The sequence below is a fragment of the Vidua chalybeata genome, chromosome 25 (genome assembly GCF_026979565.1).
Source record: "Vidua chalybeata isolate OUT-0048 chromosome 25, bVidCha1 merged haplotype, whole genome shotgun sequence".
Classification (NCBI taxonomy): domain Eukaryota; kingdom Metazoa; phylum Chordata; class Aves; order Passeriformes; family Viduidae; genus Vidua; species Vidua chalybeata.
This window is the reverse complement of record NC_071554.1, coordinates 3,544,305-3,673,265: the sequence shown is the minus strand read 5'-3', so window position 1 is coordinate 3,673,265 and position 128,961 is coordinate 3,544,305. Positions and strand designations below refer to the sequence as shown.

Genomic DNA, 128,961 nt, shown 5'->3' with positions numbered 1-128,961 from the left:
GCCGCAGTCTGAAGGGGGGGGGGGGGGGGGCGCAGAGCTGTGTCCATGGGGCCGTGTCCATGTGTCTGTGTCCATGTACGCCGTGTGTATGCGTCCGTTGGTCCGTGGGCGCCATCGGGCACAGGCTGTAGTTCCGCGCTCTCCCACCAGGTGGCAGTGCTGAGCCGCACGGGCTCCCGCACGGTGGGGGTAGCAGCGGCGCAGAGATGCGTGCCCTATACGGCACTTACGGTACGAGCTGTACGTACAGCACGTACGTGCGCACACAAAACATAGTACATGCCCGTCCAGGTGGGGGTGGCACAGGGGTACAGAAATGACGAGCGTAGGCGTGTTCAGGGACATACAGGTCACCTACACACACCTACCTACGTTCACGGGGTCGTACGGCTTCCAGACATACCTATATGTGCATCCACAGGTGCTACGGGCTTTGATCTCCTGCTCCCACATCCCTGCTGGATGTTCCCCCAACTCCACCATGGATGGGGTCAGAGAGGGTGCCATCATGTCTCCGTGTCACAGGAGCCGAGCCCAGCATGGGACTTGTCCCCAGCCCCACAGTGGGGACACATGCTGGAACATTTTTGTAGAAAGTAAATTTCCCTGGGTGAACAGAGAGTGAAAAAATTAACTAAAAGCAGTGAGAAAGTGAGTGCAGGTTGGCTTCCAGCACCTGGCACCACAGCTGGTGTGGCAGCTGGCTCTGAAGGTGGAGCTGGGGACAAGGGACCCTTGCCTTCAGCCTTGCACCCCAGCATCCTCATCATCCCAAGGAATTGTGCTGGACAGGGAAACCACAGTGGGGTTTCATGGCAGGGAATGACTGGGATGGGTGTGCCCAGATGTAAGGCTTTGTGAACTGTTCACCAGGACCCCTGCACCCCTTTCCCCAGTTGCTGGAGTCAAGGGATAGGATAAGGAGAGGGGCCAAAGGGTGGAGAAAACACTGGGTATTGGGGCTGGACCACAGCATTCCAGACCTGAATTTTGACAACAAGAGGGTAGAAGCTGCTTTTAAGACCCTGAGTGGGGAAACTGAGGCAGGGAAAGTCTCAGCACTGGGGCTTGGGAATGGGGACCCCCAGTTTGGCCACTCCCCAGGAGTCCTTGGATTGTGTGGCCACAGCTCCAGTGCGTTTGGAGGACCACTGACACCTCCATGTCCTCCCTTTCCTGCAGGGATGTGGCTTGAGGAGAGGAGATGAAAGAGCCCCTCCTCACCCTGCCACTGCTCCTCACGTGGCATCTGCTCTGGGCGGATGGAAACTGTGTGTCAGAGGAAGTTGGGGGGACATCCAGGTGTCTTCCCCCAGCACCTGTGCCAAGCTCTACCTACCCAATTCCCTGGTGTACCTGGGATGAGTTAGGCTCATCCCCATGGGGTGGGTTCCAAGCAGAGGTAGGGCAGATACACACACACCCACCCCCCCTCCCCCCACGCTTTGCTTCCCACTCCTGCTTAAACCCAGCATGGCCACACAACCCAAGGGTCCCTGGAGGTGAACAATCTGGGGAGTCCATATCCACAAACTACAGCACTGACACCATCCCTGCCTCAGTTTCCCTACTCGGGGTCTGAAGTGTGTCTTTTCATTACACACTGGGCCTGGAAAGGCACAATCCAGGACGGGAATTATATGGTCCAGTCTGAACTTTCACCAGCATCCCAGCCCCATGGGGAGGTTTGGATCCTATTCCAAGATATCAGCATGTCAGGGGCCAGATGAATGGGGAGGTTGGGCAGGGGATGCTGGCAAGATATATATACTGAGGATACAGAGGGTGCGATCTGTGGGGCTCTTTGCAGAGCAAAGAAAATAACAATTTGGGCAGGTTTGAAAAGCACCGAAACCACAACAGGAAACACAAATTGTACAAATGCAGATGTGAGTGGAAAAAGCTCTTGAGCTGGTGGCTCTGGCTTTCACCTCCACTAAAAATAAACCTGCCTTATTAGGGGCAGATGGAGGGCAAGATAAAACATTTCTCCCCCCACCCCCCACCATGTTTTCCCATGGAGGGGCTCTTCTGTGTGATGATGGGTGATGTGGCTTTCTGGGGGTAGTGGGGATGGATTGCTTGGCCAGGGGCTTGAGTTGGGTTTTGGAGAGGATCTGGGAGGTTTAAGGGTTTTGGGGATGTGTGTCAGGTTTTCTGGAGGAGGGTTGCTGGGGTTTGTGTGATTTAGGGCTGGGCAATGCAGGGTGGAGGGTGTGATAAGTTTTAACAGTCTCTGAGTATAATAAGGGCAGCCTGGCAAAGCCACATCCTGCAGCACAGCAGGACCTGGGGGGGAGGAATTTGGGGTGCTAAGAAAGGAAGGGATTGGGAGCAGGGGCTGTAGGGGGGAGCAGGGGCTGCAGGAAGCAGCAGAACTCATCCTGGGACCCCCACATAATAAAGGCTCGGCTCCTCTTCCCCATGCCTGTTTCCCCTCTTTGGACCATGCCAGGGCTGTGGCACCTCATGTTTGGGGCGAGGCTGTGGCAGACGGTGCCAGGTTTGGGTGCCCACTGCCCCCCTGCTGCCACACCCCAGCCCCTCGAGGATATTGTGGGAATTACTTCACTGTCACCCTGGCAGTGGCAGTGGGGCCTAGGCTCCTCTGAGTGAGCCTAGTGTCTCCACATCTGCAGCAGCCAGGGTTGTTTACACTTGCAGCCTTTGCACCCCCAGCCCCATCCTCCTCCTCCTTTTGCAGGGATGCAATTTGGGAAGGGAGGAATTAAAAAGGTGGAGGGAGAAGGGAGCAGAGCAAGGGGTGGGCTGAGCACCAAATTGTGAGTGTACCTCCAGTAGTGGCACAGCAGCACCTCAGCACCTACCCTGCTGGGGACACCCACATGGACCTCCTCACCAGGGCCTGGGTTATGGGGTTCATATGGCATGAGCTGATCAGTCTTAGGCCCCTTAGGGTAACATGGGAGTGTGATGCTCATTAGGGTAAAATTGGGGGGACCCCAAAAGGGTCCCAGGAGGGAAAAGACCCCTCAGGGTGCAGATGGGAGTCAGAGGGACTGCTACCGTGCCAGGGGTGGGTCTGTCCAGCCGTGGGGGGAGATGGTGAGAACAGTGGCCAGGGCAGGGGGGTCGGAACAGGAAGCACTGGCAGTGGCAGTGGAAGCACTGCTCCCAGCTCCCCAGATGCACCTGTGAGATAGGGCAGCAGGAAGCATCTATGAGGAATCCTGGTGCTGGGAACAGCCACTCCTGCCTGCCCAACACCACCTGGGCCCAGCCCCACTGTCTCTCTCCACTCTGGGTACTACCCGGGGATGTTCCAAACGTCCCAGCCTCTCCTCTGCAGGGAACAGAGGTGTCCAGTGTTTGCCCTGAAGAAGCAGCTCTGACTCCTCATAGGAATATGTGGTTCCCTCTGGTTCAGAGGGTGATGGAGACACAGCTCTGCTCTTGACTGGGCTTTGGATGAGAGGAAGTGTGGGGAAACACACAGTTTCTGAGCAGCTTGGCCACAGTTCATGTCACGGTTCCTGGTTCCCTTTCAGAGGGATGAGAGTGTTCCTCTCCCTCCCCTGAGTACTCTGGAACAAGGTAATGCTTCATGGTGTTCACTTGGTCCCCAGTGATCACCAGCAGGGACTGTCCTGGGTGCTGCCTCCAGACTAGGTTGGGCTCAGGCTAAGGGGAGGTTCCTGGGGCTAATCCCCTGCACAGCCACACATTCCCCAGGGCCGGACCAGGTCTCCTGGTGACATGGCTTGTGGGGGTGGGGCTTATCACTGCTGCTTTTTGGGTGTAGGTGCCACTCCTTTCCCCCCCTCAATTCTCTGCCATTTGTCTGCTCATCCTTCATAGCCCATTACAGAGCCTCCAGCATTGTCTGGCTCTGGCAGAGGGTCCTTGTGGTGGGTGAGGGGGGTAAACTGAGGCACAGAGCAGACAGGTGGCTAGGGCCAGGCTCCTTTCTGCATGAACTGTGGACTCTGACATCCATCCATCCATCCATCCATCCATCCATCCATCCATCCATCCATCCATCCCCATTGATCCTGAAACACCCCGAATCTGGGATATCATAGCTCAATATAGGGGTGTCACTGTGGCTACAGGGACCCCAGAGAGGGTTTGCCAAACTGCATGGGGACCTTTCAGCATATTCTCTGTGTGACCGATGGACGGAGGAGGGCCACAATGCCTGTCCCTGCCTGTCCTTGCCCGTCTTGGACCCACTGTCCATCCAGGAGCACTTGGCCCCAGCACAAATTGAAGTGTCAAGAGAGCTGCCACACAGTGTTCAGCAGGATCACCAAATGCCACTGGACTGCCTCCCCGTAGTCTTCGGGATAAGGCAGGAAAGAGATCTCAGAGCCCTTTTAGGAAGCCAGAATCCCTTTTTTCCCTTGAGTTTCCATCTAGATTTCTTCTCCAGCACCAAAACTCCGTCGGATCACTGCTGTGCTTACCATGTGGGTGCCCAGGCTGGGGCGGTTGGCTTGAAGCATCTCAATAAATCAATAAATTAATCTCTGGGCTCTTTTTCCCATGTTGTGCTGAGCCAGAGCAAGCCAGACAGGTCCCTTAGCTTCCCTTGCTCATGAAGTCTCTTGAAGGTCTCTGAAGATCCCTGGTAAATGGGATTTATACCTCAGGCCCATCTGAAAGTGAATCCAGATGACCCCTGGGGAAGAGCCCTTCCCTTTGTAGCTGCACCCTGCCACATCTCTCTTTCTCTCCTCTCCCATCAAATCCCTGCCCAGCAGCCAGCGTTTCCAGACAGCCTCCAGCTTCCAAAACACAAGAAATTCCTCACAAAATGCTGGTGGTGTTCCCCCTGGACACAGGAACCCCCATGCTCACCCTCCCTACCCTGCAGCAGCCAGGCCAAATCTGGCCATTTCCACTCCATATTACATCCCTCACATCCTGCCACCTGTACCGACTTACTTAAGGGAAAAAAAAAAAAAAAAAATCAAACCAAACCCAAGCCCAAGGGGTAGATTATTTTGAGGTGGGGGGAAGCAGCTAGTTGTGAGGCGACCCCCAAGTTTCGAGGACCTCTGCAGGTTTTTGCAGCATGGGCAAATCCCCTGAGATTAATAATCTGTTCCCAGGAAAAGACAAAAGGTGGTGGGGAGCAATGGCTGAACTGTAGTGAGGTACATGGTCACCCCTCCCTCAGGGGACTTGGTATCATTTTGGGGTGCTTGCTGAGGTGGATAGTCCCAGCTCCTGCTTCTTCTGCTGCTTCTTGTACTTTTCATTTCAACAAAACACTTGGTGTGGACCCTTTCACCATGAAATCATCATGCTCCAGAGCATTCCCACTCCCTTCCTCCCCCATTTTATCTTCTCCACGCCAAGAAATCCGCTCCTCCCACAGCCACTGCATGAGGACACACCAAACCCGGGGTTACCACTGCAACAGCATCCTAAATGTGACCCCCCCCAGTCAAAAGTGAAGTGACCCATCCGGGGGCTGGGGGGTTATGACACAAACTTGGGGTGATCAGATAAAAACATTCTTGTGCTCCCAGCCCTCTCACACACTCGGGGTATCCCAGGATTGGAATGAATCCCCTTGGAAAATGGCGGCAGCGTGGCCGTGGCGGTGGCGGTGCGGGGGGAGGGGGGGAGGTTGCCTTGGCCACGCATCCCTCTGTGAATGCATGACGTGCGCAGGGCTGGCGCCAGGCTGTCTGGGGCCGGGAGTTAGATCAACACAGCTGGAGGGCCCGGGCCACAGCTGGGCAAAGGCAGCGGGTCCCGCCGCCCAGGCAGGGCCTGTGGGAACCGCCGCCAACAAAACCCCCCTGCAAACAAAAGCTCCCCTCCCAGTCCCTCTGAAGCCTTTCAGCGCCCCCCCCCCCCCGCCCCCCGCCATCCCTTGGGAAATGAGAGGGAGTGTATGGGAATAAGCAGAGGCTCTACGCTGCTGTTTTGTATTGAGGGGAAGTCATAAGAAGGATTCAGGTGGTGGTCTGAAAAGAGTTTCTAAATGTTTTGTAAACATTTTAAAAATCTGTGTTAATTTCATTAAGTTTTACATTTATAGTTTATTTTTAAAAGATGTTTAATTCTTTTTTAACTTTATTTTGTTAATTTTTTGGGGGGGTGGGGGTTGGTTGTTTGCTCTTGCCCCAAAACAGGTTACTGAGGGTAATTATGTGTCTTCCCAAGCTGCTATCCTTTACATAGAGGTGATTTCCCAGGAAATTCATGACGAGTGAGGTGGGGGGTGGAGGGGGGGTGTGGAGAGAAAAATAAAAGGTACAAAAATAATCCAACCACAAGGAACGTTGGATGCTGCTTTCAAGGTTTTTTGTTGAGCAGCTCATGGCTTGGGGGAGCTATGGGGAGGAGGGGTGCTCTCCAGCCTGCAGTCCCCAGACCCCTTTGAAGGGGGTGGAAATAAAGCCCAGCATTGCCAAACTGGGATTTGGGCAGATCGAGAATAAATCGCTACCGCGGGCAGGAGTAATTTGGTCCAGGTGCCTGTACCCTCACCCCCCTGCCCCCCTCATTAGCTGAGACCCCTGGGCCGAGCAGGGTCCCAGAGTGCCTCCCTCCAACCCTCTTGGCTCATTCCCTTCCTGCACTTTCATAACCAAGCTCCCACAACACCCCCCCATAACTAAATCCTACCAATTTGGGGGAGAGAGGATTTTCCTCTTAGGCTCATCCAGATTCATTATCTGGGTGTTGCAGGGCTGTTGCTACTGCAGGACCCCTCCATGTGCCACCTGCTGCGGTGACACTCACCGGGGACCCCAGATCACTCCAGCTTTGGGCTTTTTCTATGGACATTCTCTAAGTTTTAAGGCAGTGATGGTTCAGAAGGGTAGTTTCCTTTATATCTCGCCCCCCCCCCAAGCCAATCACTTCTGCTGGAATAACCCCTTTGCCTATAAATCTCTTCTCCCACCTCCAAAATAAAAAACCTTCCAGGCCTCTCACAGGCGCTGACCTAAATCTGGTTTCTCCATCCTAACCTCAGTTTTACCGCAATTAATTTTTTTCTGCTGGTCACAAGATAATTCCTGACGCCAGAAAGTCTGGAGGTCAGATGAGAAGCGGATTGAGGAAAAGGGCGGCACTAATTTCCTTAAAACAGGGCGGTTGGGAGGTGGGAAACCCCATCGTCCTGTCTAAAAATAGGGGGAATTCACTGGGAAGGGGAGTGGGGCAGTTTGGGGGTGCTAGGGTGTTGAAGGGGTATGGGGGGGATAATTCCCAAGATGTTTGTGGGGTCTGACCATGGGAAGGAGAACCTTCGTGGTCGTGTCATCCCCCGTCGGGCCACTCTGGCCATCAAGGGTAAATCTGGGGGGCTGGGGAGGGGGGAGGGGTGAGGTAGAGGGGGTTTAAGACTTCATTTATGTGTAGGGGCGGAGTTTGATGCTTCATTGAAACTCAGAGGCGGGGTTTAGGGCTTCGTTTACATAAAAGGGAAGAGATTAATGGTTATTTTACATAAAAGGGGGTTGTATTGTTCATAATTTGCATGTAGTGGGCGCGGTCAAGTGGCGCTGCCTAGATAAAGGCGGCGCGTGTGCTTTCCCCCCCCCTTTCCCAAACCCTCCCCGATCTGCTAGCGAAATACAGAAGTTTGGGGTCCAGAGGGTAAGAGTTAAAGCTCTCAAAGCTGCCCTCTTTGGCGGTCTGGTGCTCGGAGGTCCCAGCAAAACCCCCGCTGCCACGACAGCCCCTGAGGCTCCTAGGCATTCCCCCGTCCTGCATCTCCAGACCTGCTCTGAGCCCACCATGAAAGCCATCAGCCCGGTGCGCTCCGTCCGGAGCTGCTACGAGGCCGTTTGCTGCCTCTCGGAGCAGAGTTTAGCCATCGCCCGGGGCAGCCACAACAAGAGTCCGGCCTTGGAAGAGCCCATGAACTTGCTCTACGATATGAACGACTGCTATTCCAAATTGCGGGAGCTGGTGCCGGGCATCCCTCAAGGCACCAAGGTGAGCCAGGTGGAGATCCTGCAGCACGTCATAGACTACATCTTTGACCTCCAGATCGTGCTAGAGGAGGGGTCCAAGGGCCGTGACCCCTCCTCCGAGGCCGCCCTACTTTCCCTTAAGGTAAGGGTCGCTTCGGACTGGGGGCTAGGTATGTCGATTTGGAGAGAGAGGATGTGTTAGGTTGGAGGTGATAACAAGTCGGGGCGGGGGTGCTGCTGGGTCCCCGAGTGTGTTGGTGGGTCATGGCACGGTGGGGAATGGGGAGGACTGGGGACCACCAGCCGCCGGGGTGATCTTAAGCCCTGTCCTTTCTCTCCGCAGGCGGCTGAACTCGCCTCAGAACTCCGTACCAAAGACGAGGGAAGTTTGTGTCACTAACGCCACCTCCACCAGGTGAGTGTCGCGCCCAGTCACCACCGCCACCGCCATCCACAGCCGAGTCCTCCCCATATGCCCATACCCCAGGTGGCATCCCGGGGCCCCCTCCTGCCCTCCAGCATCAAAATCCCCGGGGGACAGACCTCCAGCAACCCATGCTCCCCTCCCTAATTTCCCGTCGCATCCCAATTTTTCACCACCCGCATCCCAGTCGACCTCCCCAACCCACCACCGCTACCGATCCAAATAACGCAGACCAGTGCTCCCTCTTTCTGCAATCCCCCCCGATCTCTCACCTGAACCCCAGTCCCCAGTCAGCACCAACCCACTCCCAGCATCTCCAGGCGGGAGCCAGATACAGTCCCACAAGAACTTTGTTTCCTGGCTCCCACCCCCTCTTCCCAAATTTCCATCCCCAACTCCACTTACCACCACACTAATTACCACTATTATTTTTTTCTCCTCCCTCCCCCTCTGTTCTCTCACCTCCCAGTGCCAATTAACAAACAGGCAGCGAGTGTCGGTTCCTGGTTCGTTATCAGCCGGAGGTAAATAGCAGCTTCCTCCGTGGCGCCGGGCTGTCTGCAACTTACCGGCCCCGGCATCGCCTCCCCCGGGCCCGGGCACCGCGAGTGGGGAGTGGCTGGTTCCGATGCCCCCCCAGCCTTCCACCGCCAGCATCCCGCACACGGAGCTCAGCATCCCAGCTTGGGACCCGAATTCACATGAGATATTTTAAATGATATACTGATGAAGTGGAGGTTGTCTGTATATTTTTGGATTATAGCAGCGAGTCCTTTTTTTTAAAGGTATTCTATGAGATGGCGGGGTGGGAATTAGAGGGCTTTGGGGTGGGGGACAAACATCGTCGAGTATGAACTAAACTCTCTGGGGCTGTGGCCTCGTGTATTGTGGAGCTCTATAATAGAGTATAACTTTTTGTACCTTTTGTGCAGAAAGGTGATTTTCTGCGAACATGCCTTGTACTTGCTTTATAAACTTTTTATAAAAGTTACCATTTTTGCATAATAAAAATCAATATAATTTTGATTGTTTTTTCTGCTTCATCGCTGGGATGGAGGGAGCTGGGGTGCACCTCTGAGTGGGAAAACCCCCTGGGGGGTGGGAGCCTCCCAGACTTTGATGGGAACTTCTAGGATTACTGTAGGAATCTCCATAATTGTTTAATAGAAATGTCAGCTCAGGTATGGGAGGAATTAACCCTGGGCTGCCAGCTATTTTGTGTGCTGCTGTGCTCATCTGATATGGAAGGAGTGAAGATGATGCTGAGCCCCGGGGACCATCTAGAGGTGTAGCTGGAGCCCTGGGAAGGAAGAAAAAATACAATTTTTTCCACTTTTAGCCATGTAGAAATGGGCTGGTAGGTGCCCTGATGCTGGATTTGAGCTTCTACTGGGCTGGAAGGGGTGATGCTGCTCCCCCAGGATATACCCCATAGGGGTAGAGGAGTTTCTGGACTGCTTTTGCTGCCCTAGGTAGTATTGAGAGAGCAGCCCCTGCTTGGCCTGATCTCCTTGGGGTCAACACTGCAGGGAAGAGGTGTTGGGAGCAAAAGTGCTTTTCCCTCCCCTTGGGTAATGCTGTGGTTTCCCTTTGGCCCGGGTGCAGAACAGATGTGACCCCGGGCTGGCTCAGCTGTGGAGCCAGATCATGCTCCCTGGGGAAGGTGCTGGCCTGCCTAGGATGAAGTTAAATTGACTTCACCCCCACCTGTAGCACCATCATCTTTATTCCCTGTGCTGGGCTCTGGTTTTGCTGCCATGGGCTTAGCCAGGCATGATGTGGGTCCTGCCATGTGGCATTGGGGTGTCCCCAGGGTGCTCCAGCATCCAAGGGTGCTGGGTTAAGGGCTGCATCATGGGAAGAGGAGGAGGGAGAAGACACAAGGGTCTCGGAGCGCAGAGTGATACAAAGCTTCACCCACACATTGGCTTCAGCCTCTATCCCAATAGCAGAGAACAGGAGCTTAGGGTGCAGCTAGCACCTGCCAAACACTTCTTGTCCATGGGCATTTCCACAGAGAAAAGCAGCATGTGGAGCTTCCAAAAAGCACCACCTGGATCACCAGCCCCTGGGAACTTTCCTCCGTCCTCCCAGCTTGATGTCCCCAGGCTCCCCAGGGCAGGGTATCCTCTGGCACCTCTGGGTGGGGTAGGATGCAGTGACACAGGTTGTCCGGGAATGGTGAGAGGCAGGTGAAGGTGTCCATCCAGAAACCACTGCATGTGGGAACAGAGCTGCTGTTATGGTCACAGCTAAAAATAAGCTTTTGCCATCTCCACTGGCTTTTGGCTTTGGAGGAAAAGGCAAGGGGTGGGTTAGGGGTGAGTGTCCCCACATTCACCCCGGTGTCATGATCCTCCAGCTGTGCCAGTGCTGATGTACCAAAGGGATTTAAGTGGGATGGGTGGGAAAAGCATCCTGGGCATGAGCCAGGGGACGGGGATGAGTCTCGGTACCTGCAAGGTGGAGCTTCTTGCAGTGTGAGCACTTCATCCCCGGTCCTAATCCTAATGGGTCCCTCATCAGAGATGATGGTGGTGGAAATCCTAGACTCGTGGGAGCATTATTAATGAGCCTACTTTGAGACTGGGGTTACTTGGAGAAGTGGGGCTAGGCACTGATGGGATGGGAGAAACCAGTCCTGCTGGGGCTTTTTGGATGGAAACAACACTGGGGAGATGGAGGGGGACTCCAGCCCCCGGGGAGTGGAGGTGGCCCCTGCCCCTGTCCCCTCTCAGGGATCAGGGCAGGGGATTCCCGAGGCCAGGGGCTGTCGGAGTTCGGCAAGGTGTAGGTTCGGCTCTAGTTCCCAAGAAGCCTCCCAGGGCCGTTACCTCCTCCCCCGTGGTGGATGGATCCCAGCGTCTTGCCCGGAGCAGCCACCCCGACATTCCCAGACTCTGGCACAAGACTTGTTCAGACCTCACTGGCTCCCTGGACTGAGTAGTCAGTTGCCAGTGCTTTCTTTGAAACTCCTCTTAAAAAAAAAAAAAAAAAAAAAAAAAGAAACCCTCCAGAACTAAAAATAACTGTTGGGACTGGGATTTACCTCAGGGGGTTGATGGGATGATTCACCCCGTGGGACAGATGGGATTTACCTCGGGGAGAAGATTTACCCCATGCAGCAGATTTACTTTGGCTCTTGTGGAATGCTGATGCTTTCCTGGAAAACCCTAATAAAAAAAAAAAAAAAAAAAAAAAAAAAAAAATTAAGTAAAGAAAACGGGAAAAACACGCAGCTAAAAATAGCCACAGGGGCCGAGATTTACCTCAGGGAGAACAGCTGGAACGAGAAAAATGCTCCTGGCCGAGTAAGTCCGGCGTTACTTTTACCACCCCAGCTACACTGCAGGGGTGCAGAAAAGAGGCGAGGACGGCAAAAACTAATACCGCGGAGGAGGAGTGGTGAAGGTCGAGCGCGGCCCCGCCGCGGTGCCGGTGGCCCGTGATCCGGCTCGTTCGCCTCTTGGCAAGTGCCGGAGTCTGATGCAATCGCTGCGCTGACGGAGGCGGCGGTTCCCACCTGTATTTACCATTGTGTGCCCGGAGCTGTTTGCAGGTGTTTGCTGGCGCCGCGCTGTCTGAGCCGCACTTCCCTCCTCCTCCTCCCGCTGCTGCCCCGGCCAAGGCCTGGCCCCCGCGGCCCCCCCGCCCGGCTCCCCGCCAGCCGCCGCTGACACAGATGCTGCGCGCACACGCGTGACCTTGGCCAGGCACGCTCACGCGCGGAGGGAGTTTCTGGCCGCTGGGCGTGGGAGCGCACACGCACATGTACACATGTGTATTTACATGTGTATGTACACCATACACGTGGTATGTCAGTACACATACCACACTGACACGTGTGGTATGAGTTGTAACCAACTGACACGTGTGGTATGAGCATATTCACATGTGTGTGCATGTATGCACGCATGACTGTGCATTTGTACACACCTGTGTGCACTTACACACGTGTTTACAAACACTGACACACGTGTCTGTGCATGCTCACATGGGCAGATATGCATACATGACTGTGTTCAGTTACACACAGCTATCTGCACTCACACGTGTATTCAGATGCTGACATGTGTCTGGGCACACTCACACGCGTGCATGCATTTACACCCATGCCCACGTATACTTACAATATGCCTACAGGCACTGACACATGTCTGTGCACACTTAAAATACATGCACACATATGTAGATGGTGCGTGTATGCATACATGCCTGTGTGCACTTACACACGTGTGCATGTATGTACAGGAGGGCTCATCCCGCAAACCAATCTGTGTAGGGGCTCAGCACCCCCTTGGTTGGAGCTCCCAGAGATGCTGTGGAATTAGAGAAAGCTATTCCTGCTCCCTCCCCACCCCCGTGAAGACCATCCTCCGTCGTTGTAACCAACTCGCTTGTTCCTGTCAGCCCTTGTCTTCCCTCTCCCACAGGTGATATCGGGGCTTTGTCCCACGGTGGGACAGAGGCTTCACGCACGTCCCAAAATCTGCCGGGGACGACGTGAGGTGGAGCCGGAGCGGTGCGGGCTCCGCAGCCGTGACTCGCTGCTGCCGTCTCCAGGGCAGAGGAAGAAGATCCCGGCTCACCGGGAAGGTTCTCCCCGCGGGAAGAACTGGGATTTCAGATTTCCTCTGGTGTACCCTTGGAAACGACCAGGATTTCCCCCGATGCCTATCCCGGCAAGAATGGAGATCTCCTCTGGTGTTCCCCTTGTGAAGGACCAGGACCTTCTCTGGTGCCCTTCCAGAAAGGACTGGGACTTCCTCTGTTGCCTCCATTCCAGGCACAGGGATGTGTGGCATTGGGCTGTGGGGGCTGCTGGCCACCTGTGGCCCATCACATGCTCCCGGGAACGTTGTTCCCCCCACTCTGGGCGGAGCCATAGGGCATCAGCCCCCCTTGTACCCCCTCTCTCCTGGGAATGTTCCTTGGGGAGGAGCATTAGGGGATGGGATGGGATCTCATTTGGGATCCACAGCCCAGCTTCAGCCCCCTGCTTCTGGGATATAGTCAACCTCCTCTTTGTGCTCTGCATCCTGATGAGGTCCCCCATCTCCAAGCTGAATATGCAAAAGATTTTCCAGATCCTGAGGTGAGCGATGGTGTGGGGACTGTACTCCTAAGCTTCTGGTGGTGCCTTCTTGGTCTGGGCAGGGATGCAGTGGCCCAGGTGTAGTGGTGGCACTATTCCATGTGCTGAATCTGCACTGGGAAAAGCAACATCATTACTTGTTCTTCGCCATCAGCTTTTCACCCTCCTCTTGGGGTGCAGTTCAGACCCTCCCAAGACCCTCAGGGGAGAAGCTAGGAGGGGTCTCCTGACTCCTCCTCCCACTACGGCCAGCACAGTGATGGGATCTCTTGCCTTGCTCCAGGGTGAGGAGGCTGGAGGGATGCTCATCAAGGGGCTGATAGGGATGCTTCAGGCCATCCACAAAGTCATCCCAGACCTCTGCAACATCACAGAAATGAGATGGTCTCTAAGGTCCTTTCAAATCCAAACCCCTCTGTCTTGTAGGGTGGAACCTGGTGAATGGCCTGCCCTTCTGGACCCCTTGGCGTCACAGGAAGACACAAGTCTGTGTCTTCTGGTATGGGAGAGGACTTTGCTGGTGGAAAGCCATGGCTGGAAAGGCTGGAAAAGGCTTATTGAGCAAATACTAAGTAGTGGGAAACATGCCCTTGACTCCTCCCTCAGCTGTCCCTCAGCACAGCTGAGGGGATGAGGGCCAACAAGTTTTTCCACCTTCTGGGTCAGCCCTTACCCCAGTGAGGTCACACTAACAACACGTGGGGACGTCACCTCTGCTTTGTCCAAGCTGGAGGAGTTGAGGACACAAGCTGCCAGGCCCTCCCCATACTCCAGTGTCCTTATACCAAGGGTCACCTGCTGGAGCGAGCCCAAGGCAGGCAATCGACACAAATTTATCCACTCTGCTGGGCATGGCCTTGTCTTTGTGCACTGGGATGGAGACAGCAGTTGCCTTCTTCCCGCAGAGAGGAAGAAGAAGGTCTGGGTAGATTGATTTGCCAAGCTCAGCCACACTCCTGGCACAGGGGTTGCACTGCCCAGCTGCTGCCAGGCCTTTTGTTCTGCCTCGAGTCTCACACGGTGGGAGGCAAATGTCTATCCTTGATCCAAGGCTCCTGGCACACTTCTGGGTTTCTCTCCCAGCTGAGTTGGAGTCTGGAGGTCTGGTGTCCTTCCTCATCCACAGCAGAGGCCATGTCCAGCCTGTGTATCCATCTGTCTGTATTCCAGGAGGCTTCTTCGCACACAAGTCCACCTCTGCACATGATTATCCTTATCCCAGATCTGAGTATGGAGTTGGCTCTTCCTGTAGAGAATGATGGAGAGAACAATGGGGAAGAATGAATGGATGGAGGCAACCAGGTAATGGAGAGGAATCAGGGAATGGAGAGGAATCAGGGGATAGAGACAAACAAGGTGATGGAGAGGAACCAAGGGACAAAGAGAAACCAATTGCTGTGGCTAGGTGGCCTCAGCAAAATTAAACCCTGGCCTGTCTCAGTGGCTGTGGTGGCCTTTTACTGGTGCCAGCAAGGGTCAGAGTTGCCCTTGCTCAGGGGTTTGCCATTGCCTCGGTGATTCCTGTTACTGCTGCACTCTGAAATACACTGTAGGCCAACTTGGGTCCCCTTATCCCCTTTTTCTCCCTCCACTTTGCTAGAAAGACCTGGTGCATTCCAAGGACATGGGTGGGATGCATGTGGAGCAATGGGTGGCAGGTTGAATGAACTATGAGTGAACCAGGGGCCAAATCTGCTCATGCTGATCCCTCTGAGATCCCTGCCCTCCACCACCAGCACTGTTCCCTGTCTGCGGGTGGGGAGGTGCCAACCAGCCTCTGGCTGGTGGAGGCCAAAATTTTTTTTTAAATAGATACAGCTCCCTCTTCCCTACCCTGGGTTGCTGTAACTGGGGATAGGTGTGGGGGAATGATGGGAAGGGTGGGATGAGGATGAGAAGATAAGGATTGGGGTTTGATGGAGATAAAGGGATGATGAGGAATGCGGGATGATGGGGTTGGAGGGTCGCAGCCCCCGGGCTAGACCCCACCAGATTGATATGGGGAGGTATCTTCTAAAAAGAAAATAAGTAACAGAAAATGTATCCTAGTCCCGATCCCCAACGCAAAAGCCCCCCCCCCCCCCCAAAACAGGCACACCTACCCCCAGCAGGTGGTCTCAAGAAGGTCCCTCCCCTTATTTGCATAAGTGACCCCGCACGCCGCGCGGCCGCTTTAAAGCCCCTCCCGGCGCAGCGCCACCGGCCGCAGCGAAGAGGCGGGGCCAGGGCGGCGGCAGCCAATCAGCACGCGGTGTTTTCCGCGGGAATTCCGAATTTCGCGGTACGGGTTTTGGCGCTTAAAAAAAAAAAAACGGAAAAAAAAAAAAAAAAGAAAAAGAAAAGAAGCACTCGGGGCCAGACGTGATCGGGCGGGAGTGGAGCCGGGCACGGGGGTCCCGGCCCAGGCGGGGCCGCTCTCCGGCCGCTCCAGCTCCATACGGGCCCAGTGCAGCTGAATTTTGGGGCCAAAAGCGAATTTTCCACGGGTTTCGGCGGCATCGCCGCCGCGTTCTTCTCTGCGGGTTTTCGGGGGGATTTTGGGGACCGGCCGGTGGTATCGCCCGCCGGGAGACCTCCTCGCTCCCCCAAAATGCCACGGCTGAGACTGTGACCCCCCCACCAGCTACGGAATCGCGGGGTGCCTCCTACCCTCTTCCCCAGGCCGGGCTTCTCAGAAAGGACTTTGCAATGCTGCGGCTCCCCAGGGGAGTGTCCCCCGCCCCGAGGAGGGGGGGTACTGCCCTGCCAGCCCCCCGTCCCCACCAACACCCGAAGAAGGTCATGTCAGTGATGGTCTCCTGTGATCCGGGAGCTTCCAGCCTGGGCACCCCCCCATTATCCACAGGCTGTTTCACCCAGGTCAACACGCCAGCGGCTGTCAGCGCCGCCACTTCACAGGGCAGGTGCCTCTGTGACACCCCCCAAGGCCCCGAGCTCAGGACCCTCTGTTCAGCCTCGGCGGGACGACTGCCGGTAAGATATCTACATCCCGTCTCTTCCTCGGGTATTGCTCCAGGGGCACGGGAGGCTGGGGATGGTGCTGGGTGGGGAGCAAATGGTGGGTGACCTCAGCATGTACAGCTCCCTCCCAAATTTTGCAGCTTATATTGGAGTCTGCACCCTCTAATGTATCTTTCTGGGAGTGGGGGAGGGTGAGGTCTGAAATCAGAAGTCGCAGTGAAATCGCTTAGACGTTTCTCAACTTCCCCTCGCCCCTGCGTGCCCGCGGCTCCAGCTTCCGCTTCTTGGCCTTTTCCGGCCTCATTTCCTCTCTCCAGCTTGCAAAAAGTCCGGGTTGTGCCTCAACACCCGGTCAGCAATCCCAGGCCCTTTGAGAAGCCCTTTCTATGGTGGGGAAATAAGGAATGGGTACAGGCAGCGCCCCTGCCTGCTCTGGGTGGGGGGCACCCACCCTGCCCACTGGGTCTCCCCATTTTGGAGCTGTGACCCCCGGGGTGACCCGTCACCTGGGGAGGTGGGGGGACACGGAACAGGGGGCGCTGTCTAATGTTTGTTTCTTCCCGTGGCTACAGTGAGACTGGCAATGGCTGTTTTTATGGGAGGGGTTCCCATCCTCCATGGATCACCCCAAGGCTTTATGGCTCAGACCCTGATGCTGGGAGTTGTCTAGAGGGTTGCTGTCCCATATCCCTGCCGCCAAGCAGGGATAAAGCCCAACACTAAGCTACAAAGTTACCCCTAAACAGAGAAAGTGAGGCACAAGTCGGGGGCTGGCCCCATGCCCATTGTCAGGGCACACAGGAAGCCTGTCCCTGCTCCCGGAAGAGTTGGCGGCAGCGGCCCTGCCAGCAGCTGGCATTTAATTCCTGCCTGCTTCAGCCTGGGCACACATCCAGCCCTCACTGTGAGCCTCTGTTTTCCTTGGTCCTGGGAGGGATCCCAGGCCCTGCTAACACTGATTTAGTGTTCCCAAAGCTTAATTTATTTATTTATTCCTCTCCTCCCCCCTCCCCCCACCCCCGTTCCCAATCCCTGATGCTTGGTGCCAGCTGGGGATATTGCCGCTGCGGAGGGAGAGGGAGTGTCTTTCCTTCCCCCTTTGTGCCGTGGTTGGGGGGCTGGATGCGGCTGTTTCAGGTCCCATCCCGGGGGACTTTGGGACCACCTGTCTCCTCTCTGGCCTCTTTGTCCCTGAACTGCATGAGACATCCTGCACTGCCAGGGTCTGTTGTTTAAGAAGACACCATCATTGCTGCCTTCTCCCTTAAAAACACCCCACAGACCCCCAGTACCATTTCTGTGGATGTGCAGAGCTGTTTTTGGGCTAGTGGCCCCTTTGTCATCATCATCATCACCCGCTCCAGTGCTCAGGGTGCTTCTTCCTGCTACTGTTCCCTAAATGTGGCTGGGGAGGGGGGTGGAGGGCAGCAGTCTTGTGTTACACTTGGGGACATGAAGTGCTTGTCCTTAAGTGACATCTGGGATGAAGAGGTTTTGGCTAACAGCCTCTTTATCATCACCACCATCATCACCCACACAAGGAGATGTTCCACATGCTGCTGCCCACAACCATCCCTTGAACAGGGTCTGGGGGCTCATGTGACACCTGAGGACATGACTCGCTCCTCTTTCCCCCTTGGTGGCTTGTGAGAAGCGTTCCTGCCTCTCCCCATTTACCGCTGCCATTATCCCATTTGTGGTGCTGAAGATACTATTTCCAGCCCCGGTATGGCATTCGCAGCCCTGACAGCTGGGGTTCCTGCCGCGCACACCCTGTTTATGGCACAACCTTTGTGTGCAGAGCCGAGGCAATCGGATACCAGCGTTTCCTCCCAATTCCCAAGCAGGGCAATTGTGGCCGCTCCTACCGGCTTTGTGCCACATGAGTGATCTGAGATCACATGGAGGAGCCTATCACCCTGCGGGAAAGCAAGATGAGCTGTCTCTCACCGTACAAAAAAGCCTTAAATTTACCATACTCTCCGATTTGAGGGTTCTGGAGTAATTAAATGTGTTTTCTTCCAGGGAAAAATGTGTATTTTGGAGTGGTTTTAGCCCATGCCAATCCCATCATCAGCGTTTGCCCATCTCTGGTCTCTATAGGGATTTAGGACTATGCAAGAGCACTGGAGGGAGAGGTGTTTCTGCCGTGGTTTCCCAGCTCCCCACCCTGAACAGGGACAAGAGTCCTCTGTGGTTCTGAACAAGCTGGCAGGGCTGAGCCATCCGTGCAAAGAGCACCCAAGACTGGCAGCCCCTGTGGGTGCTGGGTTATGGGAGAACCTGCTCAGCAGCACCCCAGATTATACAGGAGTGACATAATCCCATCCCACCTTGATACCATCAAAGGGTTTTCTGCATGGGCAGAAGGGGGGATTTCTAGGGGAGGGATGGGTGGGGAAGTGGTGATTGTGCTGTTGCCCTTGGAGAGGGGCTTGTTTGGCTACGGCTTTTAAAGCTGCCAGCTCCTCTCTATCGGGGAACATCTCCTGGGATGGGGCTATTGGAGGGGATGCAGATGTTGGCTGCACCCCAGAGTAGGGAGCAGTATTTGGGGTGAGGGTACTGTCTTCCTCCCCAGTGCAGAGTGGTCTCACTGTCTCCCAAATCTGGGATCAGCCTCCATTCCCCGTCTGCATCTCATGCACTACTAGCCCTCAGCCACCCCAAGGCAGTGGAGACTGCACTTGCGGGGGTCTGACCCAACAGCCCCTTAGCACAAGCAAGCAGCAGGATCCTGGAGTGCCCCTTAGCTCCCCGCCAGCTCCAAGTGCCCAGCCCCAGGCGCTGTGCTCCCACACCCCCATGGGGCCAGTGGGGCTGGTAAAAGGGGGAACTAGGGGGAGCCCCATAAAGGGCTGGGCAGAGCCTGGGCAAGCCCAGAGAAGGCAGCGGATGCTGCTGAAAGGGAAGGTTGGCAGGAGGAGCCCTCTGCGGGGGAGCTGAGGGATGCTCTGATGCTTGGGCTGGGTGCAGGGTGTAGCCCCTGGCGCCAGGGCTGGGCTCAGGGCTGCTTGGCAGGCAGAGCTGGCAGGGAGCCCAGCCTACCCCCTCACTGCCTTATATACACTCGAAATTTTGGGGTCAAGCCTGATTTCCCACCCCCACCGCCATATTGCGTGTAGATAGTGTGTTCCCACATCCCGGGGAGCCGTGGCTGGGGGCTGGCAAGTGGTGTGGGGTGGTCCTGCCATGTCCTTTGGGTTTGGTCCCTGCTCCCCTACCTCCTCTGGTTCATCTCACCCCCCCCCCCCACTTCCCCCAGTGCTGGTAGGGTGCTGGAAGCCCCTCGCTGTGCCCCACTCAGCTGTTGTGTGCCTAATCCTGACCAGCTCGGGGGATGGCAGCTGGGTCACAGGAGGGAGCCCCTTGTCCATTGTCCCTTGCTAGTGGGTCCCAGAACTCAGGGTCCTGCCACTGTCAGTCCACCAAGCCCCCCCCCCCCCCCAAAAACTGCACCTGGGGAAGCAGGGGTCCCCTTTTATCCCCTCCTATGCATGGGGAGGGGGGATTTGGGGGCTTTGGAGGTGTCTGGAAACACCAGGACCTGCTGTGGGTTGCTCTGTGCCTCAGTTTCCCCATTGCTTGGGGTAGGTGGGGTGCAGCTGATCTCCCCTACAGTAATGGGAACATACATTGGCCATGGCCATCCGTGGTGGAGAAGCAAGGGATACCAGTGTGGGGCGGGGAGGCAGGGTGATGCCCGCCCTCTGCTGCTGGCAGATGGATGGGGTCTTATCTGAGGCAGGTGTTTCCCATGCGCTCGGCATTCACCGTTGTGGTGCCAGCAGCTCCGGGGCAGATCCGGGGGCACGAGGCTGGGGTTGGAGGCAAGTTCACTGGGAAAAACCTGCTCGGGGAAGGGTGGGAGGGAACAGATTCCCACAGGAGCTCGGGACCAACCTGGCTCCCTCAGGGGGAAGAAAACAGCCCCTGGCACCTCTCCCGCCAGCCCCCTTGGGTGGCAACGAGGCCGAGGTGCCCAACCCTTCCCTGCAAAGTGTGCAGGGGAGCCACAAGGGAGCCGCTGTCAGAGCCGGCACAGGGAGCTGGGTGCCATGTGGGATGTACTGGGGCGTACCCTGTGGGACAGCCCAGCCTGGGAGCAGGTACTGGTGGGGGGTTGGGATGGGGCTGGGGGGCTGCTTTTTGCTGCTGAGCCAAAGCGTCCCCCCCACAAATCACCCTGTATATGTTTGTGGATATGAAGGGGTTCTGAGGGATTTGTTTGCATTGATGGGGGGGGTTGGTGACACCCTCCAGTTCTCCTGTGAATTTACTCTGCTGCATTTTTCCCTGGGTCCCTTCTGCCCAAGTGCTGCTCAGGGTTCCTTGTGGAGGGTTTCAAGGAGCTGCTTGCCCTGGTGAGGAGACAGCAGGTGCAGGGATGTTTGTCTCCCCTCCCAGAACCCAGCATATCTCTCTCACCACAGTTTCCCTCCAGCTGGGTACACGTGTCCAGGGCACCCAGGCGTCCCGTGGGGGCTGAATCCGGCTGGTCCCAGGTGTGCTGGTGGCAGCCGGGTGCCCTTGGCTGCCTCAACCATCACCCGGTGGGAGGGAGGAAGTGAAATCCTGCACCCCAGTGGGCCAACTGGCAGGGTGGGAGGGTGAGAATCTGGCTTTGGAGCCACTACATTCCCAGGGGTCAGCCCGTGGAGCCCTGCCAGGAGCTGGGGGTGATGGGGAATCCTGGTGGGTTCCCTGTGACTGCTAGGGTGTTCAGGAAGTCATGGGGGGTGACGGGACCCCTCATGTCCTCTCCATCCAGTTCTCCCAGTGGCCTCTCACATTGCTGGGTGCTGCTGTGCCGCTTCCCAGAAGGAGTATTGCAACTGGATGAGCCTCTTGCAGGATTCTCCCATCCCAGGATGTGGCACCCAGGGCTTGGCTGATGGCCCAGGGGGGATCTGAGGAACTCAGAGAGATGTCTGGCTTGGCCACAATGCAGGGTTTTATCTCATGCTCCAGGCCAAGAGGAAGCTGGACCTGGAGGGCCCCGAATTTCGCACCCCCAAGGGGAAGGGCTGGACACTGGGACAGGTCCCCAGCCACAGAAGTAAGTGATGCGGGGTGAGATGGGGCAGGGGAAGCTGGGGGGAGCAGACCCCACTTCTCTTCCCTCTTAGAACCATGTCCCCTCTAGCACTACCTCATGTCACCTCCAGCCCATATCCCACAGGATAGGGGGTGGGGGGGGTGTCTCTCAAGTCCAGACCAGTGATACCTCCGTCCCATGGACCTGGCTAAGGAGAGGATGGGGAGTGGGGAGATATCTTGTCTCCAACCCTATGTAATCTCTGTCCCAGATCTGACACTAAAGAAAAAAAAACATGGTCTCTCGTGTCCAGCTCCTTGTTACCTCCATCCCACATCCCAAATTAAGGAGAGGATGGGGAGTGGGGAGATATCTTGTCTCCAACCCTATGTAATCTCTGTCCCAGATCTGACACTAAAGAAAAGAAAACATGGTCTCTCGTGTCTAGCTCCTTGTTACCTCCATCCCACATCCCAAATTAAGGAGAGGATGGGGGCGGTCTCTTGTTTCTTCACAGCCCCCAAGTCTCCTGGGGAGAAGACTCGCTACGACACCTCACTGGGGCTGCTCACCAAAAAATTCATCCGTTTGCTGAACGAGTCTCCCGACGGTGTTGTGGATCTGAACCAGGCTGCTGAGGTGCTGGAAGTCCAGAAACGTCGCATCTACGACATCACCAATGTACTGGAGGGCATCCAGCTCATCCGCAAGAAATCCAAGAACCACATCCAGTGGATGTAAGTGATGGGACGCAGGGATGGGGCAGGGTGGGGAAGACATGGCTTGGGGACATGTAGAGTGTGCTGTGCCATCACTCAGATGCCCTCTCCGTTGGCAGGGGGACAGGGATCTTTGAGGATGCAGCAATGGTGGCGAAGCAACAAGTGCTGTGTGGGGAACTGACCGAACTGGCTAGGACAGAGAGGATGCTGGACCAGCTCATGCAGGACTGTGCCCTGCAGATCCAGCAGCTGGCTGACAATGAGACCAACCAGAGATATCCTTGCTGAGGGAGATGGGAGGGAGGGCAGGGTCTTGGGCATCTCTCTGAGCCCCTTCTCCTCCGGTTGGATTCCCCTGGGCTTGGGGGGCGTTCGGAGGGATGCGACAGTTATGTCCTGCTTGCAGCCCCTCCTTTTCCTATACCTCGTCCCTGTCCACGCTGGCATATGTCACCTACCAAGACCTTCGTGCCATCAGCAACTTCCAGAAGCAGACGGTGATTGCCGTGAAGGCTCCCCCTGAGACGCAACTGGAGGTGCCAGACTTCAGCCAGGTGTGTGCGGGTGCTGCTGGATCCATGCCACACTCAATGGGTCCCTCTGGGGTGTCCCAAGGACACAGCCCTGGGTGGTCCCAGCCCAGCATGGTGGACACAGCCCAGCATGACCCTGGGTGGTTTTGGGGTGTCTCCACAGGGCTGTTTGACCCTGAGCTGGTCGTTCAAGGGTTGCAATGCCCCAACTGGATCCCTTATGGGTTGGGGCTAGTGGAGTGGGATATGGGTGACCTTCTGGGTGCCCCCCCTGAGCCTTACTCTGCCCTCCCAGGAGAACTTCCAGCTCTACCTGAAGAGCACCAACGGCCCCATCGAGGTGTACCTCTGCCCAGAGGAGATCATGGAGGAAAGCCCCACCAAGGACCACCCGGTTTCCTCTGCTGCCACCTCCCCACAAGACCACCCCGTACCCCTTTGCCTGACAAACAGCTCCCCATCAGCCACACAGCCACCCCACCCCATCTCCCAGAGCTGGGGGGGCACAGGAACTCCTCTCTCACCTCTATCTCTGCCTCTCCCCATCCAGGGGGGACCCAGCTCACTGCTGGAGATGGAGCCTGGACTCCTGGGCTCCCCTGCCCACCTTCTGCAGCAGACAGAGGACCAGCTGCCCTGCACCCCCTCCCACCTGGACTTGGGACCCTTCGTTACCTTCTCGCCCCCCCTGGAACAGGATGACTATCTCTGGGGGCTTGAGGGCGAGGGTGTCACAGACCTCTTTGAGACATATGACCTGGGAGACCTGCTGAAGCACTGAGTGTCTCCCCAGTCCTCATTGCCTTTGTTCCCTCTGGCCACTTGTGTCCTGAGCATGTGGGATCTCTGTGGGGTGACTGGAGAGATTGGGTATGTTGGGGAGCACTGGGTTTTCTGAGGACAGGGGGGAGAGGAGGCCTTGTGTTGCTCACCCAGTGTGGCTTCTCTGCACTCTCCTGGGTTGGTTGTCATCTCACTGGGCTCTGAGAGTGCCCTGTGATCCATCCAGGCCCATTCCAGTATCCCCCAATAAATCCATGGGGCACTGACGCTTCCCACCATAACTCCTCACCACCCTGGGGATTCTGGTGGGCTGGGAGTGCCTTTGGGTGCCCCACATGAGTTAGGGGCACCCTTGGGTGGCAGAGAAACTTCTGCCCAGAATGGGCTGTGTCATGCTTTGGGGTCACTCCAGTTGCTTCTCAGTTAAACTGGTTCTTCATGGTCACAACAGGTAATTTCCAGTGGCATTTTCCCCACCACGGCTGGAATAGCCTTAAAAAAAACATTGAGGCAGCAAAGCTGAAGTCACCTTTGGGTGAGGGAAGAATGAAGCTCACAGGGCTCCGGCAAATCTCTGGCCAGGACATGGAGCCATATTCCCTGAAGGGCTGCAGCCCCTCTGCCCCAGTCTACACCAGCTCCCTCTGGCCTCTTGGAGTTGCTGGTGCTGGCAGTATCAAAACTGGAATGTACTGGGAAGAGGTATGCCTGGGGGAGGTGATGACCTGCAGAGAGGGGCTTGGGAAACAACCTGGGACAAGCCCTGGGACATGGGGTAGGATAGGGCTTTTAATTGTGCCATTCTTTGGTAAATATCTGTAATTATTGCACTATATTTATCCAGGTATCCCCTTTGGTGTGGGGCTGGCAGGGCTGGGAGGGGTTGGATTTATCAGTGGGTGTATTTAAGTTGTCCTTCCTTGGGTTGTTGGTGCTCCTGTAGGTTGGTTCAAGAGATGGTGTGGGTGAGAATATATTTTGGCCTGGAAAAACTTGTGGCACTTGATGTTTTCTGCCCAGGAGGGGTTGAAATAGAATAAAATTTTGGAGTTTTAAAGGACTATTTTCCTCTAAGCAGCAAAATGTTGGAATGGTTTGGGTGGAGACAGGAGCTGAGCTGGTTTTGCTACTGTTTCAATGGGCTGTTTTGGGGCTTTTTAACTGGCCAGCCTGCTCTGTAGGTGCTTGTGGAGAAGGGGTTTGAGGTGAAGCTTTGACTGGAGTGAGGAGAGTGGGTCTGACCTGCTCAGACTGGTGATTTCCAGCCCAAATCTGGCTGGGATGAGCTTTTGCCTGAGCTAGAGCCCCTCCAACCAGGAGTTTGGGAAAAGCCGGGGCTGGGGGTCAGCTCCCTATGGATCTTGGGGCTGGATGGGTTTGTGCACCCCGATTTGGGGTCTGCAGAGCAAGATCCTGGGGGAGCTGTGTCTGTGTAAGGTCCTTCCCCATGTGTCACACGTGACCTAGGGATGCCACCAGTGCTGGTGGCAAAGTGATGGTCAGTGGTACTAGGGGATGTCCTGTGGCATGTGGTGATATCTGGTGGTACCCAGGTGATATCTGGTGGTACCCAGTGATGGCTGGTGGTACCTGATGTGCATTGGTACCAAATGATACCCGGTGGTACTCAGTGATGTCTAAAGGTCCCTGGTGATGTCTCGTACCTGGGATCGTGGCACGTATTGGTGTTGTGTAGCCTGGTGGTGAGGAGGAGGAGAGCCCCGGGCCAGGTGAGCAGGGCGAGGCGCACAGAGTCCACGACCCCCGTGGGGATGAGTGTCCTACAGCACGTAGGGGGATTTCCCTGGGCCATTTGTCGCCCCCCAGCCCGCGCAGTGCCCAGGCCAGCCAGGAGGTGGCAGGGCCACACCAGCCAAGGGACCGGAGGTGCCCCTGGGGCAGCGGAGGGGGGGGATCGGGGGCTGCCTGTCTGCTGAGAGGCTCTTATCCCAAATCCCTCCTGCTCCTCTCCTGCCTGGGCTGCAGCCTTTTAACCCTCTGTCTGCCAGAGCCCTGCCGATGGAGATGTCTTGGGAACTCGGCAGATGTTGGGTCCCCCCAAACGGGGGGAGGACAGCCCAAACCGAGGGCTCGCGTGGAATCTTTCAAGCGTAGCCGTTCACCCAGGGCTTGTGATGGCTCTTCCTGTACCCCAGTCCCTCTCAGCATCTCAGTAACAGCGTGTTAGAGGAGTGCTTGGGCTGGCCCTGGTTAGGCACAGACCTGAGTTTTACTGAGCCCCACTCCTGGCTCAGTAAAAGGGTCGACAGTCTGATCCACCGTATGTGAGCGGTGCAAGGGGCATGGGGAGGGGTCTGCAAAGCCCCCTTGCACCCATGTTGGCCTCTCTAATGGCAAGCCAGCCCCAGTGAGGCTTTTTGCCCCTTTCTGTTCCAGTTTGTCACCAACCCCAGCCCTGCAGTGAGATTTGCTCAGTGTCTGTTCAACCTAATTGCCTGCTCCTGAGGTGTCCTGGCTTCCCCGTCCTCCGTGAAGAGCAAATGAACAGGAATGGGACGTCAAATTCTATTGAGAGGTGGGACGAAAGAGGGGACAGGAGGGGGAACAAAGAGGTCGCCTCCAGCGGGACTAAAAACCAAAGGCTCCAGTAGTTATCTCCTGTCCAAGGACTGTCCCCTCAGGGTCCTAGGGAGGGCAAGATGGGGGTGACCTCCAGTTAAACCGGTGTTTGGAGCGGACTGGGCACAATCCTAAACCGTCACTGTGTGTGTCTTCATCTCGTACCAAGATGGGAGAGGTGGTTGCTGGGGTCCCTGGGAGAGGTGAGTACTGGAGTGTTGGGGTGAGGTGGGTTCTGGGAGGAGATGGCTGCTGGGGTCCCTGGGTGCTTGGGTTAGGCGGCTGCTGGGTGCCTCGGAAAGGGGGGTATTTGCGTTTGGGGGGTGCTGGTGCCTGGGGAATGTGGGTATTGGGGTTACGGAGCTGCTGGGTTCCTGGGAAAGGTGGGTGCCGAGGCAAGGCTAGGGGTGCGGATCCACCCACACCGCAGGGTTTTCTCTTCGTCCCACCACAGCACGGGGGAACCCGGCACCCACTAAGTCCCGGAATGGGGGTCACGGGAGTAGCTCCTGGGGAGCACAGCGGCTCTTCGCCTTTAACGTGCGGACGGGCGGGGCCGCCGCGTGACGGCGGAGGGGCGGGAGCGGCGGAGGGACGGTCGGAGCGGCTCCCGGTGCGGGGCGCGGGGCGCTGAGCCGGGCTGAGCCGGGCTGAGCCGGCACCCTGGGGCTCCGCAGGGGAAGCGCTCCCCGCCCCGCCCCGCTCCCCCTGTCGCCGCCCGGTGCCCCCCGCACCATGCCCGAGCAGCTCAGCGTGGCCGACTTCTTGGCCGTTGCCAGCGAAGACCTCAGTTCCCCGGCCGCCGCCTTTGCCTCCAAGATGCAGAAGTGCCGGGGGGCCGTGGGGGCTCTGGAGGAGGTGAGCGAGGCCGAGGGGTGTGGTCGGGGGGTCGGACTGCGCTTCCCACCCGGGAACATTCCCCGCATCCCGCCTGGGAACACCTCCTCACCAATAGGTGCTAGTCCCTTGATGCTTGCGCCTCCCTTGGGCTTCTGGTTTTTAGGGCCCACCCTTTCACCCCTTTCACCCCAGCTGCGCTGGTCATCCTAAACGGGTGGTTTGGGACCCTTGGATGGGGGGGCCGTTTGCATCTTCCGATCAGCCCTAGTGTACATTTATGGAGGGCTAAGCCTGTAGAAATGAGCAAAGCTCCAAGTGCACCCACCGGGACCAGCACACCATCCCTCTCCCGGGGACCTGGACATGCCCCCCGAGAATCAGCCCCACATTTCCATCCACTGTCGAGCTCCTGTGGTGGAGCCAGGCCCGATGGGATGTGGTGTCGCTGGGGGGTCTCCTCCTTGATCAAATCCAGGAGAGTATTTTCAATCTTCCCCCAAAATCACCGGCAGCTTTTTTGGGAAGGGTGGAGGTGGTGGGGAGCCTTCATCCTCCTTCTCCCGCCTGGAATAAAGGCAGTTTCCAGCTGGTCCTGTGCCTTTTACCAACTCCTCTTAGCTAAGGAATGACTTTGAAGGAGAGCCAGGGCTGGCAGGGAGTGGGGGGCCCCCGGTGCCAGGGCTGCAGGGATACCTGGGGGCAGTGGGATGGGTGTCCCAGTCCTGGCAGTCTGGGAACACACCATGTAGCATCCTGGTCCCCATCAGCACATGCTGGTCACTGTCATGGATCCTCTTCCCATGGGGAAAGGGGAGGCAGCTCTAGCTGGGAGGGAGCAGCAGGAATTTTGTTTGGCTGCTTGGAGAGGCTGTGGTTAAGGGATGCAAGGATGGGGAGAGATGCGTCCCTTGGGAATGCGCCATGGAGGGCACAGGGCTGAACCTTCCATGCCACTGGAGGCTCTGGGGAGGAGGCCAAACTGCTGCTGGACCTTTGGCATCCCCCTGGTCCCAGCACGAGGGGAGGAGGGAAATCTGAGCAAACCAGCACCATGCTATCTTTGGAGCCCCAAAATGGCGATAGCGTGAGGCAAGGGGGATAATCAGTGGCGGATTTGGGGATCACTGGGAGAGAGACGCTCTGTGACCAAACTGAGCCATAGTCTTTCCTGTCACCACCCCAAATACTGGCTGGTGGCTTGGTGAGCAGGAGGGAGCGAAGGATGCTGGTCTACCTCCAGTGACTGCTGGGTGGGAAGGGATGGCTATGTCCCACCAGGACCCTGGGACAGAGCGTTGTGACATGCACCCAAGACAGGAGCAGTCTCAAATCAGGGGCAGGAGCGAGCAGGAAGAGGACTGGAGATTGCTGCTCAACATTAAGGAGACATCCTGATGTTGTCCGGAGCTACTTTGTGCCTCAGTTTACCTTCTGAGATTAAGAAGGGCTCTCCCCTCCCAGGCATTTGTGGGACTTCAGGATTCTTGGGGCTGCTGTGGAGACAGAACCTGAGGTCTCTGGAGTAGACTTGGAAGGTTGAATCCAGCCCTTGGTGGTTGGTGCTGGGTGCTGTGTGCACATCAGAGGGGACTGGGCACCTCTGGGCAGGGTGACATGGCAGGGTGATGTGGCAGAGGCTGCTGGCAGATGAGCTCCCAGCTCACCCTGTCCCCCAGGGCAGTGCCACATATTGCTCCTGGCCTGGCAGCTTGGCACCCTGGCTCTGGCACCTGTGGCGGCTCCCTCGCTGGGTAGCACGAGCCGGCAGCAGTGGGGGAGGTAGAAGAATGGCCTCCATTGAGCATCCTGCCTGAGGTCCCCAGGCTGCGAGCCCAGCTAGCTGTGGTGCAGGTGCGCATTCATCCCTTCCTCCATCCCATGGGAAATTCTTCCTGCTGACGTCCCTGTTGTGCCAATGTCCTCAGCTGCCCCCTGACCAGAAGCCCTTGAGCTGGGCCTGGGGGATGATAGGTGCCATCGGGGGCTCCAGACATCTCTGCCCCTTCACGTCTGAGCACCAAGGACCATGTTCCCGGCAGCCAGCCTGGTACATCAGGGATGCCAGTGCTGCCCGCAGATGCCAGCAGCACTGTACAGTGATTCCCTCTGTGTTTACCACCCAGATACTTGTCTCTGCTTGCCCTATGCCCACTGGTAGACTCACGGACCCCTTTCTGAAAGCCCTTGTGTCCTTCCCTGGATCATCCCTGCTCTGCACCAGCCCTGCATTCTGCATCCTACAGCTATGAGCTGGCACCAGCATGAGCTGCTCCATCCTGGACACTTGAAGGAGCATCTTCCCACACTTGCCCAGTGATGCTTCCAAAGCATCTCATGCTACTTCAGTTTCCCCTTCCTAAGACTTTGCCAGGTTTGCAAGCCAGGAGCATCCAGGCATCCAGCCCTGGATTCCCCCAGAGGCAAGGAATATCTATGCTCTGGAGAGTTTGGTGCACCTGGATGTGACACAGAGAAGGACCATGAGGGGCTTTGGTACACCCCAACATTCTCCCCACTGTAGATGCATTGCAAGACTCCCCTGAGCAGGGGGTTTGGCCCCCACCTCAGCCCCAGTCCGCTCCAAGCCAATTCATCCTGGCAGCATCCCATCTGATGAAGAGAATAGTGCTGAAGCTAGACTGACCCTGCTGTCAGGAAATCAGCCTTGACATCAGCCCAAAAACCTTCTACAGAGCTCAAGCAGAGAGGGAGCCTCTTTATTGTAATTCCTCCTGAGGTTTCATTCCTGCCCTTTCTGCCGTTCACGCCCTCTAAATATTTCCAGCCTGTTATCATGGCTCTGGTACCTGCAGCCAAGCCGCCCTTAACACTTTCCTGATGCTGGGGCCAGTGTGTGCTCGGATGCTTGTGCTGACAGCACCACAACCCCTTGCTCTTGGGTTGAGTGGGGTGAGTTTGTCATAGTGCTTGGGTGGAGTTGAATTTGATGTGGTACTCAGGGGGCAAATCAGGGCTATACAGGTAGGAAGAGATGGGGGGATGGGGAGAGCTCCAAAACAGAGCAGGATCTGAGCAATGGGGCTGCAGGGAGACTCATGGTGCTGGGAACCATGGGGGAAGACCATGCATGAGCTGGGGGGGTTTGGAAAGCCACATTGCTCATTGTGGTTTAGCACACAACTGGTACAAAGGTTTATGGGATTTAGGTCCCCATCAGCAGGACGTGGGTCCTGTCTTTGGCTCTGTGGGGAGCTGGGCACCTTCACACATCTCTCCTGGTTCTGAGCTGTGGGGATGGGCTGATGTCCTACATGATGCTTCAACTCCTCCTTGGTTGAAACAGTCCCTGCAAGAGCTAGCAAGGCATTTTTCATGCTTAATAGAAGCTGCTGAGATCCAAAGAACCTCTTACCTCCTCCTACTGTCTTGCTCAAACCCTCCTCTCTGGGGCCAGCCAAAGCCCTGCCTGGCAGCAAAGCTATTGGGACCACAGCCCTGGCAGGGGACCCGCTGGACGCTGTGGTTCCAGCATCCCCAGGATGCCTCCAGCTCCTTTCTCAGCCCTGGGAGCTTGGATCCCACCCCACACATCTGCACAGTGGAGTTGCAGCCTTTCCAAGGGCCAGCTGGGCTGGGGGAGTGGCAGCCATGCTTGGCTAATGAGCTCCATTTGTTTTCTCTCTTTGCTGTTGCAGAGCCTGGATGGGGACCAAGCTGTGCTCCAGAGGATCAGGAAATATGTGAAAGCCATTCACATCTCCGGGCTCAGTGAGTTGGACTTTGGGAGATGACGGGCATCCCCAGAGCATGGGGCTGGGGGTGTGTGATAGTCCCATTGGTGTGTGATAGTCCCATCCTCCACCGATAATGGTCACACCAGGCAGCCGTGGGTGCTGGTGAGCCTGGGGGTATTCACTGCTTGGATGCTACCAGCCAGCCAGTCTGGAAACATGCTAAGGTGCCAAAAATTGTCTTAAAATGATATACAGAGGAAAATGGAGAGCCTTAGGAAGCTTGTTTTGGATATTCCAGTGCTGTTGTGCAGCAAGATTGGTCCAGCTTTGCTACAGAGGTAGGTAGCAAACCCAAAAAAAGTACATAGGGAGGTAGATGCTAGCTGCTGGTGGAACCTCATGATGTGACCTGATAATGTGCTTAGATGCCAAAAACTGTCTGAAATATATATAAAAAGGAAAAATGAGAACTGTAGGGAAGTTGTTTTGGGGCACTGCTGCTGTCCTGCTTCAGGATCAGCCCAGCTCTGTTACAAAGGGATGCAGACATGGTGTGACCGTGATGTATCGGAGGCTGTAAGGTCACCCCGTGTCCCTCTTTGGTGTCTCTCCATACAGCCCATGTGGAGAATGAGGAACAGTACAGTGAGGCCCTGGAGAACTTTGGCAGCAACCACCTCTCCCAGAACAACCATGAGCTCTCTACCGGCTTCCTCAACCTGGCCGTCTTCACCCGTGAGGTCACTGCACTCTTCAAGAACCTGGTAAGCTGTCCCAAAAACACTTGGGATTTGGAATCCCCCACCAACCAGTGCAGCTCCCTTCCTTTCAGTTTAGCTGCCCTCCACCACATGCAGCAATCCCTACATCCCACCCTGGGCTCAGGAACACATTCCCAGTGCTCTCAGACCATCTGATACCCCCGTTACTGGATTTATAGCTCACTCCCAGCTCCCTGGGGCCGTTGACACTGGGATCTGATGGGAAGCTGGGGCTGCTATTTTCATTTTTCCCTTTTTTCTTGTTTTCTGTTTTTTTCTCACATCAATTGCATCTCTGATCTTGCTTGCCAAGAGTAAATCAAAGCCACGCTGGGCTGCACAGTGGGGCCATAGGGAGCAGGCAGAGGCGGCTATGAGCCGAGCCAGGAATGGCTCAGATGGAAAACTCAGGTCCTGAATGGAGCTGGGTTCATGCATGCCCAGCAGCAAATCCCTGTGGGGGTCCCATGTGGCTCCCTCCCTGTTCACTTTCAAATCCCCTTCTCCAAAGGGTGTTTTTGGCCCCTGGCTCTGCTTAAGGAGGAAATTGATTTCTGCTGCCCTTCCCCCAGCAAGAATTTCAGATTTTTGGCGTCTTCCTCTCCCAGTTACCCCAATCTGGGCCTCCCTGCTCCTCCTCTTCCCCATCCTGGCTGTCATAGCCTGCTGGACTCCCATGCTCCAGTTGGGCTCTGCAGAACTGACCAGTTCTGAGGGTCCCCACCTCCTGCCCCACATGCTGCCGAGTGAGTCCTGTGCCAAAACCAGATCCAAAAAGCTGTTTCCCCTCCTAGAGTGTCTGTGGAGCTCCCCCATTACCCCTGGTTTGGGGGTGGTCCTGTGCCATAGGGCTGGGTTTCTCCCCAGGTGCTGCAGAGGACCAAAACCCTTTAAAAGGGTGCACTGGGGAAGTCCCATGTGGGTGCTGGAGCTGCTCTCACAGCTCTAAAATGGGATGCTGCTCCGTGGGCTGCATGGAGGGATGCCAGGACAGCAGTGGGCTCCTGTGTCCCCACCACAGACCCTTGGGCAGCACTGGTAGGGATAGTGGTGGCTGCATTGCTATCCCTAGATCCCAGCAAAGGGAGACATTTTAGGAAGCCCCTTTGACATGGATGAGCTCTTTGTATCATGGGACCATGGAGGGGCTGGTCGTGTTGCTGGGGACAGGAATGGAGACAGGGATGAGGTGTCAATGGGGGAAGAAAGCTTTGTTTTTGGCACTGTGGCATTGGTGTGGTTTGTGGGAAGGGCCACATTTGTCAGACATCTTGCAGCCAGTTCCAACAAGCCCCAGCATGCCCTCTGCCAGGATCCTGGATTCAGCCACCCTTCCAGCCTCTTTAACCCTTCTTGGGGCAGTGACGGAGTTGGGGGGAGGTCCCTGGCACCGAGAACGACCTGGGGCTCCAGCTCCCTGGCTTCCCTCACCATGGGGTGACCCTATCTCTACCTTCTGCAGGTGCAGAACCTGAATAATATCGTGTCCTTCCCCCTGGACAGCCTGTTGAAGGGGCAGCTGAAGGATGGCCGCCTGGTAAGTCCTGTCCCTAGGGTCACTCATTTGGCGAGATTCTGCAGCGAGATCTCTGGTATGGATTCAGCTCATGCCTGTGTCCAGGAGAAGGAAGGAGCTAGCACCAGGGCCTGTAAGGAAGCAGTGAGGATTGGGAGTGGCAGAAGTGAGGGGTGAAGACCTGGTAGGGACACCTGTCACCCTCAAGGGGTGCAGCAATGCAGAGCAAAGCTCTTGGCCCCTTTAGTGCCACCGGCTCTTTTGCTTTCCCTGACAGCTGCCACCCCCTTTTTCCTTTGCCACAGGATTCCAAGAAGCAGATTGAAAAGGCCTGGAAGGATTATGAGACCAAAGTGTAAGTAACATGCTGCCTCTGGCAAAATCTGCCTAATCCCACTCTGCACAAAGGTGTTTTGTCCTTGGGCTGGAGCCAGGCACCGATGGTGCCAGTTTGTCATGAGGAGGGTGCTGGTCCAACTTTTCCCAAAGGGGAAAGGGAGAGGGGCTGGAGAGGGCCTGGAGATGTTTCTCCTGATCCTGTCCCCACTGTAGCCTCCCACATGGGACACCCCTCAGAGCAGGGATGTCCCCAACCCACCTCCATCCCATTCCACAGGGTAAAGATGGAGAAGGAGAAGGAACGAGCCCGCTTGGCTGGGGTCATCCAGGCCGAGCCAGCAGCAGCAGAGATGGCCGAGGACATGCAGAAGGAGCGGCAGCTCTTGCAGCTCCACATGTGTGAGGTGGGGGCTGTGCCGAGGGGACTGGGGACTTTCCCCCCCCCAGGAGCAGAGTTACAGGGGGCATGGGGGACCGCTCTGCTAGAGGCTGTGCAGGAACATCGGAGCCTGTCCTGGTATCCGACACGAAAGCAGCCCCACCTGTGTGCTGTGAGGGACCCTTGTCTGTCCCCATCCCCCTGTGCCCCTGCATGATCCCAGCTTATCTCCATCCCATCCCATCCCATCCCGTCCCGTCCCCCTATTGAGGTCCCTGTGAGATGCAGCTCCAAATGGCACCCATGGTGCCCCACAAGGGTAGCCTGGGGGTTCTTTCCATGTCCCCCTAGCCCCACTCCTACCCTTCCTTGGGTGGCTTTTGGGTAAAAAGTGAGCTTTTTGGCTAACAGCCGTGAGGTTGGCTTTGTGGTTTTCGCCTATCCTCAAAACTGCTCCTGGCTTTGATGAAGGGGGTCACAAGACACCCTAGATCCTTGGCAATCCTGGGTCCTTGCAGTCCATGCTCAAGAGGTCAGATGGGAATAAATGAAGGAGACTCAATTTCAAAGCCCTGCAGCAAGGAGGAACCCAAGTGTCCTGGCTTCAGACACTCAGCAGCCCCATAAACTTTGAGGGTGGCAGAACAGGGAACAAGTCTGCAATGGGTTGTCCCAGAGGTCTCCCATGTTCCTGAAGGCCAAATCCTGGTGCTGCCCCATTCCTGTCCAGCAAAGAACAGGGGTTGTGGGTAGGAGGCTGTGCCTGCCTTGGAGCTGGGACCCAGCCAGATGAGTCACTCCCTTGAATAGCTCCACTGTGGGATAAATAACAGCACATGGAGAGGTGGGAGCTGGAGCAGGGCATGTACACCCGTGTTTCTGCATGCATGAGAGCTGCTGCTAGCCCTGGGAATGGGCGGGCAGTTCTTCTGGGGGGTGGGGGCCATATGATACACATAGGTTTATTGCAAAGTGGGTTTTGCTACTTCCAGGGTCCTGTTTCACCCCATGGGATGGGGAGACATGGGTTGTGTCTCCCCATCGTGGGCCATCTCACACCCTAAGGGCTGTAGGAGCAGTTGGACATGAGCCCAGGGCTGCTGGGAGCATCCCTGTGTTCATGGGTCCCAGCCAGCGCTGCCAGGGATGCTGTGCTGCCAGCGCCACTGTGGGATGTGGGTGGCAGGGCAGGGACATCCCATGGGAGCTGGGCACATGTGGCCTTTTCTAGGAGGGATGTGCTTCCTGACATTGACTTGGCATCTCCAGCTGTCACAGAACACTTTAACAACCGTCCCCAGTCCAGTGACCCCTCAGGGTGCCTGGGGCATGGTGAGGCTTCATTCCAGGAGCTCTATCTCACCCTGGAAATCCCCCAGAACTCAGGGCTGCCTCCCCCTCCCCTCGCTCCCCACTCGAAACCATTCCAGCAGCTGGAGAGGAGCTTGCAGGGGGAAAATCTCTTCCCCTCCTTATTTTGCTTAGGGTGAGCGAGACTCTGTGTCTTTCCTTCCCTGCCTGCAGCTGATGGATGGGTTTGATGCAAAAAGCTGAAATTCCCCATCCCATGGGGCACCTCAGCAGACCTCCAGTGCTGGTGTGCTGCAGGTGCTTGCTTCTTGGAATCTGATTTTTTGGGAATAAAAGAGCCATATCTTAAAAAACATTTGGCCTTTTTTGTTGTGGGTTTTTGTTTTCCTTCACAGGCTGCCTTGAGTTTCGGTTATTTATTAACTCCAGAAGTAATGAGCAGTGGGAGAAGCATACTTGGCTGGAAAGCCTGGAGGCCTGCCTCAGTCCTTGAACTTTCCATGTCTTGGAGGACTTCCAGAGCCAGGTTTTTTGAGGGTGGTCCCCGTCGAGCTGCCTTCAAATCCAACATCATGACTTGACTTCTTGAAACCCAGCCAGTGTTTTAACCTTCCTCCCTGTGCTGGGAAGGGAATCAAGGGCTAGGCAGACTCTTAGTCTTTCCTCTGGGATATTTTCAGCTGGTCCTTGTCTCTGTCACCTAACCAGGTGTCTTCTCGCCCTCCAGTACCTGCTAAAAGCCAGAGAGTCTCAGATGAAGCAGGGACCAGATTTCCTGCAGAGCCTCATCAAGTTTTTCCACGCTCAGCACAAGTAGGTGCCACCTGGGTCAAGATGGTTCATCCCCGGGACTGGTTGTCACCCTTGGGTGGTCCCACAAGGGTCCGGGGTCTTCTACTCTCATCCCAGACCCATAAAGCTGTTGGTGGAGATACTGGGCAGAGCCCATCACTTTTCAGTTTTCTCTGGGGAGTTGAAATGTGCTTTGTTGTCTTGAGGAACTGTAAACGTGTCTATGGGGCAGTGGGAGGGGCATTGGCTTGAGATATATCTGATTATTTGGTTTCTGGATAGATTTGCAGGGATGAGCTCAGCTGAGCAGCTCTGGCATTAGCCATTGGGCTTGTAACAAGGGTGTTTGGAGTGAGTATCAGCACCCCATTTGCTCTGTGAGGCTGGAATAGCAGTGCATGGGAGTCATCATCTCCTCCAGCTCTCAAGTGGGGAAACTGAGGCAGGTTGAGACAGTCACTGTGGTTAAAAGCATGTCTTTGACTGGGACTGTGACCCAGGGACCCCCCAGAATGTGGCTTTTGTCAGCACTGCTCCCCAGTGAGTTGAGCTGGGATTAAACAAGAGGCCAATCCTGCGTGCCAAACACCCCAGATATTTGGGGTATCCAAATCCCATGGGCTAGGCTTAACCTTTGCTGGGCTCTCTCCAGATCCCTGTAGCCAGGGAGCCACAAAGCAAGTACAGCTTTCCAGGGAGGGGATCGCCATGATCTCCTGCCACATTTTCTCTAAAAACCCTCTTTTTTCCTCCATCTTTCCCATCTGCATCTTAATCACCCTTAATAAACACCCAGTTTCTTCCAAGACGGCTGGAAGGCTGCCCAGAATCTCTACCCCTTCATTGAGAAGCTCGCTGCGTCCCTCCATGCGGTAAGGCCTTCACACTGCCATCCAGTGCCCCTCAGACGTGTCCCCCGGGATGTCCCCCCCGTCCCCGTGCCAGCCCCTGAGAACACCTGTGCTCAGCGCAGCAGTGAGGGCAGCTGCTCCCTTTCCAGCTCCGCCAGGCACAGGAGGAGGAGGTGAAGCAGCTCACACAGACCCGCGATTCCCTCCGCAACATCCTGCAGCTGGAGAACAAGGAGGTGAGACCCCCCAGGATGGGCAGGGAAGAGCTGAGAAGGAGCATTGGGAGGGTGCTGGGTATCCTAGGGTTAGTTTGGGAATGGGGAGCAGAAGGGAGAGGGGAGCTGGGTTAGCCTGTCCAGGGACCAGGAGACATTTGGATGCTGGGAGGGCACAGGGCTGTCTGGCATCTTCTGGACACACTGCACCCCATAAGGACAAGGGCACTTGAGGCAGCAGCTGCCTCTGTGCCTCTCACTTTGCTTTTTAATTGTCTTTTTTTCAGGAAAACTTGAACAGGAAGAACTCTGGCAGTGGCTACAGTATCCACCAGCACCAAGGCAACAAGCAGTATGGGACAGAGAAGTCAGGATTCCTGTACAAGAAGAGTGATGGGTGAGGATGAGTGTTATCTCAGAGAGCTCTTGACTTCATCCTGATATTGTCAGTGCTCATGGGAGGCCCCAGAGCTGGAATCCAGCTCACAGGACATTTAGTGCTCTATGAGTTAGAGAAAGCATAACCCCATGTCCAGAACTCCCATCAGGCCTCTGCCATGGATGGTTTGGGATGTGGATGTGGATGATTGCAGCTGTGCAATCCTCACTCCTCTTCTTCCTCCTTCTCAGGATCCGCAAAGTGTGGCAGAAGAGGAAGTGCGGTGTGAAGTACGGCTGCCTGACCATCTCCCACAGCACGGTGGGGAGTATGGGGGCTGCAGCCCTGACCCTTTTTTGTGCATCCTTTGGGGCTTGGTGTCCATTGGATTTCAGGTTTAGTTTTGCCCAAACTGGTCACAAATCTGCCCGGCTCAAAAATCAATGCAGGATGAGACTGGACCATTTAAAGAAAGTCCCCTGTGTCTGACAGGATTCCAGGGGTGGTCCACCATGTCTGACAGGGGTCCTTGGGAGAGGAGGGTGAACTTGGCTGGGGCAGCGATGAGGATGATGAGGGTCCAGACCAGCCCAAAGGGCATGGGGCTGGTTGGGTGGGAAGGGCTGCCACCTGGCGTTGGAAGCTGGAAACTGCAGGAGGGGCAGAGGGATATCTTGGAGCCGTGTTCTCCTGCAAAGGGTTTGTATTCTTCTAAAATGAGTCAGGCAGGGTCTGATTTGCATGGTTATCCCAAGAGAAACCATCTGTGGTGATGGTTGTACCACCACAGTTGCCACTGGAGATGGTGATGCCTATCCCTTGGTGATGCCCATCCCATTCCTTCCTAGTCCTTTAACCCACCTCAGTCCTCTCACCCTGCAGATAAACCGTCCCCCTGTGAAGCTGAACCTCCTCACCTGCCAGGTGCGCCCTCATGCCGAGGAGAAAAAATGCTTTGACCTGGTGACACGTGAGTACCTGTGATGAGGTGTTGTGGCTGGGGTGTGAGGTGTTTGACCTGGAGGTGGAGGCTGTGGTGGGACCTCTCCCTTTTTGGAGTGGGTTTTCCCTCTAAAACACAGTGGCACCCTCTTTGAATGCTTTTAATCTGGCTCTGGGTGTCTTCCTGGCTGTCTTTACAGATGAAGGACCAATCTCTCCAATGATTGCTAGAAAGCTGAGACAAAAGGAGGTGGTGACAGGGCTCAGGTGATGGGAGAGTGATGTGCAGTGATTTAATTTGTAATTAAGCAGCTCCTTTGAAGAGATTTCAGCTGATTCCTGCTGTCCTGGGCATCCCTAGACCATAGAATCCGAGAATGGTTTAGGCTGGAAACAACCTTAAAGACTGTCTTGTTCCAGCCCCGCACCATGGAAAGGGACATCTTCCACTAGACCAGATTGCTCCAAGCCCTGTCCAAGCTTAAACAATTCAAGGGATGTGGCAGACACAGCTTCTCTCCTTTCACCATCTCTTCTCTCTCCCCATCCCTGCAGACAATAGGACATATCACTTCCAAGCGGAGGATGAGCAAGAGTGTGTTGTGTAAGTGCCACAGCTCATCCCTCCTCCTTGACGTGCCGGATCCTGCTCTGCCTTCCCCATCCTCCTCTTCCTTCTCCCTCCTGCCCAGGTGGGTCTCAGTGCTGCAGAACAGCAAGGATGAAGCCCTGAGCAATGCCTTCAAGGGGGATGGCGGCAGTGGTGAAGTGGCAGCAGGCACCGGGGCGGACGGCGGCATGCTGGAGCTCACCAGGCTGGTTATCAGTGAGGTGAAGAACATGCCAGGAAACAAGCAGTGTTGTGACTGCGGTGCCCCAGGTGCGTCAGGGCCTGGGGTGTCCCCCCGCCCTGGGTGTGAGTCAGCTGTCAAGGGGGTCACAGCACCTTTGGGGGCTGGGCGTGGTGCTGAGCCCTGCGCCGCTCCCGCTGCAGATCCCACATGGCTCTCTACCAACCTTGGCATCCTGACATGCATTGAGTGCTCTGGTATCCATCGGGAGCTGGGTGTGCATTATTCCCGCATCCAGTCCCTCACTCTGGATGTTCTCAGCACCTCCGAGCTGCTGGTAAGCTGCTCTCTGAGCCCAGAGATCTCCTGGCCCCTGGGAACCATCCCATCTGTCTCCAGTTTGCTCCAGGGCTTGCAAACTTGCCTCAGTTTCCCCAGCACAGTGGTATGGGTGAGGGGGGCTCAGCAAAGCTGTTTGCTAAGCAGGGGGCTGCTGGCAGCTCCCTGGGATTTTCTCCCTCCTAAAGCAGATTTCCATTGCCATAAGAGAGCATCATTCTGGCTGCTGTGGGAAAGCCCTGGGTGGATCCGGTGGATTCCTTCTCTCTGGGATGCGATCTGGCTGGAACAGAGTGAGTTCCAGGAGGGCTCATGTCCCTCTGTTCTCCTCTCCCTAGCTGGCTGTTAGCATTGGGAACACTCGTTTCAATGAGATCATGGAGGCCGCGCTACCCACACAGGACTGTCCCAAGCCTGCAGCCAGCAGTGATATGTGAGTCAGGGACTTGGGTGTGCTGGGAAGAAGAGGAGAAGGAAAAGGAGTGCATGGTGTGTGCCCTGTTCTTGTCCCATGCTGCCACTGCCCATCTAAGACAGCCCTGGGATGAGGCATCCTGGTGTCATTGCTGGATTGTGGTGGGGATCTGCTCCTCTTTAGAGGCTTACCCTTGATCCTGAGGCTTCAGGAGGAGGCAGGAGCACAGGGCCCCATAGCTCGTCTCCATGTCCATCCAAGTCCCCCTTCCGGCAGGGCTGCGCGCAAGGAATACATCATGGCTAAGTACATGGAGCGACGCTACGTGCAGAAAAGCAGCCAGGACAACCCCCACGGCCTCTGGGAAGCCATTCAAGCCCGAGACCTCCTGGCCCTGCTCAAGGCCTTTGCTGATGGGCATGACCTGACCAAGCCCCTTGCCAGCCCTGAGGGTCAGGTGAGGCCTGCACCTGACAGGGAATGGATTTTCTGTCTCTGGGTGGCTGTGATCTGGGTTGTCTTGGGCTTTGGGAAGGGATATGCTGATTGTAAGATGAGCATCCTCAGGTCCAGCTTTCTTCTCTCCTACACATAGGAGATGAAGCATTGTTGAGGCCAGCTCTCCTCTCCCTTCCATATCCTGGGAGATGAGCATACATGTGTCCAGCACTCCTTTTCCCTTCTTTCAGGGGGGAAGATAACCATTCTTGGATCCACTACTTCTTTTCACTTTATCCTGAGGAAAGATGAGCATTCTCAGTGTCATCTCTCCCTCCCATCTCTTGGCAGGATGCAGGCGAGCTGCCACTGCACGTGGCTGTGCGCCATGCCGACAGATCATCCCTTCCTTTGGTGGACTTCATCATCCAGAATGGGTGCGTCCCCAAGGGCTCCCAGTGTTCCCTGCCCCTCTCCCTCATGGGAGGAATGTACAGGATGCTTGTGTCAAAGCCTTGACTTTCCTGCTGCTGGCCCTGCACAGGGGAACGCTGGACCGGGTAACACAGAATGGGAATACGGCCTTGCACTATGCTGCGCTCTATAACCAGCCTAACTGCCTCAAGCTGCTTCTGAAAGGGAAAGCCACCTTCACCACAGGTATGAGCTTGGGATGGGGGTTTTGGGGTTCTTTGGTGGGAATGGTAAGGCTGCAACTTGGATTTGTCCCCCTTTTGTCCCTTGGGCAGTGAATGCAGCAGGCGAGACAGCTCTGGATGTGGCGAGGAGGCTGAAGTACAGCGAGTGTGAGGAGCTGGTAGGTGGGATGGAGGAATGGGGGAGAAGCTCAGAGTGGGGAGAGAGGACCAAGTGCCTGAGGAGGGCTGGCATGAAGGTGGGGGGCTTCTGGATGTGTCTCTCCAGTGCCGAGACCCCTGTGGGTTGCCCCATCCTGACCTGCCCCATCTCTCTGGCAGCTGGAGCAGGCGCAGGCAGGAAAGCTCTCCCTGCAAATCCATGTGGACTATGAATGGGAGCCCCCATCAGAGTTCCCCTATGACAGTGATGATGAGCTGGAGGAGAAGGTACTGTGGGATGGTGGCAGGTACTGTGGGATGGTGGGGCCTCCACATCTCCAGTGAGGGAGCTGGGGGAGTGCAGACCCTTTTGGGGGGCTGGTGGCAGTGAGACATCCCTGGAGCAGAGTGTGTACCCCCAGGTGAGCCCCCTCCAGCACTCCTTCAAGGGCACATCGCCACTGGCAGCCAGCCCGCTGCCTGCCTGCCCCCAAACCCGCTGGAGCTGCATGGGGATGGACATCACCAACAAGACCTACGAGAGCATCCTGGTGCCCTCGCGCACTGCACCCCGCTGGGCTCACAGTGAGGAGATGCCCCCGCCACTGCCCCTCAAAAACCCTACGCGAGGCAGCTCTCGCCCCAAACTCAGCCACAGCCCCATCGGTCAGTCGGAGTGGGGGGTCATCATGGTGGGTCTCTGCCTTCCCCCAGAGACCAAGTTTATTGTCCCCATTGCATGTGTTCCCCCAGAGCACCCTGAACTGCCCCGGCAGGCATTGGAGCCCCACTTCTCAGGGCCAGCGGAGGCACTGGCACCACGCAGCTTGCCTTGTGCCAGCAGCACGGGCACCCTGGATGGCACCCCCAGCACCCACAGCCCCACCGAGAGCCAGCGGGCAGTGTACTGGGAAACCCGCTCCGAGATGGACACAAGCAGCAGCCGGCGGGGGCCAGAGCTGAGTCCCCTGCCTGCGCAGCCCCTGCCAGGCAGCATGGTCCCTGACATCCCCCCTGTCAAGTTTGGGTAGGGGCCCTGCTCCAGACTGGGGTTGCACTTGGTTTTGGGGGGTCATTGCACGGTTCTGGTGGGTGAGCTTCAACCTCTGCCACCCCCATGAGCATGGAGAATTGCTATGAAGCAAAGGGGTCCCCACCCTCTTGGATCTCCAAAGAAGCTGATGGTGACCCTGGGATGCAGGAGACAAGGGCAGCTGTGGGGATGCTGGGTTGTCCCTGGAGACAGTGATGCAGATTATCTGGGAGGACACCAAGATCCTCTGCAAGTTATCGTATATATTTTTTCTCTCCTTTGAGAAAATGGGGTAGGATGGGCTCATTTGAGGGAGTTTGGGTGCTGGGGGACCCTTGTCATCAACATCCAGGGGGCTGTGGGTGAGATCCAGGTCCCATGGGGGAAGCCCTGACCTCCCTGAGACCACGCAGGATGGAGAACAGGGTGGGGGAAGGCAACAGCAGAGGGAGGGTGACACTGTTCCTGCTGTCACCCACAGCTCAGAGAGCACCCGCTCGTACCGGCGCATTGGTGGCATGGTGGGCAAAATGGGGTCAGCTGGGTCCCCCCAGAGCCTTGGTGGCCCCGAGGACCCTGCTCTCAGCAAGGTGCCCCCTGTGCCCATGCCCAGAAGATTTGCTCCGGTAGGTGCAAATCCTCCTCTCTGCATCCCCAAGCATCCCAGCTTCTCTTATCCTGGGGTGGCAGACGGAATGATCAGGGGGTTGTATCCCTGTTGCCACCTTTTGGATGGCCTCATGGTCTGTCACCCCCTTTTCATCCCATTTCAGGCCAAGGGGAGGCAGAAGCGGGTAAGGGCAGTGGCTGACTGCAAGGGAGACAAGGCACGAGAGCTGACCTTCTCCAAGGGGGAGGTCATCGTGGTGACACGGGAGGAGGATGAGCAGATCTGGGTGAGTCACCATGGCACGGACAGATGCTGGGATCCAAATCTTGGTCCTTTTCTACCTCCAGTTCTCCTCTGAGAACTGTGTTTTTCTGGGGGGCATGGGTGGGGGACTTCTGCCCCATGTATGTATGGAGGAGGGCTGGGAGGGCTCCACTATGTGTCACCACAGCTTTGCCTCTCTAAATCCCTGTTGGAATTGAGCAGGGAAGAAGTTCTGGGGCTGATATCTCAAGATAAGACTTGCACTCCCCTGAACCCTCTTTCTACACCCCTAGGTTGGCTTCATCGAGGGCGATGGCTCCCGCACCGGAGTCTTCCCTGCCAGCTTTGTCCACCTCTTGCAAGACTGACCATGTGGGGGTGGTTTATTTGTCACTGTCCTATTGACAGGGAGTAGAGCCAGCTCCCTGCTGGGGGCTTGGTAGAGCCAGGCCACAAGGGACATGTGCCCAGGATCCTGGTGTGAGACCACTGCTCTCCAAGGGGACCCAGAGATCCCCTGCATTGGGAAAACCATCCATGGATGGCAGCAGTGGGGAGCTGAGGAGCAGAGGAGGGACATGCTCACTGCACTGGTGGGCCAAGGTTTCTGTGCCAGCCCCTGCTCCCACTGCTCTTCTGTCCTTCCTGTGGGCTCTGCCCATCCCTTGGGTTTTCTTCTTCCTTCTCTGCAAGGAATTGGGGATGGGGAGCTGTATTTGGTATCCCCCGCCCTCTGCCAGATAGTCAAGAAGCCTCCTCCTCATTCTGGGGGCAGCCATGGACCACCACCCTCCTTCTGTACCCCAACTGTGAAGCCTTTGGGATGGGCAAGAAGTAGGAGAGGGTTTTTTTTTGTGTCCATCTCCCACCCCAGGTTCTGGGAGGTGCCTGGACTGGTGGAGTTCAGGGATGCTCCAAAGCCTCTCCAGAACTGGTAGTGAAATGCCATTCCTTGATTTGGAGGGCGAGGGATGTCTCAAGTGGGTACCACAGAGCCCCTGCCCCATGTCCCTCATTTGGGGTGGGTGCTGGATCACTGCCCCTTCCCTGGGGGGGGCGGTTCTCAGAGGGGGTTTTGCAGCTTTTTCTAGGACCAGCATACCCCTGTACCAGTGTCCCTTGGTGTGGGACACTGGTACATGTGTATGGAGCCACCTGCCTCCATACTCCCTCATTTTACCCTTCTCATTTCTGTGTCAAATGCTTAATCTCAAAAAAGTATTTTTTAAATTGTTTTCTGTCTGATTTCTAATAAACCATCATTTTTAAAGCACCTGGGAGTGTGTTGAGGGGTACAATCCTTGCCCTGGCCGTAACATGGTGATGCTGCTATGTCCCCAAGGCTCCCAGTCACTGGCATCTGTGATCACCCTTGGGGGCAGCCATGTAGGGCTGGGCTGGGACATGGATCCAGAGCAGGATGCTCATCCTACAGCCACCCCATGTGAGTGCTGGAGCAGGGACAAGCAAGGATGGCAGGGTTGTTGTCACCTATATATCCGAATGGCCTGTGCCCCATATTGCTGCCTGTCCAGCCAGGCCTGAGGGGCTCCTGCTCCTACCCCAGGCTGGCACACATCTCTGCTGTGCTTCCAAGACTGCAGCGTGTCGTTTGTCACTGCGCAATCATGGAATGTTGGAAGGGGCCTTAAAGATCATTCCATCCATCCCCTGACGTAGGGGGAACACCTTCCACTAGGCCAGGTTGCTCCAAGCCTGTCCATCCTGACCTTGGACATTTCCAGGGATGGGGTATTCTCAGTACCAAAATACTCCAATATGTGGAGTACTCCAGTATAAGAACTATTCCTGTATACTGGAATTCCACGTATATTGGAACGTTCCAATGTGTGAAGTATAAAGATTAATTCCCCAGGGATCTTGCTGCTGGATCGACTTTGGGAAAAACAGAGCTTGCAGCACACTGCACTGTACCCGTGCCCCTGAGGATCCCCTGCCTAAACCATCCCGATGGCAAAGCCCCATCCCGGGCCCTGTCCCTCGGCACCCCGGGCTCCCCCTGGCCGCCACAGCAGCGCGTCCCGGAGCGCCCCGATGCGCACCTCCCCCGCTCTTGCAGCCGTGGTTCTCGGCTATATTTAGCCCTCCCCCGTGCTATTTTGCTTTCCTGGCAGGAGTTTATAACTGGCCGGGACAGCCCCACCTCCTTTCTGCTTCTCTCCCTTCCCTTCTCTTCCCTTCCCGACCCTTTCCCCCTTTTCCCCTCCTCTCTGCTCCCTCCCACCCGGCTGCCCAGGGCCCCCATGTCAGCAGTGCCCAGCGGTGCCTGCAGCCAGCGCCCTGCTCCGCTGGAGCCCCCGCCATGGGGCCCGCTGAGGAGCTGGTCCGGATTGCCAAGAAATTGGATAAGATGGTGGCCAGGAAGAGCACGGTAAGGTGGCCGAGCTCCTCGGGGCATGTGCACATATTTAAACACATACATATTTGCTTGTGTGTGTGTTTACACACATGCTTATTTACACACGTGCTTGTTTACATGCATGTTTGAATGTTACGTGGCTTGGGAAAGGGGGCGGGGGTGTTGCTTTTCACACCCCTCATGTTGTCCCTGTAGGCGCTGAGTGGATTTAAGGGGTGTTGCCTGTGTCACCTAATCCCAGCCACAAGACATCATAGTCAGCACCCAGGGGATTTAATTTTGCCTCTAATTTGGGGCTCTCCTGTACCCTACTGCTCCCAGACACTGGGATTTGGGGGCAAGGGGGCATTCGTCCCATGGGTGGCAGCTCCTGACACTGCTTGGCAGTGCCAGATTGTGGGCGACAGGTGTTTGGCCCCCAGCCTGTGCACCAACAACCGATCAGTGCCAGGGCCAGAGGCTCGTGTACAGGCAAGAAAAAGCTCTGGGCTGGGAGATATAACACCCTCAATGCACCCTCAGGCACAGCCCTTCCTGTTGCACAAGTGTGCAGAGGGAGGGGAAAGGGTCAGTCACTGTTTCCTGGGTGGTTTTGGTGGTTGTGTTCTGGGGAAGCCAGGATCCAGCCCTGCCACCCTTGTGCCAAGTGAGGATCTGGGGATCCTGGTGAGCCAGTTACATGTGCAAAGCCCAGCTCTCAGAGTTAATATTTGACTGTTTCCACTGGCCTTTGCCCTGACGAGGTGCAGGCTCCTGGCTGGGGTGGGGAGGGGGGGGGCAGCACTGCCGTCTCTGTGGATCTGGTGCCTTTCTGGGATGCCAGTGCTTGGTATCAAACCAGATCCCATGGCTCTGCTTGCTGCCAGGAATTAACCAGGGGTCAAGGGACAGGGATTTTCCAAACCTCTCTTGCTGCACTTTGGGATGGGACAGAGCCAGGGTCAGCACCTACAGCACAGAAATGTCCCTGCACCCATCAAACTGGGAGGATCTGATCCAGCCCAGATCCTCAATGGTGGGAGTCCATGGAACAGTGTCCCCAGGGGGGATACCTGGGAGCTGGTGTCTGCTGCTGGGGCTCAAAAAATACCAAGGATGAGGAGGAGAAAGAGAGGGAGGAGAAGGAAGGCTCTGTGCTGGACTATCTTTATCCCAGCTGCCACTGCAGGGTATGAGGATGAAATCCCGGGGCTTGTGTCCCATGGACCTTCTCACCCCTGGGTGGGGGACATTGGGAAATCCCCCAGCTGTCCCTAGCTCCCACCAGCCCAGATTTTTCTTGCAGATGGGGGTTTTCCCAAGTTTTAAGAAAAGCTCATGCTATCCATCTGGACATGTGACCTGGTGCTGGGATGGTGCAGCAGGATTTGGGTGTGGGACCTTTCTATCAGCATGAGAGGGTCAGGCAATTCCAGGGAGCAGCCCAGGGCTGCTTTCGGTTCTCCTGTCATGCTCTTCCTGGTGCTGCCTGGTGCCTCCTCGAGGGCTCCTGTGGCTTCTCCCTGCTGTAGGAAGGGGCACTGGATCTGCTCAAATCCCTTACCAGCTACACCATGACCATCCAGCTGCTCCAGGTGAGGGGGTTTGGGTGGAGGGACACCCCATGGGGTAGCTTGTCCTGTGCCCTGTGCCAGCCAGCACATCCCTAAGGATGTGTCCCTGGTGTGTGTCCCCAGACCACACGGATTGGAGTGGCTGTGAACTCAGTGAGGAAACATTGCTCAGATGAAGAGGTGGTGGCCTCAGCCAAAATTCTCATCAAAAACTGGAAGCGGCTTCTGGGTGAGTGATGCTGGAGGGAGACGAGACCCCCTGCAAAGCCTCAGTCCTTCCTGGGCCATCCCCTCACCTCAAGCCCCAATGCTTTCTAGGGGGATAGAGTGGAAACAGTTTAGAGCTAGGACATGCAGGCTCCTATAACCTGCAACCCAGATTTTCCAGGGGCTTGTTTTCACTCTGGGATAGAGTGGTGTAAATCAATGTGTGCCTCACCAAGGGCTGAGCATTTCCACAATCATTCCCCACCCCAGGATGCAGCTCTGCAGGTGCCCTGTGCTGGTTTGGGCTGTGACTGTGACATCCAAATCCTTCCTCCAGAATCCACCACTACAAAAAAAGAGAAGGATGCAGATAGGAAGAAGGAGAAGGACACAGATGGAGACAAGGAGAAGAAGGGGCTGGATGTTTCCAGCTGCCCTAGTGAAGGGGTGAAGCACAGCAAGGATACAGCTGAGAAGCACAGGGAGAAGCACAAGGAGAGGTGAGGGCTCCTGCCTGCTGTTGAGGGACACTAAGGCCAATATGAGACCACCCTCTGCTTGGTCTTTAAGAGTTTATCCATCTCTGCCTACCCATGGATGTCGGCAGCACCTCTGGAGACCTAGCTGCCTCTGGGACAGCACCAGGGCAGTTTTTGAAGGAGGGAGAAGTGGCCATTTTTTATTTTCCCTAAAACTAATTATTCCTTGGATGAGGTCATTCTGGTCACTGCTCTTCTGACCCCTGCGCTCTCTATCCCTAGGAAGCCCAGCAAGTGTGACTCTCATGCCACCACCACCCAGGGCCACTCTGCCGATTCCAGCCTGGAGAGGTACCTGCTGAAGGATGCCCTGACCCTCATGCCAGGCTCTGCCAGGCACTGCCAGCCCAGGGGAGGCTTTGCTGGCAGCCTGGGGTGGGGCTCAGGGATGGGGAATGCAGATGGACAAGATCCAGCTCACAGGTTGCCAGAGTATGCTGGGTTTGCTGAGAGCTTCTCTCCCTTCCTTTGGGCCTCCGTGGTGAAGAGAGTCCAGTGATGGCCGGAGCCCCACTGCGTCCTCCAAGAAATCACCTCTGGACGGCAAGAAAGAGAGGTGGGTGCTGGGCTGGGCAAAGATGGGAAAGGAGAGGAGAGACCCTCGTCCCTCACTGGGTTGTGGTTGGGGGTGTGATCCCACCACTTGTCCTAGTCGCTGCCCTCTGACATAGGGCTTGTCCTGCCAGGAGAGCCTCTACTGACTCCAGGTCCTCAACCTTCTCCTCCTCCTCCTCCTCCTCACAGAAGAGACTGTCAGGGGAGAGGTAAGGAGGGGGTGTCCCTGGGCAGTGTGGGGATATTTTTAGGGACCCCCTTGGGGATACCCTGACCATGGAGGGGGTGACAAGTGGCTGGGATATTCCCTGGGAGGAGCAAATCCTCCCCTGGGGAGATTCCTGTTGGCTTCCGAGCGAGCGCTCTCATGGATGTGCTGATGCTTGAGGTCCTGCCACCAGTCCCTGCCCCCTGTCCTGCCTGCCCTGTCTCTGGTGTCATCCCCACTGTCCTGTTTCCTGCCACTCCCAGGAGAGCCTCTGTGGGCACCAGCCTCTCTCCAGCTCCCACCAGCTCCCAGAGAAACTCCAGTGACAGAAATGAGGAAAGGTAGGAGAGAGGAGGAAAGGTAGGAGAGACCCACTCCCCTTCGAAGGGACCCTGGCAGGTCCCTGCTGCTGTGCCAGGACCCTACCACCTGCCCGTGCCCCTCCAGGTACCCCTGCAGAGCCAACAGCAGCAAGGTCAAAGCTGAGGTGCCACGAAGCCCCACCAGCCCCTCCTTCTCTGCCAGCCCCTGTTTCCTGGCCCCCTGCTATCTCACAGGAGACTCGGTGCGGGACAAGTGCATCGAGATGCTGACGGCTGCACTGAGCATGGATGGTGAGCAGTTCTGAGGGTGCTGGACCCCAGACTGGGCTATTTCTCTTATGGGACTGTCCTGATAGGAGCATTCAGCCCCAAAAGGAAAGAAAAATTGGTTGGGAGGGTCTCTGATAAGGGGGTTGGATGTGAGAATGCATCTTTTTAAGGTTCAAGATGGGTAAAACTAGGTATTTTAGAGATGGAGTGTCTGGGACAAGTACAGGGGGAGAGGTGAGATTTTCTGGGAGTGAGTGGTACAGTGAGACCTGGGTCTGTTTTCACACCTGAAAGTCACCCTTTAACCTCTCTACCCTTTAGATGACTACAAGGAGTTCAGTGTCAACTGCGAGAAGATGGCATCGGAGATTGAAGACCATATCCTTCGGGGGGCTAGGGGTCCCCAGGCTTCATCTGCTGGGGGGGGCGTACGTGGGCTCAAGAGTGCTGCTGGGGACAGGACAGAGGGTGACAGAGATAAGGACAGAGGATGACAGACTCTGTTGTGCTCGTTGCCGGCAGAGGGAGCCCAGATCTCAGTGAGAGGATGCTGAGGCTGAGGCTGAAGCTGATGCTGAGCAAAGCATCTCCTGAGCACATGCCTTCGTACGGGGGTCTGTGTGTCCCCCCCAGTCCCCTCTGGTCAGGGACCTGCCTTCATCCCTGGGGAAATAAATCCAAACCCAGCCAAAGCTTTTTCCATGAGCCTGCTGAAGGTGCCTATGTCTCCAACCAGAACCAGTTTGTCACAATGTCCAGGCTGTACCATGCTGGAAGGGATGGAGCCACCTCTGCCCACTCCCAACTCAAGGCTTGGAGTTCTCCTGGTAGCCCCCTGAGACCAGAACCTACCCCAGGGTGGTTCACCTCCTGGGTGCTCTTTTTGGTGCCTCCCAGACTCTGTGCCCAAAGCTGCAACATCATCCTGTCCATACCCATGTTCTTTGGGAGGAGGGAGTAGACAGAGTCCTCTGCACCATGAACTTTTGTCCCAGCACAGGGCTTGGTGACAGTCCCTGACCCCCATAGCCTTGCCTGGGTGTTAGACATTCCAAGGAAATGCAAAGTAATTTTCCTCCCCACATCTCAAGCTGTGCTTCATCCTCTTAAAGCTAAGGATGGGGATACTTCCCACAGGGAGGAAAGCCCCACTGAGATCAGCCACCTCCATGTGACCATTGGCCCTGGTGACAGCAGCACCCAAGCTGGCATCCCCCTGTCTTGATTCCTTGACGGACCCCACATATCTTCCAGGAGCTGAAGAGCACAGACATGAAGTATCGCAACCGGGTGCGGAGCAGGATCAGCAACCTGAAGGACCCCAAGAACCCTGGTCTGCGGAGGAATGTGCTGTGTGGGGCCATCAAGCCCAGCCTCATCGCCCGCATGACTGCTGAGGTGGGCAGTGGGGTGCATGGGGCTGGTGCCTATGGATCTCTTCCATGCTGCCTCTGTAGTGCCCAAGTGCTGGGTCTTGGTTTGGTGCTGTCCATAGTGGGTTGTCCCAGCACCTCCCTCTCCCACCCCAGTGCTGAATGAGGCACGGGGAGCATTAGGAGAAAGCTAGCAGCACTGCTAGGTCCCCTTAAAGCCCTGCAGACCCCCAGCCCATCACAGATCTGGTTGTGGGATGTCACACTGGCAGGAATCAGGCTGGAGTGTCCCCATTTGTCCTCCTCAACCAGGGTCCACAAATCAGACTCCTCAGAAGCCCAGTTTTCCCTGTGAGGAGACAGATCCCTGCAGGCAGCAGTTTTAGTTTGAAGATGGAGTGTTTTTTTCCATCTGGATGGGTCTGAGCCCTCCAGCAAACACAGACAGCAGGATTAATCCTGTTTTGGGAGAGGATGGGGAAGGTGTTGGACTGTGGTACTTGGATGTGAGCAGAGCCATGGCCACACTGACCCATCCGGGCCAATGCTGGTGGCAGGAGATGGCCAGTGATGAGCTGAAGCAGCTGCGGAATGCCATGACCCAGGAGGCCATCCGGGAGCACCAGATGGCCAAGACAGGTGGCACTGTCACCGACCTTTTCCAGTGTGGCAAATGCAAGAAGAAGAACTGCACGTACAACCAGGTCAGGCCTGCTCTGCAGGGGACCTTGGCTTGGGGGATGCCATAAGGGCCTGCACTGATGCGGTGCTGCTCCACCCCAGGTACAGACACGCAGCGCCGATGAGCCTATGACAACATTCGTGCTGTGCAACGAGTGTGGGAACCGCTGGAAGGTCTGTAACCATCTGGGGAGAGGCTTTGGGCAACCCACCCCTTTCCTAGCCTTCAGGGGTAGCAGAGCCCCCTGAAGTGGTGCTTCGGTTTCTCGGTGAGGGCTTACCACCTGCCTTGGGCTCTGCTTCTCCTGCAGTTCTGCTGACGCTGCTGGCGATTGGGCTGGAAGGAACATGGTGCAAGACAAGATGCTGTGGCACCACACTAGGCAGCTGAGTTGGGGAGGAAGGGTCAGGGTGGCACCAATCCCTAAACCCCAGCTCCTTGTGCCCTTGCACTGGGCTCCCTCAAACATCCTGGCCTCCGGCAATGTCAAGTTCACTCAAGAAGGTCCCTGTGAATTCAATGGTTCTTCCCTGCAAATATCTGCCCTTTGATTGGGGTGTGCTGGGATCCCACTGGGAACAGACTCATTCCTGGAAAGGGAGACTGGTACAACCTGGGCAACATGTCCTTCCCTTAAAAACATTAGGACTTTGATGATCTGGGGGCAGGAGAGGCATTGCTCCATGGACATGGGGCTGTGCCTGGGAGCTGAGGGTGGCAGAGGGCCAGGTTTTAACCCAAACACCTTCCTCACCTAAGTGCACACAGAGGGAGGAGAGAGACATGGAGGGGACAGGGTGGGTGCAGGATATCCAGATGCTGTTGGGATGCCACTGTGCCCCTCTGCTCTGTGACAAATGGACCATCCATCCTGGCTTGAAGGCACTGTGTCCCAGGAAAGAAGGAAGGATGGCAGGGAGAGGAGTGAGGAAGAACCCTTCCAGCCAGAGTAATAAAGGTGTGAACAATCTCTGCAGCACAAACTGTTTCCTAAGATGGGTTTGGGACCTCTGTCTCGAGTTTATAGCTCCCCAGCTTGAGCCTCAAGGTTGTCCAAGATCCAACATGTATCTCAAGTCCACCAGCCCCAGCTTGGGATATAACCATGGCTTGCTGCTCATCCATCACCTGACTGGTGATTAAAGACCTTTAATTAAGGCTGGAGCAGCTCCCTGGTTTGGTCTGGATGCTGCAGGCTGCCCCATGGCAGCGGCGAGCACTTCGTTTTATTTCTCATCAGCTGGAGAGGTGGAACCATGGCTGCACCAGCAAATGCTGATATTGCCCCCCCACACACCTTCTGTGGGCAGGAGGTATAGACAAGAGCCCTCAGGACCTGTGTTGCAGCTCCAGCCCCACATGGGGCTGGTCATGACCATGCAATGATGGAGAGGCCCTTATAGTCCCTGCCAGGGGTTGATTTACCCACTCCAAGGCTCCAGGTTTGGATGCTCCAAAGCTTCAGTCTGGTGTGCACCAGCTTCAGAGGCTGGTGTCTCTTCCTGCCTCTCCCTGCCTATCTCTGCATGAATCACAGAATCATTTCAGTTGGAAAAGACCTCCAAGATAATTGAGCGCAACTGCTCTCCTAGCACTGCCAAGCCCACTACTAACTACATGTCCCCAGTGCCACATCAACACATTTTTTAAATCCCTCCAGGTGACTCCAAGGAGATGCTGAATCTTCTATCTGATGGAGTTTTTATATTGAACTTCCAACCTGCAACACTTTAAACAATCCCACAGAGTGTCCAACCCCAGCCAGGCTTCCCCTTGAGGGAACAGCCACTACTGGTGCTGCCAGACCACAGCCCTTCCCCAAAGACTGTCCTCAGCCACTTCAGGGACACTCTGTTCCATAGAATCTGGCACATGGCCAGTTTTACTTCACAATCCTGACTGGCCCAGGGGTCACCACCCCCCATACTCCAGTCCCTCTAGCTCTCCCACAGCACGAGGCTTTGCTGCTGCCCTTCTCCCCCGCATTTTCCAGCCTTGAGAAAACAATCAGAACTTTGCTGTTCTGTGGTTTCCTTGGCAACCCCATTTCCCCATCCTCTCACTTTATGCATCTGTAACTCCCCTGGCCCTGGTCAGTGACCCCCAAAGCACAGTGGCAGGTCCCTGTGCACAGGGATGGAGCAGGAGATTATGTGTCCTGTCTACCACCAGGACAGCTGATCCTGGACAGACGCTCAGCCAGGGCTTCCCAAGCACCTGGGCTTATTGGAAAGGAATGGAGTAGCTGCTGGTGGTTCGTGTCTCTGAACTGAAGTGAATTAAAGCAGTTTTGGAGCCAGCCTTTACCTCTCTGTATGGGTCCTAGTGCTCCTGCTGTGCACAGGGTACCCCGAGAAGCTGTGGCTGCCCCATCCATGGAAGTGTCCAAGGCCAGGCTGGACAGTGCTTGGAGCAACCCAGTCTAGTGGAAGGTGTCCCTGCCCATGGCAGGGGATGGAATGAGAAGAGCTTTAAGGTCCCTTCCAACCCAAACCATTCCATGATTCCATGACTGGCAGCCTCTGTGACAAACTGAGCAGATTCCCTTGCCCATTCCCATGCTTACTTCCAATCAATAGGCACAGGTGCTCACTGTCTCCCCAGACCTCAAACCCACATGCAGTATTTATCTGGAGACAGCCACAGGCTCTTGGCATGATTCACTTTGCTGTCATCAGTAGACAGGATTCAATCTCTTAGGAAAACCGCCCATGACTCCCACCTTGCATCATGGCCTCTCCCACAGGTGACAACACTGGGGTCATGCTCAGCATGGTGGGCACAGGGCAAGGGGACAGCCCTGCTCAGGAATTGGGCTGACTTCCTTTAAAAAGCAGGAAAACACAGCCCTGGGGTGTTTTAGGGAGGGCAGGAATGATGCAGAGGGTGCTGTGTGGGTTGGGGGGAGTCCAGAAAACTCCCTGTGCCTTGGTGACCTGGGAAATATGCCCAATGTGCCCCCAATACTTGAACTCCAACAGCTCTTCCCCAAATCCCTGAAGGCTGGTCAGTATCTCAAAAGCTGAGCAGACCCTGCACCAGCCTGGTACTTGATGCAAATGAAAGCTAGAGCTGTAGAGCTCTAAATTTTTTAGGGAAATCTCAGCTGCTGCACTTACTTTGAGCTATGGCTCAGCCAAAGCCTTCCAAACGCTGGGCTTTTTATTCAGCTTTTTTGTTTTAATAAACCCCTAAGCACTGGTTTTCCTAAACACAAGGTGCTGCTTCTGCTACAAGGGCAGGAGAAGACGGGGAATGCAGGGCTTTGGGTCTGGATTCCATAGGGGTCATTGTGAAAGGATGCAGTGGTATGGTGATCCCTAGACACCTGGAGGAACCGGGCATAGGTATCTGGCAGGACGCTCCCAGCATTGAATGACACACAAATAGCACTGAAGCAGGAGAAAAAAAAATTGCTGGGCCTCCTTCTGGTTCCAGCCCCAGGTTGGGATACAAATGGAATTTCCTTTCTCTTTCATTGTTTTGTCTTGATGTGAGTGATTAAATTGCTTTGGAGTAGCGCTGAAAAAATTAGTGACTGCCCAGACAGCCACATGATCCAGCCTGGATCTTCAGTCAAGCCAAAATACTTGAAGCAAAGCCATGGATTTGAGCTGACTGGGTATTTGCTTTGGGGTGTTTTTCCTGGGGTAAAAAAAAAAAAAAAAAAAAAAAAAAAAAAGGAAAATTTGTTTTTATCTGCAGTGTTTGCAGTCCATTGGAAGGAATTCTGCACACCAGGCTTTGTGATGATTAAAAGCATCCAAAGATCCCAAACTGGACTCAGACCTTTATTTCTAAAGTGGAGTGTGTTGCATGGAAAATTACAGAATATACCTTTCCTAAAGAAAAACCCCATGATCCTTTTTTTCCTGGCCAGAGAGGTTTGCTGAGTCTGCAGAGTACTTTGATCTAAGACTTCCTAAAATCACAGTGCTTGGCACAGACCTTTATTTTTCCCTCCATTAGCTGAATTTGCAGAGAACTGAGCACAGATCCCCTGTTAAAAGCAAAAATCCCTCCACAAAATACATTTTTTTCCTCACTTTCAGCTGGAATCATGCACACATTTCCCTCTTACAGCCAGGATGGAGGAGACAACACAAAAAAAAAAAACCAAAAAATGCTATAAAATCCCCCAATTCCCTCAAAGCATACAAATTCCCATCTCTGTGCTTCCCACATCAGTAAGTTGACCTAAATATTGCAGAGAAAAAAAAAAGACCTTGGATTTTTTGCCTGACACTTTTTTCCCTCCCTGCCAGGAGTTCTTGGGCGCTTGGCAATTAGGAATTGTGAATTAATCTTGAGTGATATAATGAAGTGCCAGGTGGCTGGAGGACAGAGCTGGTGAACAAGGCGGGGATGGGAAGGGGGAAGTTGCTCTACAGATTAACATGGTTTAGGACAGGTTTAGTGCAGGTAGAGCACCCAAGGTGAGGGGAAAGAGGAGGCAGAGCCTGGGGGGCTCAATGCAATATGCTCAATGCAATGCTGAATATTCAGGCTCATCCCTACTCCGTGACCCTCTGCATCAAAATGTGTGGACCAGGCAGGGCTTGTGTTGCAGAGGAAAAATTATCTTTGCACGTTTTCTAACGCTGATTTGCTTCTAATGTCCCCAGAGTATCTTTCCACCTGCTTTACACCATCCCAGAGTCTCCCAGCCCCATGTCAGTTATTTATTGAGGAAAAATACCCCAGGAAGGCAGGTTGGACAGGTCCCAAGCTCTTCCCTCAGCCATATCTGTGTCATAGAACCACAAAGTTCTTGGAGTGTGAGGGGATCTTAAAGCCCATCTAGTCCCACCCCCTGCCACTATCCCAGGTTACTCCAAGCCCTGCCCAGCCTGGCCTTGGACACTTCCAGGGATGGGGCACCCACAGCTGTTCTGGGCACCCTGTGCCAGCGCCTCTTCACCCTCACAGGGAAGAATTCCTTCCCAATATCTCATCTAACCCTGCCATCTGGCAGTGGAAAGCAATTCCCCCTTGTCCTGCTACTCCAGACCCTTGTAAATAGTCTCTGTCTTTCTTGACAGCTCCTTCAGGTTCTGGAAGGCCACAATTAGGTGACCTCAAAGTCTCTTTTCCAGGCTGAACAATCCCAGCTGTTTCAGCTCTTTGCCTTTTCTCCAAGGTCTCTGGGAACCTGAAAGTCGAGAGCAGCTGTCACTGAGGGCCAGGTTCTTCCAACAAACAGCCCTGTCTTTCCAAAGTGAGGATATAAATAGTGTGTCCTGTAACGCTGCCATTACCCAGGAGCTGTGCCACGGCCGCTCGCAGCAAGCCCCTTACCCACAGCAGCCAATTTATTCCCAGCTCTGGCAGGGTCAGCAACCATCAGGGAAACAAATGCTAATTAATAGCACTGTGCAAAGCAGCCGGTCTGGGTATGGCATGTAATTAATGAACCAACTGCACCCGCCACAGTTCTGGGGCTGTGGGGAAAGAGGCGATGGAGCAGCCACCGAGGAGGGACCACTGCAGTTCTGGCTATAACTCAGGATGAGGGCACTAATTGCTCTGGAGACACGTGTGCCAATGCTGCCATCAGCGAGCCTGTGACACTCCGTGGTGTGTGTGCTCCCATCCCTCTGATCCCTACACCACCCTTCCTGGTCCAACCCCCATCCCTGCTGTCCATGCTCCCTCTGCCCCAGCCGTTTTGCAGGTAAATGTGACATTTCCTCGAGGCAGGAAAGATGCTTGGAATATAAAAACTCCTGATGGTGGGAGATGCGGAGCCCAGGGAGGAATCATGCTAATGCCCTTACATCTCTGCTGTGGTGAGTCATCCAGCCCCTCAGAGGATCCCGGCTGTGCTTGGATACAGGGAAGGTAGAAGCACAAGGCAAAACAAAAAATTGCTTTGCTCAGAAGATATCTTGTTTACAGCAAGGACTAAAAATTGTCCCCTTGGCACCCACCCTCAGCTCTGGTCCCACAGCCATGGGGAGGAGGGGGTGTTGTGATGTTGAGGGGGCAAGAAGGGCTGCATTTGTGGGAGAAATGGGAACACTTAGCCTGGAACATTCAAGTTGTTAATGGAGTGCAGTTATTAGCGGAAGAGAGGAGGATGGGTCTTTCCATCAGGCTGATGGGAAAAATCCATTCTGGGATTGGGAATTAGGTTGGAGCATCACCTTGAAGTTGGTTATGGGCAAACACTGCCCCCCTTCATTGCTGCTCTGATGCTCCCAGTCACTCTGCCACATCCATATGGATGTGTGTGTGTTGCTCCTTGATGAGGACTGGGGGATAACTCCTGGGAGCTGTGGCATTCCTGACTAAGTTTTGCTGCCTACTGTGCCATGGGAGGGCAAGCCAAGAAGGGCAAGTTAAAAACCCAAATTTAAAAAGATCTTTTAAATCAACAACATTTTATCTAAGCCAACACCTCCCTCAGCCAGGGCTGCTCCTGACATGGCTCTGCCTCCACCAAACCCAGCAGCGGGAAGGGATTTACACATCAAATATCCTCTCCCTCAACCTGCTGAAACTGAAACCTTGGGAGACAGGAAAAATCTGTTTCCAGGCATTTTCTTCTCCATGTAAATAAGTATCTATTGGCAGAATATTTCCTTCTGCCTAAGGCTTTTACTGGACATCAGTTATTTAATCTTGCTCTTTTAAATCCTTGTGTTTGGCTCTCAGCTGCTTCACCCATCTCAGAGCAGGGATGTTGGCACTTTGTGTTTAGAAAATATGTATCTGTATTTAGATAGGCAGACAGATAGCTGTGGAAGAAGAGCTGTTCCAATCATTAAATCACCGCTTTCAATTTTTCCTTATTACTAGTCTTCGTTTAACCACAGGCCAGATTGGCCTAGTGTTCCCCGGGGACAGCCCAGCTGAGCCCAGTAGGTTTGCAGCTCTAAAAAGGGTCTTAAGAAAAAAAAAAAATCACCCCCATCTGATAATCAGAGAGGATATCTTCCCTGAAAATGTCTTCCCAAGGCAGAGGCATTCAGGAAGGGGACAATGATGTTGCTGGAGTGTGATACTGGCTTCCTGCTAGGCTGGGATATTTTCAGAAAGGAAGAATGGGAGAGTAGGTGGGAGAAAGATCCTAGCACATTTGCAAAATGCAGGCAGTGAAAGGGTGGGTTTTGTGCTTTTCAGAAGAAGAAAGAAAAGAGGGAGAGAAATCATCTTCTCTGATCAGCTGTCTGAGGTTCTGCAGGCTGGAGGAGGGGGAGTTGCCTTTGAAGCTGGTAGAGGCTGAGCACAGCAGCCTTTGCTGTCACTGCTCCTCTTTCTCTGGCTCTTTCCTGTTCCTGTCCTCTTCCTGGATTGGGAGCCCACCCTCAGGATGGCCAAAATGCCCGGCATTGGGATGTCAGTGGTGCTCTCACGGCAGGGTACAAACAGAGCCAGAGATTTCCTCTGAGACCCAGCACCCAATTCCTTTCCCTGGTGTCTCTTGCTTTTCCCTGTGTAACACCCTGGCCAAGGAAGAGCTATGTCATCCCACCTGCTCTCCAGAGGTGATGGCTGATGGACTGGGAATGTTGGCAGAGGCTCTGCCCCACGGCTTGGCATTGCCCCTGGCAGCAGGGAGGGAAGCAGGTGGCTGTCTTGGAAAAATACAGCACAGGGCATCCACCCTGTGGATGGAGGGCGTGCTGCCCTCTCTGGGTGCTCTCCCAAGGCCACTAGGACCTTGGGATACCTGTAACCACAACTGCTCCCATGTCATTGCTTCCCTGACCTCTACATCTTGGCTCCTGGCACAAAAACTAAGAGCTGGTGGAAGCTGATGCTCTTTCTGCAGCTCCTGATGCCTCCAGGTCCAAATCACCTAAATCTCAATCCTTTAGCCCCACACCAAACCAGATCCAAACCTTCCTGTGCTTTTCCACCAGGTTTCCACTGAGAGGGAAACCAAACCAAATCCTGACCCCAAACCAAATCACCCCATGGGCTTCTGCAGGAGCATGAAAAAGGGGAGGGAAGACCCAGGGTCTGAGTCCAGAGCAAGAGGCTCTGAAGCTGCGCTTTGTGATTTGGCACAGTTAGAGAGCAGCAGGATTGCAGCTGACCTGGATTCCCAACATCAAAGTCAACTCCTGCTTCTTCCCCAGCATCTCCAGAGCCCTCCAAGGAGATGGATCGATGAGCTGAACAGCCACATGTCCATCTCATCCAGTACTGGAATCCAGGGCTGCAGGTGATGGCAGGACCATCTCCCCTGCACTGTGGCTCAGAACTAAAAAGCTGCACAAAATGTAACATTTATATGCTGAGAAAGAAGCCTGCCTCCTCCATCATCAGGGTGGTCAAAGATGGCCCGGGGGGTTTAAGCCACATTTGGCGTGGGTCTAACCGCCATCCTCTTGGTACAGTAACAGACACTGGCAAATTTCCTGTCAGACTCACAGGAGACAGACAAACAGACCTTATCCCTTGGGAAACCCAGAGCTAACACTCCTCCCTGTTCCTTGGTAGCGCTACATGTGTGTCTGCCCATGTGCACAGGGTCCTTGGCCCTCCATCATGTCACGACCAGCCCCAGGCACCAGGACACCTGGTTCCCATGTTGCAACCAACCCCAAGCAATAGGACACAGAGTCCCCATGTCTCAGTCTCAAAGGACCTGCTCCCTGTCCAGGAAAACCCTGAAAGCCCCTCAGGGAGCCCAGGGGTCACACTGACACCAATTCCTTCCACCAGCAGCAAAATGCTTCATTTTTCCAGCCCGGCTCTGTCTGGGAGCAGCATGGTGCCGTGTTTCCCCCCTCCCCATGATGGTTCATTTCTGAGATGACTCACAGGTTATTAATGCTCCCGACACACATTGGATGGAAGCAGCGCTGCCACCTCTGAGCACCAGCTGAGGGGCTCCCAGCTCCCCAAAATCCAGGGAGATGCTGCCAGTTCCCAGTTAATGCTCCATTGTCAGACAAAGGCAGCACAGAGGGGGCAGTGGGGTGGTGAAAATACCTAAATAAGCAACAATCAGGGAAAAAGGCTCCTGTGGATGTTGAGTTCCCCAGGGATGGGGTGTGATGACTGTCCTTCCTTCACTGCCAGCACAGCTTGGTGCCCATGAGCCATTCGCTATTGCTGTCCCTGTCCTTGTCACTGTGACGAGGCCAGGCATGAGCCTGGGTGAAGGAAAGGGCTCATTAACCCCTCTGATGAAATAATCATCAATTTGGAGGCATTTTTCATGGAAAAGGATGAACTAGCAGATACACTCACCCTGTGTTTGTAAGGACCCTGTTGCCCCCAGCCTTGGGTGGGAGCAGCAGGCTTGGGGCAGGCTGGCACTGTCACCAGATTGAACCCAGCAGGAGGACAGCCCCTCTCACATCCCAAGAACATCTCAGGGATACTGGTGGCATCACCCTTGAGATATCACCAACCTCTGGGAGAGGAACTGTTGTCTGCAAGGTGGTGGTGAGCAGAGATTTTCCATCCAGCCTCTGGACTCAGCTCCCACTCTGGCCATCTCAGTGTGCAGACACCCTGCCCTGAGAGACAGCCTCTCCACATACAATGCCGAGGAAATAATTCTTCAAACCCCCCACCTCACATGCAGCCATGCAGAATGGTGAGGCAGAGAAGAATCTCATCTAATTTTAACTCCCCTGATGGATGGGCTTTGTTCTTTGCAGCAGCTGCCCCGCAAGGTATGAAAACACTCAGATATGTTGACATAGGGAAACAAAACACACAAATCAGCCCATTTTCCTCTTCAAGGCTGATTTATCTGGAGCTGTCAGTGGAGGGAGGGGAAATGATGAGCCCTGGGGAGATGGAGGAGCAGCCTGGACTCGCAGCTCGGTGGTTACTAGTGCAGTTGGGCTGATGCTCATTAAGCATCTGGTCCATTCTCTCCCAAGCCCCAAAACACCTCAGATCTACAGAAAACAAAGTGACATTTTCTGCTGCAGTTCCCCAAGGTGTGATTTTGTGCATGTCTTGGCTCATCCTTATAAATGAGGGAAGCTAAATGCTAATGGAGCCCCCTCAAAGTGGTTCACCACAAGCTGAGCTCCATCCTGGTGCCCCCCATTGTGCTGACTGCTTGGTTTTCTGAGTTGGGATGGGTAGGATAAGACACTGGAGAATGGTGACAGGAGCTCAGGAGGAGGAGAGGAGGCTGGTAAATCCCTCTGCAAGGGTTGGTGTATCACTTCTATAAGGGGGGGGAAGGAAGGAAGGAAGGAGCCTGGTCTAGTGGAAGGTGTCCCTGCCAGTGGCAGGGAGTGAAATTAGATGGGCTTTAAGGCCTCTTCCTACCCAAATCATTCCATGATTCTATGAAGACAGGCACTATGAAGGGGGAATAAAAAATGGAGTTTCCCCTCTCTGCATCACAGCTCTGAAATGTACAGACAGGACTAAAGCTGGCTGCCAAAATGGTAATTATATAAAAATACCTAGATATTTTTATAGATTTATATTTCAAATATTTTTCTATTTCTATCATAGTTCTATACCTGGCAGAAATGCCCTGGCCCCCACCTCAGCATAGGACACAGCCATCCCAGTGTCACAGAGATCCAGTGCAAGGCTCTACCTAACAGTATCATGGCAAGGTGAGAGCCATGGTACTGTTAGGGAGTCTCAATGTCCTTCTGAATTCCCAAAAATCCTCATGGAAAATTCATCTCCCCTGTTTCCTCCTTCATTAACCTCCAGAGGTTGCCATGGATTTTGACTGGAGTCCAGCCAGAGCAGATTCATGGCTCCTGCATGTAATTTTAATGTCCATTTTGATTAAAAGCAATAAATTCTAGGGGAGGGGGTCTTCTCACCATGAAATACACTTTGTCAAGTTTGCAGTCTCTAAGTAAATCAAAACACTGCCATTAGTGGCTCCAACTGTAAATCCCCTTGGATGGACCTTCGCTCACCAGGCAAAGGAGCAACAGGAATTGTGCTCCTCAGCAGCCTCAGCATTGCTCTCACCATCTCAATTAGATGTATTATTTATTTTTCAGGGTGTGGATGAGAAAATAGAGAAAATAGGTATTGCCACACAGAATTTCCTAAGAGAAGCAATCCCTGCAGGAGAGCAGGACTTGATCCAAGGTCATAGAATTACAGAATGGTTCAGGATGGAAGGAACCTTAAAGCCCCTCCAGTGTCACCCCTGCCATGGCAGGGACACCTTTCACTATCCCAGGCTGCTCCAAGCCTTTTCCAACCTAGCCTTGGACACTTCTAGAGATGGGGTGCCACAGCTTCTCTGGGCACCCTGTGCCAGGGCCTCACCACCCTTCCGAGGTGGCCAAAGGGGCATTGGTCAAACTCAGGATGCAGAGAGAAGTCCTAGGAGCAGTGCTGAGGGTCAGGACCTGCCAGACCCACCAAGCTGCATGCACTGCATTAAGGTGATGCTCTCCCCTCCAACGTACCTCAGTTTTCCCAATTTTGGAACTCCATTCACAGCGGCAGCCAGGCTCGGCAGCAGGAGCAGCAACAGCTGAGAGCAGGCAGATGAACACCAAAGCCCTTTAAAGATTTTCCATTTGTTTTATGTGTCCACTGGGTTTATTTTTAACATTCCAGCTGAAAAAAATTTCTAAAGAAATGCTGGTGCTGAGCCAAGAGGACGTGTTTGCTGGAACCTGCCAGGATGATTAGTCCTTTGCAGATAACCCATTGGAAAGGGTCAGTGTGGGGGCTCTGGCCATGCCAGGAGCCAAGCGAAGGGATGAGTTCTTTTCCAGAGAACTCCTCAGCCATGCTAAAAGCTATTTTACACTCCCCAACCTGATGTTTCCTTCCCACTGGGAGAGATCAGCAACCAGTCTGCATCAGAGCTGGGCGCAGCGGATACTCAACACCTCACTCTGGGTCTCAGAGGCTCTTTTCACCCAGGAAGGTGTTTAAATACCGTATTCTGGACCACACACAGGTGCATAACATTCCCCTGTCCTTCCTTTACAAGTCCTTCCTGGGCTTGTAAAAGCACTGCCGGAATGGGAACACCCTCCAGATAAGGAGGCTGATGGATCCAAAGTGCAAGAACAAAGATATACATGTTAAATCTATCCCTGTGCTCCCAATTCCTGCCTTTACCCATCCCACCAGCCCTGTGGGACACAGCCAGGACCACAGCTACCTCACACTGTGAGGACAGAAACACACAGCACATTGTTCCTGCCTCCCTGCTCAGAGGCCCTGGAGCTCTCATCCCATGGTTACCATCTGAACCACGGGATGATTGAAAAGCCATTAATTCCCTCCTGGGCATTTTTATGATGCTCTTGGTGAAATGTCTGGATGCTTCAGCACTGCAGGAGTTTGATACTGGCAGAGCTCTGCACAGACTGAAAACCCTGTCTCCAGGGCTGAACAAGCTGCTGGCCTCTCCTCCATGTCCTGTGTCTCCTGCTCAGTCTCTCTGGAGCCAAATGTACCCAAAAATGCAGCAAATCATCCTCTCTGTCTGAGCCAGTGCTGTCCCAGGGCACAGGACAGTGAATTAATCTATCCTCAAAGCAAATAGGAGGTGGGTACACACACTTGGGGCCTCCACCTCCATTTGGACTCCAGGAAAAATAAGGCTCCTGCCTCTCAGCTTTGCAGACCCTGAAAGGGGGGAGCTCTGCCAGAGGAAGGCGGTCCTGCCCCAAGACTGGAAAGGATCCTTGGAAAGGGGAGGGTGACCCTCAACATCCCACAAAGCTCAGCTCTGCTAAGCAGGTGCTGCTGCTGGGTCTGTATTTGCACCTTCACTCTGTAGCATCTCCCCACATCCCTTATCCTGCAGCAGCATCCCTCCTAAGCCCCCAGAAACCTTTTTTAGTACCCCCAGCATTCCTTATTGCCTTCCAAGCATTCCTCCTAAATCCCCCAACATTGCTCCCCAAATCCCTCTTCAGCATTCCTGCATCATTCTCCCCCCAACACCCCTCCAGTTCCTTGCCTCACCCCACAATATCCCTCTTGAATCCCCCTGCAACATCCTCCCAGACCTTCTCAGTGCCCCCAAACTCATCCAGCACCCCCTGCCCCACAAGACGTGATGTGGAGAGTGAAGGAGAGGAAGAAAAAGCAGAGGCCAAGGGGGAACTGGAGATCGCCCGGCTTTGCTTTGTGGACAAGAGGGCTGTTTGTCCCCCTGCTTTCTTACAGACAAAGAAAATCCAAAACAGTCACAGCACCTGGATCCATCGCGCCCCCTCTCCAGTCGGGGACCCTTGCGGGCTCCGGGGATGGGCGACAGGCAGGGATTGGGGCGGGGGGAGGCAGGGACCGGGAGGAGCTGAGGGGAGAGACAGGGATTAGGAAGGCAAGCAGGGAGGGGAGGTGGAGGCAGGAATGAGGGAGAGGGGGGTGCAGGTAAGGAACTGGGTGGTGGGAAAAGAGGCAGGGATTGGGGAGAGCGGGGGTCAGGCAGGGGCTGAGAAGACAAGAACTGGGAGGGGAGGCTGGCAGGGATGGGGAGAGAAAGCGACAGGCTTGGGGGCGGGGGGGCATGGAGGGGGGACGCAAGGAGGGATCTGTGGGGGAGAAAGGCAGGAATGGAAGCATAGGGAAAGGCAGGCAAGGATGGGGAGAGGCAGACAGGGATGCAGGGAAAACGGGACCGTGGAGGGAAGACAAGGACCTGCCGAGTGAAGAAAGGCAGCCATCGACCGAGGTGGAGGAAGGCGGGGACGGGGGGGACAGGTAGGGAGCAAGGGGGAGAATAGCAGGCAGGGATCTGGGGAGCAGGCAGGGAGCGGGAGGGGTACAGACAGGCGAGGGGGCGGGCGGGCGAGCAGGGCCGCCCCCGGCCCCACGTGGCTTGGGGACACGCGGGTTTATAAAGCATTCCGGGCCCGCGCGAGTGCGGGAGGAGCCGGCGGCACCGGCCGGGAGCGGGTCTCGAAACTGCGGAGATCGGATGCGCCCGGCGGCTCCAGCGGGGCCACGGCCGCCCGCGGGCCATGGAGCTGCCCATGGATGTGACCATGGATGTGCCCGTGGAACTGCCCTCGCTGCTGCCTACGGCCACTGTCATCCCCTGGGGCAACGGCACCGCCTGGGCCCCCCTGCCCGGACACGGGGTCAACGACACGGGCCTGCAGCGGGCCAAGAACGCTACATCCATCCTCATCGCCATCGTCATCACTGCGCTCTACTCTGTGGTGTGCGTGGTGGGGCTGCTGGGCAACGTCCTGGTCATGTACGGCATCGTCAGGTGAGAGCTGGGCACCCCGCGCTGCCCACGAGGGGTCTGGGATGTGCGGGGAGCGAGGGGGCACTTCGGGCACACCGAGTGTAAGTACCGATGGAGCCAGGCTGTGCCAGGGGTCAGCGTGCAGCACATGGAAGGTGTGAGCTGGTAACATTGAGTGAGCGTGCACCAGGAATGGGTGTGCACCAGGGGTGAGGCAGGACCAGGAGGGAGTTTGCACTGAGAGAAAGTGTGCACAGGGGTGAGCGTCTGCTGTGTGCCAAACAGCAGCAGATGTGAGTGTGAACCAAGAGTGAGTGTGCAACCGTTGTGAGTGTGCACCAGGTACGAGTCTGCACTGGGTGTGAGTTTGCCTCACGTGTGAGTGTGCGCCGAGTGTGAGCTAGCAGCAGGAGGAGGGCTGGCTGTGAACTGGCTGCTGTGCGCAGGCAGCATCGGGACGGGTGTTCTGGCGGCTGCGGTGCGATGTGTGTGTGAGCAGTGCGTGTGAAAGCTGTGCGAGTGTGGGGGGGATGAAAGTGCTGTGCGAAGGGTGAAAGCAGAGGCCATGTGTGCCTAGAGCACCTCGGGGAGTGCAAGGGAGCTGTGTTTGGGGGTGGGGGGGGGGGCATGGGCGAGACAGCCCTACCCCAAGTGGGTGCCTCTTGTCCTTTGTGAGGAAGAGAAGCCGCAGGGCTGGTGACGCTGCGGGCTGGGAGCTGCTCTGTTTGCAGGGTGGGTACAGACGCCCCCCCCCGCCCCTCCACCCCAGCCAGGGGCTGATGAGTTCCCGCTGCTGCCGCCTCACTCCATCAGTGGGAATTACCCACCCAGCCCATTCCCACTTCCTTCTTGTGCCAGCACCTCCTTCTGTTTTTCTCTAACAAAGAGCAGAAACTGCATGGCCCAGCCCCATCTCCCACAACAGCTGAGCTGTCCTCGGGTCCCCTCCATCTCCAGTAGCCGAGAAAGCTACTTCGGCTGCATCCAAGACCTCGGCACCTGTGGTGAGGCTTTCCCTGGGCAGAGACAGGATCTGTGGGGTCTCTGCACCCCAGGAAAACCAACATGACCCTAATGCCCCCCATTTTAAAGATGAGGCATGGCAAGATGCTGCTGTATCCAGCCAGGCACTTGTGCTAAGGTACAAAATCTCATCAGTCCTTTTGTCCGAGACACTGGGTGGTCCTACCTGGTTAAGATGGGTTGACATGGAAAATGGGACTATAAAGCCAAATCTTACAGACCACAGGACCAGTGCCAGCAGCAAGAGCTGACAGAGCTCCTCCACAGCTCTGCCAGCAGCAAAGGATGGGGCTGTGCTCGCAGTCACACTCTGTGAGGGTGCAGACTCCAACATCTCCAGCCTGGCAGGAGGGAGCAGAAGGGTCTCACTGGGTGCCTGGGCTTCACAGCCACCCCCTCTGCACTGGAGGGGGCTTGGTCCTATAGGTCCAGAATCTGTGGGATAATTCCAATTTCCAGTGCCTCAGGTGATGCTATAACCCCAGCTTGGCCAAAACCCTAGAGCCAAACCAGAGCTGGTGGCTGGATTTAAACAAACTCTCCAAATTCACATTTTTAACCATTTCCACCCTCATTTCCCCACCTCTTTCAGTCCATAGCTATTGTTACAGGAGGTCAGCACAGCCTGGCACTGCATGCACACAAATAAATGTGGTGACTCACCGGAGGGAAGGAAACCATCCTGAAACATGTCCATGAGGTCCATGAGCCATTGCCCTGGTATCAGGCTCTGCTGCCCCTGCTCTCCACTCTCTGTGGGGCTCTGCTCTGTGTTTTTAACCACGCAAGAGGGTGGGCAATGGGGAGTGTAACTCGCTGACCCCACCTGACCCCAACAGGATTTTTAATCCACTCAAAGTGGCATCAAAAATGAGCCCTGGTCTGAAAAAGCAAATTGAGGTAATTGCGGCAGAGACAGATGCCACGAACGATGTCAGGGTGAGGGATGAGTGCTATTAGACCCCCTCCAACTGGTTCTGCTCGGAGAGGAGAGGGAAGGCATCTTAAAGAGTGATTTCATCCTCCTTATTTTACTCACTGAGTAACTCCATGTTACCCAGGGCTTTAGCAAGCCTGACAGCCACAGATCCTATCACCACACCTTCTAGCCCATGTTTTCCAACTGATGATGGAATTAAGCACAGAATCACAGAGTGGTTTGGGTTGGAAATGACCTTATAGATCATCTTGTTTCATCTTGTTGCCTTCCACTAGACCAGATGGCTCCAAGCCCTGTCCAAGCTGGCCTTGAACATTTCCGGGGATGGGGAATATCTCCCGTGAAATGAGCAAATATCATCCTCCAAGCCCCTGAGACAGGAGGGGCTGCAGGGACATGTGCCTTCGCCCCTTCCATGGCCAAAGCTACTTGGAGTTTCCCAAAGGTCCTTGACAGAGTTGCTCCATGTTGACAGGGTTTAAGCCAGGACTAGGGGAGACCTGTGTCCACAGAAGAAAGGACTATGAGGTGGGATCAGCTCGGATTTGGACCTCACTGCTAGGGAGATTCTGGGTGTTTGCCTTGTGCTCTTCTCCTAGTGCCATCTCTCAGTGCCCTTGGGGTCCAGGCAGGGTGTCCAGGTAGTCTGGAAGCACAGCTGGAGGACATCCTGGGGGTCAGGGACCTCTGGAACCACACTGAGTGTGCCACAAAGCCCATGGGTGCCAGGAGCTGGCAGATGCAAACACAGGACCCTGGTATATAGCTCTGTGAATGGACACACCGTGAGCCAAACACAGCCAAACTACAAATAAATTACTCTCCAGAGCAGCCAAACCATCCGCACACCTGGAGGGAGCCCAGCACACCCAGCACCCTCCCCACCACAGCTCTGACCAGCACTGCCATGCCCACTGCATTGTCAGATGCTTTTAAAAATACTCCTGGAAGCAATTTGTAGCTGTGAGCTTAGGGCTGCAAGTGCCCTCATCCCTACTAAGCCCATCAGCCCCCCACCGCTCTCACACAGGCTGCAGGGACAGCTGGGTGCAGGCTTTGTCAAGCCAGGCTCTTTCAGGCAGCAGCTTTTAGCAGCTCCAGGAGTTTTTCTTTCACTTATTATTCACTTTTCTTTACTTATTTATTTTCCAAGAGGTTTGGAGAGGGCATCCCTACTTGGGAGTCGAGGCTGGAATGAGGAGCTGCCCTGTGCTTGCCCCATTCCCTCCCATCTCTTCTCTCCATCAGCACTTCCCAGATTGTTCCATTCAAGTGCATAACTTCCCAATCAAGGCACTCACTTAATTGCAATGGGTTTGGCGGCCTGGGGAGGTCCATCAGCAGCAGTGGATGATTTGCTCTAATGTGGGCAATAAACCTCTTTCCTTGAGCAGCAGTTTCATTTGCAGCTCAGGAGGGTCACCAGGATGGATGTCTCACCCTGTGCAGGGGGTTGAAACCCCAGCCCAAACCTGGAGGGGGCTGAATCTTGCCCCAAAACCCCAGTGCTGGAGGCTAAATTGCCATCCTTATTTTCCCAGTCATGCCTATCACCATCCCAAGTTATTCCCATCAACCCCATCATCCCAGTTATCCCCATCCTCATCCCAGTTATCCCCGTCATTCCAGTCAAATGCATTGGCAGAGTCAACCCATCATCCCAGACATTCCCATTATCATCCCAGTAATCTCCATCATCATCTCTATTATCCCAGTCATCCCTGTCACTGCTTTGCCCTCACCAGCCCCATCCTGCCTGGAGATGGGTGACAGCTCTGGCCCTCCAGTCCCCCACCCCTGGCACATCTGGCTGGGGGTTGGAAGTGCTTACCCAGCACAGCTAAGCACATCTGGCAGACCATGGAATGAATAACAGATTCTTTTACCATTTTACTCAAAAATCAGAGACCAAAGATGTGTGAATCTACCTGAACTGACTGTTCACATAGGAGAGGCAAAACCTGACAATACCACAAATTCTCAGCTTTTTGTTTTACCTGGGAGGAAACTTTTCTGCAAAAGTACTTGGAAAATAACACTAAAGAGAATGGAAAAGGACTTTTCAAGGACAAGACATTTTTAATGCCATATTTAAATAAAAAAACAAAAAGCTCAGCTTGAATATTTCCACCCTTGGGCAACGGGCTGCCATTTGCAGCCATGGTGAAGGAGACAGGAATGCTCTTGGAGCTGGGAGCTGGGTTAAGCTGCTGTTTTCTGTTTTCTCACGGAGAGAAATTAGTTTTTCAGCTCCAATTCCCAGTTCTATTGACAATGGAACCTGGTGGGTCTCTGTCCCCATGAATACACTCTCCTGACCCTGCTGAGATGGGGAAAGGATAAAGGGAAGGGATTGGGTACCACCATCAATCCCAGGAGCCTCTTTCCCACAGCAACCTGCTGTCCTGGGCTCCAGCCAGGACAGGACCACCTGAGATGGGAGCCACTCAATCTCCCCACCAATTTATTTCATGTAGCCCCAACATATGATGAGCTGTACCAATTATCACAAAATCCTAGAATGCTTTAGATTGGAAGTGACCTTAAAGCCCATATCATTCCACCCCCTGCAATGGGCAGGGACACCTTTCACTCTGGTTGCTCCAAACCCTGTCCAACCTGGCCTGGAACACTTCCAGGGATGGGGCAGCCACAGATTCTCTGGGCAAGCTGTACCAAGTTATTACCACCCTCATATCTGATTCAAACTGCCCACTGTCAGATTAAAAGTGTCTTACCCCATCACACATGTGAAAAGTCACTTTCTATCTATTTTATAAGTATACCAAGGAAAACAATCTTTTCATCTCAGCAACAATGGGGTCATTTCCCCCTCCATGCCTTACCCCACTGCTGCTACAGGCAGGTTTAGCCATGCACAGAGATGGTTTTGGGAAAACTGACCTTGATGTTAATTAATTAGGGTACATCTAAAAAAGCTTAAGGCTGGGGAGGATGCTCTCTGAGCAATGGGGATTTGCTGGAAGGGAGCACAGGAAGAGTTGGAGCTGCTGGTGTACCCCTGCAAAGAACAGGGTCTTCCACAGAGCCACTCTCACTCCAAATGTGTTGCCCTTTGGGGGTGCCCAGTTGATCCCTCACACACATCCCTGCTTCTCTGGCATCTACCATAACTTTGCCTCATCCCTTCAGGAAAGGTTTGGCCATGAGGGACCATGCATTTCTCTTGCCATGGTGTGACAAGAACCAGAAGCAGAGCCAGCCCTTCCCAAATGCCCTGGGGGATATAGCCAGGCTTCCCCAAAGGCTCTGGAGCTCCAGATTGGGTAATTGGGCTGCTTCCAGATGGCCTGTTTCTGGGGGTAATCGATCCAATTTCTGCAAGTAAACTTGACAGGGAAGCAGGCTGGATAATCACAATTTACTAGGTGGAAAATCAGATGAAGGATGGCTGAGGGGATAAAGGACATTGAGCAACCGGTTCAGGGAAATGGAGCAAATAAATCTCATTGGAGAATCGAGTTCTCTGGAAAGTTCTTTATTCCTTCGAATAAAAGCAGGCATGGAATGAGTGCCACCTCCCCATCCAACCTGGCCTTGGACACTTCCAGGGCAGACACAGCTTCTCTGGGCAGCTTGTGCCAGGGCCTCACCACCATCCCAGGGAAGATTTCTTCCCAGTATCCCATCTAATATCCTGTCACTCTAGGCCCTTGTGAAGAATATCTCCCCATATTTCTTGTGGGCTCCTTCAGGGACTGGAAGGCCACAATTAATCACCCCAAAGCTTTTCTTCCCCAGGCTGAGCAATCCCAATTCTCTCAGGCTTTCCTCATGGCAGTGGTGTTTCATCCCTCTAGTCATCTTGGTGGCCTCCCCTGGACTCCCTCCAACAGCTCCATGTCCTTCCTCAATGTACTCCCTGGTGCACCTGGAAAGTTGCTGAGTTGCTGCAGAAAGGCACATCACAACACTTTTGCCCACCAAGGCTGGTGTCACCTCATGGACAGATAGTTTGTGCCCCCTCCTCATCATATCAAGTGCCCTGACCACCTGTAACATGTCCTTTCTCTGCCACCCCCAGGTACACCAAGATGAAGACAGCCACCAATATCTACATCTTCAACCTGGCACTGGCTGATGCACTGGCCACCAGCACACTGCCCTTCCAGAGCGCCAAGTACCTCATGGAGACCTGGCCCTTTGGGGAATTGCTCTGCAAGGTTGTGCTCTCTATTGACTACTACAACATGTTCACCAGCATCTTCACCCTCACCATGATGAGCGTAGACCGCTACATCGCCGTGTGCCACCCGGTCAAGGCCCTGGACTTCCGCACGCCGGCCAAAGCCAAGATCATCAATGTCTGCATCTGGGTGCTCTCCTCCCTCATCGGGGTGCCCATCATGATCATGGCGGTCACCAAGTCAAAAGGCAAGTGTCTCGTGGGACATGTCCCCTCCTGTCCCATCAGTCCATCCCAGGGGTGACCTGGCAAACTTGACTTCTGGTCCTGTAGCAGATTTGTGGTCAGTGGTGGGCAACTGTCCATGACACCATAAATGTGCCCTCTCTTGGAAAAAGCATCATGGGTGTTATTTCCCATCTATTAACTGTCCCAGAAATTGTCCTCCCTTTCCCTTAAGGGTAGGGATCCCACACCTTTCCCCATCTCGAGTCCAACCAGTGCCTCTCCCCACCTCCTGGAATGCAAAGCAGGGGCCTAAAAGAAACCCCAGTGATGCTGCAAAGTCTCCAAGTGGCCCACACTAAGATTTGCAGCTCCTGCGTGGGGACACTGGTCCTTGGCTGCTAGTAAAGCTCTGGGCATCTTAAGGGAGTGGACAGATTTCAGTGGAGGGTGATATGGGGATGTGACATGGGGATGGATGTCCATCATAGGGGTTGGCAGAAGGCAGGATTCGCTTTGAATGGCTCAGGAGGCTCTGCAGGGAAAAGGTTCCAGGGTCACTGCATCCACTACCTCCCTTCAGTGTCTTGTGGACAGGGTCTGATGGCACAGAGCTCCCGGGGAACCTCTACTAAGAGCAGGCAGGTAGGAATGCATCTCCCTGGAGTTTTAACATGACTGAGCAGAAGGCAGAATATTCTCAGCAGACACTGAGCTTCCTCTTTGACCCTCCTCTGTCCTACAGATGGTATTGTCCTGTGCACTCTCCAGTTTCCTGACCCTCCCATCTACTGGGACACTGTGACCAAGATCTGTGTCTTCATCTTTGCCTTCCTGGTCCCCATTTTGGTCATCACCATCTGCTACGGGCTGATGATCCTTCGCCTGAAGAGTGTCCGGCTCCTCTCAGGCTCTAAGGAGAAGGATCGCAACTTGCGGCGCATCACACGCATGGTGCTGGTGGTGGTGGCAGCCTTCATCATCTGCTGGACACCCATCCACATCTTCGTCATCATCTGGACGCTGGTGGACATAGACAAGAAGAACCCCTATGTGGTGGCCAGCCTGCACTTCTGCATTGCTCTCGGCTACACCAACAGCAGCCTCAACCCTGTCCTTTATGCTTTCCTGGATGAAAACTTCAAGAGGTGCTTCCGAGAGTTCTGCCTGCCTTTCCGAGCCCGTGTGGACCAGAACAGCTTCTCCCGCGCCAGGAACACCACGCGGGAGCACGTCTCCACCTGCACCCCTTCCGAAGCCCGCAACAAACCGGCATGACTAGACGTGGGCAGCCCCCAGCGGGGCTGCCGGGGACACGGAGGAGATGAGCTGCACTCAGAAGTCACCCAGGTCACCACCACAGAGTTGTAGCAGAATGGTGGGCTGGGCGCTGCTTGGTAACACTGCTGGGTTTGCATACAGACTGACTGCAAAAACTTTTTACATCCTGAGAAAGAAAAATGGGAGAATTGAGACTCACCAAATGATGTAGGGAGAGGACAAGAACAAGAGGCAAGTTGGGCAAATATGCTCCATTGATGCCACCACCTCAACCAACAACACCCAGCAGGGGCTGTCACCCTCCAACACGTGTACTTGGCAGAGCCCAGGGCACCAGAACTGCAATGTCTGTGTGCTTATCCTCCTGCACGGGCCAGGATGACACCACAGCCCATGGCAAGAGGGGAAATACTCACATGGCAGAAAGGAACTGTGCCAGGAAGTGATCATAGCATCACAGAATCATTCAGGTTGGAAAAGCCCTCCAAGATCATCAAGTTCAACTGTTCTTCTACCACTACAAAGGCCACCAATAGCCCATGTCCCACATGCCACACCCACACATTGATGTTTAAATCTCTTCAGTGATGTTACTCCACCACTGCCCTGGGGAGCTGTCCCTTGAAAGGGCTGGACAACCCTTTCAAGGAAGAAACATTCCCTAATATCCAGCCTAATCCTCCCCTGGAGTGACTTGAGGCCATTTTCTCTGCCATGTCATGGGACCTTATTCCATCCCCCTCTGGGCTGTGTCCAAAAGACAACTGGACATGGGAAGAAAAACTTATGCCACTTCAGAGACACTGTTTTCAAAAAGCTCCAGATCCATTGTAAAGATTCTCCTGGAGTTCCTCAAACTGGGATTGCTCCCAGAGAAAACTTTCTACAGTTCATGTCATTGTTATGTTAGTGTTATTTTGAGACCTCTGACTGCAGCTAAGGCTGCCCTGGACATGGATGTGATGCTGGGAATATGGGTATGGCCAGGGGATGGAGCAGCGATGACCCCCATTCCAGCAGCATCCCAGCATATTTGGAGGCCAAACATCAGCAGCATCCCAGCAGGGATTTGGAGGCCAAACCAGCTTCTTCCCACCTAAAAAACAGCTCCTCCAGTCCCTCATCTGGGCTGGGAGACTGGGGACAAATCCTAGTGCAGGTGAACAGCACTGGGAGATCCTGCCCAGACTGGGCCATGCTGTAGCCAGGATGCTCTGAGGGAACTCTTTGTGTACCTTTATAAATATGTATGTATGTCTGACTATAGCTGTATGAAATTAAAGTGACCCCAAGGCCTCCCATCACACCTCCCACTACAGCAGCTGCTCCAAGTGTGAAGGAGCCGAATATGCCGGATCCATAGCATCTCACAAACTACTTCAGACACTATTTCCAGCTCCAACCCTTGGGATATTTGCCTTACAGTGGCATTTCTGTACAGGAACCCTGCTTTCTAAAAATTAAATAAAATCAGAGATAGGAAGCAGTTTTCAGCTCTCTTGTGACTCCCAGGCATAAAAAATGAGCAAGGTCTGGCTCAGGGGGGTGGTCTGGGGAGTGATGAAACTACCTCTAAATTTACTCTTTCCTGTGAGAGTGGGGATGACCTGGCACAGGTTGCCCAGTGAAGCTGTGGCTGCCCCTGGATCCCAGTGTCCAAGGCCAGGTTGGATGGGGTTTGGAGCACCCTGGGACAGCAGAAAGTGTCCCTGCACATGTCAGAGCATGAAACTGGATGGGCTTTAAGGTCCCTTCCAACTCAGGCTATTCCATGATTTTGAATTCAAGTTCTAAAAACTCACCTGAACTTGGAAAAACTCACCTTTGTGAACCCCCAAAGCCCTTTAGCTGAGATCGTTTGCAAGCCCTAGTCAACAAAAACCTCTTCTGCCAAGAGTCATCAAGATATAATTTTATTTTAAAAGACTAGCAGCCCAAATTCTGGCTCAAATTAACTCATTTCCTCTTCCAGGCAGGAAAGGAATAACAAGAAAACAATCTCAGTATCCTCCAAACTCTCCTGAAGATGCAATTCTCTCCTTGCAGATCCTGCAGCACCATTGCATAGGCAGAAATTTTCTATCTAAAACAGCAACATGTTAAAAAACATGAAAAAAAATCACTCACAAACCCCACAAACAACACTCAAAGTGCTTTTATTCTGGGCCCAAAAGATCTTCACACCGCTAGGCCTCATCCTCCATGGATGCTAAAGCCCTCAAATTCCACTTTCCCAGCTTTCGTCTGTAAATCAAAAGCCTTTTATGCACTTCCAATAGTAACAGATGGAGACCAGGGTGTGGGATTGAAGCTGCCAACTGGTGATGAGGGAGAGTCTGGAGATGTCAGTGCTGGAAGACCTCCCCCATTGACTAAGGCTGGATCTTGACACAGCCAGGGGTCCACTCCACCAGACCCAAATTCCTCCTCCTAATCCTCAAAATGCCCCCAGTTCACTCTGTGAGCACAAAACCTTGTTAATGAGACATTTCCCTTTCCTCAATTAAGCTGTTTTCCTTTGCCCACCCTCTCCCCACTGTGTGGGGGCTCATCCTTCCCCCAGCTTCCAGCAGCTTCCCACTGAAGAGTCACTGGTTCCCAAGACAATTGCTTATTCATCAGTTCTGAATATTTTAAATCTTATTGCTCTCCCTCAGCCCTTTCCCCCTGTTTCTTGAATATACCAACATTCTTCCTTCCCATTCACAAAGACATGTGAATTTTCTTTCCAGAAACAGAACAGCCCCTCAGGGATGGTACAATCCCATCTTATTTGGGAATGACCTGGGTTTTCTGTTCACCTGCAGGAGCTGGAGTAGGGAATTGCATTGGCTCCTGGCAGGATCCAGCCCTGTGGTGACCACACAGTGGTGCCCCACTGATCCTGTTCCTGCTTCAAGGAATTGCCCAAATGTGGGAGATAGATGCAACAACCTGCCAATGTTTGGGATAGGGAAGAACTGGGAGCACTGGGATGTGGAATCTCCCCAGTAGCTTAGGCTGGTTTTGGATAAATGTTGTTGCCCAAGTCAAAGAGCAGTTTCTCCATCAGGTATCCAGCAGGTCACATTTCATTGAAGAGTATCAAATGGTGATGGTTCCCAGGGAGCAGAATTAGCCATGGGATTAGAGAGCACTTGCCCATGGCTCAGCCTGCAGTGATGGCAAAATATGGGCTTGATCCCTCACAATACAACATTTTCTGTGGGTCAACATCCCAACCTTATGCTTAGAGGGAAAAATAAAGTCCTTTGCAAGCCCAGGACTGCAACCACCAGAACAAACCCACCTGATGGGAGGTGGGTACCCCCAGCCCCCCAGACAGAGCTGGACCCACTGAGGCTATCCCTGATTGTAAATCCCAAGTTCATCCTACATGGGACAGCAAAGCTGCCAACAGCCTGAGCTGCTCTCAGTGCCCAGGCTCATTAATGAACCTGCTGCTGCCCAAAAGAATTAAGCGTAAACAGCGACCTGGGGCTTCAGTGACACCATGATGTGGGAGTTTGCCCCGTGTCTTCCAGTCTCCACACACGTCTGGCTCAGCTCCAGCTGGGAGCACCCAGCACGGACATGCCAGGATCCTTCCAGCTGTGCCACGGGCTTGGTTGTGTTCCTGGAGACCCAAAAACACTAGGGGTGACCCATGAGACAGGCAGGGAACTGAAGAGGGGGTGACAGGGATGACCATCCCCTCTCTCCGTCCCAGTTCTCCCAGTCCCGTGGACCAGCAGTACATTCTCCTGCTGCCATCTGGCGGCCACGGAACACTCGGAACACAGCTGGAACCAGGACAGCACCCCGAAAAGTAGCCACCCGTCCTGACTGTCCCCACAGGAGAACTGCCCGTGAAACTTGCCCTCCAAAGCACAGGCAAACTCTGGGTTTATCAAAACTCAGTTTATTCCAAATGCTAAAAGACTTTTTTTTTGTCCTTTCTGCCTTGATTAATCAACCAAAATACATTTTCTTTTTTAAAAAATCTAACCCCTTCAGAACTATTGTATAATCCCAGACCCCCCCCCCCTCCCCAGCCACAACTCCTCCTATTGCTATAATTTAGCTCTTTGCAGACCCCTCCTCACTCCAGGTACCTATAGGGAGAGCATGGAGCAGGCTGCACACAGGAAGCAAGACCAGTTGGATCAGGGAGACAGTGGGGAGGAGGAGTCCTGTTGTTTCCAGTGTCTCCATGCATAGCTGGGGTCTGGGTGTCTGCTCAGCAAGCCCCCAAAAGCAAATGAAGCTCCTTCCTCAGCAAGCGAAAAGAGAAAAAATAAAAAGTGTTCCCACCCATGGGATGGATTTGGTTGGGTTTCCAAAGGCAACAGCCGAGGGAGTGGCCAGGACTGCAAAAAGCAATGGTGAGGTGGCTGCTCCAAGCCATGGGGAGTGGGGAAGATGCTCCTGGCCTCACTGCTGGGGGGGGTGGGGGGTGTTCAGCTTGAGGGATGGGAGGCAGGAGCCTTCAGCAATCACAGTGTGCTAGGCATCACCCAGCAGCATTCTCCCTCACCAGGCAGAATATCCCCACAGTAGCCATAAGATCTGGATTAAAGGATAGAGCTTCCTGGGCACATTCCTGCTGAATTTGCATCCACCTAGAACGGGCTCAGATGGGTTTGGGGGGGGTCACAGTAGACAAATCCTGGCCAGAGAGGTATATTTAGGTGAAGGGGGTGGAGGAGCATCCAGATGTGGGGAACATGGGGACCTCAGGGAGACTGATACCCAAACCTGATTGCAGAGTGAAGAACAAGACCCTCAGCTTTGCTGGGCCAGGAAATGTTTAAAAAACAGATGAGAACAACTGGAAATCCATCCAGGCACAGAACTGGGATCAGTTTAGGATCAAGCTGACCCGGGGAGCTGACAGAGCACTGGACACCACAGGAAAACAGACAAACACTTGCAGGGAGAACCCATGGGGACCCTGTTCCAGCCACGCAGGCGCTGCTGGGCCGAGCTCCATAAGCCTCCTGCCCTCCCCAGGTAATCAGCTCCCCGTCCCAGGCAGAAGTTGTGGGGGGTCTGAGGGTGCTGTGATCCCACTGGGCCCGGCTGTTGCATCGCTTCATCAGCTCTGCTCCTTGTCACTGACCAGCAGCACAGTGTGCTGCCCACCACTGGACACAGCCAGCACCCGCCGGTTCTCCAGCTGCTTCCCCGTCATCTCCACGGGGCTCCAGACATCATCTTCCTCCCCAGTGCCCAGCTGGTAGTTAGTGCCCATTCCCCAGGCAAACGCTCGTCCTGCAACAGAGATGAAGCAAGCTTTGATCTCCAAGTGGATGCACAATGGGAAGGGGACCCTGCACCCAGACAGTGCATTTCTAGGAGTCCAAAACACAAGCAGGAGGAAGAGGAGGAGCACATGCAACAGAGCACATCTTGTGTTCCATCACAGAGCCAAGGAACTTTTATCCCTTTGGGGGAGCAAACTAAACCCACAGCCTGTTCCAAACATTCCTTCCAGCAGACACTGCACACAGGCAGATGCAGCACCAGAGCACAGAGGTCTGGCATCAGCAGTCAGAGAAGAGATTGTCAGGACAACAACCCCTGCCTGGTCAACACCACATGACCAACCCTGTTTCCACAGGCCCACAAACAGATCTGGAGCAGCCAGTGCCCAGCTGCCCCCAGGTGATGGGCACCAGGACCTGGCTCCAGTCCCTACCCAGCTGGCAGTGTGTGGTGATGGTGTGCAGGGCTGGATGGAGGGATGAAGAAAGTACAGAAGGCAGGGTTCCCAAACCCTGCCACTCACCATCACTGCTGACGGCATAACCCACTGACGCTCCACAGGCCACCGAGATGATCCTGGGGAGCTCTGGGATAACTGTAGGTGTACTCTTCTCCTCTGCTCCTGTCCCAAGGCCCAGCCGGCCATACTCTGCCCTGCCCAGGCTGTAGGCTTTACCTGGAGCACAGCAGATACAGAAGAGAGGAGACTTGAGGGGGGGCAGAAGCTGCAGCAGGGCCAAAGCAGACCAGGACCTTTCCCCAGGTCTCACTCCCGAAGGAACATCACTCCTCCATACCGCACCCTGAGACCCATGCAGAAGGGGCAGGGTGGGATAGAGACCCTTCAGCTCGCCAAAATCAATAAGGTGGACAGGTGCAAGAGCGGAGTTCACAATTGAGTCCAGGTTCCTGTTCTCAGCTTCCTTTCACTGCAATCTCACACCAACCTTGCTTCCCTGAACACTGAGAACTTGGAGGGCTCCAGCACATCACCATCATCCCAACAGCCCCTTGGCCAGGTGGAGGGCCATGGGATCTCCCCACCCTGCTATGTGACTCCTAGCCCACCTGTCACAGTGTCACTCACCTTCAGAGTCGACGCAGACTGTGTGGTGCTGCCCGCCAGAGAACCCAACCCAAGACTTGGTGGAGTTCTTGAAGCATGTGAGGTTCTGCGGGGAGAAGCAGGGCTCGGTGTCCTGAGTCCCTGCAGGGTGGGACGCACAAACCCAGGCGGATCAGGTCCATGGACATGGACAGCTCCAGCACTGAGCCGTCCACCCTGGGGCTCACCCTACTGGAGACCAATACAGCTGCCCAGCCCCAAAATCTAATTTCTGCTCAAACCCAGTGGGCACATGGGCTGGGACCTAAACCCAGAGCTATGCAGGGTGAGCCCCACCCCCATTTCTACCTCTGGTGCATCCAGTGTGTTTAGATTTTGGGGCACCTAGCAGCTTCCCCCCACCAGGCCAGGGCAGCAGTGGACTGGAAGGAGATCTGGAGGGATACAGGTGAAGCTCACCCAGCTGGTGGTAGTTGGAGAGGCCAAATCCATAGATGTGTCCCTCATGAGTGACGGCGAAGGTGAAATACGCCCCGCAGAAAGCGTCCTGGAAGCGCATGTTGCTTCTTCTCCCTTTGCCTCTGACAGGAACAAGCTGGGGGACCAGCATCCGCTCTGGGGCAGGAGACAAGGTGTTACATAAGAACTAAGGATTTACACCCTCCCTGCATCTAAGGATCTGGCTCACTGCATTTACGTTACTGATTACACATAAGCCCTTGAGCATCAGGGACTGGGTCCCTTTGTTCCTCTGCAAAAGACAGAGCCAAAGCCAAAGGATGCACTTCTGAGAACTAAATCTACTCACGCAGTCCTCTCCGTCCTCCTCGGCTGGCAAAGAGTGCTGGCACTCTGCCCAGCTGGCCCTGTTCACCACAGCCACATGTGAACAGGTTGCCATCCACTGTCAGCATCACCAAGTGATCATTTCCTGGAACAGGAAGGAAAGAGAAGTTATGGAGAAGTCTTCAGCAAGTCCTGGGGGCTGAGATCCCACAGGTAAACCCAAGTTGTCCCAGCTTATGGGGTTTCTTGCACTTGATACCTCAACACCCATTGTGCCACTACCTAAAACTCCAGGATGTTCCTCTTCCTCATCCCAGGAACTCAAAGCAGTTTTTCTGGGACGGTGGTAAGGACACAGTTGTGCCCCAACTTCCCCTGGGCCCTGGATAAGCTCCCTGGCTGCTGTGCTCAGCTTCCCCAGGCCTCATTAAAGAGCAAGTGCTCTGGCCCCACAGGGTCACAGTTCAGGCCACTCTTGGAAGTCATTCTACATCAGACTGGTCAAATATTAACTCAATATGTGAATCTGTTGGGCCTAAAATATCTGTTTGGGCTAAAGGCTGTTCTCTGGAGAGTCAGAGATCAGTATCTCCTCGTATCAGGCTCAGAACAAGCCAAGAGGGAGGAAAAGGTCATGGACATTCCTCAAGGGTTGTGACAACCTCATGTACCTGCCTGACCCTGCACACCCCAGGGCCCTGCTTGTGGAAGGGGCTCACGGCTGATCTGTGAGTCATAAAGAGTTAGTTGAAGAAGATAAACAAGGGGACCTGCAGTTAGATCTTGACAGAAAACAGTGGTGTTGACCACCCTGCACTAATGAACATTATGTTAATTTACTGTGGCAAATTAATAGGTATTAACTTTGTGAGAAGGTATAAAAAGACAGCATGCTGCTAAAATAGAGAGAAGCCTTCTTAAATAAATGGTGTTCTTCTGTTTGTTAGAACCATCTAAACAACTATACCTGCTCACCTGAAACTATTTTAACGACAGGCGCTTCGAGCTCGAGCAGCAAAGGAACAGAGCTTGTCTTCATGGGCTCCAGCAAGCCGATCACTCCATTATTATCCTGAGGGAAGAGAGAGACAAAGGGATGAGCCACAGGAGCAGCAGCCACCAGCGGAGCTTCCAGCATCTGAGGAATTAGCATACCCGGAAGGAGCCCCAGACAAAGACCCTGCCGTCCTCAGTTAGCGCAGCCGTGTGGCTGTCCCCCGCCGACACCTGCACCACCTTCTCCTGCAGCTCCACCAGCCCTGGAGAGGTCTCAGACCCTTCAGCCGAGGTGTCACGTCCCAGGGCACCTTCATCGTTGCAGCCAAAGGTGTAGATCTGCAGATTGGGTGTGAGTGGTCAGCAGCCCAGTGGGGCAACAGGCTGAGTATGAAGTCAGGGGACAGGGACTCATGAGGCTGAATTATTGCAGAATTGTGGAATGGTTCAGGTTGGAAGGGACCTTAAAGCTCATTTCAGTCCACCCCCTGAACTTTTTCCACTAGATCAGGTTGCTTTAGACCCTGTCCAACCTGGCCTGGAACACTTCCAGGGATGAGGCAGCCACAGCTTCTTTGTACCAGAGCCTCACCACCTTCACAGGGAAGAATTTCCCAATATCACATCTAAAATTACAGTGTCACACATCTACTCTCTGTCAGTGTGAAGCCACTCCCCCTTGACCTATCAGTCCATGCTCTTGTCCTAAGTCCCTTTCCAATTCTCTCTCAGGCTCCTTTCAGGTCCTCCTTTTGACCCCCTAAAATTTTGTGGTCCATGTGAGACCATGCTCACCCCTAGAGCTGGAACAAGATGTGGGCAGAGCAGTGGCTGATTCCTACCCTCTGCTCCCAAACGCATCCCAGAACTCATGACACTTACCTTTCCAGTCTGGCTGAGGCACACCGTGTGCATCCCTCCAGCTTCCACCTGCACCACCATCTCTGGCAGTGTGACCAGAGCTGGCTTTTTCCTCTCCATGATGTCCTCACCCAGACCCAGCTGGCCAACATTACCCTGGCCCAGTGTCAGCACCAGCCCAGGCTGTGAACGATGTGATGGGTGGCTGACTGTGGGGTGCAAGGAGGAGAAAGAATATGTGGGGGTTCAAGTTTCCTGGTAAAAATCACCCCTGGGAAAGTAGAAGGAAAATTCCAAGGGATTTTTCCTACCTTTAACCTTTTTCCTCTCAGTAGACTCTTCTTCTGGCACCAGGATCTTCAATCTGCGTTTTCCTGGCATCTTGGAATCTAAATGCCAAAAAGAGCCAAGGTTATTCTGGCCCATTGTCAGCACCAGCCCAGGCTGTGAGTGATGTGATGGGTGGCTGACTGGGGGCTGGGAGGGGGAGAAAGAATATGTCGGGGTATAAGTTTCCTGGTAAAAATCACCCCTGGGAAAGTAGAAGGAAAAATCCAAGGGACTTTTCTTACCTTTAACCTTTTTCATCTCAGTAGACTCTTCTTCTGGCACCAGGATCTTGACTCTGCGTTTTCCTGGCATCTTGGAATCTAAATGCCAAAAAGAGCCTGTAAGGAGTCACCCATCTGGTGAACTGGGCTGTTCACTGTTTGGGGTGTCCCCTCACATCCTAAAAAAAACCACCTGAGGGACTGGTGGCTGAGTTGGGATTTGAACACTGATCCCTTCTCCTGCTCTGGGAAAATATAAAGTTTTCCCTTGTGTATTTTATCCATATTCCCTATCTACTTCATGCCAGATGTGAACCAGATTTCAGGTCCAGGCAGGCGATGCGAGAGGGAAGGAAAAAGAAAGAAGGAAAACGGATAAGGGAAGAATCGGAGCCGAGCCGTATGTGCGTCCTCACCGCCCTCCCCGTTCCGCATGGCCCGAGCGTCGCCCCCGCCCCTTCCCGCCGTTCGAATTCCCCGCGGCGCCGCCTCACGTGGGGCCGCGCAGGCCACGGCCGGGACCGGCCGCGTCTCCCGCCGCCGGCAGCTCTTCCTGCTGGCCGGTCGGCTGCGCCGAGGACGGCCCGGCCCTCGCCGGGACCTCCGCGCCCGCGGCCTTGTCCCCATCCCCGTCCCCGCCGGTCCCTCCCGCCGCTCTCCCGGCTCGACCCCGCCGCGCTCCCTCACCGTCCGCCGGCTCCGCCGCGCTCTGGTCTGCGCATGCGCGCGCCGGCCCCTCACGGCGCTGCGCCCCCTGGCGGCCGGCGGTCCCCGGCCAGGGCACTGCCCGCAGGTCGGGCAGGACACGGGGACAGAAAGACACACAGGGACAGGCAGCACAAGGCACGGCTCGCGGTTGGCAATACTTTGGCCCCCGGACGATAAATCCGTGTCAGTAACTCATCCTGCTTCTAACCTACAGAGATGCCTCCAGCCTCCGAGGCCGCAGCCAGCCGCGATGGAACAGAACTGCTGCAAAAAAACAGTAATTAAACGCGCAGAACAACGATAACGAAGAGTAGTATTGAAATCCAGCAAGTCTGAGCTACCATCTTTTCCAGCAACCTACTGCTGCATAAAATAGAAAATAAAGTTTTCCCTTCATCCAACGCGATTACCCTTATTCCACTGATTAATTCTGCTGTTCCAGTCCACAGGCCTGCATTTGGCCATAATAGCTTTTATTTGCTAATATAATCATGTTTCTAATTAACATCTTGGCTGGTACGCCAGCCTCAGCTGCTTATCAACAGTGATCCCCAGGGGTCACCCACAGCCCATGTGCTTGGGAAACCTTCGAGGAGAGGCATCACCATTGACCGTTTATCCCAGGCTCATGTGGGGCCTTGACTGATGAGCAGATACAGCCACTCCCTGATCCTTTCCCGGGGGACTTCACGGCCAAGGACAGGACATCCGGCCAGTTGCTGATGCCAGTTTCACCCACCCCACACCAGCACTTGCCCTAAACCCACCCATCAGCAGCACTCCCCCTTTAAAAAGGCCAGGGAAAAACGTGTCATGCCCCTCCCTGCTTTTGCCCCCCAAGCCACACCCCGGGGTAGCAGACGCCATCAATCCTTCTTGACTCAGCCCTTCATGGTATGAAGCGTTTTGTGCATTGAAAGAATCCAATCTTGGACTGAAGGTCTGGATTTCCTCCTATTCCAGCCCCAGGAAAAGTGCCAGAGTACTTCTACACATTTTACTTTTTTGAGATGGGTCACCAGCAAACAATTATACTTCTACAGAAGATGCACCCCCCCAAGCATGAAGTTTTCCTTAATATTCAGATCATTCACCAAAAACACACACCAAGCCAAAGCCAAGTTCAGTTTATTGAGTTGTCTACTGTATTTATTTACATATCAAGACAAGAGCGAGAGCTCTATTTCAGGCCCTAAACACACAAACTGCTTCCACCCACATCCTATATACAATCCACCCACTTTTGCCATTACCTTCCCTGTAACATCCTGGCCCCACAAGGTCGAATCGATGGGAAGGTACTTCAGTGTAGTCCACAGGAGAGCACACACCTTATCTACTTAACCCTTATGCTTCCCCCACTTCCCCAGTTTTAAGCATCCCAAAAGCAGCTCTTTGCTGGACCAGCCAACCCCATGCCTCCCTTATCCCTCCAGCCAACCCCTCAGGCCGTGATTATCCTTCCTTCCCGTGCAGCTTACCCGTAACGTGTGTAACTCTGGGCCCTGCTCGAAGCACGCGTCCCACCAAGGGGCCAGGGCCACACGCCCGTTATTTTTCGTGCTCCAAGCACACGCTTTAAAAGATCATTTAATTCACACATCCCTGGTTCCATCGCGTTTTGATTTCTGTAGCTATGTTTTTCTTACACATAGTGCACTAACAGGACTTGAGCAGACTCTAACACACTCACCCTCTCCCACTGATTTTTCTTTTTCACTTTGCCCCAGCAGTTTTTGCAGTATTTTAGGAAAAAGAAAGATGTTTTTTTCCTGCTTTTTTCTTGTGTCCCACAATACAGCAAAAGAGCTTTTTTTAAGTTCAGTACACAAATATTACAGTCTAAACGCAGTTATTACCTTCAAAAATCGTGTTTCACTTCAACTTTTCCAATTTTGGCACTGGAAATAAAAAAAACCAAGGTACTTTAAGGATTTGCTCGGGTGCTTGTGTTTTTCTCACAAAGGGTGTTTCTCTCTCCCAGCTCCGCACGTGCTCCCCCATCCCACCCCGCGTGTCAGTTTGTTATGAACAGTTTCTAACCTATGTTTAAGATGTGTTTCCTGCATGGTTTGTCTCCTCTGTCACGGCCCGAGGGCTCAGAGAAGCAGTAGGAATATGCAGGCTGCAGGCTCGGGGCCCGGCTTGCTCTCCAACGTCGTGGAAAGGGACTGTACGTCACGGGCCCGAGGGCCTGCGCTCCCATGCGCCACACGGACAGAGCCGAGAGAGAGCGACTTCTCCGGATATCCACGTTGAACCTTTTAACATTTACAACCACCTTGACCCGCCCCACGCCCCCGCGCGTCGCAGCTCTGCCGGCCACGCGGCGTGGCCACGGGAAGGATGGATACTCACGCTGCAGCGGGCCGGACAAACCAAGCTTTAAGAGGCTTTACCGGAACCTGTAGGAATAGAAAATGGCTCTGAGGGGCGGCTGAGGTGGCGCGGGGTGGCCCCGCAGCACCCACAGCCACGTGTAACTCATGGCATATTTCAGCGTTAAAACGAGGATGGAGGGGGCATCCGCGGACAGCGCGGCGCTGCGCGGCCAGCAGGACCTCACGCGCCAGCAAGACCAACGGTTTAAAGGGTAAAAACAGCTAAAAGGGTAAAAGTAAAGCGAACTTTACCTGCTAGCTCCGCCGCTCCCCACGGAGAAAGAGGCCGAGTCACCCCGCGCGGCGATATTTATAGTGCGCAGGGCGGGGCTGAAATGCGCGCACGCGCCTCCCGCGCGAGGGGCAGGGCCAAACCGTATATGGGCATAGGCGCCGGGGCCACCACCCGGCGGAAAGGGCCGGGCCAGCCGCGCCTGCGCAATGGCTGGAAACGCGGTTGGCACATGCGCAGTCAGATGGGCGCGAAAAGCCACCGCCTCAGGGGAGGCGCTGCCATGGCTGACCCGCCCTCCACCCGCTCAAAAGCCGCCGGTCAGGCTCCTGCTAAGATTCGCTGAAAAGACACGACCACACAAGCAGGGTTTAAGAAAAAAAATTCTAAAATAGTTTTATTTAATAATTAAAATCTGTTGTTGCGGAGACTGATATACAATGTAATGGCGGCTGTACAGGGGATGCTGTGAGGGGAGAGCCCCCAGCGGCTGCTGGGCCATGGCCGGCATGTTGCCACACTGGTCTGTGAACAAGACAAAGTTCTTCTCTCCCTCCCGCCCTCCCACCGACCCCGAACCCCCGCACAAGTGGCATCTCACAGATAGTTTTGTGCATAATACAGCAGTGGCCCTACCAGATTTTTTTTTTCAACCCGCATTGAGGAAGAATTTTTCTCTCAGAAGAGAAATACCATCTTCTTAAGGTCACTTTTTAAACCTATTCTTCCCCTCCTTTTGACCCACACAGTGAAACGATCAAGTTTCCAGTAGGTTTAGCTGTAAAAATGAGAAAAAGGCAAAGCTTCAACCCTGATTTGGGAGAGTATAAAACGTTTGAGAGAAAGCCACAATAAAAAGGACTAATTACTCTCACAGTTTCTCCAAATTAAAAAGTTTTAAAAAGGCAACAGTCATTGTTCCTGGTTCTGTAATTTGTTAAACAAGTCTAAATATCTCAAGATCTGTTATTAAGATCAGAGCAAGTGTGAGAGAGTGCAGAGCATTTATACATATGTTGGGGTTTTTTTGTTGTTTTTTTTTTTTTTTTTTGTTTTTTTTTGTTTTTTTTTTTCTTTTTTTTTTAACAAAAAGATGCAGCATATTTTAATATCTATACAATTCCTGTCCAGGACAACAAACCGTTGGTCAGTAGTGATTCAGGGCATTAACGACATGACAAAAGACAAAACTCCCACAAAATAAAGAGTGCCATGTCAGTCGTCTGTCAGGGTTCTCTGTACACAGCTAATATACACATATATTTTTTCTGAGCACATGCTCTCCTCAGCTTCCCAACATTAGAGCTGCCTTTGTTTTTAATCTCCCTTCCTCATGGAAAGAAGGAGGAAATGAGGAATTGCACTCCCCAAGACAAGTCTGTACACCTTGGGAAGGAAGGGGTCGTTCCCCTGGCAGAGTCATATTGCTGAGCCAAGCGAGGTATAGTGTCAGTTCCAGCCTCAGGGCATGACAGATGTGTTTGTTCCAGTGAAATGCTACATTCAGAAAGGATTCCCCTTCCCTGGCCGAAAGCCCTTTTCTGGATATGTTTGGAAGGCAAATCTTGGAAGAGCTGAGGTTCCACCCTCACTGTATTGCCTCGGACAGGGATGCAGAGAACTTCTAGCCCTCCCGGGTTTCTTATTCCCTCCTTGGAATATTATGGTCGATGGTACCTGAAAGCAAGTAAAAAAATTTGAGTGTTATCCTTGGAACTCGGGTTAAATGGTTACTTGGGCGCTATAGATGGCCAAAGAGAGTAAACTGAATTATCTCAGAACTCTCAGCCCTCAGGGAACTGTGAATATCAAATAATTTCACCTCCTGTGCTCTGCATTCAACTTTGCCACACAGAGCTGGAAGGAAAGGAATGACTTGGGCCATGATCCAGACCTGACTACACTGATTACATCCAAGGTAATTCATTAGCAAGTTGTTTTGTTGCTGTGGCTGCACATCTCTAGCCCCAGAAAAGCTCACTCCAGCTGCAGCTTCACACTAGTTTCAGATACACCTCAAACTAGACACTGGTCACTGAGCCGTCAGGATGGAAGCCCCAGTTTAAGGAAAAACAACCCACTTTGTGTCTGCTGCTGCTCCAGTCACCCCCCAGGACTGAGACAGAAAAGGACATTCAATCTCCGACTGCTGCACAAATAATTTTTCTAAGATTTTAGTGTTTTGCCACCGAGCTCTGTCCTTGCAGCACAGCTCTAACAAGACCAAAACTCTTCATGTTAACACGTTCTCACCTCGTGAACTGCTTGCTCTCCTCATGCACTTCCATTTCACAGCTCTTAAACTCATTCAGCTCCTTCCTGATGGCTGCCTGCACAGAGAGGGAGATTTTTTTGGAAACGGAAGGGCTCAGATTGCAGCAGCCGCCCCAGCTTTCACAGTCCATTAACACCAAACTGAGTGTAATCTGCCCCTCCCCGAGGCTGTGCAGTCCCCAGAGGTGGCCTGGGAGGACGAAGATAAATGGTTCCCTGCCAGTTTCTTGAGCCTGCAGGGAACTGCACTGCTATGACCAATACCCAGTATCCTTGCTGTGTCCAGAAAAGAGAATGGGGCTGGGGAAGGATCTGGAGCACCAAGAGCAGCTGGGCGAGGTGGGGGGCTGAGCCTGGAGAAAAGAAGGCTGAGGGAAGATCTTCTCACTCTCTACAGCTCCCTGACAGGAGGGTCAAGACAGCTGGGGGCTGGTCGCGCTCCCAGGTAACAAGTGACAGAACAAGGGGAAACTGCCTCACGTAGAGCCAGAGGAAGTTTAGATGAGATACAAGGAAAACTTTCTTCATAGAAAGGGCTGTAGTAGAATCACCATCCCAGGAACTGTTCAAAAATGTGCAGATGGGGCACCTGGGGACATGGTTTACTGGTGAACATGGTGGTGCTGGGTAAACAGCTGGACTCCATCATCTTCAAGGGCTTTTCCAACCTTAACGATTCCATGATTTTATCATTCTTACATCACTCAGAAGCTGAGGCAGAAGCCATGCAGGCTTTCAGACTGTGCCCACCAGAGCTCCACCTTGCCATGAGGCAGCAGGAAGCAGAGCTGGGACAGCACATACAAGTGAAGGCACACAGGTGGGGTGGCAGAGGGAAAGATGAAGAGGTGAAGCCAGAGGAACAGAGCAAATCTCCTTGGCTCACACCCATTTGTGTGGGCCAGCCTGGTCTGGCTCCTCTCCCCATCTGGGGACAGGTCACTCAGTTACCTTGTCAGCTGGTGTCAGTTTTGTCCACGGCTTATCTGCTCGCCGGTCATAGTCTTGAGCATCTGTTACTTCCACATATTCGTTAAACCTCAGGATCTTCCTGGCCTGCAGCTCTGCCACTGTAGGCCTTTGGCTAAGCTGAACAACAGCAAAAACTAAGGAGGTTAGTCTGAGCCTTGTCCACAAAGCAGATCCAGGGCTAAGCACCCCAAGCAAAACTAAAACTAGTTCCCTCACTGTGCCTTAAGCACAGACAGTACCAGATCCTGCTTGCAGCCTGCAAGGGAATAAGTAAACCTCTTACAGGCTGGATACTCCCATTGGGATTACAAAGCCAGGCTAGGGCAGAACCTGGGCCACACTATCATGGAGAAGGACACTTAGGGGTGTGGGAACAGCCGCTACAAGGGTGAGCACTGCATGACACCCCTAAACACAGCTTCAGCAATGGCAGCACTCTCACTTCACACCCACAGGCCTTGGGGAAGCTTTTCCCAGCCATGAGCAACAATCACAAGTAACCTGGATGTAACAGCTAAAAGCAGCTGTTACTCTGCTCAGCTCCCACACTGTTACTTTAGAAATGGATTTTAGGGAGCCTGGTGTGAAGTGGTGGCTGCTGAAGCACTGTGTTAAAGCAGCCAGGCCAGCAAACCTTTAAAGTATCAGGTGCCAAATTTAGTTCTCATCTCGCTTGTTACACTCACTGCCAGGTCAGATCTGTCACTGACAAAAATATGGCCCTGGTGCCAATGGCTCACGGTGGGTGACAGTCCACATTGCAAAGTCACTCACTGCAGTCCGAGGGCACTGGGGACACTTACACAAGAGCCCTGTGACTTCGCCCACAGCACGGTACCTACAACGTGCTCACTGCCACCATGCCCAGCAGCCCTGCCAGGTGGCTGTCACCGTGGGAGCCAGCAGTACCTTTCTGGTGAGCCGGCGCTTGATCTCGCGCTTCTCAGCTTGACGGTCAGCTTCATTTTTCGCTGCCAAGGGGGGAAAAAAAACCATTTTTCATGTAAGCATCAGGCTTTGAAAAGTGCTTTCTAGGCTTGAACAAAGGACAGTATTGAGCTGGACCAGATTATCTACAGATCTAAAGGCTTAGGACAGGCAGAGAGTGCGGTACAACTCAATACCCTGTGTCACCTCCTGAACTGGCAGGGGCAAATATGCCCCTTACACAGCACCAATGAGTCATTCACCTCAATGATTCATGGCTGTATCGCCAAAATACATCCAAGCCACTGTGCAGCTTGCTCCTTCACAAAGCTATTATAGTTTAAAAGAAAATAACAGCACAGATAAATATTTTAAATGGAAACTTCCTGAACTGACATTCCCATTTCCTCGAGATGTTTATTTAAAACTTTTGCAGAACAAGACATGGCCAAGAGAAACACTCCTGACTTTGTGATGCACCACTGCTTTAGAGATCATGCAAGGCAATGATGTAATGTCTGGAACACAGAAGTCCCGCCCAAATAAAAACACCTTTCACAGTCCTTGCTGTGTAACAGCAGAGTCTGAACCAGCCCACACACTCTTCTCTGAGGTGGCAGGCATGGGACAACTATTCTGTCCATAATCGTATGATCCAGAATGGGTTTGGTTGGAAGGGACCTCAGTGATCACCAGTTCCACCCCCTGCCATGGGCAAGGACAACTTCCACTCTCCCAGGTTGCTCCAAGCCCCATCCATCCTGGCCTTGGACACTTCCAGGGATGAGGCAGCCACAGCTTGTCTGGGCACCCTGTACCAAGGGCCTCATCACTCTCACAGGGAAGAATATGTTCCTAATATCTAATCTAAATCTCTTTCAATTTAAAACCATCTCCACCCAATACATTAAGATGTTAAAGGCAAACTTATGGTATTTCTCAGGACCACCAGAGAAGTGCTACTCACGCTGAAGAATGTTCCTCTGTTCCAGTTCTTCTGCAGTTGGTCTCTGACTCAGTCGCCTGAAGAGAAGTGTGACAATTACAAAATGTTATATCTGGTCACTCATCAGTAGCAGATGAAGGATAAAACTGCCTGGTTTCAGTACACTAGACAGCCTCTTCCACACTCACCACTGAGGATCACTGCTGCTCTGTTTTACACTATGCTCTTGTCAAACAGCTGCTCGGCCACTGGCACAGCTTTGGGAAGGGCTATGGGCTCTCCAGCTCAGAAGCAGCTTTGCAAGGAGCTCAGACAGCAGAGCCTGGACTGCCACCAGTCCCAGCTTCATTCACCACCAGCGCTCACCCTGCATCCATCCACACCTTTTTATCCACACCTGTGTTTTACATGTCTGTAATCCCTGAGATTTTCCCCTCTCAATCCATTTAACCTCTCGAAACAGGGGCCTGTCAGGGTGATATTGTTCAGCTCCAGGACGAACTCACAACTTTTCTCACAAAGGAGGAACAGCAACACAAGCTCCCAGCCCTGCTCCAGCTGCCGTGCCCAACCACCCACGCTATTCCAGCACAAGCTGCTTGGACAAGGCACCAACTTTGTCCAATCCCACTCCGCACACACTGTGCCAGCAGCTCACACTGATCATCATCACTATCTGTACCTGATCAGCGTTGTCCCAATCTGGTGACGGATTTCGTTCCACTCCTCCTTGCTCTTCCGAGGGAAGATGATCTTCTCCTCCTGCAGTGCGGTTGTGTTCCCCAGCTTTATAGCGAGCGTATCTTTCCTCTTCACTTTGTTGGCCAGTGTGCCTGTGGAGAGGGAGAGCAACAGGATGCAACTCAAGGCTACCAAGCCTGCCACAGCAATCCCAACCCTGTGCTCCTGGGAGCTGTGCTCTTCCTGAGAGAGAGCTGTCCTCTCTCCTTGCTCTTCCCAAGCTCTGCACTCACTGCACAGCAGCAGCAGCCAGCACTTTTTGTGTGACACCACATGCTCACCTAATGCTATCCTACCTGAGGGGCTGGGACAGCACAGGCTGTCACAGGAGCCATCTGCAACCGAAGGGGTGCACTCAGCAGGTGACTGCATAGGTTTGGCTGCAGAGCCTTGGAAAAAGCAAGGCAGAGGACATGTGCTACATCATGCAACCAAGAACCAGCTGCTTTGAGGAGCTGTGGGAACCAGCACCTTGATCCAGATCTCAGTGCAGCCAGGCACAAGTTCAGCAGAGCAATAAAAATGACACCTGCAATGTCAAAGCCTTACTGTTATGGCTTTCATCTTCTTCATCATCCTCATCATCTTTATACAGGATGGGCCCCTCCGAGTCAGAGTCACTCATCCCTTCATCTCCTTCCTGCTCCTCCGGGAGGACCTGGGGTACCAATTTGGGGATGACTGTGACAGATGGCACATCTCCAATATACACACGAGGACCGGAATCCTGTTCCTCTTCCTGGTCATCATCTTCCTCTTCCTCATCGTCTGGACTAACGAGAAGCACGCTATTACACCTCTGAACATTTGGCACAGGGCCTGCAGAATATCCCTAGAATCAATATGTCCTTAGCTCTCCTCAGGGAAGCCCAGAAACCAGAGGTGCAAGAGCCACCGCAGGATCCTGCACTGTCCCCTCTCTTCAAAGCACAGGGAGCTCTGGCCAAGGAAATGACAGAGGCAGGTTCTGCAGAACCAAACTCTGACTCCACTACTTTGTGACTTGGAGATTCAGCTCTGCTATAACACAAGACAGTTCTTTTCCCACTTATGTTTAGCAAAATGAAAGGCTAAGGAAGGCCACAGATGGATGGAATCCAGGACCTTGTCTGGTCTTGGTGCAGTTACACACAGTCCAGGCCAGGATTCCTGGCATCAGCCTGTGTTTGTAGTCTGGAACCCATTTCCCATTGTGAGCAATAAAATCCCAAAGCCAGGGGTAATTTCATGGGGAAGATGCTCTGGCTGTTAAGAGCCTGAAACACAGATTTGGCCAACAGGGAAAATGGTTTCAGCAGAGACCTAAGCCCTGCCCAGAGCCATCCCCACCATCACAGCGCTGCAGGAGCTGGGAGAGGCAGCACACATACAAGGAGGTACTCACACTTTGAGCATTTCAATGGTGACAGGCAGGGATCTTGTCCTGCCCAGGGTGCTGTTGTCTTCTCCAAAACCATCATTCTCAAAGAGCAATGAGTGAGCCCTGTGGGACCCTTCGGGTGGTGGAGTGACAGGCAGAGGGCTGGCCAGAGCCTGCTGGATACGAATGTGCAGTGGGATTTGGGGCAGGCGAGGCAGCATGTGGGGTTCACCAAACCCTTGTTCTGCCATCCTCTTCGATACTTCCATGGACCTGAAGTCTTCAGGAAGAGGAGGAGGAGGAGGAGGAGTCTCCTTGGGCAGGTCCAGGGAGCACGGTGGGTCTAAGACAGGGGTGGAGGTGGGCAGGGCCATGCGTGGAGGTTCAGGGGGTACGTGGGTGGGCAGCGGCGGCGAGGGTGAAGGTGGTGGATAAGCTGAGGTCACGTGCAGTGGAATCGGTGCAGAGTGACTCGCTGTCACTGTCCTGTCATTTGGGGGCTTAGAGGTGACAGCCTCTGACGTGTTGTTAGGCAGGAGGCCTCTCTTTGGAGGGAGAGGAGGGGAAGGCTTGGACAAGGCTGTACCACTGGTCATTACTTGGGAAAGTTCAGCTGAAAATAAAAACCATAAAAGCCACAATGTTTAACGGGGTATTTTCCAGATAACCTTCACCAGTGTGGAAAAAGCACAGCAATGCACTCAGAGCCTTGTACTAAGCATTCTCTGCTACTTTTTACTGGAGTATCATACCAGAAATAGCCAGGTTACAAGGCCCTAGTTTGTCCTTCCAGCAGCAAAGGCAAGACTTGGGAAAGCAGCCAAAACCAAGCAGGCTGAGACAGGTTTGTGCATCCTGCTGCTTCAGAGAGAGAGAAATGGCACCAGCCCTTGAAAGACAGCATAGGAGCCTGCCCAGGAATGCAGTTATGTGGGCACTTTATGGCTGTATTTACAACATAAAAGGAATCCAGGACACCCCAATCTCCAGTTGTGTTAACGGCTCCCCTGCACATTAAAGAACTTCTTAGGAAGACTCAAAAAGTCTTAAAATCTTATTTTTTGCTCAGATGCAAAAATCAGCTGCAGGCAGCAGTGTGCTTTCCTTCTTGTGTTCATCCATCAGACCCAGCCCAAGAACACCCCACTGCCAGCAGCTCCTCAGGATGAGGTTCTGCTTTATTCCCTCTGAACTCTGTTCCTTAAGCCCCATATAAACTCAATCTGCCACTACAAAGTGACTAGAAGAACTTCCAAAAATACCTAAAGCCTTTAGTCTTAAATATTTGTTGTTTGATTGAGAAGAGAGGAAGAAATAGAGACATGAAAAATGCCTGCAGTGGGCAGTCACAGGATCCTCAAACCCCCACTCTGTTCCTAAGGAAATTGCAGCAGTAAAGACTGCTCTTGCTTTAGGAGTTTGCAGCTTTTAACATCCATGTGTCCATGGCTTCTGGGGCTTGTAGAGGCTTTGTCTAAAGCAGCTGAGACTCGCTACACATTTCCCTGGAGCGGGGGACAGTGACACATAGATGGTGACAGAAAAGAGCTGGGGGAATTTGCGGTGCAGACACCGTGAGAGGGTGCTGCAAGTGGGAGAGTTTCCTAAGATAAGGCCACATAACTGGAGAGAGGTGGGCACATTTGTGAGATGTTTAGCATTTTTAGACTTTCCCCTTGTAGATTAAGGGCCAGATTGTGCAAAACACAGAGTGTCCTCAGCTCTTGCCCAAGGGACTCCAGTGTCTCCTAAGCAGTGCTTCAAGCCTGGCAGGATGAGGCTTGAGGCACCTCTGGGTAAGAGCAAAATTTGAAAGGGAGCAAGGAGCTGGCAGAAGGAAGCTGCTGCTTGAGACAACAGAACTGCTCAGGGGATGAGCATCTTGGGGACAGACAAAGGGGTGACCTGCACAGTAACTCCCTCCCAAGCCTCAGGCTGTAACAGTGGCACAGAAGGACACCCCTGCAGTCAGAGCAGGCACCAAAGACCCCTGGAGAGCTCACAAAGCCAATTCCACTCAGGCTGCTCAACAACAGTGACAACACAAGGCTCACACAACAACTCCACAGCTCCAGCTCCATTGTGCCAGACTAGAGGGTGTGAAGCCTCCTCTACATCTGCGTTCATACCCAGGGGACAAAAGAGAACTGCTGGTTTTCTCCTCCCCTGCACACCCCGCAGCTGCTCTCAGCCCAGCCCATGCTGTTGGGAAGAGGCAGGATGGCTCTAAACACATGGGATACACTGCTGTTTCCAGCCACATTTTTTGTTCCACAACTACCTCCTCCAATTAGAGCTGGGGCATTTCAAATGCCACCTGCAGTGTGTGCAAGCAGCTTAAAGAAAACAAGAAGGTATTTCATGGGGTGCTCAAGCATGGTCAGGCTAATCAAGCTGGTCTGGCACATGAGGGATGTTAATACCATACCAAGGTCACTTGCAAAACCTGCCAGAGCAAGGTGAGCCCCAAGCAGAGCACAGCAATCTGTCCACACTGAAAGCAGTGGCCCCGGCTATTTCAGATGGCAACTTGCACATCCAGCACTGCCTCTCAAACCACACCTGGGTAACACCTCCAGTTTCTGTGGTAACAGTGCAAACCTGTCAGATTGATCTTCCCAGGAGCCTCCCTCCTGATCTGTGCTAACCTCTGCTAACCCTGTCCAAAGATTAGGAGGTGTCTGTGAAAGAACTACCTGAAAATGCCAACAGGCCATTGCTGCATGGAAGTCATACCAACTCTCAAAACTGCATCTTTAAGATCCCCAGAACTCCCACAGAGAACAGAGATTAAATGAGCTTTAAGAAACTCTTGCCAAATCCTCTGCTTAGAAAAATTACAGAGATAAAAATATTTAATTTTTTAAATGGGAAGATTCAGTTCAAATTACAGTTGAGCTGCTTTATCCATGTGACAAGACATAGGGAAAAAACTCATATGTCAATAGCCCAGCCACAGACCTTAGAGGAAGAGCCTGAGTATAACCAGGAAGTCTGAATTATCCCTACCAGTTTCCTGGTCTCTGCCCTAAGTGGAGACCACATAGCCTGGCAGTGACAGCCACGCCAGACATTATTTGGTGTGTGTATTCTTTGGGTTTGTTTCTTGGTTTGTTTTTTTTTTTTTTTTCTAAAAGCAGATGAAAGAAGGAATTGTCACTAACCACAAAACCTCATCCACCATTCCCCAATCCCAGCTGAATCCCAGCCCCCAGTGAAGCATCAACATTCAGACACTGTCTCTTAGAGCTGACAGAGAACAGGCAGGCAGGGATGCCTTCCTGCAGGTAGCTGTTGGGAACACACTGAATAGCTCATGGCAGAAGACTCCAGTAATTGCACTGCTCCCAGAACACGCGTGTCCTGGCTAAACACTGGCAGTTTGAGTCCAAACTGGACTGTTTTTAGGAAGGATGGCCAGACATTCTGATGCAACTAAAAATCTTCCCTTATGAAGGGAAGAGACTCTGGGAGCAGTGGCTCCAGAACATCTCAGGTACAAAAACCAGTTTGTGGGGTCACTTACCTATTATTAGTGAGTTGCTATTTCTGTTGACAGGTTTGGGAGGAGGGATGGGAGGCTGTTTGGCAGGAGCTGTGCTGGTTGTACTGGTGGGAGCAGTAGTGTTGGCACTGGAAGGAGCAGGGAGCAGAGTCCTGGGGGCTGGGGAAGGGGCAGCTGTGGAACTGACTGTCTTTGCTGCTGCTGTGGGAGCTGTGCTGAAGGGGGCAGTTCTTGCAGTACTGCTGGCAGGTATTGGATTCTTTGCCTGTACTTCATTTGCCTCCTGGGAAGTGGAGGGAGGTCTTTTTGGAGGAAGCAGAGGTTGTCTGGGAACATGTGGCTCCTCAGGTGGTTCCAGTTCAGGCCCAGGGTGGCTGCTGGAGGAACCTGCAAAGGGAGGCAGCTCAGTTTAAGGCACCAGAGGGTCTACTGAGGGTAGGAAGGATCAGATGACAATTCAAAATTGGTTACAGGAGAATGTGAAGCTCTGATTTTGCACTCATCTGGTTTCTTACCCTGCCTCTTCTTTGGTTCCTCCACTGGAACAGGCTTCCGAAGGCTGGATGGCTTTGTGGCCTCTTCCTCCTGGCTGGGCAGGTTACAGACCCCGGGGCCCCCAATGGGGACAGTGTGGCCATTCTTCAGTGCAGGTGGGTTCAGCTTCTCTGGCTCTTCACCATCTGCAAGGGGATGAGAGGACAGAGAAGCAAAGAGAACACACTCAGAAGGCAGGGGAGAGGAGAGGTGGCTGAGCTGACTCAGCTACCATGGAGTTACACCAACTTCTTTCTGGCTTCTGAAACAGCTTGTCTTCAGCCACCTTCTGCACAGGACAGCAGAGCAACCCAACCAGCTGGAGCCGAGAGCCCTTGATTTCATTATCAATGAGTAAATCACACAGCACTGTATGCTATCAAGGGTTTTTCTTCTCCCTGTCCTGCCTTGCTCTTGTGTTACAGATTAGTGTGCCCAGTGCTGTGCTGCAGCAAAAGGAAGTTGTAACTGAAGCCATAAATCTCCAGCAGCTTTTGTATCCACCCTCCATCACGGAGCAGTCACCAATTCCCTGCTGCAATGAAGATTCCAACATGAGCCGAGTCATCTACTGCATGTGCAGTAATAGACTTTCATAATGTCTTCAGATTAGTGAAAGCACCTCTGTTTTCCTTGTTTCTACCCTGAATTTGACACAAAAATCGCTGCTCAACCCAAAACATCAGCAAGTGAGATTTCCAGATTTACCTTTCTTTTAATCGGATGTAATGACACAGCTCTAAAATTTTATGTAGCTCACTTTGACTATTTCTGCTTTTCCAAATTCTAACATGGAGGTTCCCAGTGTTAAAAGCAAGACCTCTTTTTGGAGGTCCCCATCCAATCCAACCCATGCTAATCCCCATGAGGAAATACTCCACCATTCTTGGTAATTGCCCTGACAGGACAAGTTTTTGACAGTATTACTCTCAAAAAAAGACTCAGCATCCATCTCTAAGGGGAAATTGCCCATTTGGACTGATTTTCAACTCAAGAAAACTTAAATAAATACATCACCCATTTGATTAAAAATATTTTTCAATTCAGTCTGCCATCTCTGAAGGAATTGCAGTGTGTGGCATCCATGCTCTCTAGGTGCTAGACCCCAGCACAATCTGCTGTTTTAATTCTTGATAATTTATTCCACTGCCCTCCTCACCTTTCCTCTCCCTCCAAAGTACTACCTCCCCTTCCCTAACCTGGTGTTATTCAGAAGCTTCCCAGGATTTTTTTTCCACAAGAAACAGCCTCAGTTCCTGTGAGGAGCTGGTAGATGGCTCTGCCTCGCTCACTCACTGCCCTTCCCTGAAATGCAGCAGGCACAAACAGCAACAAGAGGGAGTTTCCTCCCCAGCCAGGGCTGAAACTCAAGGGATGAGACACAGATTTTTATGGCAGCAACTGCCTCTGGTTATCCAAAGCTTTTAGCAAGGGAGATAGGAACATTATGATCCAGCTTTCCTCAGCACTTTTCCACATCACACAAATCCCAGCCAGGTGAGTGGATGGCGATCTGACAACTTATTTTGGCAGCATGATCCCAACTTGGAGACATCAAAGATGAAAGAAAAGGGGATAAGACTTCCTAGACAGCAGCGCAAACTTTGATAAGCCTAGTGGTGACTATGACACCATACCATGAAGCATCTCTTGGAAGATATGCCCCTACCCAAGCAGCTCAGAATTCACCCATTCCTAATTCTTCTCCCAGCCTGAGCCCTGGGGGCAGTACCTCTCCCATTTGGAACAGCAGGAGATGGTGAGTGACAGCAGAGGCTGGCAGGACAGCACAAGGTATCTGGAGCAGAGCACAGTGAAGGACGGGATGGGAAGTGACCACCGCACAGCCCTCCCTCCCTGCAGGAAGGTGTTCCAGACAGGCATTGCACTTCCTCAGCACCATCTTCCTCCCTGAGCAGGCTGCCTTCCTCCCAGGTGGGAAAACAGACAAGAGAGAGCACTGAAAAGGGTAAGGCAGACAGGAATCACTTCAGCAGAAAGCCCTTAAATTTGTCTCCCAAGGGTGAGGTTTGGCCAGAGGAAGATCAGCCACACAGACACAGACAGAAGTTCGTTTGCAGACTCACCCTGCTCAGGTTCTTCCAACAGAACCCCTCTTTTTACCAGCTCCTCTCTTGGCTTTCGCATAGAAATCTTTCGTTCTAAAACTGACATTAAATTGAAAAAAAAGCACTCAGAAAACAGAGCAAGCTTGAAGTTCAAGAAGATTTTTTTTTCTTTTAAAGAGGTTCTCTATAGGAAATAAAATGGCTTCAAATTTCACTGGTTTTGCATGGATTAAGTGGAGAGAGAAGGAACTGCATGTTCAGACCTGCATTTCACACTGCACTGCTGATTGTGGAGCAAACCCTCCCTCCCCACAGCTGCTTGGGGAGCTTCCTTGAAAGAAAGGAATTAATCTGTCTGAAACTACAGCTCCATGACAAGGTGTTTCTAGAGAGACTGCAGATGCTAGCCCATCACCAAAGTCCCATTTTGGTTCTTGCACATGTCAGCACTCAGGCTTGTGACAGCAACCCCTACTCAGATGGATGGAGGAAGGGACACCCACCCAGCCCCTGTTACTTTACCTTCTGAAGTCTCCTTGAATTTGTCACTGCTTTTCTTTTTCCTCCACTTCCAGGGTTTGAAAATCTTGCCAAAGCTTGAGAACTTGCTTTTCCTCTTTGTAGGAGGTGTGGTGTCACCTGATTCCAAAACATTTACCCCCATGCTGGCATCACCTGGGGCGTGATCCACCTCTTCAGCTGCACAGAAAAGAAGGAAAAGAATAAATAATTACTTCTGTGCTGCAGGTAACAGCTCCCATCTCCCACCAACCCACCCCACACTGGGAATGGTGGCACACATTAATGCAGAAAAGAGAACAAGACACTGTCTGTGGCTCCACTGAGCCCTCACGTCAGCTCGTGGGGACACAAGTGGACTTCTCAACATAAACAGGGCAAAGGGAAACGGGTAAGGGCCTTCCTGATGAGACAAAGATTACAGAACCCCAGAATCATTACGGTTGGAAAAAACCTCCAAGATTGTTGAATCCAATCTGTGAACAACCCTCACCTTGTCACAAGTCCAGTGCCATGTCCATTTGTTCCTTGGACACCTTCAGGGATGGGGACTCCCACCACTGCCCTGGACACACTGTGCCAGGGACTGAGAACTCTTTAAATTAATACATTTCTCCTGATGTCCAACCTGAACCTTCCCTGGCACAACACGATGCTGTTTCCTCCTGTTCTGTTCCTTGTTCTCCAGGGGCAGAGCCCGACTCCCTGTCTGTACCTGCCTGTCAGGGAATTGGAGAGAGTGAGAAAGTCCCCCCTGAGCCTTCTTTTCTCCAGGCTGAGTCCCCCCAGTTCCCTCAGACAGATATTAATTTAATTTTGCAGTGTCACAGCTTTGCCCACGAACACAAACCACTTCCCTACATTTTCTCGTCTTCATTTGGAAGCAACTGGTGCTGGACACGAGTTCATGACCACAAACACCTTCCAGCCCACTGAGCTGACATTCACAACTGTCTGCACCCTGAAATCACCAGACCCATTCCAGCAGCTGGATGTGCTAGATTTTCCCCACTCTGATTTTCCTTCTATAAATATGGGCAGCAAAGCTGGCCAAGAGCAACAACTCCACAGGAAAGCAACACAATACAGGCCTGTGCTCCACCTACTGCACAGGCGTCCCTGGAGAACAGCACAAGAAGGACACAGAGGTGGGGAGGGACATGTGAAAAAACCAAACAAAAAAAACCCCACCCCCAACTCAAAAAAAAAAAAAAAAAAAAAAAAAAAAAAAAACAAAAAAACCCCACACTTTTGAAGCAGAACCAGAGCACAAAACACTAATTTGGGGACTGTTGATCCTGCCTTGCCTGATGCTGCTATTTTGGGGTATTTGATGGAACACAGAGAAGCACCTACAATGAGCAGAATCTAGCACTGCCTGCAAAAAAAAACAAATCAGTGTGCACAAGCTAAGTGAAGCCAGCTGGTACCCACTCCATGGTGGGATTTCCAGAGCCAGAATCCCTCAGCTTCAGCACTAGCGACAGGAGCACTGCAGAGCTCCATGGAAAAAATCCTATGGAGAAGAGAGAGATGCCACAGCCCCACCATGCCCAGCTGGAGTGTCCTGATACAAACTGCATTGAGGTGTCTTCTTTTGGAGCCTCCAAGTCAGACACTGTGGAGCTTGGGAGCACAACAGACCTTTCAGTCAACTTCAGACAAGCCTGTGTAACATGCCTGCAGAACAGGCAATGCCCCACAAGTAACAGGAAAGTTCAGCCAAGAATCCCATCTCCTGAGACTAAAAGATTGAGGGAAAATAATTTAGGAGAAAGCTGCTTCACACATAGGACAAAGAACTAATAATGTATCTTCTGTATCCTACAAACCTCCACTGAGGATACAGATCTTGATGTGAAATAGCAGATTCACGCCAGCATAGGGAAGAATATGTCCAGGACAGAGGGAAAAAAAAACCACAAAAAAATAATTCATTATTTGATGCAGCTCTACCTGCAACCCTGTAGTGCGTCGCAGCAGGAGAGCTCAGATTCCAGAAAGTGTGAAAAGTAGCCACAGCCACGGGCTCCTGAGTAGTCTCAGGCCACAGGGCTGGGGACAGGCTATCACTTCAGGACAGACCCCACTTTTCCAGTCTGAGCACAAACGGAATGGAAGATCACAAACACAGGGAAGAGAACAACAACAGAGGGAAGCTGGAGAGTGTTTGAACCACTGTTTACCTGTTGGTAGTACTTTTGTTTAAATCAGCCCCATAACAGAAAGTCCCTCACTCTGAACCAGTCAAAAGCTGATGTCAGCCAACATTTGTTTGAGAAAGCAAGACCAATTCAGCATCTGAGGTGCTTTTAAATGAAAAAAAAAAAAAAAAACAACAACAAAAAAACCAACCAAACAACAACAACAAAAAAAAACAACCAAAAAAAACCACAACAACTGTGTGAACTCCTGACTTCATAACAGGAGAGAAATTGGGCGGAAAATAATATACACCATGGCAGCACTGATCTGTGATTTTCTGCAGGGATGGAGGGAGGGTGGATGGAAGTGGGGGGGCAGAAAGGCATTTCAAGCTCCCAGAAACCCAAAAGGAATTGTCTGCATGTTTAGAGGCACTTTCTTCAGAGACCAGAGCATTAGCCCTGGAGTTGTACATGCAATTTTAACAAGCAGTATTCACTGTGCTCAGCATTCCCAAACTTCACCAGGCAGGCACAAGAGTTCACCAAGCACAGGCTGCAGGTGGAATTTGAAGCCCAAGTGTCATCAAAGGCATTTCCCTCACCTTTCCAAGGAGAACAGTGCTGAAGGCAGCAGTACCAAACTTGCCTTATATCTACCCCCTTCCCTGAGTTGCTCTGAGGAATGTCACTTACGTGCTGCCTACCACCCAGGATGTCAGAGTGCTGCACTAAGCAAAGTAAGTTATTAAAAGAAAACTCAACCATCACCTCCAGGGATTAATGAAGAGCCCTCAGCACCCTGGAATGTCTCCATTTCCAGTTAGAAGGAGAATGACAAGCGTTCCCCTGCCACAGTCCCCTCTCAACAGCCAGGGAGGAGCACAGGACATGAGAGGATCAGCCAAAAGGAGACACACAGTACTCCAAAGGAGGAGCAGCTAAGAGCAGAGAGGGTGGGGAGAACCCACATGTGACTGCTCCTGCCAGAACCTCTTCCAGCAGCTCCTGCAGCCCAGGTCCAGCCGTCAAAGCAAATACCTTCCCAGGGTGGAGTTTCACTGCCAGAGCTGCAACCACGCAGGTGAACACAGGAGGTTTCACAAGACCTTCACATCCAGAGCAAATCACCTGGTCCTGCTTCTCTGCCTCACTGCTCCCTCAGCCATGTTACAATGCTCATAGGCTCCTGCTGAGAGTCAAGTGTTGTCCAACATGGAAACACTTGGTTTTGTTGGTTTATAATCAGTTCCATGCCCAAAAGTAGCCAGGCAAGAGGGGGAGACATGCACACTAGAACACAAAACTGTCCAAATAATTTCCACCACCCTTTTGCTCTGTGTAGAGTAAAACTTGACATGTTGCTAAACATTCTGAGACCATTTCAGCCCACTGCTCACATTGAGGCCAGGGAAGCAATTCCTTCCCTGATCCTCACTGGGATTCATTCTGTCCTGTTGTGCAGATGACAGGAGAGCCTGTCCTATCCTTCCACAGCACTCTTCCTTTTCCCTTCTCCAATTACCACCGGGACGTAGACATTTAAAGCAGTAGGTTGTGAAGCAATTATGACACTAAGGACTAATGAGCGGGTGGATCAGCAGCTGGAGGTGAGATTTACAGATCTGCATTCAAATAACCTTATTGTTCAGTGATTGTTCACATTAGATAGTGCTCACACTCCCACCAAAATGGACCTTCCCTTCCATTCACAGCCTATTTCCAGCTCAAATCTCCATGAAATGGTGCAGAGAGGACATCTCTTCCCTGTGAAGGCAGGGAATCCACCTTGCTGAGGCTGTGCCTCCTCCTGCTCTGCTCTACAAGGTACAGGAGGGTCCTTAAGCTGCTTCGCAATGCAAGGGGGAACTTATCTGAGTACTTATGCTTATCTGAGTCATGCACTGGAAAACCGGGAAGGAACCTCAGCACCATGCTAGGGGAACAAAATATGGCAAAAAAGAGGACCCAGACTTCCAGGGAAGGGTGGGAAGCATCAGGACTCCGATGCCTTCACCCAACATGGCCCAGCAGCAAGGCTGTGTCCAAGAGACCAGCCTCACCCTCACCATGGTGCCAGGCTGGAAAACCCATTTTAAATACATGGAAAAGCTTAAATGAGGTCACACAGTCCAGGGTGAAGCCAGCAGAGTCCTCATGAGAAGGTCAAGAGATTCTCAGCTGGCAGGTCCCTAAAGTGACCCCACGTCAAAGCAGGACCTTGTTCAACCCTTCTGGAAGGGCATCAGTCCACATTTTGGAAAAGTCACCCTGGAGCTGGGAGAGCCCCACAGACCCCATCCTGACAGCTGGATGCTGTGCTTAATGTTCCAGCAGAGCCCTGGCTGAGGAAAAATCAGGAATAAAGTATGTGCTGCAACTTCAGCACGTTGCCTGATGCTCCCAGAGGAGATGGCCTGGAAACACTTGGAGCGCAGAATCCAGCTGGTCCAGGGACAGCATGATGCCCCAGCTGCTTCCCAGCCAGAGCCTCTTGCCTTTTCAGATCTGCTCTCCCAAACACTTAAGCTGTTCTGATCTCACTCTATCCAAACAAGCAGGTGAATTTGAGCTCTTTAAAACAGCAGTTTTATGTTAACCCAAAATGTTTAGACTGAAATAATCTAGGGAAACATCACAAAACTGGCACAGCCTGAACACACAAGAAGGCAGGAAGCTCCAGCAGTGCCAAGCAACTTGGATGCAATTCCCTATTGGTTTGCCTGGCCACCTGGTCCTTCCAACCCTCCCCTGCAGACACATTTTTGCTCAAGTCTTGCAGTTAAATTTCATGCAGAAAAAAGCTCCTTTTCCACTGCATCTTGTGATGTTGAGTGACCCCAATCTTTTCTTTTCCAAAACAGAGAAACCATTTCAGTGGAAGGAGCTAGAGACCCACAGTTGGTCTCTTCCATCCTCAGCAAGTGGCTGTGGTGATGTGGCACCTGTTCCAAAATGTCCCGTCAGGCTTGGGGCTGCTATTCCTATTAAATAGGGTGAAGCTTTCACTTCCACCAGTGTTCTCAGTGGGTCAAACTGGCATAGCCAGGATCCACGAGGCCAATTAAAAACCCCACACATAGTTACACCTTGGCCACACACACAGGACACCCCAGCAGGCAGCTCCCAGCTGGCCCTTAGGAACCCCACCTATAAATGTCATGGTTTAATGGTCACACCATGGGCTGGGGAGGAAAAGCCACCACGTGAGCAAGGACAGTTAATCCCCATCTTCGGGGGTCAAGCCCCAAAATACTGTTTTGTAGAGCCAAGCACTGCCAGCCTGGAAACAGGCACAGCAGGAACTTCAGGGACCAATAGGAATAACTAAAAAACATTCATTCCATTAAGGATCATTTCTAATGTGGTAGATACTTGCAGCAGTTACCTGGAGTAGAGGCACCTCTGATGCACAGTGATAAAGAATTAAACCCAACCTGGATCTAGTGCAGGGCATTCCAGAATTAATCCTGGTGAGTTTTTAAACTATTTTATCTCAGGCCACACATCCTTCAGAAGTCACCCTGGCTATGGAGAAATTTTGCTTTTAAACTAAAAATCACTTCAGATCCAAGTCTGAGATCACAACAAAGCAAGGCTGAAGGCTGTGAAGAAATCAAAGGATTGCATCTCAGATGATGACAGTTCGTATTATCCTGAATATGCCTGGAGAAAAACTACTGATTTTTAGCGTTCATGAGGAAAATGGCATAATCCTTTAACGATGTAGGGTCAGTGAGCCCCAGGACAAGACTGCAGAATGGAGCTGCTGGGAAAAGGTTGAGAACAAGCTGCTTTTCTCCCCCAGACATTTCTGCAGACATCCAAAGGCTGGTGAAGCAGTCTAAGAGAAGCCAGGTATCACCCTCCCTGCACTACCATGGGCTCTCTGCCCCAGTCCTTTTCCGAGATGTAAGACCCCAACTCCCTCCTTTCACCTCATGCTGTGTCCAGCACAGCAGTCAAGAATCCGAGAAGCTTACAAGCAAACAGCAACTCAAAAAGCACTCTTTGAGTGAAATGCTGTTAAAAGTATCCAAAAGAAAGCACTTTGGGTAAATGTTTCTAAGCTTCCCTAAAACAGCTTTAAAAACTTGGTGTGTGTTTTCCTGAATCGTCCAGGGAAGACGTGAATCCTGACCTTAAAGGAATGACAGGTTGTGGTTACAAAACAGCCTCAAACAGTCCCAGCCCTCAGCTTCCCTGTGTTTTGTATGTTTCTAATCACCATAATCTTCAGAGGACTCTCCTTAACAGCATCCTGACAGTTAATGCAAGAACCATCTCTTCAAGTTCCAGATTTAATCAATAGGAACTGTGAGAGCTGTGCCATGAAAAAAAGACCTCAGGGAGCAAATGAGCAGTTGAGGAAACACCAGGTCTGCTGGCCCCAATCTCCAGAAAGCACAATATCACTACACCAAGCCCACTTCCCTGGAAATTACCACTGTTCTTGGCATCTGATGAGAGAAAGAGCCCAAGACTGACCAGGTCAGCTTCTAACAGTGAATAAATCCAAGCAGAAGATGCTGTTAATTTCCACAGTACAAAGACAACTGAAGTTTTACTTCCCTTCCACTCTCTCTATCACTTTATTTTTAGCAACTCTTGAACCAGTCTAGCTGGAGTAAACTGGTGGTGGGGAAGAGAATCACTGGTTTCATCTGAGCCCTAGAAATACTTGATAGGGTCGAAGTTATAGAAGTGAAAAATAATGAAAATAACTCTGTATTTTGAGGGTGGTCTTTGTCTGCCAATGTCCATTTCCTCTCTGAAAATTAGAAAATTCCACTTTACAGATGAGGGTGAACAACTGAGCCCAGCCAGCTAACAGCAAGTGGGAATGAGAGAAAGGCAACAGTGGGATGTGGAAGTCTCCTCATAGCCAGTGCCTCCCTAGTCTCAGTGCTGGGAACAGCACCCACGACAGACCCGGAGTAACACTGACCCCACACAGTGCTTGGGAAGTCAGGCTGCTCCTGTAGCTTCACAGAGTTGTGTTTTCTCCAGCCTGTTACTGAGATACTTCACAATGGAGAGGGAAAACAAGCAGGGAGATTATTGCCAAGCCCTTCTCCCCCCGAAACTGCTATAGCTGCCCCAAAAGATGAGTGACATCAATCACAAGAAGGCAATTCTTGGTGCCTTTGGTCCCAGCTTGCTCTCGGGGCTGATTCCTGCCCCATGCAGGTGAACATACCCACTGCCCAAGTGCTTTGCCAAGGTAGTATCCCTGAATCCATGCCAGCCAGAGGCTGGAGTGGATTGGAGGGATTGGGAGGCTTGGAGCCTGTCTGAAGACCAGAGAACATATTGCACAGGAATTGCATGTGAAATTAGGAGTAAGAGAAAGGAAGGAAATGGAGTTATTTCTCTGGTTTCTCTCCCCAGCTGGGCGCAGGTTACACAAGTTCCACATTCCACTCCTCCCAACTCCTCTGTTTCACCTGCAATGCTGCCCTGCTGCAGACCCGGAGCTCCCTGTCTCCCCTGCCCTGCATTACTCACCAAAAGCACCTGGATTTACTGGTCTCGAGAAGTGTGGCTGCCCCATGAGATTCTGTTCAGAGCAGCCCTCTGGGAAGAGGCGGGAGGAGAACAGAGGAGAAGTCTACGCTGAGAACACTTCAACCCTTTAAAACGGTAAATCCACACTTGGGATGAGGAAACGTCTGGCAAGGGAGGCGACTCCCAGTGCTCAGGCCACGGCTCCAGTGTCTGATGGTCCAGCACAGGTCCTGCTCTCCCTGTCCCCCATGGCTGGGCACTTGATTCTCATAAATAAGTGTCCGTGCCAGCTCCCTTCACGCAGAAATGCCTGTCATTCCAGAGCCGAGCTGGCTAGGGCAAAGCTCAGGAAGGGGAGGAGACAGCCAGCCACGACACAGCCACTGAGCTGCACAATCCAAATTATCAACACCCCTTGCTCCTTCCTCACATCCAGTTTAGCAAGAAGAGAGAAAAGCTGGGAGCAAGGAGAAGGAGAGCAGAGTGTTCTTCTCAGGGATGGGCTTTGGAGAATCCGTGCACAGCAACACACCAAGGAGTTTCACCTCCCAAAACGGGATGAAGGAATTCACAGCCTACCTGTGCCAGCTAAACACAAACTAAGGCAGTCAGGGATGAGACAGCCATTCTCTAAGTGCTGTGGGAGCTGCAATACCCCCGAGCAAAGGGAATTTCAAAGACAGCCTGAGCTGATATGCATCTAGACAAATATAAAAATACAATTTCATGCAATTCCCCTCTCTACTAAAGTTACCAGGAAGCATGTCTTCTTGTGTAATTTAAATTTAACAATGGAAAATTTAAATTTAACAAGGAAAGTAAAAGTTTCGTTTCTATTCATGTGTCACAGCTTGATGGTTAAGGTAACAAACATCCCCCTCAGCCATCTGCCTCACAATAAAAGATCTCCAAAACTTAAATATGTCCATTTGGATTCCTTAATTTATCATTATAATTTGGGTTAGGACTTCTGTGAACCGAGAGCTCATTTTCCCTATACACCCTACAACAGAGAAGCAGGAAAATCTTTAAGCATCCAGAAGTTTAATCTTAGTTCAGGAAAAAAGGAAAAGCAATTTTCAAAAATATATAGGAATTTCCTGCAGCATAAAAGGGATTAAAATCAGGAACCTGACCCCATGTGACACATCTAGGTCAATTTTTCCCCAGTGAAGGAGAAGTTTTAACCAACAGGATTTGCTGCAGTGCTCTGTGTCCCTGTCCACACCACAAAGACCTTGGTGCTCTTGGTTCCCCCACTAACACACTAAATGTGCCATTGGACAACTTGTAAATCCACTCCTCATCCAAAGCAGAGCCGTAGAAATGTAGGAGGAAGAAGAAAACTTGTGCACCTTCTCCACATGCGTTGTGCTTGTCCTTGAGCCTAGTGCCAGGCAGGTGACCCTCATCCCACAGACAGGGAGGGGGTGAGCAGAGCCCTGGAGGTGGACAGCAAATACCACTGTCCTCACTGGTGCAGGGCACATGGACATTCCTGGAAGTGTTGCTCTTCTCCACTCCCACCACGGACATCTCCGCACTCGGGCTTTCACTGTGGACAATGAACATCCCAATTCCCAGGAATGCTCCACCTCATTGAAGACTTTTTGCTTTGAAGCAAAGAAAAAGCCATTTTTGAAGCCATTTATATTCACTGCCATCTAGCAGAGACTCATATAGGTCAGAGATAAAGGCAGGAAGATTTCCCCAAGTCTGTAGATCAGCTGCCCAGCTTGGAAGGAGGTCTGGAAAAAATATTCCTACACTGGGGAATGCCACAGAACGCTGCCTCTAGACCTGCCTGGCTTCTACAGAATTAAAGTCACTGCTTTTTATAAGGCATTTGTTGTGAATTCAAAGTGCACAAAGCTCTGCTGCAGAACACATAACACGTGGTAAATTGTTAAAGCACTGTAGTGCAATCATATCCCTGACCCTTTATTTCTACATTTGTAAACCATGAAACATTACCTTAAATTTCAAGAAAAGGTATTTAAATAAACAGATTTAAATTCACAGTGGCTGCAGCCCGAGAGATGCACAACAGTTACTCAGAAACCCACCAGGCTGTGAAATAAAGTCCTTTACCTTTCTGTATCCTTCATCAGGCCTCAAAGACCATCACAGAGAGAATAACAAGATTTGGCAATGGTTGTACCAGAAGCATTAATATTTCCTCCTGAAAAGCATGGCTGTGGAGCTCAAGGAGCAAAGATATACAAACCTGTGTTTCAAATTGCAGCTGGCTCTGGACTTAAGCATCATTCAGGAGTACCAGCCACTCTCTCCTCTTTTGGGGTAGAAAGCAAAACCCCACCAGAAAACAGCTGACAACATGCACAAAATGCCACAAATCCAAAAGTAACACCAGCATCATTATTTTCAAGAGAACTCATGGCCAGAAAAACCCATCAGTCCATCCTTCAGCTCTACATCTGAAAGGAAAGGTGCAAATTCTGTCCCAGAAAGCAGAATGCCAAAAAACGTTCCTGCCTCAACTGCAGCTTGAGGTCAGAGCATGAGAGGAGCTCGAGGTCAGAGCATGAGAGCAGCTCCTAAGAAACCCTCTGCTTTTAGACGGCTTTGTTTCACCACTGGGGAAAAATACAGGACAAAGCAACCTGCCCTCATCCCACTGGACATCCAGGATAAAGAAAAACCCACACTTCAAACAAGGAAAAGTAAAAATTCCCATAATAATGAGAAAGACCATCTGACTTTGCTGCACAGCAACCAGAAGAAACCAGAGCAACTGTTTTACTCCTCAGTGACAGGTGATGACTTTTTTTAAGATGAAAAAGTTGGAATAGCAAAGAGCTTTCTAAAGAAGAGCAAAATGGGCAACACCTGATTGTCCCTTCAGCGTTTCCTTTTAAAATATAGTAACGAAGAAATGCCAGTTACATGAAAATTTTATGTGATTTAAGGAGAGGCAGTTGGCTGAAATAAAAAAACAGGCAGTAAACATTCAAACATGGGGTACATGGCCTTCTTCTGAAGTTTCCATCCAGCCCAAAATCCCATTAAAGCCTTGGCATTTCCATGTTAATAATCTGTTTATATACATTGTAAAAGGAAAATGTTTATATACATTGTAAAACTCTTCTGGATTGTTTCATTCTAAAATCTAATGAAAGCCATGAGCCCAATATTAGCTCCTCTAATAAAGCCAGTGTTGTTCAGATTTCGGTTGACACCAACGTGAAATGCTGCATTCACCCATGGTGACTCAGACATTTGTGTTCCATGATTCAGCATTACCCCATCCCTGCCGATGGAGCTATTTAAAACCAGTGATACTGGGCGTTTTCCTGCAGAGCTCATCACCAGAGAGTCAGCAGCAGCTACAGGGCCTTTAAGGCTCTTTCACTGCAGTAGTTGCACGCACTGAAATCCTCATGCAGTGACCACCTCACGAGGAGGGCTGGCAGGGAGGAGAAAAAGTGTCAGCACCACTACTCTGGATGTGTTTCATTGAAGCATGGAATGGTTTGGGTTGGAAGGGACCTTAAAGTCTATCTCATTTCACCCCATGCCATGAGCAGGGACACTTTCCACTACCACAGGTTACTCCAAGCCCTGTCCAACCTGGTCTGGAACACTTCCAGGGAGAGGCAGCCACGGCTTCTCTGGGAAATCCATTCCACTCCCTCAGCACTCTCACAGGGAAGAATTTCTCCCGGATATCCCATCTCATCCATCAGTTTGAAGCCATCCCCCCTTGTCCAGTCACTCCAGGCCCTTGTAAATGGTCTCTCCCACCTTTCCTGCAGGCTTCTTTCAGGTACTGAACAGCCACAATTAGGTCACCCCAGAACTTCTCTCCTCCAGGCTGATCAACCCCAGCTCCGTCAGCCTTTCCTCTCAGGAGAGGTGCTTCAGCCCTCTAATCAGCTTGGTTTCACCACAGGTTTTGTTTTCAGCTTTGGAAGAACAAGAAAATGAAAAACTCTTACATGCACACATAAGAGCTCTGGCCGCCCAGAGAGATGAGCCCTTGCGGGCTGTGCTCCGACACGGAGCGGGTGCAGCCGTTACCATGGGGCAGCAGGCGCCAGGGAGGCACTGAACAGATGAGCCATCGTGACGCTCTTCCTTTCCCCTCACGGGGGATGGAAAGATGAGGGAAGTGGAAAAGGGATTATTTATAAGGCAGCTGGCATCACATTGTTTGCGTCCTGCAGACTTTGATGGTTCAAATGGGAGCTAACTGCTCCTACACCACGTGACTTCCTTCATGCTTCCTGTGACATTTCCAAGAGGGAAACTCCTATTTCCCAGAGCATTCCAGTCCCCGTGTCCCCACCAGTTAGTCAGCATGGTGCTCCACCTCAGACAGCAAAGAGCAGCAGGTCCAGCATGTCAGGGACTTGGTGCCACCACCCATGTGCTGGCATCAGGGAAGGTGAGCATGCCATGTCCCACAGCAGTCCAGATGTTGACCATGATGCAGCACAGCTGGAGGGAGATTGTTGTGCCAAGGAGCTGACTGACAGCACTTCCAACCTTTGGGAAGGTGAGGCCATGCCCCTGGAAAGCCCTATGGTCACAGTAGGTGGCTGGAACACAAGGAATCATTTCATTGACACGGGGAATGGGCTCAAAAAATTGTAAACTAAACCGGACTTTGAGCCCAGAGGAGCTTAAGGCAAAAATACCCACCAGCCTTGTTTTCCGGGGGAAATACAACTTCCATTGGAAGTAAGTTTTAGCCAGTTCTGGAAAAGCCTCACCATCAATGTCTCCTCACCACTCCCTGCAATTACAACACAGGCCAAGTATTTTCTTGTTTACTAGTGAGGGAATGCTGAGGAATGTCATCTTGACAAAATTAAAGGTTCAGTCACATCTTGGCTAACTTGACTAACCCTAATTTGATCACTATGGTGATTCATGGCTTTGCCATCTTGAGGCAAGGGAAACTCCAAAGCTGATGAACAACTTTCTGGAGCACCTTGAAGCAGCGTTAAAAGAAAGTCTGGTCAGAAGCCAAAGGAAGCACACATATAGGATACATTCCAGCAAAGCGTCAGGCATTAGTAAAGCATCGGCGTATTCCCAACAGGGGAGCATTAAGAGGCAGGATACCCATCTGCCACTTCCAGCTACATTATTAGGAATGCATTAAGCAGAAACACGGAGAAGAAAATTACATTAATTATTGCATTGTTTAGAGAAGAAACAGGAATGGCATTTAGCTCAACTCTTGGTTAACCCTCTCCTGCAACAAAAACTCAAGATACTCAGAGAAAAATGTATAAACTGACATCACCTGAGGCCCCCTACTTCAAAACATGGGGATGAAGAAAATCAAAATATATTCCCCTCCTTCCAAAGCACTGCCCAGCATGAGTTTTTAGAGTTGGCCCAGCACAGCACATAGTGCTCTTCCTGAGAGTGGCTGCTGCCCAGTCACATCCATCACAAACAGCCTTACAGGGCAAACCTAACTCTTAAGACTTTAAAGCTCTGTGCAGACATGTGCAGACATTATCCAACATAAACAAGTCCTCCAGCAGAGTAAGCACATCTCTGCCACTTACAAAACCAATGGGACAAACTCTGTTTTGCACAACACTGCAAGCTAACAAGAAAAGCTAACAGCAAAAATATCAGTAAATATGAAACCTCTAAATTCAGATTAAATTGCAATTAACCCTAAGAGGTAGGACTATATTTAACTCTAAGTTACTCTTCAGTGTATAGGTCAAGGTCCACAGGCTCATGATCCCAAATTTCTCTTCCTACCTGTAATCCTTCAAGATGTCAAACTTCAGCTGCAAGCCTCTCTGCCCACACAGTAACTGAAAAGAAATGCAGCAAGATTCCTCTGTAAAAGTTGTTTCCTATTTTAAATGTTTCACAAAAATCTCAGTAAATGGATTTGCTCTTCATACCCAAAGCTGAAACTGCAGCAAACACCTTTGCTCTGCCAACCCAACAGGCTTGCAGCAGCAGCCGCACCAATAATCCAATTTATCCTTCAACACCTCCAGCCCTCCAGTCTGAAGTTACATTTTTTCCAAAATACTGCACAAGCCAGGCAGTGCCAGGGCATCCTACCACCCCTCACTTGCCTGGCTCTGCTCGGGGAAGCTTACAAAAGCACCTTGGTTTAGTTTTTGGGGAACACCCAATTTTCTGCACCTGCTCTGCTTTAATTATTGACTAGGCTAGGAGCTCCTGATTAAAATGCAAGGCAAGTCTGACACACAACCTCAGCTTCTGATCATTGCCCACAGATACAGTTGGAAGAGAAACCCAAATTCCCTGCCACAGTTCAGGAATTAAAAGAAAGGGTGGATCAATTTCACTTGGGGCACTTCAATTAAGCAAGTAAAATACTTTTTGTACCCTTGCAACTGAAAACTCTCACAAAATTTGAAATTTTAAACCACAGCTTTAGATTCACACACAGAGAGAAGGTTTAAAAACTTCCTTTCAATTGTACTGTGTTTTTACAAGCCATTTCTGCCAGAGTAAACCTAACAGGTAATTACAGGTCTGACCTCCTTCTATTGCACAAATATGCCTTTGGAAACAATGTGGATAAATATTTGCCCAATACAAGAAGACAACTCCAAGAGGAACCAATCCAGTTTATCAACTCTGTGATTCATGTTGATACAAGCTTTATTCTCTATTTAAGGAACAAGATAACGCTTAGGAAGTGCATCTGCCCAAATTATATTTCACAGATCTGCTATGGGCCACCCTAAACAGTGGCACAGCCAGACCTCAGGTCACACCCAGACAAGAGCCATCAGCAAGACAGGGAGTGAACCTCAACTCCAAATATTAACCCTTGCTCAACCACCAAGGTATCTCTGAGCAGCAGCCAGGCTGAAGATGGAAACACGAGTAAAACATTGCTGCTAATGTGAATAAAGCAGTGCTGGGGTTGTGCTGTGTAACATCCCCTTCTTTCCCTTTGGAACTGGGGAGGGGAAATTATGGAGGCCCAAAGGAGCTGAAAACAAAATGAGAGCACTCCACCTGCCCCCTTAGCCTTAGCCTGAAATCCCAATCTCAGATGCTCCTATTTTCTACCAGTACCAAGAGAACTTGGGAAAACAAGGTGGTAGCAGCCACAGAGCATCAAGAGGCATCCAGGAAAAAGGCACCAAAATCAGACAGGATGATTTCCAAGCCATACAGACCTTGGGTCCCCCAAACCAAACGCTGTTTATGCATCACACTGACTCACATGAATGCAGGGACAATGCCATGGGAATTGTTTACAGCGTCAAGGTCCTTTCATATAATTAAAGGAAGTCAAGAGATGAGATAACACCAACAGTTCTGAAGGTACAGCTAACCCTAACCTTGTAGGAAGCTATTTCTCCCTGAGTTGCTCCCCTCTCTTGCAGGAACAAGCCTTCATACATTCCCAGATCCCTCAATTAACCTCATTCCCTTCATCCTCTGTCTGCAAAGCACCAGCAGCAGTGTGGTACACAAAAAATTATGGTGTATAAACACAAATATTAAAGTGTTTCTCTGTGCACTTTGGGTTTGAAATCAGGGATTTTTTCTTGTGCTGAATTCCCATCTCAAAAATCTTGTGGAAGGTGCTGACTCCTTTGCTGTGAGAATTATCCCCTGAGGTCCCTGGAATTACAGGCTAGTGCAATGTCATCTAAATCTGTCACCTTATCAACAGCAGGGCTTGCTGGCCTCTGGGCACTTAAACTGGTCCAAAATCCCAGGTGGCCCCTTGGCTATACCAGCCCCCACATCCTCTGGGTGCCTTCACTGAGACAGCCCAGACACTTTGTCATTAGCAACCCTGAAGCCTGTTTCTACAATAAAATGAGCTCCTTGGATCTTCCAAAACGATTGTCACCTTCCTCAAGGGAACAGAAAAGAATAAAAATAAAACCTCACCAAAAAGTCTACAGTTCTTAACAAGATCAGTCCAAAAAAAAAAAAAAAAAAGAGAGAATCAAAGCTTGGAAACAAAAAACTGACTTATCCTTTAATAACAGAACTTTCCTGTATTTATGGATTTTTCTGGTTTGGCACAAAAACATCTGCTCATTTAGTGGGTGTTATAAGTATCACTTCTATACTCTGGTGATGCTGAAACCAAGAGGCCTGGTTTAGTGGTAAATGAGCAGAGAAAAACATTTCCATGACCTTGAAACCCAAATTCTAGTTCTCACTGGGGTGTAGGGCTTCACCCCTCCACTGTACGTGGTCAACTCCAGTCACTCTGTTTTGTGCTGCTGCAACCACTGTTGGAGCTTGACCTGGCAGTGAAAACACCAACACTGTTCCAGCTCATTCAAACCCTGCAGGGAAGTCAGGCCAGTACAGCCTGGAGGTCTGTGCCCAACAGGAAAACAACCTGGCTGCAATGGCCACAGCCAGTGACTGAACATGCTCTTCTGTCCTCCTTACAAGATTATTTTGGTTTCTGGGTTTTCCTGACAATGGTTACCTTGCAATTTATCCCACTGCTTAAAACCAAGCCAGAGATATCCCTTCAAGCACCCCACCCCACTTGTGTTTAGAATAATCACCACATGCTATCATGGATGTAAAATGCGACTTTCGAGCCAGAACTAATTATTCTCTGCAAATATGATGGCCCAGAGTAGTCTCCATCACAGAATGACATCATCTCACTCAACAGCAGATCCTTGATGCCAGGAAGGTGTGACACAGGAAAGTCTCCTTTTAAACTCATCCTTGTTCTTCAGTTCTTTTCCTAGACATCTCTTTAAGGATGGGCTTAAGGGATCCTTGCTGTGGAGGAGTGAATGGCTTCAGGAGGCAAGAGGGTGTAAAAAAAAAAATAACCCAGCACTGCTGCAACACACTGCCCCAGAAATCACCTCCCAACATTAACTCTAGGAAGCCTGATCAATACTTTATCCTGAAAAGGAACATAAGAAAAAGCCCTGAATGGGGCAAGGGTGACAGACTGACACACATAATCCCATTAGAGTTACACAGAGCACTCAGTTTGCTCAGTATCTGAGAGATAACAGGATTAACTTCGTGTTCAACATAATTTCAGCCCAATAATTGTGGAATCACTCCTACAGCTGTAATGTCATTGATTCAGCAGGGGATTCCCATCACCCCCCCAAGAGTCCCAGCCTTGAAAGCTCCTTCATTAGCATCAGCATCTCAAATTAATTACTTGGAGAGATTTTCCTTTCCTCTCCCAAAGCAAAATGTAACTTAACCCCTGCAACCTACAATGATTGGGCAGAACAAACTCCTGCCTTCCCTGAAGGAAGGGACCCTGTTTACTTCCCTAATCACCACTTCAGTTAATGTTAAGACCAAAGAGCTGGAGGGGAGAAGGGCAGGTTTTTTCATAATTTGGGTTGAATTTCAACAAAAAACATGACAAAGGCTGGTTACAGTCCTCTCAAAGATCAAGGTTCAGCCCCAGATCCCTGCCTAACTCTGCCTTCCTGGGGAGAGGGGGGTTGATCAGCCCTCTAAGAGCAGAGCTAGAGCCAGCTGGGATCACCACAGAGCCTCCAGGAGCGATTTTCCTTGCCAAGCAATGACTTGCTGCTCACCTCGTCTTGGAAATGAGTCCCTTAGTGCAGAGGGGCTGGGGAAGGAAAGGGAAAGCACACAAAGCAAACAGTACACAGAGCTGCTTCCGACCGTATGGGGGAACAGAGCACAGGAACCGGGATGTGTTTTTATAGGGGATTTTTTCATGGAGTGCAGAACACTATTGAATTCTACCTTTCAAGTGCAGTGAGAGGCTGTGCTATACCAGTTAGGCCAGTGTTGTTATGCTGGCACTGAGCCTAACACGGTGCCAAACCAGACCCCATTGCACTGCCTATGAAAGCCGATGTCCGCAGCCACTGCTTGGCTGCATTGTCATGGTTTGTCTCTTCCCCCCCCCCACAAAAAAAAAGGGGAGAGAGGTGAGGGGGAAAATCTCCTACAGAAATGCAGTTCACAAAATTCTAGAATGGCTTGAGTTGAAAGGGACCTTCAAACTCATCTCCCTGTCACAGCCCACTAGACCAGGGTGCTCCAAGCCCCGTTCAACCTGGCCTTGGACACTTGCAGGGATGGGGCAGCCACAGCCTCTCTGGGCAATCCTCATAGGGAGGGATTCCTTCCCAGCATCGCAACTAACCCTGCCCCTGGCAGTGGGAAGCCGTTCCCGTGTCCCCAGTGTCCCCCCGCTCCCACCTCGGCCTGCCCGGGGCTGGTCCCGCGCGCCCTCTGGCGGCCACAGCGCAGCTCTGCGGCCCCTCCGGGACTGGAGCGTGTCCGGAGCTGGGAAACACCGGGAAGGGTCTGGAGCGCCAGGAGCGGTTGACGGAGCCTGCAGAAAAGGAGGCTCGAGGGGCCCTTCTCGCTCTCTCCAACTTCCCGACAGGAGGGTGCAGCCGGATGGGAGGTCAGGCTCTGCTCACAAAGGAACAAGGGACAGGACAGGAGGAAACAGCCTCAAGTTGTGCCAGAGAAGGTTTAGGTTGGATACTGGGGAAAATTCTTCATCAAAGGGTTGTCAGTCCCTGGCACAGGCTGCGCAGGGCAGCGGTGGAGTCCCCATCCCTGCAGGGATTCAAAAGCCACATGGATGTGGCGCTTGAGGATAAGGGTTAGTGGTGGCTTTGACAGTGCTGGGGGAATGGCTGGACTTGAAGATCTTGGTAGGCTTTTCCAACCTGAAGGATTCTGTGATTCTATGGTAACGAAACTGCACAGCTGAGTTACACCAGTGTACAAAGCTCTACTTTACACAGCCTTAAGACTAGCTCTAATATGCACCAGAATCCATGGCAGAGCTTCATCTGCAAAGCTCAGCTCAGAGCCTGCACAGCCTGAGCACCCTCAGGCTGAACATATCTGTACAAGGAATTTAGCAATTCCTATAAATATTATTCTTCATGTGCCAGGGAATACAAATTTATCATAACCCAGATAGTAAATCCTTTTGAAATCTTAAAATCTCTGCTTCACAAAAGGAGACCAACTCAGGCTGGGTTGAAGAGCTATGTGCTCCCTAAGCAAGTCATGGTTATCTGCTCATTCCACACGGCTGGATGAGTGCAGCCTGTAAAAAAGCCACCTCTTATCTCTGGTTTCTTGTTTGTTTCAGGATACAAAAGACACCTTCAGCAGTCAGAGCCAGGGCTCCTTTCCAAGACAAAGGAGAGCCAAGCAGATAAAGTGGTGATGTCAGCAGTGACAACATCCAAATGTTCACACTGGGACTGCACCTCAGGGCCAGCCTGAGGGCCTGGGAGCAGCTTTGTCCAGCCAACAGCTCAGCTAACACTGGCAGCAACAGCTCACATAGGCAGCAAGATAATAACATTCGGTATTTTGTTTTTAGAAAGCCAGGTTTGCCACTCAACCTGGACACATTGCTCCTGTGCGAAGAAACAGTAATAACAAAAATCACATTTATATTAAACCTGCTTGTCCCTGGTTACAGGCAGGCTCCTCTTCTACTCCCAAACTCAATAAAATCCCTGGACAGAATTTACAGGCAATGTTCCAGAAGCAAGATGAATTTAAGGTCCAACAAGTTAAAAAAGAAAACTAGAAACTCTGGAAACCTACTGCCCTGCTCCATGCCCTACTTACTGAGCCACAGGAACTCCACACTCATAGTTTCACAGCAAATCACCCTGAATTGACCAGAGGATTGATTGCATGTCCTACAAGGTCTTATCTCTTCACACAAGGAATAAGATTGTTCAATTCTGTCATGAAGCACTTCAGCAAAGACATTTCTCACTCAACATCAACCTTTGCCACTGTCTGGCTCCAACCAGCCTAGAGGCTGAAGCATCTCCATCCTAGCACATCCACAGCTGAGCCAGGAAACCACAAAACCAGCAGAATTAACCTCTGCTTTCCCCCTGCCAGGGATATGGGTACAAACTACAAGACCACTTAGCATACCACCTTCAGAGGTCACTCAAAATGGGGTGTCATGGAATTAAGAGGTCTCTAGCAGGTCAGCAATAATCTCTGTTAAACATTTGGCTCATAGCTCAGGAGGGAAAGGCAGCAAGAGTTCAGACACCTCCTCAAGTTGTTCAGGGAGGAATTATTGGGTATTAATTTTCAGAAATGCCACGCTAACTAGATGGATGGTTGAGCTGAACCACTTGCAAATACAGCAGGCAGAAAAACAGCACCAACATGCCATCGAGTGCCCCAAGCATCCTGACAGCACTCAGTACATTAATTACACTAAGAACTAGAACAAATTTAAGAACAAAAGGCTGTCATGATAATGTCTCAAAGTATTTTGCTAAGCTGTCAAGTGCACTCGACTTATTTCCAGTAATGCTTTCAGGTAGGTAAGGAAATGCTCTGTGCTGCACCTTGTTTAAAAGACAAATGCTTTCCACTGAGATCAGCTCCAGCCTCTGGTAACCTGCCTAAGGAACAGTAAGCCTTTCTACCTGCTTGCAAGTTAGAGCACATCAACTGTAACTATTTTAATCTCAGGCACTTTGGCCACTGGTTCTTCTGCTGGATCACACAGAGCTGTGTTACTGCTGCACAAACAACATGCTGCATCTGAGTGGAATCACAGCTTCTGTGTCTTCCTGGAAGAAAACCCCACTCTTTTGTTCTGGAACAGACATTATGGAGAGATTTCCATTGGCTGCTTAGCAGCGACTGTTCTCCTGCAGGCCTGACTTGGTGACAGCAAAGCTCTCAACCCTGCAGTGCTCTGACTGCACATCAAACCCAGCACACACTGCTGGCACTGACTGCCAGCTCCACCAGCCTGGCTTAAACTGAGACCTTAGAGCCCCTTCCAGTGCCTAAAGGGTCTCCAGGAGAGCTGGAGAGGGACTGAGGACAAGAGCCTGGAGTGGCAGGACAAGGGGAATAACTTCCCACTGCCAGAAGGCAGGGACAGGTGGGACATTTGGAAGCAACTCTTCCCTGTGAGGGTGGAGAGCCCTGGCACAGGTTGCTCAGAGAAGCTGTGGTTCCCCCTGGATCCCTGGCAGTGTCCAAGGCCAGGCTGGACAGGCCATGAAGAAACCTGGTCTAGTGGAAGGTGTGTGCCCATGCCCCTCCCAACCCAAACTATTCAGTGATTCCATAATGGTGTTCCCATACTGGTTTAGAATCTCAGAGTATCTGAAGCTATAGCTCTGATTTTTGGGGATAAAGATGGGAATCAGGCAGCCAGCCATGCATCCTGCTGGGAAAAAGCAGCAGAGCTGGTGGGATAAGAACCAAGTATTCATGTTTTCAGCCCTTTCCTCTACTCAGACTACATTTGGAGTCCAAACCTCCAGAAGCAGCAGATTCATATCACACTGATTTCTTTCTGAGGCATGTAACTCAGGCATCAGCTTAGATGCTAAAACAAATTACTTCTTTGTTTGCACAAAGGTGAAGGACTTGAAGCGTATTTCCTATTTTTAGGAAGAAAAAAAATGTGAAAAAAGTAGCACAGCAGGAGATAAAGAGGATGAAAGTCAAAGAGGATGAAAGTCAGCATGGAATAAAGCAGTAGCTGCAGAAGATTCTTAAGGCATCCATAAACTTAGTATTTCAGGAGCTTTCTAAAAAAGCAGCTTTGGGTAACAGCGTGTGTGTGCAAAGGCTACTTCATTAATTTCCTCAAATGTTTCACGGAGATTTAGACCTTTTAGGGACTTTAAAGTTCATATCTGAATACCTGCAGAAGAAGTGTGCAAGCATAGGCAGAAACTGTCAACAGAGTGCACAGTACAGGAGGTCAAAGGATCCAACAGCAAACACTTTCCACAAAAAGGCATTCCATGATCCCTCTGAACCTGTTCATTAATGATTGCTCATTACTGGGCAAGTGAACTGCAGGTCTGCTTCCACCTTAGGTTGATCCAACATGGCAGCAGAGCTTTCAAGGAACCATGAGCAATAAGGTGAGACTTCCCCTGCCAAGCACAAAGCTTCCACTTCAATATGTTGCTTTTTAGATCTCCAATACTTACAGACAGATGAAATACTAGATAGAACACAATCCTTTGACAAAGAGAAAGCTCCTAACCTAGCTCAGATCATGGCAAGGTGAGTGAGTGGTCTTTGGGAGGAAGCCTGGGTAGTGACAGGCAGTAGATGAACAGCAAAAACAGGCTCCAAAAATAGTGTGTGATTCTTGACCTGCACCACAGGAAGGATCTGAAGAAGGGAAAGGTATTCCAGAGACATTTCCCTTCAACAGATCACTTGTGTAGGTGGGACCTTGAGGAAGCTTGGACTGGCAGCATGTGTATATTTAGATTTCATTTGTTCCCCTCCCTAATCTCCATCCTCCCACCAGCACCACTGGCCTCTCCAGGGCAGCATTGTCCCTCCTGTGGGACCAGTGGGGCTGGCGCCGCTGCAACACTGGCACCACCTCTCATCTCCTCACAGAACTCTGCAGCCTCCCCCACTTCAGAACCTCAGCCAAATCCATGTCACTGTAACCTCAGCAGTCTGTACATTCCTGAAGCAAATGCACAGCCTACAGGGAAGGAATTCTGTTTTAAGTCCAGCATTAGTGACAAACAAAGATGTGTGAGGCTGCCCTGGCTACAAACCCCCCCCCCCAAATTTATTGCAGAGAAAATCATAGAATCCCAGAATGGTTTGGGTTGGAAGGGACCTCAAAGTTCATCCAATTCCACCCTATACCATGGGCAGGGACACCTTCCACTAGACCAGATTGCTCCAAGCCTTATCCAAACTGGCCTGAAATACTTCCAGGGATGGGGCAGCAATAGCTTCTCTGAGAAATCCATTCCAGTCCCTCACCACCCTCACAGGAAAGAATTTCTTCCTAATATCCCATCCAAACCCATCCTCCTTCAGTTTAACACCACATGTGGCAACTTAACCTACCGTCACTTACTCAGGGCCATGTCCCAGAGTTTGCCAGAAGTTTCTGTGTATTCTTCTCTATACTTAACTCAAGGCAGGGCTGTGAGCAAATTTTAAGCTGTGTACCTGTTCTAGAATACCATGTATGGACAGCTCTGAAACTTCACTGCAGCTGCCTGGAGACCTGGCTTCCACTCGTCCACAGGGATGAGAATGAATTAAAATCTGAAGACAACAGCAAATTTCATTTTTAATTAGCCAGGGCAGTCAGCCAAGGAAGGCTCCCCCACCCACCCATGGCTGGTGAAGGCTGACAGCTCAAAAGGATTTACGCTTCCCTGTGCATTCTCAATGGCCATTCCAAGCACACCAGCTCAAACAAGCACCAGCCATGCAGCATTGTGAGTGCAGTTAATATCCAACCAGGGAAGGACAGCAATGCATACAAAGCACCAGGCTTGAAGGGAACAAAGGGCACCGACTTGGGACTTCAGCTCAGCTCCATCTTACCTCACCTCTGGGATCAACCGAGTAGTCCTGAGCTTAGCACTCCGAGAACAAATATCCATAAAACCAAAGGAATTTCAAGGAAATTATAATGAAAGATCCATCTATTTATTCTGTCTTTAATACAGGGCTCTTGGCTTCCAGCACTAAGGAGGTAAAGCTTCATGACCAGCCACGGGGAGTGTCTGTGCATGGAAAGATCCAGTACAGATCCTCCATCCTAAACTGGCACCGCTCAAGTTGTCCAGAGGGAAAGGTGAAGTAACTTAAGTAAAGTTGGCAAAATGCAAACAGAACATACGGCTTTTCACATCCCAGGCCACCAGCACTCATCAAAACTCAGCACTCTCAGAAACCTCAAAAGGCTCCAGCTCTGTGTCTTACTGATCTAGCCAAAAAATGGGGTTCAACTGCACGTGAAAAAGGACACAAAAGCTTTGTGACGTGACCAGAGGTGGCTGGTGGCAGTCCCAGCACAGGCTGAGTCCTGGTGAATGAGGAGAGCTCACCAACCACAGAATGTCTAGAGATGGGAGGGACCTTGAATATCTTGTTCCACCCCCTGCTGTGGCAGGGACACCTTCCACTAGACCAGATTGCTCAGAGCCTCATTCAACCTGGCCTTAATGTTGCTCAACACCATCCCAGTAATTGAAGCTCTAGAGACTGAAAAACGGCCCTGCTCTGCTGTGCTCTGTCCCAGGGCTGACTAGAAGCTGCCACCTCCACAGGCACTGCCCCAGCCTCAGCTGCTAGTGCCACACTCACTTCACCTTCCACCTCCTCCACAAGTCATCTTTTGGAATTAGTTTGCCACGAGCAAATCAGAAGGGAAGGCAATCACCACAGATTAACTGGCCTTCATCTGCCTCACCAAGCATAGTGCCCTGCTGACAAGTACAACCATTCCCAAAGTTTTCAGGATGGCATCACCTGGCTGCATAGAATAACCCAGAAATATTATTTACGAGTTAGAATCACCAACTGCAGCATCACAGTCCAGAAGATGTGAGACCAATATGCTTCATGAATACTGGTTTCCCACGGTGCAGGCAAGAGTTTTCATGCAAATCTCAGGTCAATGGCAGGGAAAAAATGGGTATTTAACTCCTTTCTTGTAGCCATTTTAGGCAAACAGATGGAAGAGCTCTTCAAGGCAATCTCTAAGCAAAAAAACCTGCGAGTTTTAGTTACAGCCATATCCTTGCATCAGTTAAACCTACCAGCCATGAATTTGATTGCTTCAGGGCAAGCACTACACACTGCCTAAGGCAAGAGATTTAAATTTTAATTAAAAAAAAAAATTTAAAATCCTATCTTACGCAACACAGAGCAACCTAAAGGAATAAATACAGAACAACAGGACCAACCAGAAGCTGATCCTCCTTTTTGCCTTGCCATGTGCCTTGCTCAAATCAGCTCATTGCTTCTGGCCTCTTCCTTATTAAGAAAGGGGATGTTACCTGTTTTCAAGAACTTGAGATAGCCAAGAGATCAGTATTCCAGGTTTCACAGATGGGAGATTCCAAAAAAGATCTTCCATATTTACAGAGCTTCTGTCAGATCTGGTCCACACCACACTACAAATGCAGCTGATGCATCTGCCAAACTACATTATTTTCTAATCACCTTCTACACTTGAAATTAAGACACCAAGCTTAAAGTAATCAGGTTCTTTATGATGCTTAACAAGCAGGACAGGTCAGGTCCATAATCTGTGGTATGATATCTAAGTCCGTACTCACCGGCGTTCTCTTCCATTCCTCTTGTACTCTAGTGTCCAGAGAAATTCCTACAAAAACAGGAAACAAAGTCAACACACAAATTAAAATTTCAAGTGTGAACAAAGCTCAGATTTAGTTTTCTTTCTCTATCAGGTCTGCTCAGACTACACAAAAGCAGTGTGGAGGGAACCTAGAGCAGAAATCCTGCCCCAGCTAGGAAGAGTGTGACATTGTCATCCCTCTCTGAAGGCATCAGAAGCTTCTAATCACACACATGCTGTGATGGAAAGAAAAGAGAAACCAAATTAAGGTGACATAATTACAAAGCAGCAATATTTGTTCCCAGGGAAAACATTCCACATCTGTCTCTTCAGGAAGGGATGTGCCTGCTGTAAAAGGGAACAGCCTACTGCTTATCTAGCAAAAGCAGCACAGCACGTGCACAGGAAGTATTTCACATGTCACACAGTATCAAGGCACATACTGGGGGGGGGGGGGGGGGGAAGAGAGATAAAAAAGAAAGGAATCAAGATTTTAGTATAAAAGCCAGTTTTTTTTCTGAAGAAAGTTTTGAAATGAGACACCAGGGGAACTAAGTTTGGGGAAATCATTATGTGTCTTGATTTTGACAGATTCTGTAGCACAGTAAAAACAGGCTCAGTATTTTAGAAAAAGGGAGGTTCTGTCTTCAAAATTTTGCAGTTCAAACTTAGACAACCGCAACTGGACATGTCAGCAGGAACAGCATGGGGTGACTGGGGAAGAACTACAAAATAAGGTTGTTCCAGCACCGAGGAGTCAAAGCCAGCCTTTATGCATAGCCTACTTCAGCCTTACTTTTTCCTCATGAAGCCCAGGCTAACTCACCACCTTTGGTCCCAGCAGCAAAGCACAGTTTGATGGCTTTAGTTTAATATATCAGCTCATCATCTTCATGTGACAACTTGCTGACTGTGCAGCACGTACTCAGCTTGTTCAAGAGCACAGGAGCATCCCAGGGCTGCAGTGTCAGCGGAGACAACCACAACCATGCTCCAGGCTACTTCTCTCTGATGCAGCTCAAATTCCATCGCAGCGATGTTTTTGGAATGGAAGGGGGAAACACCTCAACAGAGCCATTAAACCCTCAAAACGTAATTGGGGATCACAGCTTTAAACAGCTTAGAAAAGAGAACAAGTATCTGTACAGGCTTCTGGGCAGCAAACGAGTGGCTCAAGAACATCAGAAGGTTTTGATTTCAGAGGCAGACAGCCACAAGTGCTCAGGAAACACCCTCAATCCCTACAGTCTAATCCATTAACACTGTTAAAATACAGCTTTCACACGCATTTGGATGCATGGTTTGGTGTATTCACATGCTGCATCAAGGACACCATTTGCAAGAACTGGAATGAATGAACTACAGAATCATTTAGGCTGGAAAAACCCTCTAAGATGATTGAGTCCAACCATTAACCCAGCACTGTCAAGACAAACACTAACCCATGTCAAGTGCCACACCCACATGTTTTTGATTGCTTCCAGGAGTGGTGACTCCGACACTGCTCTGAGCACTGTGCCACGGCTTTACAGCCCTTTTGGTGAAGAAATTTTCCCTGCTATCCAACCTAAAACTCCCTGACACAACTTGAGGCTGTTTTCTCTTATCCTGTCTGTTATGAATGAATTCAGTAAAAGTTACATATTTGTTGTGCCCCCATGTTCATTCCAATTGTACCCCCCCTTGTTATGTCTCCCACTGTGGATGTCTCTCCCTGTTCATTCCAGTTGTGCCCTGGTTGTAATACACCCCCCTGTTTGCTGCTTCTATATGTCTCCCCATGTCCCTTCTAACTGTACCCTTGTTGTAATACCCCCCCCCCGGTTGTTATATGCTCCCCTATGTTCACTGGTGTTGCATAATACCCCCCTGTTACCCCCTTGTTAAATCCCTTATTGTTACCCTCATTCAGTCCCTCGGGCATTGCCTTCGCTGCTCCCAAAAATGGCGGCCAGAAACAACCTCGGCAGTATGCAAATGAGGTGAAGCAGAACAGAATCCACCAAAAGGGCCTAAAAACACCAAAATAACGTGGGAACTCGAGGAACCAAGTGACTGGACCTAGTGGGAAGAGTCCTCCCATGCCATCAATCGAGTTCTGGAGGTCACCACCACCTAAAAGTAGCCAGACCGAGATGAGGACCCTAGCCTACGAGCCACTAATTGTCTTCCTAGGCACGCCCTCGAGGACGGAAGCCCCAGTTCTGCTGTGAAGCACAACTGTTCACCTTCTCCTCTGCGTCGCCGAAGGGAGCAGCGACGGTGTGCGCGACCCCTCGGGCCCCCACCCAGAGCTGATCACCTAATAAAGGCCTTTTAAAAGGAGCTGGTCTCCTGGCCCTTAATTTACATCACTGTCCTTTACTCCTTACGTGCAGAGCCCGACCCTCATTTGGTCCAATCTCCTGCCAGGGAATGCTCCCCCACTGAAGGCAGAAGAGCCACCACCATCCCTGCCTGCCCTTTCAAGCACACCCTTCTGGGAAGGGAAAGCAGAAGAGAAACTGAAACTGCCACCTCAAGGCCTACTTGAACCTCAGCACAAATGACAGCAGTGCTCCCACTGCTCCCAGGGAGCTGGGTTTAATTTGCTTTTCAAGGGCACTGCTGCACAGGCTGTGCTGAGCTCTGCACTACAAGGGGCACATTTGTGCCTGGAATACTAATCCTGGCAGCCGTCACTGCTGGACACTCGCTGTGCACACCAGAGACAGCTGCCACTGCCCGATGGCACAGCTGGAAGCACCTCAGCCTCTGCTGGGAGGATCTTTCTGAGCAGAACACTAAATCCACAATATCTGGTTATTAACAGAACGAGCATAAAAGGCACATTGGGGGGAAAAAAGTGATGCCAGGGTAGAAGAAGAAGGAGCGAAGTCCGTGCTCCTGCAGCATTGCCACAGGCTGCCAAAGCAGGAGCACACAGCTCCACCTGCACTAAGGAATGGGTACGTCTCACCAAAGAAATAGATAAAGCAGTGCAGATCCTGCTGCCAGCATTAACTACGAGTGGCTAATTGGAAAGCTGTATCCTGGAATAGTATTTGAGATAACCCACTCCACAGAACAGCAATTTGCTTTTATCCCCTACTGTCACAGGTTTCCCAGATACCTACTTCTGAAAAAAACATGGCTTTTTCATTTCCTCTAGCATGACATGCCACAGCTCCTCTGAATATTCAAGTCCTCTGACTGCCCTACATTCCCTGGGCCTGACAGCTGTGTGAAATTCCTGTTTCGGAGGGCCCTGTTGCTGGCACAGCTCAGCAGCTTTCAGTGCTCAGGACTCTCCCCTGTCCCTCTGGTACTCTGGCCACCACAGCAGCAGAACCACGGTCTTTGTCTGCCTCGAGACTTCAAACACTTTACAGCTTTTTCCCCAGCTCTTTGTACCACTCTAGGAATATATTCCTGTTCCATTGACCCGGCTCTGAACTCCTGCAGTAAAGCGATGGCTTCTTTCAGCTAGGCAGCTAATCCACACACAATAGAAAACAACTGTTTTGCAGCAATGCTGGAATGTTTTGTACCCTACTTCTTCAGTCTCAACACACTCCCTGCTGCACAGGGAATTTTGTCTTTCTCAGCTCTGCCCATGTGCTCACATTCTCCCCCAGCAACACAAACCAGCCCAATTCCAGACTCTGGACCTCCTCCCATGCCTTCCTATCCATTCCCTGCACCAGCACCGATCCAGCTGCTCTGGGAACAGTCAAAGCTGACCCAGATGCACACCAAGCATGTCCAGAGGAGTGGGCTGGGAATGACAGGACCTTGACAGCCCCAGCTCAAACCGCCATGAGGCTGCACACCAAGGTGCCACTGTTTGTTCCAGCCTTGGGCAGTCCACATCCATGAGCTTTACTGAATACCCCTTTACAGCTTCCCCCTTTCCTCATGGTCTCATTTTCAGCAATCCTTACCCAGACCTCTGGAATATTAACCATTCAGCTTCCTTCAGAATGAAGCTCATTAGCTGGACCCTTCTGTCCTCTCTGCTCATCTCCTTCAGTAACATGAACAGCTTCCTTCAAAAGACTACAGCTTGCTTCCAAAAGTCCAGCTAAAACCTAAGCCCATGTTGGTTGTTTTTCCCAACTAAACTAGAAAACTGACAACTCTTCCAAGCAGAAGTGGCACATTACTTCTCCACAGTGGCTGCCAACAGGCTTGCCTGAGGCATGGAAACGAAGTTTCCATGCTGACTCAGCTCTAAATCACCATTCCAGAGAGGGACACGACAGCAGCTGGGCAGCTACCACAGGGCTTTTACTGCAATGAGACGCAAAACCCAAGGCTGCCTTGGAAAAAAACGCATGTGGGGGAGAGAAAGGATGTTCTTATAACTGTTTGGAACTATATCCACCAGTTGGAAGGAAAAGGAAGGGTTAACACACACCCATAGCTTGAGGAACATGGTCCTGCATTAATACAGACCATGACCCATGAAATTAAACAAGCTCACCTGACAACTCCCAGGTGATTATTCATTTTGACCTAATATGGTGCTAGTAACAGCCAATAAACAAATATTATATTATCGCTCATTCTGCCACTTCAGCTCTTTGCTTTACACTACTTTAAAAACTACATTACTGCAGCAGCACCCAGAAGGTCCCACTGGGGCAGATGACAAGAGCCCAGCAAAGGGTTGAGGCTGCCCACAACAGTTCACCATCATAACAAGAAAAAGTCAACACCAGGAATAAGGCCAGCTGGGAGATGGAAGCCAGGCACAGAGCAGCCCGAGTTCTCACTCAGAGAACATCCTGAGTCTTCCTCCCTGATTTGCCAAACTCCACACAAATGGTTGATCCAAGCCATCGGGACTCTCCCCAGCTGCAAATGTTTCTCAAAGGCCAGGCTTACGAACCCTCCCCAACTAGCGCGTGGATCTGGCTGCCTGTTCCTTTTTACAAGTGCAATTTCAAAAATAAAATCAACATTATCTCACC

General features: G+C 52.2%; 7 protein-coding genes, 1 long non-coding RNA gene and 1 other non-coding gene across 29 annotated transcripts; 5 read left to right on the top strand and 4 right to left on the bottom strand.

Moving 5' to 3' along the window:
• Positions 1-7,510: 7,510 nt before the first annotated feature.
• Positions 7,511-9,354, top strand: ID3 (inhibitor of DNA binding 3). Its single transcript, XM_053964875.1, has 3 exons — positions 7,511-8,046; positions 8,248-8,319; positions 8,798-9,354. The coding sequence occupies exons 1-2, from the start codon at positions 7,726-7,728 to the stop codon at positions 8,302-8,304; spliced, it is 378 nt and encodes a 125-aa protein (XP_053820850.1). The 5' UTR covers positions 7,511-7,725; the 3' UTR covers positions 8,305-8,319; positions 8,798-9,354.
• On the bottom strand, positions 9,348-11,888 carry LOC128799979 (uncharacterized). Of its 3 annotated transcripts, none has more exons than XR_008434883.1 (5): positions 11,598-11,888; positions 11,427-11,501; positions 11,163-11,305; positions 10,250-10,544; positions 9,348-9,628 (listed from the first exon to the last, which is right to left on the bottom strand). It is a non-coding gene; the product is annotated as an uncharacterized LOC128799979 (long non-coding RNA). The 3 variants fall into 3 exon arrangements; XR_008434884.1 differs by having other exon boundaries at positions 10,382-10,544; XR_008434882.1 differs by lacking the exon at positions 9,348-9,628 and having other exon boundaries at positions 10,039-10,544.
• A 4,223-nt stretch (positions 11,889-16,111) lies between these two features.
• Positions 16,112-24,447, top strand: E2F2 (E2F transcription factor 2). Its single transcript, XM_053964870.1, has 6 exons — positions 16,112-16,396; positions 21,356-21,443; positions 21,940-22,159; positions 22,261-22,419; positions 22,584-22,698; positions 22,973-24,447. Exons 1-6 carry the CDS (start codon positions 16,112-16,114, stop codon positions 23,456-23,458), a joined length of 1,353 nt encoding a protein of 450 aa, XP_053820845.1. The 3' UTR covers positions 23,459-24,447.
• Positions 24,448-26,626: 2,179 nt separating this feature from the next.
• Positions 26,627-44,020, top strand: ASAP3 (ArfGAP with SH3 domain, ankyrin repeat and PH domain 3). Of its 3 annotated transcripts, XM_053964841.1 has the most exons (26): positions 26,627-26,898; positions 30,537-30,609; positions 31,194-31,339; positions 32,799-32,873; positions 33,158-33,207; positions 33,469-33,595; positions 35,609-35,694; positions 36,470-36,545; positions 36,674-36,760; positions 37,027-37,136; positions 37,370-37,439; positions 38,001-38,088; positions 38,616-38,664; positions 38,753-38,940; positions 39,055-39,188; positions 39,529-39,623; positions 39,882-40,062; positions 40,395-40,480; positions 40,588-40,703; positions 40,793-40,860; positions 41,021-41,128; positions 41,263-41,506; positions 41,594-41,867; positions 42,355-42,499; positions 42,647-42,769; positions 43,041-44,020. In XM_053964841.1, the coding sequence occupies exons 1-26, from the start codon at positions 26,776-26,778 to the stop codon at positions 43,113-43,115; spliced, it is 2,997 nt and encodes a 998-aa protein (XP_053820816.1). In that variant the 5' UTR covers positions 26,627-26,775; the 3' UTR covers positions 43,116-44,020. The 3 variants fall into 3 exon arrangements, with proteins under 3 accessions (XP_053820816.1, XP_053820817.1, XP_053820818.1); XM_053964842.1 differs by lacking the exons at positions 42,355-42,499; positions 43,041-44,020 and having other exon boundaries at positions 42,647-42,757; XM_053964843.1 differs by lacking the exons at positions 41,263-41,506; positions 41,594-41,867; positions 42,355-42,499.
• Positions 44,021-44,787: 767 nt separating this feature from the next.
• Positions 44,788-51,807, top strand: TCEA3 (transcription elongation factor A3). 6 transcript variants are annotated; one of them, XM_053964860.1, is made up of 14 exons: positions 44,796-45,139; positions 46,639-46,701; positions 46,804-46,909; positions 47,225-47,387; positions 47,649-47,717; positions 47,914-47,982; positions 48,098-48,190; positions 48,453-48,530; positions 48,637-48,803; positions 49,104-49,165; positions 50,031-50,180; positions 50,713-50,859; positions 50,939-51,010; positions 51,148-51,807. In XM_053964860.1, the coding sequence occupies exons 1-14, from the start codon at positions 45,071-45,073 to the stop codon at positions 51,154-51,156; spliced, it is 1,317 nt and encodes a 438-aa protein (XP_053820835.1). In that variant the 5' UTR covers positions 44,796-45,070; the 3' UTR covers positions 51,157-51,807. The 6 variants fall into 6 exon arrangements, with proteins under 6 accessions (XP_053820832.1, XP_053820834.1, XP_053820833.1 ...); XM_053964857.1 differs by lacking the exon at positions 51,148-51,807 and having other exon boundaries at positions 44,788-45,139; positions 50,939-51,119; XM_053964858.1 differs by lacking the exon at positions 51,148-51,807 and having other exon boundaries at positions 44,791-45,139; positions 48,113-48,190; positions 50,939-51,117.
• Positions 51,808-64,659: 12,852 nt separating this feature from the next.
• OPRD1 (opioid receptor delta 1) lies at positions 64,660-74,051 on the top strand. The gene is made up of 3 exons (XM_053964871.1): positions 64,660-64,986; positions 70,974-71,323; positions 72,046-74,051. The coding sequence occupies exons 1-3, from the start codon at positions 64,733-64,735 to the stop codon at positions 72,576-72,578; spliced, it is 1,137 nt and encodes a 378-aa protein (XP_053820846.1). The 5' UTR covers positions 64,660-64,732; the 3' UTR covers positions 72,579-74,051.
• Positions 74,052-76,466: 2,415 nt separating this feature from the next.
• On the bottom strand, positions 76,467-85,554 carry RCC1 (regulator of chromosome condensation 1). 7 transcript variants are annotated; one of them, XM_053964868.1, is made up of 14 exons: positions 85,430-85,554; positions 85,155-85,201; positions 84,656-84,697; positions 82,776-83,060; positions 82,110-82,187; positions 81,849-81,926; positions 81,559-81,746; positions 80,836-81,015; positions 80,656-80,752; positions 79,703-79,825; positions 79,354-79,509; positions 78,916-79,035; positions 78,352-78,504; positions 76,467-77,834 (listed from the first exon to the last, which is right to left on the bottom strand). In XM_053964868.1, exons 5-14 carry the CDS (start codon positions 82,177-82,179, stop codon positions 77,659-77,661), a joined length of 1,341 nt encoding a protein of 446 aa, XP_053820843.1. In that variant the 5' UTR covers positions 82,180-82,187; positions 82,776-83,060; positions 84,656-84,697; positions 85,155-85,201; positions 85,430-85,554; the 3' UTR covers positions 76,467-77,658. The 7 variants fall into 7 exon arrangements, with proteins under 7 accessions (XP_053820843.1, XP_053820839.1, XP_053820840.1 ...); XM_053964864.1 differs by lacking the exon at positions 82,776-83,060 and having other exon boundaries at positions 84,840-85,201; XM_053964865.1 differs by lacking the exon at positions 82,776-83,060.
• Positions 84,851-85,055, bottom strand: LOC128799990 (small nucleolar RNA SNORA73 family). The gene has a single exon (XR_008434891.1). It is a non-coding gene; the product is annotated as a small nucleolar RNA SNORA73 family (small nucleolar RNA).
• Positions 85,555-85,779: 225 nt separating the features above from the next.
• On the bottom strand, positions 85,780-121,929 carry PHACTR4 (phosphatase and actin regulator 4). Of its 6 annotated transcripts, none has more exons than XM_053964847.1 (14): positions 121,861-121,929; positions 99,260-99,436; positions 98,756-98,836; positions 98,401-98,628; positions 96,650-96,814; positions 96,156-96,521; positions 92,654-93,242; positions 91,819-92,042; positions 91,211-91,361; positions 90,550-90,605; positions 89,565-89,626; positions 88,635-88,772; positions 87,663-87,739; positions 85,780-87,086 (listed from the first exon to the last, which is right to left on the bottom strand). In XM_053964847.1, exons 2-14 carry the CDS (start codon positions 99,399-99,401, stop codon positions 87,071-87,073), a joined length of 2,295 nt encoding a protein of 764 aa, XP_053820822.1. In that variant the 5' UTR covers positions 99,402-99,436; positions 121,861-121,929; the 3' UTR covers positions 85,780-87,070. The 6 variants fall into 6 exon arrangements, with proteins under 6 accessions (XP_053820822.1, XP_053820823.1, XP_053820820.1 ...); XM_053964848.1 differs by lacking the exon at positions 121,861-121,929 and adding an exon at positions 112,660-112,680; XM_053964845.1 differs by lacking the exon at positions 121,861-121,929 and adding an exon at positions 106,909-107,136.
• Between the last annotated feature and the right edge of the window lie 7,032 nt (positions 121,930-128,961).

Coding starts and splice junctions, on each gene's coding strand:
- ASAP3 (XM_053964841.1), top strand. CDS start 26,776: ATGCCCGAGCAGCTCAGCGTGGCCGACTTCTTGGCCGTTGCCAGCGAA. Junction 38,665..38,752: donor GATGAGCAAGAGTGTGTTGT/GTAAGTGCCACA, acceptor CCTCCTGCCCAG/GTGGGTCTCAGTGCTGCAGA. Junction 41,507..41,593: donor ACTCAGCCACAGCCCCATCG/GTCAGTCGGAGT, acceptor GTGTTCCCCCAG/AGCACCCTGAACTGCCCCGG.
- TCEA3 (XM_053964857.1), top strand. CDS start 45,071: ATGGGGCCCGCTGAGGAGCTGGTCCGGATTGCCAAGAAATTGGATAAG. Junction 45,140..46,638: donor TGGTGGCCAGGAAGAGCACG/GTAAGGTGGCCG, acceptor TCCCTGCTGTAG/GAAGGGGCACTGGATCTGCT. Junction 47,388..47,648: donor AGGGAGAAGCACAAGGAGAG/GTGAGGGCTCCT, acceptor CTCTATCCCTAG/GAAGCCCAGCAAGTGTGACT.
- OPRD1 (XM_053964871.1), top strand. CDS start 64,733: ATGGAGCTGCCCATGGATGTGACCATGGATGTGCCCGTGGAACTGCCC. Junction 64,987..70,973: donor GTCATGTACGGCATCGTCAG/GTGAGAGCTGGG, acceptor TGCCACCCCCAG/GTACACCAAGATGAAGACAG. Junction 71,324..72,045: donor GGCGGTCACCAAGTCAAAAG/GCAAGTGTCTCG, acceptor TCTGTCCTACAG/ATGGTATTGTCCTGTGCACT.
- PHACTR4 (XM_053964845.1), bottom strand. CDS start 106,954: ATGGGGCAGCCACACTTCTCGAGACCAGTAAATCCAGGTGCTTTTG. Junction 91,362..91,818: donor AGAAGATGAAAGCCATAACA/GTAAGGCTTTGA, acceptor CCCTCTCCACAG/GCACACTGGCCAACAAAGTG. Junction 89,627..90,549: donor ACAGAGGAACATTCTTCAGC/GTGAGTAGCACT, acceptor CCCCCTTGGCAG/CGAAAAATGAAGCTGACCGT.
- ID3 (XM_053964875.1), top strand. CDS start 7,726: ATGAAAGCCATCAGCCCGGTGCGCTCCGTCCGGAGCTGCTACGAGGCC. Junction 8,047..8,247: donor CCGCCCTACTTTCCCTTAAG/GTAAGGGTCGCT, acceptor TTCTCTCCGCAG/GCGGCTGAACTCGCCTCAGA.
- E2F2 (XM_053964870.1), top strand. CDS start 16,112: ATGCTGCGGCTCCCCAGGGGAGTGTCCCCCGCCCCGAGGAGGGGGGGT. Junction 16,397..21,355: donor CCTCGGCGGGACGACTGCCG/GTAAGATATCTA, acceptor CTCATGCTCCAG/GCCAAGAGGAAGCTGGACCT. Junction 21,444..21,939: donor ACAGGTCCCCAGCCACAGAA/GTAAGTGATGCG, acceptor GTTTCTTCACAG/CCCCCAAGTCTCCTGGGGAG.
- RCC1 (XM_053964864.1), bottom strand. CDS start 82,179: ATGCCAGGAAAACGCAGAGTCAAGATCCTGGTGCCAGAAGAAGAGTCT. Junction 81,016..81,558: donor GCCTCAGCCAGACTGGAAAG/GTAAGTGTCATG, acceptor CCCAATCTGCAG/ATCTACACCTTTGGCTGCAA. Junction 80,753..80,835: donor TTGTCTGGGGCTCCTTCCGG/GTATGCTAATTC, acceptor CTCTTCCCTCAG/GATAATAATGGAGTGATCGG.